This window comes from Papio anubis, chromosome 11, assembly GCF_008728515.1.
Source record: "Papio anubis isolate 15944 chromosome 11, Panubis1.0, whole genome shotgun sequence".
Lineage (NCBI taxonomy): Eukaryota > Metazoa > Chordata > Mammalia > Primates > Cercopithecidae > Papio > Papio anubis.
The window spans coordinates 46,254,811-46,398,989 of NC_044986.1; the positions used below are offsets into that span (position 1 = coordinate 46,254,811).

General features: G+C 38.5%; 1 protein-coding gene and 2 long non-coding RNA genes across 4 annotated transcripts in view; 1 reads left to right on the forward strand and 2 right to left on the reverse strand.

Moving 5' to 3' along the window:
• Nucleotides 1-46,436: 46,436 nt before the first annotated feature.
• On the reverse strand, nt 46,437-93,671 carry MINPP1 (multiple inositol-polyphosphate phosphatase 1). Of its 2 annotated transcripts, XM_017963081.3 has the most exons (6): nt 92,922-93,671; nt 89,943-90,140; nt 85,284-85,381; nt 78,447-78,580; nt 68,565-68,625; nt 46,437-47,735 (listed from the first exon to the last, which is right to left on the reverse strand). In XM_017963081.3, the coding sequence occupies exons 1-6, from the start codon at nt 93,556-93,558 to the stop codon at nt 47,535-47,537; spliced, it is 1,329 nt and encodes a 442-aa protein (XP_017818570.1). In that variant the 5' UTR covers nt 93,559-93,671; the 3' UTR covers nt 46,437-47,534. The 2 variants fall into 2 exon arrangements, with proteins under 2 accessions (XP_017818570.1, XP_003903997.1); XM_003903948.5 differs by lacking the exon at nt 68,565-68,625.
• Nucleotides 93,672-93,869: 198 nt separating this feature from the next.
• LOC103887631 lies at nt 93,870-99,937 on the forward strand. Its single transcript, XR_651821.4, has 3 exons — nt 93,870-94,084; nt 98,067-98,509; nt 99,793-99,937. It is a non-coding gene; the product is annotated as an uncharacterized LOC103887631 (long non-coding RNA).
• Nucleotides 99,938-132,358: 32,421 nt separating this feature from the next.
• LOC108587647 overlaps nt 132,359-144,179 on the reverse strand; it is a 24,961-nt gene continuing 13,140 nt past the window's right edge. The window contains exon 2 of the long non-coding RNA XR_002524358.2: nt 132,359-136,095. This is a non-coding gene — a long non-coding RNA (uncharacterized LOC108587647). The remainder of the gene's footprint in view (nt 136,096-144,179) is intronic.

Genomic DNA, 144,179 nt, shown 5'->3' on the forward strand with positions numbered 1-144,179 from the left:
CTTTAAGTATATACGTTAAATTCCGAGAATAACCACCAAAATGATAAAGGGGAGTTTATTAAGTATTAACTCACATGATCACAAAGTCCCACAACAGGACATCTGCAAGCTGAGGAACAAGGAGAGCCAGTCCAAGTTCCAAAACTGAAGACTTTGGAGTCCAATGCTCAAGGGCAGGTAGCATCCAGCAGGAAAGAAAGATGTAGGCTGGGAAGGTAGGCCAGTCTAGTCTTTTCATGTTTTTCTGTCTGCTTTATATTCTAGCTGCCCTGGCAGCTGATTAGATGATGCCCACCCAGATTAAGGGTGGATCTGCCTTTCCCAGCCCACTGACTCAGATGTTAATCTCCTTTGACAGCACCCTCACAGACACACCTAGAATCAACACTTTGCATCCTTCAATCCAATCAAGTTGACAGTATTTACCATCACAACCAATAAAACTGAAGAGCTGACATTTCTAATACTTTCTAGTATAAGCTTTTCAGAAAAAAATTAAGTCCTCTTGAAACAAACAAACTTAAGCTATGAGAAGATTATTTTCTAAATTTGTGTTTAGAAATGTTTTCATTGTCCTGTAGTCTTTATTGTTAAAATTACAAACGTGTGGCCGGGCGCGGTGGCTCAAGCCTGTAATCCCAGCACTTTGGGAGGCCGAGACGGACGGATCACAAGGTCAGGAGATCGAGACCATCCTGGCTAACCCGGTGAAACCCCGTCTCTACTAAAAATACAAAAAACTAGCCGGGCGAGGTGGCGGGCGCCTGTAGTCCCAGCTACTCGGGAGGCTGAGGCAGGAGAATGGCGTAAACCTGGGAGGCAGAGCTTGCAGTGAGCTGAGATCTGGCCACTGCACCCCAGCCTGGGCGACAGAGCAAGACTCCGTCTCAAAAAAAAAAAAAAAAAAAAATTACAAACGTGTAACACCTTTTAAAAACTCTCATAGTTGCACTTTTGAAAACTTGACAAAAAAGAATTTGCTGATTTGTTTCAAAAATCTTCTAAAGGAAAAGCTTTAGTGGGTTTTGTATATGTGTTACGAAGAAAAAAATGCAATACCTTATACTATTGGTTTGCAAGAACAATTCACAGACAACATAGAAGATGGAAACTCACCAGCCAAATATTTCCAGAATTGATGGATGTGACAGAAAATGATTAGTAAAGCTAGGCAATGATTCACTTTTGTATTTGATCTATGAATCTTTGTAAGTTATCTTTTCAGCTGTGACATATATTAAAAACCAAGTATTAGGACATATAGACTCATGGAATTGAAGTGAAAGTCCAAAACTAAACGTGTATTTATTGTCAGTTGATTTTTGACAAGGGTAATATAAAAATTCAATGGGGGAAAGAATAGTATTTTCAACAAATGTGCTAGGACAACTGCCTATCCACACTCAAAGAATAAATTTGAACCCCTGCTACATATCGCATACAAAAATTAATTCAAAATAGATAGGGATCTAAATGTAAGAGCTAAAGCTATAAAACTCTTAAGAGAAAGTATAGATATGAATCTTCCTGACCTTGAATTAGGCACTGTTTTTTTAGATACGATACGAGTAGCACAAGCAACCAAAGAAACATAGATAAATTGGACTTCATCAAAATGAAAACTTTTGTGCTTAAAAGGCCACTGTCAAGAAAGTGAAAATAACCCATAGAATGGGAAAAATGTTTACAAATCATATATCTGACAAGGTCTAGAAGCCAGAATACATAAAGAACTCATATTACTCAATAATTTAAAGACAAATAACAATTTAAAAATAGACAAAGAATTTGAATAGACGTTTCTTTCAAGAAGATATATGAATGTTCAATAAGCCTATGAAAAGATGCACAACATCATTAGTGATTAGGGAAACATAAATCAAGCCACAATGAGATACTACTCATATCCACTAAGATAGCTATAATCAAACAGACCGACAATGACAAGCCATGGCAAGGATATGGAGAAATTAGAACCCTCATCTATTGCTGTTGGAATTGTAAAATGGTGCAGCCACTTTCTAAAACAGTCTGGCAGTTCCTAGAGTTAGCATATGACCCAGTAATTCCCCTCCTAGGTATATTCTCAAGAGAAATCAAAACAAATGCCCACAGAAGAATTGTACATAAATGTTCACAGCAGCATTATTCACAATAGCCAAAAAGTAGAAACAACCTAAATGTCTATTAACTGAAAGTACTGATATATGCCACAACAGGGATGAATCTCAAAAACTTTGTTACCTGAAAGAAGTCAGGCACAAAAAGCCACATATTGTATGATTTATGAGAAATCTCCACCATAGGACAACCCACAGATACAGAAAATAGATTAGTAGTTGCCAGGGGTTAGGGGTAGAGAGGAATAGCAGTGACCATTAATGAATATGCGTTTCTTTTGGGGGTAATCAAAATATTATAAAATCAGATAGTGTGATATTTACATAACTTTGTGAATATGCTAAAAACACTGAAATGAAGCCTCAATTAAAAAACGCTTTAAGAGTATTGTAATAAAATGAACTGGTCCAAAATTTTGAATCAATGTATCACAGAGTGATGAATCATGGTTTGTTTTTTTTTTAAAGAGAGAATTGTATTTAATCAAATTACTCATTAGCAAAAGCAGGGGCTTTTGCACTTACTAGTTTGTATGTAATTTTAAGATAGTTTAATCTTTATCTTACCCTTTGAAATTTAATTCTGGCTTTTTATTGTGCATAAATATTAATGTAGCAGTACAGAGAGACAACTTGTAAATATATAAATATATATTGGAGATTTATGCACAAAGTTTTCATTGATGGGGGATGCAACCAACAAAGGTTTCAGACCATTTCTTGTTAGGTATCTTTACATGACAGTCAGGGAAATTAATGTAAGAAAATCAGTAAGAGGTGGGGATATCCCAGATTTTATCTTATATTAAGAATACTGAGGCCAGGTGTGGTGCACCATGCCTGTAATCCCAGCACTTTGGGAGGCTGAGGCAGGAAGATCACTTGAGCACAGGAATTCGAGAGCAGTCTGGGCAACATAGCAAGATCTCCCCGCTACAAAAAATAAGAAATTAGCTGGATTTGGTGGTGCACACCTTATAGTCCCAGCTACTCAGGAGGCTGAGGCAAAAGGATTGCTTGAGCCCAGGAGGTCAAGGCTACAGTGAGCATAATCAAACCATTGCCCTCCAGCTTGGGCAACAGAGTGAGCCCCTGCTGGAAAAAAAAAAAAAAAAAGAATACTGACACCAGGCATGGAGTGCAGGCATGGTGGCTCATGCCTGTAATCTTAGCACTTAGGGAGGCCAAGGCAAGCAGATTGCTTGGGTCCATGAGTTTGAGACCAGCCTGGGAAACATGGTGAAACACTGTGTCTGCAAAAAATACAGAAAACTAGCCATGCATGGTGGCATCTGTCTGTAGGCCCAGCTACTCAGGAGGCTCAGGTGGGGAAAATCACCTGAGCCTAGGAAGCTGAGGCTGCAGTGAGCCGTGATTGCACCACTGCACTCCAACCCTGGGAAATAGGAGTGAGACTCTATCTCAAAAAAAAAATACGAAGGTAATTTGTATACATGATTAAAATAAAGAAGAGCTGGGTGTGGTGGTATATGCCTGTAGTCCCAGCTACTCAGGAGGCTGAGGTGGAAGGATCACTTCAGCCCAGGAGTTGGAGGCTGCAGTGAGCCATGATCACATCCTTGTACTCCAGCGTGGGTGACAGACCTAAGACTTTCTCTCTAAAAAAGAAAAAAATAAATCTGAGGGCACTTACTGGAAGATTCTATAAAGTTATATATATAATTTATAGATTTTTAACTCACTTTAATTTTTCATCGTGTGGTGGCAACTTGGTACCAAGCACACTTCCATTCTGTGTTGCTCCACAGAAGAGGGTTATACTTTATTACATACTATGTGCCAGAAACACCACCTTTTGAGAATAATATTACAGTTCTTTCTTCAGTCATGTCCCCGACTGCCAGCTAGGCATTGGCACCCTTTCCCAATTCTGCTAATACTACAACGTCGTCTGGACTAGTGTCCAATTTCTTTTCCCAGCTTGCCCTGGAAAAAAACAGTAGTGTCCCTGTAGTCTGCGATCTGTTTCTTCAAATGTTTGCCTGACCTCATTATCCAGAACACTCTGTAAATGCAGTCTGCTACACAGCCCCAAGTCTGTGAAGGGGCAGGATACTCCCTGGAATGCAACAAAGCAGAATAGAATGATCTGTCTCGCCAGGCTTGGAAAATATAGTTGCCAGGTTGCTACTGGTTTAAAGAAAACACATGAGAACTGTGCTAGCCACAACCCTCCGCTCCTGAAACCCTGCTGTGAAAACTGCAATACAGGGACCAAAAAAGCCTAGAGGAAAGTTTTGCTGGCATACCTGCCTGATCTCTAGCTGTTCTTTTTTGAGACAGGGTCTCACTGTATTGCCCAGGCTATAGCGTAATGGCACAATCATGGCTCACTGCAGCCTCAACTTTGTAAGTGATCCTCCTACCTGAGCCTCCCAAGTAGCTGGGACTAGAGGCACATGGCCAACACAACTGGCTAATTTTGCTATTTTTTTTGTAGAGATGGGGTTTCACCATGATGTTGCCCAGACTGGTCTCAAACTCATGGACTCAAGCCATCTGCCCGCCTTGGCCTCCCAAAATGCTGGTGTTACAAGCATGAGCCACCAGTCTGTTTTTTCTGCTTAGGAAGTGCTTTATATTTTTTGAAAAGCCACAAAGCCCAAAGCCAAGCTGCACCCACTTCCCCAAAGGGCCAGCTAGTTGGCCTATAGGTCAAATGTATTTCCTTTTAGAAGGGTGATAGTGTGGGAAGAATACCCAAATAACTGTGTTTAAATTCCTAGTCTTCTACTTCCTGGCTTTGGGGAAGTCACCAACTTCTCTGATCCCTGGTATTCTCATCAGTAACATGGAGATAATAATAACTACTGCAAGTGGCTGTTGTACAGGTGAAATAAGAAAATATACCTGGAAATAACCACTGTGTCTGGTACACAGTATGTATGTTAGATTTCTGTTTTGGGAGTCAGGGAAACAGGATCTGGGATGGCTTCTTTATGAACCCACAAGCACTATGGCTGACACTGTTGATGTGGCTTATCCAATCGGCAAATAACCATGCACCTTTCTTCTTGGAAGAAACACTGATTTCATTTGGATGGTGTTTGAACCTGGCTTCGCCTGAAGGCAAAGCCTGAGACAAGGCAAGTATATGGGTGTTTATTTGGAAGATGATCCAGGGATGAGGAATGAGGGACCAGGGAGACAGGTCAGAGAAGGAAGAAAAGCCAACAGAAGGGTGTGTTATCAAGGTCACGGCTGTGGACAATGGAGCTCAATACCACCAGGACCTTCCAAGAATCATGTGGCATGCCCTTAAAGGATGGGCCCCTGTAGCACTCCTCCATCAGTTCCCAGGTTGACTGGTCAAAGTTTCCCTTCCAAACTGTCCATGTCTACCACTGATTGACTGCTCAGTGGTGCCTGTAGCTTCTGGGAAGCCCAGGAGAGAAAGCAAGAGGTTACCAGGGAGAAGCGAGACAAAGCCCACATGAGACTGTCTTCCCAAACCAGGACTGGCTAGATAATTTGCAGGACCCAGTGTACAATGAAAAGGTAGGGCTCTTTGTTAAAAAAAAAAAAAAAAAATTTCTAAGCAGCACGAGCAGAGCATTAAACCAAGCCCAGAGCCCTTCTAAATGAGAGGCCCTGTAAAACTTCACAGGCCCCATTCCCCAAGAAGCCAACCCTGACTCCAGCTGGGGCTGGAATCAGAGACAAGGCCAAGAAAACGTGAGTGAAGGTGCCATGGACGTAGACACAAGTAGCAATGTGCCTAGCATGAGAAGATGAACTAAAATCGGAATAAGCCCAAATGGCAGTCTCATTTCCTTTCTACAGTGATTGGGTTAAGATGCTCATGTTCTGGCTAATAAGATATCATGGAAAGTCTACTGAAGGGTAGTAGCCATAGAAAGGCAAGAAAAGCAAACACTTTTTTTGCTCCCTTTTCTCTCCTTCCTGCTAGAAATGCCGTTCTGTGAGGACATAATGCTGGGAGCAGCAGCAGCCATCTTGTAGCCATGAGGAGAGACGCTCCTGCCACACTGAGATAGTAGAGTGGACAGAAAGGAGAAACTGAGGTCCTTGAGGACTTTGGTTAGCTGCTGGGCTCACCCTGGGATCACTACTTAGGGAATTCCTGCTTAGTAACACTAACTGTCCTATGGGTAAAGCCACCAGCAGCCAGAAGCGTTTTTAACTTATATAACTCTTAAGAAACATATCCACTGTCTTTGGCATTACAATTACATTGATCTTTGAAGCAAAGCAAGGACTGCTGTCTATAAGCATGCTTTGACTAGGTCAGGGCAAACAAAGAATTAAATTAAGGAAGTAAATGGTCTCTGCTACTGACTGGTAGAGGAAAACCCCATCTAATTTACCTTCCTTCTCTGCATAATCCGTATCCTTTGCCTCTAGTTACTTTCCAACTGGGAGACGTGTAAGGAGGAAAATGGCAGTTGGGGCCTCCATGCCCACACCACTAGGGGACTTGAGCCACTGATTGACTGATCTTATTTTCTAAGATTAAGCTGTTTAAATTCTGTAGAGGACATTGTTGTATTTGACTGTCCTGAATTGTCTTCATCTGGCAGTGCATTTCATTTTACTTTCAAAAACTGTTCAGCAGCTTTGCAGGTAGTCTTAGTGAGACTTTAGAGTCAAGGTGCCTAGTCCTCCCTTGCCAAAATCAGAGTACCTAACTCAGAGGCCAATTGGACTCTCTCTCCAGGAAATTTGAATCTCAGTGGCACTGCCTTAAGTGGACTATGAGTTCCTGCTGTCTAGATTCTGGATGGTTCAGAGTTCCTGTCCTTGCAGAAGCTAATTCTTAGGTTCTCTGAGCTATCTCACATCCCTGTTTTATACATATATGTGATATTTGCCTGTTAGCCACAATTTCTACTGCATGCCATTGAATAAAAGAACAAACTTTAAGCCTAAAATTTAAAGGAAATAGAAACTTCAAATAAAATAATTATTTAGCTGCTTATAAATCAACTCTCTTACTTTCACATATCCTGTCATATTAATTGAAGGCATAGTAGTAGATTATAAAGCTGGCCCCAATCATACAAACTTCCCTGTATGCAAGCGCTTTGTGACTTTGTAGCTCCTCCCATGAAGAGGTGGAGTCTGTTTCCCCACTCTCTTGAATATAGGTTGGCCTCATGATTTGCTCTGGACAAGATGTTGTAGAAGCAACCATGTGTATTTCCAAGCTTAGGCTTTGGGAGGCTTTGTCTGCTTCCGGTCTATCTATTGGAACCCTGAGACTGCCAGGTGAATAACCCCAGACTGGTCAAGAGACCACATGGAGCAGAGCTGATTCATTCTATCCATGGCCATCCTAGAATAGCCATCTTGCTGACTCCCGAACCTGTGAGAGAGCCCACCCCAAAATCAGAAGAACTGCCTACAAATACACTACAGTTGACTGCACTTATATGAGTGAGTCCAGCCACAATTAGAACCATTTGTTTAATTAATAGACTCTTGAGCCACCATAAATGATTGTTTTAATGCTTAGTTTTGAGATAGTTTTTATTATACAGCAATAGCTAATGACTAGCCTCTAAAGCATAAAAGGCACTGAACTAGTATTCAATCATTATTATTATATGCTTATTATATGCCTTACACTATGTTCATATACAATTGCTCATTGAAATTCTCATGGAAACCCATAGGGTATGCATTTGTTTTTAAAGTAATGCAGTTCCTCTCTACTTGCACGTAGTTGGGAAATTTATGTAATACAAGAATATTTGTTTTTGCCTGCAATTAGCCCAGTCTTTCATGTTGCCAAAACCAGGGGAAGACTATTTTAAACAGAGTGTTGAGAGAGGTTATTGTGGACTTTGGGCAAGGACTGTTCCTACCATCTCTCTTACTTAGCACAGTGTCTGGGGCATGTTTGATACATTGAATGGAATATTTAAGTCTTCTAGTGCAAGCCTGGTGGTTCTATTCAAGACCAGAGTAATCCTAGGTTTGTGAGTCAAATCAAAAGACATCCAAAGTACTCAGAAAGCTTGAGGCACTTCTATGATCACTTGGAAAATTCTAAAACTGACTAACCATTTAGAACAAATGTGTAATAAGGGGATCTGTTCAAAACATTCAGGTTTCAAGGAAGCAGTTTACTTCACAGACTAGAAGGGAAAAGTTGGCTAATGGGTATGTTTGATTCACCCAGGCTTTAAAATAAACCTTTGCAAAGCTGTGTTTTAAGCTGGTGCCTAAGTCCAGTGGTTTGGATAGTACAGTTGTTCACTTAAATAGATGAAAAGTATAAATACATTGAACATATATCCATCATTTTTACTGCACAAGAAATTTTCTAACAAAATGAATTTTTGAAATATCACTAGAAACTTCAATTGTGGTTTCAACAGGATTTAGAAATATTTTTGCATATTCATTTGACATAAAAAATTTCCCCCAAACACAATGAAAATCTACTCGTAACACAGGTTTTCCAGTGAACAAACATATTCTGATGGTGCCTCTGGTTACCATGTGAAGCAGGCTCCCTATTTCTTAAGTTTGTTTTCTCTGGAAATCTTGACAGAGCAATTCTTTCAAAAGATCCATAAGGAAGAAAACAAAACAAAAAACAACTACTTAAGCTCGTCAGTTAACACTGCCAATTTATCACTAGCAACACTCATTACTCTTAAAGTAATTCAGGACATAGGTTACTCAAACAGCCAAAAGCTAAGAAAGTCCTGGGAATTAAACAGTTCTGTGGTTTCCCCTCCATGCTATTTCAACAGTGTCAGATTAAAGTCTCATTTATCGATGATTATTCCAAAATGTTCCATCTCTGAAAGAACAAAGCAAATCATAAGAAAAACTTTATGGAGTAAAATACCATGTCAGGGGGCATAAGGAGAAATGGGAAATAGAGTTAGCAAGGATGAAATTATCAAAGCAACAGTACATCTGCTTTTCTCTGAAATTGGCCTGTAATGGAATGTTTCCACATTAGCAGGACTCACTGTTCATTCCACCTAATCAGAACCAGTTGTTTCATGTTATGTTTTATTCCATATTGAGCAACAACAAAGCAAAACTTGAGGCTCCTCAGTGCAGCCTTGAGAAACTGTCCCAGTGAGGCTTGGGTAGCAAACTAGAACTATTAAAAGGAAAATGCTAATTAAATCTCTTGCACATTCAAAGTAAAATTCTCTGATTACTGACCTCAGTTTTCAGCTGTTAAAGACAGTCTTCTCTTATGTATAGTAATTGGTTTTGCATCACAGATTTAAGTTTCAGATTAAACTACTGGATGTAGTTTTGTACATTTCTGTATGTTTTTGTGTCAGTCTGCTTTGTTATAATATTTCATCTATAAACTTTTGAGCACAACAAACAGTTCTTCGTTTATGTGTCCTCTGGGCTTTTAAATCACAGTTTGAAGGGAGAAAAAGGAAAATAACTTCCTAGTTCTTCTCTAGAGGAATATAATTTCTCACAACTATTTTCTCAGTAAAATGCATTTTAGAAACTGCTCTGTGTCACCCCCATGTGCTATCCTTTGAAAAGATGGAAATAGAAAAAGAGCAGGCTGGATGGTGGCTCACAGTTGTAATCCCAGCACTTTGGGAGGCCAAGGTAGGTGGATCACATGAGACCAGGAGCTAGAGACTCAAGACGGTGAAACCCCATCTCTACCAAAAATACAATAATTAGTCAGGTGTGGTGGTACACGCCTGTTAATCCCAGCTACTTGGGAGGCTGAGGCAGGAGGATCGCTGGAACCTGGGAGGTGGAGGTTGCAGTGAGCTGAGATCGCACCACTACTCTGGCCTGGGCCACACAGCAAGACCATGTCTCAAAAAAATAAAAGAAAAAGAGGAGAGCATTTTTGCTTCTCCCTCCCCTAGAAGCATCTAGCTCTTAGGATATTTATTTTGATTTAATCCATTCATAAACTTTTATTTTTTGGTAGCTATGAATACTGGGCTGGAGGGCAAGCTCCCCAGTAAGGATGTTTTAAAAATCCTAACAGAAATAAATTTAGGTGAGAATAAAAGCATGAAACAAGAGGAGGAAGTTTGAAAGCAGAACATGCATTATGACACTAGCACCAACTAGAAATGTTAAAATGAAAGAAACAGTTATTAAAATTAACAAATGCGCTCTTAATAGCCACTCTTAATAGCGGCTTCTTTACTGCCACAGAGTGGATGAGTAAATTAGAAGGTCAAACAGTTTATCAACTAGAATGTAGCTCAAAGACAAAGAGAATGAAAATACTAATGAAAAGTTCAAAGAGAAAAGGACACATCCAGATACTTCAATATGTACTTAATAGAGTGCCCGAAGCAGAGAACAGAAAAACTAGTGAAGAGATAACATTGAAGAGATACTAGCAGATAATGCTTTCAAGGTTGATGATAATGCTTTCAAGGTTGATCTACATTGTAGAGCATGTATGAATACGTATTCCTTTTATGGCTGAATAATACTCCATTGTATGAATTTACTGCATTATATTTGTCCATTCACCAGCAGATAAACATTTGGGTTGTTTCCACTTTGGGGCTATTATGAGTAATGCTACTGTGAAACACTCATGTACAAGTTTTAAATATCCATGTTTCCAGTGTGCATGGGTACGCGCACACACACACACACACTCCTATGAGTGGAGTTGCTGTGTCATATGGTAACTGTGCTTAACTTTGAGGCATTTCCAAACTGTTTTCCAAAGTGGCTGCAACCATCCTATAACCTCACAAGCAATGTGGGTTCTGATTTCTCCATACTCTCATCTCTTTTAAAAAAAGACTATAGTCTTTTTATAAAATAAATTACAGCCACCTAAATGTTTGTGAATTGTATCCCATTGTGGTTTTGATTCGTATTTCATTAATGACTAAGATATTGAGCATCTTTTCCTAAACAACCACACCAAAGTTAGAGCAGGGATACAGCAAGGCCTTGGAAATAACCATTCTACTAGCTGCAGGTGAGCTAAGCTTTTCTCCTTTCATTGCAGACTAATTTCTTGCACATAGCTGCTGCCAGGTCCTACCACCAGAGAGGGACTGCCTCCCTTTCCCAAGGAGTTCTGTTTTGTGTGCCTTGGGGTCAGGCACCAAGGACCAGACCAGCCAATAGCGAACAGGAAATCAAGGTAAAGTAAAAACATGGCAGCTCCCAATGGAATTATATGAATGGAGAGGAGGAAGAGTAATTCCCTAAAACAAAGAGGTGTTATTTCTCATAGAAAGAGGATACTGGTAATATGTAATTATGTATGTGTCCATATCATTACTGACTTTGAGGATCAGACAGCATTAGATTTTTGGTCTCTAAATGTTTTATAATGGCCTTTAGTTTAAAGCCTTAAGGTTTTTTGCTGACCTGGACAATTGGTAAATATAAAGAAATATATAGTTATGATCCTTATAATGCATATTGAGGATATTCTTGGTGTTGGCTATTTAAACAATCCACTGTTGCAATAAACTTCAGCATCATTCTGTTTATACATTAACTCTGATGAACTTTGCCAAAAAGGTTTCTGATGAAACCTTGACTCAGAGGTCACAATCTGGTAACCCATAGGCCTGATATTACCTTAAGAAATTTATTGTTTGGTTCATATAGTGTTGTCATTTTCTGAAATCTGAACTGGTGTCCTGTACTAAAAAAAATCTGTGAATTTCATATAGAAATCTGGATTCCCAGCTTTTCTTAAAAAAATGATTTATGCTATCAAGACACATATACACACATGTTTATTGCAGCACTATTCACAATAGCAAAGGCATGGAACCAACCCAAATACCCATCAACGATAGACTGGATAAAAAAAATGTGGCACATATACACCATGGAGTACTATACAGTCATAAAAAAGAATGAGTTCATGTCCTTTGCAGGGACATGGATGAAACTGGAAATCATCATCCTCAGCAAATTAACACAGGAACAGAAAACCAAACACCACATGTTCTCACTCGTAAGTGGGAGTTGAACAATGAGAACATATGGGCACAGGCAGGGGAACATCACACACCAGGGCCTGTTTGGGAGGTGGGGGTCTGGGGGAGGGATAGCATTAGGAGCAATACCTAATATAGATGAAGAGTTGATGGGTGCAGCAAACCAGCATGGCACATGTATACCGATGTAACACACCTGCACATTCTGCACATGTATCCCAGAACTTGAAGTATAATAGAAAAAGTTGTTTTAATGATTTGGTGGCATGTCCTCAAAACCAATGATCAGGCAGCTGTTCCCACATCAACACAGTGGGGAGCTGATGCTGGGGAGGGACCACACCTTAATGAGAGTGTTCATGTTGTAGTTCACCGCAGACACTGGCTGTTCTGCTCCCTATGTGGCTCCTTGACCTCTGCAGGTGTACGTGTTTGTAACCCCTGATTTGAATTGTTTCAGTCACTAGTCATTAATTGTCCTATTAATGACTATTATCAAGCACTAAATCACAGTTTCCCTTTGTTGTGGCCTTGCTGATCATAGAGTGACAGTACATAAATGGAGGATTCACTCACAGCTGAATGAAATACAAATCTAGTTCATAGGCACTTAGAGTTTGTGATCATTTCACTTTCAGACCCTGAAAGTGTAACAGGTCGGGAGATTACTGAGACAACACAAATTCTCCCTGCAAATCCGGGAGACTGTATTAGTTCTTACTGTCTCAAAACAGGTGACTTCTAATTAGCCTTAACCACTTCCTGCTGGAGGATATTTATCTAGTGGTAAACTATAATTCCTTCACCAATTGTCATCAAAAATGTTTTTAGCCTAAAGTACTCTAAATAGTTCTGCTTCTAATGTAAGTCCACATGGTTATTATCTTACTCTAATCTATTGTGAGAAGTCTAGAATATTGCCCTTGTACCTTCATGAGGGGTTATTCATGAAATAACCTCCGTGTTATTTCAACTCAGTTCCTGAAGACCCCAGAGGCCAAAGTATTGGGCTGTCTTAGCCAGTGACTGCCTTATGTAAACATTGTGCTATATCACCCCATCCCCCTTCAGGAATGAAGGATTTATTCCCTCAGCTGCTGGGAGTGCTGCTGGAGGACAATCCTTAGCCCAGTTTAAACTGCCTCACTCAAGGTCATGCCGCCTCCAAGGCAACCCATATCCAAAGAATGATCACTTGAGGATATAAAGTCCTGGCTCCTCTTCCAGGTCCAGCTTAGGACATTTAAATGGCCATCCCAGCCCCAGAGCTCCTTATGGGGTTGCCTGAGGCCTTCCTTGGGACTGTATCTCAGTTGACTTCTGCCTAATCTTGCTTCCTGTCTTCCCTTCCACAGGTGTTGAGTCTAAGCACTCCCTAGCAACCCTAGTCTCCATCTCACAGTCAGCTTTGCAGGAGCCCAAACTGTGAAACTTCTACGAAGAACGTGCTATGGAATGAGGGTGCCACTTCAAAGGGAAAAGGAAGAAACCAGGATCACTGGGCAGAAGGTTCACTATTTTGGAGTTGAGGCAAGTAAGAAAGTAGGGGAACTTTCTGAAAGCCCAGCAGAAAAGCAACTGTTGATTCTCAGCCAAAGCTTTGATAGGGCAGAAGCCAAGCAATATTGATTTCCCTTCCTCCCCTTGTGATTAAAATACTCAAGGACCCAAATAAAAGAGATGAAAAAGTTATAATGGCATTAGAAACTAGAAATACTGCTCAGGTCATCTGCTAGATAGCAGGAAGAATGTCCATGTACCAAAGCCTGGATTGAGAAGCCCAGAGACATAACCAAGGGGCTCTAAGTGAGGGAGAGGTGAAAATGGGTTGAACCGCAGATTGCCAGCAATTAGTCTCCCCTAGGGAGTGGGGGGAAGTTCATTTTGAAGCTCAGAAGCCCAGTCTCCAAAGTTCCAGGGATTGATCTCTTCCAGTGAAAAGACGAATACGCAAAAAGCAACAAGTTATCAGAATGATGGGCTTGCTGCTTTGCATCTCCAGTAGTCCTCTCTAGGATGGAAATGGAAGGCTCAAACACTGACAATTTCCCCAAGATCACAGGCATGGACCAGAGCTGAATACAGCTCTCCCTTTTCAAAGATACTATTTAAAAAGTGGTGAGGGAAGCCTATGAAACATTACAAAATACAAATAGAAAATCTGGTACCCAAGAACACATGTCTGGAAAATACTTCTACAGGAAACCTAATTAATTTTAAAGAACAACATGTCTACACTCTCAAAGGTTTAGGAAGATGTGGATCTTTTGAAATAAAAGAAGAAATATGGAGAAGACTACAAACATGAAAAAGGAGCTAAGATGGCATCAGAAATCAAAAGAACCGTATGAGATAACGGAGCTGTTGCAAGACAACTATAAATACAATCACACAATTAAGTCATCACATTGATGGAAGAAAATTGAAGCAGTGATTCACAGACTACCTTGAGAAGACCTCCCAATAAGCATTCACAAAGCTGGAAGGCAAAAATATAAATATGTAGGGCAGACACTAGAGAGTCAACAAAAAGACAATAGTTATTCCTAAAACACAGATCAGAACAAAAGCAATAAATTAACAATAAGAGAAAACTTTCCTGGTATGAAGATGTACCACAGTGTGCAGAATTCAAGAGCCCATCATATACCCAGCAAATTGAAAGTCATAGGAAAACTATCAACACCTAGACATATCTTGTTGAACCTTTTTTTTAAAGTTCATTTTTTAAAGTGTTCTATATAAAGAACATTTGACCCACAAAAGAAAAAAATGTAACATTCTTCACCTTTCATTTAGGGGCTGGGATCATGGATTGGAAGGAGGATTATAGAAATAACATGAGTGTCAGTTTGGTCTACTATAGTAACTCTTTGTCAAAGCATGTCCTGGTTTTAGGACTCAGGAGTTGCACCCGATGTCCCCAGTAACTTTTTAGACTTCTCTGACCTGCTCATCCCTTCCCTTTATGCCCCGTAAAGGATGGCTTCCCACCAAGCCATCCTTGTCAGTTGTCAGTCCCATTAAATCTTTACATCGTTTTGGGTTCAGTACAATGGGCCACCATTGAATTGAACTCCACTGTCCACACCTGTGAGGCATCAAATTTACTGGATCATCTGTGGAGTATTTTTCTTTCAATTTGTAGCCGTACCCAGAGGCACTAATTTTCTATTACTAGTCTAACAAATTAGCACAAACTTGCTGGCTTAAAACGATTTACATTTACTCTCTTACAGTTTTGGAGGCCAGAAGTCTGAAACCGGTCTCACTAGATTAACATGAAGGTGTCGGCAGGGCTGTACCTCTTATGGGAGCTCTAGAGAGGAATCTGTTTTCTTCTTTCTTGCTTCCAGAAGCCATGCACATCCCTGGAACGTGGCCCTCTGCCATCTTCAAAGCCGGCGACTGCTGGTAGAGTTTTTATCCCAACACATCACGCTGGCCTTTCCTTCTACCTCCCCTTCCACATTTAAGGACTTTTGTGATTACATCGGGCCCACCTGGATAATCCAGCTAATCTACCCCTCTCAAAGTCAGTTGATTGGCAAGCTTAATTCTATTTGCTACCTTAATTCTCCTGTGCCAAGTAACCTTTCAGGGCCGTAGACGTTGCTGGGGATCCACAACAGCCTTCTCCAATGTGGCTTCTGGCTACTTTACTTTTCATTAGCACTTCCAGAGAAGGGTGGTGATTGAAAAAAAAAAAAAAAAAGGCAAAATGAATGGTAATCCCAGCACTCTGGGTGGCTGAGGTGGGAGAATTGCTTGAGCCGAGGAGTTTAAGACCAGCCTGGGCAACATAGTGTCATTAGAGACCCCATCTCTAATGACAACAATAAAAAAGGTAAAATGTCAACATCTCATTTATAATTAATAAAAGTTTGATGAAGGAAGGAAAAACACATGGCGAAAAATAGAGACCTGAGATCAAATCAGTGGTGATTAAATCAGAAAATGTATGGGAAATCCTTTAGACCATCCTTGACTAAGTATTAGTTGATTATGAATCTGAAGTTGATATCCCTGTTCTTTTTATACCATGGCTACGAGAGTGTGGACTTTCATCCATTTTTGCTCAAATGTCACTATTTCACAAAATTCCCATCATCTTCCTCTTTTCCTCACCACCATCCTTAAAATATTGTTTATATCTTTCAATATGGGAAGGCTGCCATGGAAAACTGTACTTAATTCTTGTGAACCAGGAATCTGCCTTCTGAGCTGAAATTATGAGACCCTGATTCATAATTATTATTTCAATAAGGGGGATTGAAAGAAGGCAAGAAACTATACAGTGAGCAAAGGGTGAAGGGATTCTAGCTATTTGGGAAAATAACCTATATGTAGCATTTGGCAGGCTGCCAAATTAACTACCTCAGGAAGGTCTTAAGACTCATGGCTACATTCTTTAGTCTTTCACTAAAGAATCTTATTGTAAGTTACTCAGATCTTATCATGCGTTCCTCAAAGTGTTGACTTACTGATTAATACATAACCTACTGATATTGTAAAGACATTGATTTGTTTCTGAATCATTCAGTTTTACTGGTAACCTTGTACATAAAACACTCTAGCCTATGATGCTGTCACCTGTAGCCAATGGTTGTAATCTCTGCATTGTACCCTCCAGTGAAAAGGACAACTCCAAAATGAGGAGTCTTCCTCCCTTTTACAGTTTCTGATAAAAGCATTCTAACTTGTAATGGACTTCGGAACACACCCGACTTTGTTGGTGTGTCTTCCCAGGCCAATCATCAAATTTGGCTTCCAATAAATCTTTATCAAGTTATTTCTGTCTCAACAGCCTTCATTTCAATTGGCAGTGAAGAAAGCAACCTCATTTCTTAAGAAAATAGAGAGTTCCATTTCTACATGTTGCATCAGTTACAATTAGGTTCCGTTGTATATAACAGAAACCCCAATAAAGAGACTTGAACACCTAGTGTTTCTCTTGCATGTAAAATATTTTTAAAATTGGGCAGTTCCAGATTTGTGTGGCAGCTCCACAAATAAAACTATAGTGGTGCCAAGCAAGGTAAATGTTTAATTATTTCCTTTTAATGGTCAATTTTCAAAGTAGGCTGTTAGAGCACTAGCTACCTCTGATGGTGAATAGTTTGTTTTAAATATGTATATTTTCAGTATTATTTTGAACTCACAAATAGTATTACTCAGTATTCAGTATTATTTTGAACTCATAGATTTTTCTATGTTCAATGAGTTTCCACCAATTTTGATGCTTAATTTGTCACATCTATGGCCAGTTAGAAGTCCCTCCAGATTGGCTCCAGTCCTTTTGACATGACCCCATCAGACTGTGAGCATTTTCTTGCTTTCAGCACAAAAATGTGCCAGGGTCATCTTGTACACTCCTGCCCCATACGAGGAGTCAGCCATTTCTTCAGGGTGTCTTGGTTCCTTCTAGTGGGAATGGTATTTAGAGAACATCATCCGGAAATTGCTACTGGGTTATCATTGTTCTTAAACCTTTTCAGTGGGCAGAGCTATGAAATACGTATTTTTTAGAGAGGAAAAAAAATCACAAGTTTATACTAGTATTTCCAATTTAAGTTTAAGATTATAAAGGTTTTACTTAATATCTTTGATTTCAAGTTTCCAGCTAAAAAAAACTGGATACTAACAACATATTTTATGTAAATAGTACCAAAATATAAAACAGTATAACCACCAATAATAAGACTACTGATTTTGCTATGTTTGGAGGTTGAGAAAAAATAAGACTATTAAATATGTTTCACTTCTTTTTGCTTAGTATATACCCTAACCTCCGGTGCTTTAATGTGAAATAATTCTTTTCAGTGTAGTTATGTCATCAACCTGATATACAGGTTATTTTGTTTGTGTTTGCTTTTTTCATCTTAGTGGTTACTTCTTTTCTTTTTGACTTATTTTTGTTTTTTAATTATATAAAGCATTTTCCTAGTCACCAAATGAAAATTTTAAAATGAAGTATATTTAGGAAAGATGGCCAGGCATGGTGGCTCATGCTTATAATCCTAATACTCTGGGAGGCTGAGGTGAGTGGATCACTTGAGCCCGGGAGTTCAAGACCAGCCTGTGCAACATAGTGAGACCCTGTCTCTACAAAAATTAGAAAAAAATACCCAGCGTTGGCAGTGTGACTTGTAGTCCCAGCTACCAGGGTAGGCTGGGGTGGGAGGATCACCAGAGCCAGGGAGGTTGAGGCTGCAGTGAGTTATGATGGCACCAGTGTACCCAAGCCTGGGCAACAGAGTGAGACTCTGTTTCAAAAAATAAATTAATTACTGGGTATATACCCAAAGGAATATAAATCATTGTATTACAAATATACATGCATGCATATGTTCATTGCAGCACTATTCACAATACTAAAGACATGGAATCAACACAAATGCCCATCAATGATAGACTGGATAAATAAAATGTGTTACATATACACCACTGAATACTATGCAGCCATAAAAAGAAATGAGATCATGTCTTTTGTAGGGAGATGGATAGAGTTGGAAGCCATTATCCTCAGCAAACTAATGCAGTAACAGAAAACCAAACACCACATGTCCTGACTTATAAGTGGGAGCTACATCATGAGAACACATGGACACATGGAGGGGAGCAATACACACTGGGGCCTGCTGGGGGTAATGGGGGGAGGCAGAGCATTGGAAAGAATAGCTGATGGATGCTGGGATTAATACCTGGGTGCTGGGTTAATCTGCGCAGCAAACCACCATGACATGCACACCTTCACCTGTGTAATAAACCTGCACATTCTGCACGTGAACCCTGGAACTTAAAAGTTGAAGAAAAATAATTAATTAAATAAAAAATAATTTTTAAACAGTCTAATTTTTTCCTTTTGCTCCCTTATATATTTTATTTTTTACTTATCCTTTTATTATTTTTAAAAACATAGACAAATGTTTATATATATATTCAGATTTCCCTCCATTTTTGACACAAAGAATAATAGCATGTTCTAAATACTGTTCTGCACCTTGCTTTCTTCACTTAAAAATATATTCTAGAGATTACTCCATACCAGTAGATAGAAGTCTTCCTCATTTTTGTGTAAGAGGGGGGTGCTGCCTAGACCATCATATGTTTGTACCATAGTTTATTCAACCAATTCCTTACTTATAGACATTTGTGTTTTTCTTTTGTTATTATAAATAATACTATAATGAAAATCTTGAGTGTTTGCTATTATGTCAGTGCACCTTTGGGATAGATTTCTAGAAGTAGGATTGCCGGGACAAAAGATATATACATATATAATATTGCCAGAAATCAACAAATTTCCCTCCATTTGGTTTATTTTTGCATTCTCACCAGCAATGTAGTAGAGAAGCTGTTTTCCTGTAGTACTGCAAATAAAATATGTTGTCATCCTTTTGCATTTTTGCCATTTGACAAATAAGAAGTGATATCTCAGTATAGTTATAGTTTCCATGTCTCTTATTTTGAATGAGGTTGAGCATCTCTTCATATGTTTAAAGGTCACAGGCAACAAATTTTAATTCAAGTGTTTGCTGCTGATGCTGGTATTTTCTTACTTTTAAAGTTAGAGAGAACAGGATGAGTATGATTAGGTACGAAACAAGTTTACATTGAGGCAAAGGTCATGGCCAATGTGTTTCTTAGAGAAAGTTCTATGAAGCTTTCTTTGAAAGATTGCATAGACAAAAAATTTATCCATCAGATTTTAATGTGTATCCATATAGTTTCCTTACAGTGGCATCCACTCATTGAAATTCTTGTCTTTGGCTATGGATTAGATTTACTTGCAGAATTTTAAAAGAAAAAAAGAAAAAAGATGCCTGGGCTTCAAATATCTACCTTTGAATATCTCTGGGATAAGAGCTTGATGGTTATATTTTTTGGTTTTCCATTTTTTTTGTTTAAGCTGAAATGATTCTGTGCAGACAGGCCTGAAAACCAAATGCATTTGTTCAATAAATATTTATAGGATGCCTACTAAGTGTCAGGGAATGAGCTGGCAGATGGGTGCTGAAGACACAGTAGTAATAAGGCAGACATACTCCTTGCCCTCATGGACTATAGAGACAGCCAAAAAACATTGAATAAACTCACACTAAGTTGTCCTAAATACTATGAAAGCACAGTGGGTTGAGATAGAGAATAGCAAGAAGAAATGCTTTTTGATAGGATGGTCAGAGAATGTTTCCCTGAGATGATATTAAAGCTGATTTGCAGAAGCAAATCTGGCTTTGGGCCAGATAGACCTAAATGTTTAAGGGCTATTAGAACATGTATAGAATTATTATAAAGTACTGTGCTCAGAACCTGGTTCACAGTAAATAGCAGCTGCAATGATGATAATGATAATGATGATACTTTCTGTTCATCCAGATCTTTAAGTCCCATTTCAGTCCAAACTGCTTTATTAAGCCTGCCTTGGTGAATGCAGCCGACACTGATTTATTCATTCATCAAACGTTTATGGGGCACTCACTGTTTGCAAGGTACTCTTCTATGCACTGGGGATACAGTGGTGAAACCAACCGAGACTTCATAGAACATATATTCCATGAAGTGACTCAATTTGACAATTATCTATCATCTTTTCTCCAGACTTTTCCAATAGGATTACAAACTCTTGAAGGTCAGACATGTTTGCTTTTGAACACCTCCCCATAGTTTCAGGCATAGACTGTGTTCTGTAGAGTGGTAGACTCAGCGACCTTTCAGCTGGTCCAGTATGTACCATCCACCCACCAGCAAAGGAATCTTAGACCTGGCAGTGCTATTAGGAGAGAAGAGAATAGATTCAGAGTCTGACATATTAAGGGCCTGAAAGCAAGATTTATACTTTGAAAAGAGGCCAAGAACCATACCATTTCAGTCTGCTGAAAAGTTGTAACATGCCTGCTATGGTCTGAATGTCCCTTCCAAAACTCATGCTGAAATTTCATTCCCAATGGGGCAGTATTGACAGGTGAAGCCTTTAAGAGGTGATTGGGGCTAGGTGAGGTGGCTCATGCCTATAATCCCAGCACTCTGGGAGGCTGAGGTGGGCAGATCACTTGAGCCCAGGAGTTTGAGACCAGCGTGGGCAACATGGTAAAACCCCATCTCTACAAAAAATATAAAAATTAGCTGGGCATGGTGGTACACACCTGTGGTTCCAGCTATTTGGGAGGCTGAGGTGGGAGGATCACCTGAGGCCAAGGAGGTCAGAGCTGCAGTGAGCTGTGATCGTGCCACTGCACTTTAGCTGACAGAATGAGACACTGTCTCAAAAAAAAAAAAAAAAAAAAAAAAAGAGGTGATTGGGTCATGAGGCTCTGCCCTCATGAATGGATTAATCCGTAATAACCCATTAATCCACGAATCCATTCATCTATTCATGCTTAATGAGTTGATGGGTTAATGGGTTATCATGAGCATGAGACTAGTGGCCTTATAAGCAGAGAAAGAGAAACCTGAGCTAGCAAGCTCAGCCCCTAGCCATGTGATGTCCTGTGCCTCCTCTGGATTCTGCAGAGGATCCCTACCAGCAAGAAGAGAAAGCTCTCATTGGTTGCACCCTCTTGACCTTGGACTTCCCAGCCTCCAGAACTGTAAGAAATAAATTTCATTTCTTATGAACTGCTCCATTTCAGGTATTCTGATATAAACAGAAAATGGACTAAGACAGTACCAAACTCAGATCCTGTTGGTACAGGCTTCAAGCAATTGGTTCTTACAAACTTGTTGATTTTGTTTTTGTTAACCAACCTCACGAAAATTCTTTTTAAGAGAATATATTAATCAATCCTGGATAAGCTTCTGGATTTCTAAAATTAACTAATTTTCTTCGCCTTTCCTACCATTCCCCCCTGCCCCCACATATGTACATCCACAGCCACATACTTTGTAGAGTTTATTCTTTTGTTTCAAAACTCCAATTTCTTCCAAGCCAGTGCTTCTCCAGCATAAAAATCACTGATCATACCAATAATTTATCGAGTTACAGTTCACCCAACTTATTAAGTATGTCCTATGTAATATTTGGGACATACTTAGACTTAAAAAGTAAAAAGTTATTTGTTATGCAAAGTCAAACCACAGTGAGATACCATCTCACACCAATCAGAATGGCTATTGTGAAAAAGTCAAAAACAACAGATGCTGAAAAGGCTGCAGTGAAAAGGGAATGCGTTATACACTGTTGGTGGGAGTGTAAATTACTTCAGCCACTGTGAAAAACAGTTTGGACATTTCTCAAAGAAATTAAAACAGAACTACCATTTGATCCAGCAATCCCATTACTGGGTATGTATTCCAAGGAAAAGAAATCATTCTACCAAAAAGACATGTGTACTCATATGTTTATTGCAGTACTATTCACAATAGCAAAGACATGGAACCAACCTAGGTGCCCACCAATGGTGGAGCATAAAGAAACTGTTGTATGTGTATACCATGGAATACTACACTGCCATAAAAAAGGAAAAAATTATGTCTTTTGCAGCGACATGGATGCAGCCAGAAGTCATTATTTAATTTGTAAACACCCTACCAATTATTTTCTTTATGATCCCAGTTTGCTCTGACCTTTGACATAGTTGTAGCTTGTATTATTGCCCAATTATCTTGAATGGAGCATCTGAGAACAAATCAGTTTCAGAAAACATTCATAAATGTCTGGAAGGCAAGGAGGGAGATGTGAAGAAAATCTGAGCCTCCCTTTTCTAGTTCAACAAAGTTAAAACCAGTTCTTTTGAGAAGCCAAATTTGTGTGAAAAATAAAGTCATTTTATTTGCTAAAGATGTGTTTGGCATATAAGGTTGTTATTCCTTAAAATGTTTCCTTAAATATACTCTAGAGACTTTTTTTAAAAAATCATCTAAAAGTTCATTACAATTCTGACAAATACAGAGCTTCTCTCTGTCTTTTCCTCCTTCACAGACAGACACTAGTGATTTCCAAGGGCACCCAATTAGATTACTGAAAAGAAATATGGTATTCTTGTCCTTTGGCTGACCCACTCATTATTCTGGCTGGAAACTTGTTTTTAGTGCCAGCAAACCATGATTTCACTGAGAACAAATATACTATTCCCTCTGGCTATGAGTTGTCCCACCACGTTCACTTTCTTCAGCTCTCTTGCTGAAACTTTCTAGATTAAAATAATTATTGGGTCAATAGGTTGTTTCCAAAATTATCCATAAATGCTACAAAAGGTTGTTATTTACACTGGTCAGTAAATGTTTTAGAAACAACTGGCAAACTGGGAAACTCAGATATGGATAAATCTATGAAGACAAATAACAATTAAGCCCAAATGGCAACTCTCTAGGCAGAAGTACTAAAATATAAACACTCCACCCAGGAAAATATCGAATTTATTCTTTCATGCTGAAGAAATGACTGATGTGATTTGGTGTGTGACTTGATGACAACGTGAACAAGCTTTAAGTCAAAAGGAAAGCTGATGGTGGCATCCCAGCCCTGCCGTGTGGGTGTGTTCTTCAAGGCTGATGAACTTCCTTCCACCCTCAGGAGCAAATTCCTTGTATGTAGCAGTCAGGTTGAACCGCAGTAAGCAGCTGTTGGCTTTTCCTTAGTATGCATGTGAGGAGGAGAGAGACAAACATGATGGGTAGGAACACTGGCTCCAGAGTCAGACTGCTGAACTTGTCTCCTAGAATTTGGGCAGATTCGGACTTTGGACAAGGTACTTCTTGATGAGCCTCATTTCCTCATCTGTAAATAGAAATCATAATACTATGGACCTTGGGGGTTACTGCGAGAATCTGAGACTGTAAGTGAAAGATGTAGACCAGGGCCAAGCAGAGTAAGCACATGATCTGTTAGCTTCTCCTGCTGTTCTTTCTTGCCTGTCAGCGCAACTGAAATGAATGGGACAGTAAGCCGGCATGCGGATGGACTATCTTCCAGTTTCTGACCACAGCCTTCCCTCAGACAGATTTTCATGAATAAGTAAGTCATAGTGTAAAGGAGCAGAGATTTACATAGAGAGGGAGGGATGGCAAGGACTCAGGATTTCAAACACCTCTCTCCTTTTCCTTCCCTTCCCTGGGACCCCTTCCCTCCTTAGGTTCTTGAGAGAAACAAAAACAACAGCACAAAGGCCAAAGCCAAGAAATACATGTGATGAGACTTTGACCTGAACTCCCGTGCAGACCATGGTGAGCTGAACAGGACCATGTGGAAGATCCCTTTCACATGGCTGAAGGCAGGGCTAGGACCTAGGAAAAAAGCAGTTCTTCCAGCCCCTTCCTCCCAAAGCCCAAATCCTGGTTCCTTGGATCTGACTACTCTCACAGTAAGAAAAAAGGGACTCTAGAAATAACTGGCACGTTAGCAAAGGGGTGACATGTTCTAGAGAGCAGGCGTGCCTCACCTACAGCCCCACTGGTCTAGGCATTCTCAGGAGGTGAGTGAGAGCCTTGGGACTCCTGGCCTGGATACACCCACCATAGGGAGAGGAAAAGCCAGAAGACAGAGTTGGGAGCAGCCATCTTACCAGGCTCAGAACTTTACCTCTTTCAATTCATTCAACACATATGTTGTCCCTTCATATCCATGGGGGATTGCTTCCAGGACCTCCCATGGCTAACAAAATTCAGATGCTCAAGTCTCTGATATAAGATGCTGCCATATTTGCATATAACCTATGTACATCCTCCCATATCCTCTAAATCATCTCTAGATTACTTATACCTAATAAAATGTAAATGCTATGTAAACATTGTTACACTGTATTGTTTAGGGAATAATGACAAGAAAACAAAGTCTGTACATATTCAGTATAAATGCACTTTTTTTTTTTTGAGACAGGGTCTCACCCCATCGCCCAGGATGGAGTGCAGCGACATGATTGCAGCTCACTGCAGTCTCATTCTCCCCAGCTCAAGCAATTCTCCTGCCTCAGCCTTCTGAGTAGCTGGGCTATAAGCATGCACCACCATGTCTGGCTGGTTTTTTAAATTTAATTTTTAGTAGAGACAGGGTCTTGCGATGTTGCCCAGGCTAGACTCAAACTCCTGAGCTCAAGCTATCCTCCTGCCTCAGCATCTCGAAGTGTTGAGATTACAGGTGTGAGCCACCGTGCCCAGTCCCAACTATATTTTATTGAGCCCCTATTATGTGCTAGGCACTGGTTGTAAATGCTGAAACCCCAAGGGTGACCCCAATTGAAGTAAATTCACTACAACCACAAAGAGGATTCAAGTCCTTGACTCCTTGTACCTCAAACCTACCCCCTACTCAGTCAGAGCTTAACTCCATCTGTCTTCATGTTAATGCCTTTGTCTTTGACCCTGACCCACCCCCAGGCAGGGTATCAAAGAGAGGAGAAGAGGAAGCAAAAGGGAAGTTTAAGCATCCACAGCCAGCAAATAAAAGAGGGCACCAAGAGAGGATGTGTTCTCCATGATTTCACTTTTGTCACAGCTAGGGTCAGGAGGCTCTGACCCAAGTGAGTATTGCTCTCACAAGGCCACTCTAGATTTTGACTCAAGGGATAAAATCCTCAGCCCCTGCCCCTCAGTTCCAAGTCATTATAAAGCAGGAAATTTCCCCTGACCCCTTCGTGGGTGGGAACTGGAGTGTGGGTGCTGGGGATAGCTGGCTATTTAGGTGCCAGTTGGGGCAAACTCCACTTACTCGAATCCACTGCACTGAACCCCTCACAGGAGGGAGCATGCAGGTGAGTAGGTACAGGAGCTGGGTGAGTGCTTTTGGGCAACAGCAGGAGCAAAACTCCATGCAGGCCCTGTGGCAGCATCTAGAGGGAGGTACCCATGACCCTCAAAGTCCCAGAGAGCATGTGTTACATTGCTTTTTTAGTTTTGCTGTTTTTGGACAGCTTACGTGTTAAATAGCTCAGTGGACCCTCTGTCTTTTTGCATGTGGTGGTTGCTCTCCACCAGTGAGGGCAGAGGGTCAGGTTGCTCTCCACCAGTGAGGGCAGAGCCTTTAGCATCCACATCTGTGGCACCCAAGCTCTTGTTTGGCATCCAGGAAAAATCAGGTCACATGAATGAATTCAAGGGTGGTAAATATGGAGGATTTTATTGCTGATGAAAGTGGCTCTCAGTGGAAAGGGAATGGAGCAGGAAGGTAATCTTCCCCCAGAGTCTGGCCATCCCTGGCCAGACTCCTCTCCGAAGCAACGTGGTCAAGCCATCCCTCTGAAGTCAAGCTGCCTCTCTCCAACATCAAACTGTAGTCTCTTACATCCAGCTGCTTCTCCTCTTCTCTGCTTTGTCAGTGGAGCCTGGGGTTTCTATGGGCATAGCATGGGGGGTGGGGTGGGCCATAAGTGGTTTTGGAAAAGGCAACATTCACAAGAGAAAACAGGAATGCATGTTCTCACTTTAGGCCACAGTTTCAGGCTGAAGGGTGGGACCCTCACCGGGAACCTGCCCTCTTCTGCCTAGAATTTCCTTGCCTTCTGTCCCTATCAATTACAAACTCTACACTCTGACACTGGGCTGTCATCTGGTCCAAAATAGAAAATTAGCAGCTGATCTCAATTGGGGGAAAAGTGATTGATACAAGACAGAAGAAATTCAGGTAGATAGCCTGAATTTGTTTGCTTTAGGAAATGATTTGCATGATTTACAGCACAAGCAGGAAAATTTTAACATAGGATTAGACAGAAGCAATAATAATCAACTCAGTGCCTCAAGTCACAGTACAGGGCAAGTGCTAGGGACAAAAGATGTCCCACTGGAAGCTGCTGAGACAAATTCAAAAATCATCTCTTTGATGATCTCAATAGATGCAGAAGCGGCCTTCAATAAAATTCAACACCCCTTCCTACTAAAAACACTCAATAAACTAGGTATTGATGCAACATATCTCAAAATAGTAAGAGCTATTTATGACAGACCCACAGCCAGTATCATACTGAATGGGCAAAAGCTGGAAGCATTCCCTTTGAAAACTGGCACAAGACACGGATGCCCTCTCTCACCACTCCTATTCAACACAGTATTGGAAGTTCTGGCCAAAGGAATCAGACAAGATAAATAAATAAAGTGTATTCAAATAAGAAGAGAGGAAGTCAAATTATCTCTGTTTGCAGAAGACATGATTATATATTTAGAAAACCCCATCATTTCAGCCCAAAAACTCCTTCAGCTGATAAGCAACTCCAGCAAAGTCTCAGGATACAAAATCAATGTGCAAAAATTGCAAGCATTCCTATACATCAATAATAGAGAGCCAAATCATAAGTGAACTCCCATTCACAATTACTACAAAGAGAAGAAAATACCTAGGAATACAACTTATAAGGGGTGTGAAGGACCTCTTCAAGGAGAACTACAAACCACTGCTCAACGAAATAAAAGAGGACACAAACAAATGGAAGAACATCCCATGCTCATGGATACAAAGAATCAATATTGTGATAATGGCCAAACTGCCCAAAGTAATTCATATATTCTATGCTATTCCCATCAAGCTACCATTGATTTTCTTCACAGAATTAGAAAAAACTACTTTAAATTTCATATGGAACCAAAAAAGAGCCCATATAGCCAAGAAAATCCTAAGCAAAAAGAACAAAACTGGAGGCATCACACTACCTGACTTCAAACTATACTACAAGGTTACAGTAATCAAAACAGCATGGTACTAGTACCAAAACAGAGATATAGACCAATGGAATAGAACAGAGGCCTCAGAAATAACACCACACATCTACAACCATCTGATCTTTGACAAACCTGACAAAAACAAGCAACGGGGAAAGGATTCCCTATTTAATAAATGGTGTCCAGAAAACTGGGTAGCCATATGCCAAAAACTGAAACTGGATCCCTTCTTTACACTTTATACAAAAATTAATTCAAGATGGATTAAAGAGTTAAACGTAAGACCTAAAACCATAAAAACCCTACAAGAAAACCTAGGCAATACCATTCAGGGCCTAGGCATGGGCAAAGACTTCATGAATAAAACACCAAAAGCAATGGCAACAAAAGCCTAAATTGACAAATGGCATCTAATTAAACTAAAGAGTTTCTGCACAGCAAAAGAAACTATCATCAGAGTGAACAGGCAACCTACAGAATGGAAGAAAATTTTTGCAATCTATCCATCTGACAAAGGGCTAATATCCAGAATCCACAAGAAACTTAAATAAATTTACAAGAAAAAAACAAACAACCACATCAAAAAGTGGGCAAAGGATATGAACAGATACTTTTCAAAAGTGCGGCCAACAAACAAGAAAAAAAGCTCATCATCACTGGCCATTAGAGAAATGCAAATCAAAACCTCAATGAGATACCATCTCAGGCCAGTTAGAATGGTAATCATTCAAAAGTCAGGAAACAACAGATACTGGAGGGGATGTGAAGAAATAGGAAGGCTTTTACACTGTTGGTGGGAGTGCAAATTAGTTCAACCATTGTGGAAGACAGTGTGGAGATTCCTCAAGGATCTAGAATTAGAAATACCATTTGACACAGCAATCCCATTACTGGGTATATACCCAAAGAATTATATATCATTCTACTATAAAGACACATGCATACTTACATTTATTGCAGTACTATTGACAATAGTAAAGACTTGGAACCAACCGAAATGCCCATCAATGATAGACTGGATAAAGAAAACGTAGCACACATACACCACGGAATACTATGCAGTCATAAAAAAGAATGAGTTCCTGTCCTTTGCAGGGACATGGATGAAGCTGGACACCATCATTCTCAGCAAACTAACACAGGAACAGAAAACCAAACACCGTATATTCTCACTTATAAGTAGGAGTTGAACAATGAGAACATATGGGCACAGGCAGGGGAATATCACATACCTCCCTGCCAGGGGGTGGGGAGCAAGGGGAGGGATAGCATTAGGAGAAATACCTAATGTAGATGATGGGTTGATGGGTGCAGCAAACCACCATGGCACATGTATATGTATGTAACAAAGGTGCATGTTCTGCATACGTGTATCCCAGAACTTAAAGTATAATAAAAAAATGATAATAATCTCTTTGGTTTAATTAGTAAATAGCATACAACAGATTTTCTTTCCCCCAAGTCCTTCTTTGATGATGTGGTAATGTTACAGGTAGTTAGGCATGAGCGGGTCAGGAGAGGACTCTCCCCACCACCCACTGAAATGTTGGGTGATGGTTCGGCAATTATTGCATTGACTCTCTAACTGTGATAAATTGACAGCCAGTACTAGGAAGAGGCTAGTTCCTGACAGTCCACACCTGTTAACATTAAAGTGTTAATTAAAGGCAGACTCCAGGGAGAAGAAATTTCCTGCGCATGCACATTAAGAGACAAAAATGGCAAAGTATGATCTTCTGGGTACACTCCACCAGAAAAAGGAAGAAGGCCTCAGATGGGCGTGTGTACGACTTCCTAAACACACTGTGTGTTCCCACTTCCCTAGGGTAAGGAGAGCTCTGCACATGCGGGCAGGCAGCCCATCCTAAAAGGAGAATCACTGGAAAGAGGCGATCCTATAAAAGTCCTAGGATCATGGTTAAAGGGGGCACTTGACCTCTCTCTCTTTAACCTTCACGTGCCCTCTTGGATCTCTTCCAAGTGAACTTTCCTTTTTTTTCCTGTTCTAAGACCTTTTAAATAAACTTCCATTTCTGCTCTGAAACTTGCCAAGGTCTCTTTTTCTGCTTTATGCCCCTCAGTCGAATTCTTTCTTCTGAAGAGGCAAGAATTGAAGCTGCTGCAGATGCATACAGATTTGCCGCCAGTAACTCAGGGTAATTCTGATCTCTGCCACTGCTCACGGTAATTGTAATTGTTTTTGTGATCCAAGAGCCATCCCCTAATGCTCATCTTTTCCAGTTCCACATCAGGCATGTTGTTTGCATTGATTATTTATTGTCCATTTTCAGAGATAATCTGTGCTAAAAAGCTTTCTGCCCTTTGTTGTTTGCATAAGAACTAATTTTTCTGTCCAAGGGGTTCTATTTTCAAAACCTTATCCAATCTTGTGTTTGGAATTCCAGAAAGTAGTATAAGAGCTAGCTCTGCCTGCAAGAAACTAGCGAAATCCCCAACTTTCTAGTTAGAGGAATAAAATAGGCAGATATGGCATGCCATGGATTGGGTTTCTTGATTCTGCGCTGTGTTCGCGATGAGGATACTTATGACATATGGCAGAATCAGCCCTTGTGTCAGAAAACAGAAAACAGAAAACATGGGTTCCTGAAGGAGTGGCCTGCCCCTCCACACCTGTGGGCATTTTTCGTCAGGTGGAACGAGAGACTTGAAAAAAGAAACAGACACAGAGACAAAGTATAGAGAAAGAAAAGTGGGCCCAGGGGACCAGCGCTCAGCATAGGGAGGACCTGCACCGGAACTGTGTCTCTGAGTTCCCTCAGTATTTATTGATCATTATTTTTACCGTCTCAGAGAGGGGGATGTGGCAGGACAATAGGGTAATAGTGGGGAGAGGGTCAGCAGGAAAACATGTGAACAAAGATCTCTGTGTCATAAATAAGTTTAAGGAAAGGTGCTGTGCCTTGATGTGCATATATACAAACATCACAAACATTTCAGGGCATTAAAGAGCAGCACTGCCGCTAGCACATCTCACCTCCAGTCTCACCTCCAGTCTCACCTCCAGTCTCACCTCCAGCCCTACGTAGGCAGCGGTTTTCTCCTGTCTCAGTAAATACAACATACAATCAGGTTTTACACCGAGACATTCCATTGCCCAGGGAGGAGCAGGAGACAGATGCCTTCCTCTATCTCAACTGCAAACAGGCCTTCCTCTTTTACTAATCCTTCTCAGCCCAGACCCTTTACGGATGTCGGGCTATGGGATGGTCAGGTCTTTCCCTTCCCACGATGCCATATTTCAGACTATCACATGGGGAGAAACCTTGGACAATACCTGGCTTTCCTAGGCAGAGGTCCCTGTGGCCTTCACGCAGTGTTTGTGTCCCTGGGTACTTGAGATTAGAGAATGGTGATGACTTTCAACAAGCATACTGCCTGCAAGCACTTGTTTAACAAAGCACATCCTGCACAGCCCTGAATCCATTAAACCTTGAATAAACACAGCACATGTCTCTGCAAGCACAGGGTTGGGGGTAGGGTTACAAATTAACAGCATCTCAAGGCAGAAGAATCTTTCTTAGTACAGAACAAAATGGAGTCTCCATGTCTACTTCTTCCTACATAGACACAGTAACAGTCTGATCTCTCTTTCTTTTCCCCACAGGTTCCAAGTCCCCTATACTACAAATTATCTGAGTAAACCTGAATATAGTCATAAGTTGTAGGCTACATAGACCTATGGAATTTACAGTTGGAATGGACCTTAATGAACTTGGTCAAATAGCCTTGTTTTAGATGTATTTAGGCTCAGAGAAATTATATAACTTGGCCCAAATTTGTAAGTAGGTACAAAAGTTTAAGATGCAAATTGGATTTCTAGTCAAGATGATTCAGTAAGTCCACAATTTGACATACCCTCTCTGCTCAAATAGTAATAATAAAATATTAAAATCAAAATTTAAAGACATAGAGGACATAAAAAATGGGCCGTACACTCCACACACCAGAAACAAAGAGTAACATAAAGCAGCAAGAAGGGCTGGCTTTGCTGGCCATGATGCAGGCAGAGGCGGCTGGACTCATAACTTCTGAAATTTAATGGGGACTAAGAATTTCTCAAATTAAATGGGAAATGAATGACTTACTCCTTGACACCATAGTCTGGTGACTCAAAGGATGAAAAAGAACTGATTCCTGACCACCCCCAGGAACTTTGGCTTAAGAGAAAGCAGAAGGCATCAGGAGGCAGGGGAAGAAGAAGAAATCGGCCTCAGCAATTAGGAGGACAAAGCCAGTGACTAGGAATGGCCTGATGATACAGGAGACCCTCAAATGTCCTGATAAGACATGCTTTAGAATAGGCATCTAGGTTGTGGCAACTGTAAAACCTTCAGAAGAACCAAATATTAGGTGAGCACTCACAGTACCTGGTTTTCACTTTGTATTGCTGCTGAAAAAGGCATTGAACAGGTAGAAAAAAACATTCTTGAGTCACCAGTGTAACCCTTCCCGCAACCCCCTGCAGTGGCTGCATGGTACTGAGAGTTCTTATGTGTTGGGGGAAGGAAAGCACAGCAATTGTGAGTTACTGAACTCAGTGCTGTCCTGTTAGAGCAGAAAGGAAAACTGGACCAAACTCAACTGATGCCTGCCCACAGAGGGTACATTGAAACCAGCCCTAGTCAGAGAGGAATTGTTGATCTCATTGGGCACGTGACCTATTGAGACACCACCTGGGGCTGCTAAGGGAGTGCTAGCATTGCCCCTTCACTAACCCCAGGCTGCATGGCTCACAGCTCCAAAAGAGACTCCTTCGTTCTATTTGAGGCAAGGAGAAAGAAGAGTGGAGAGGACTTTGTCTTGCATCATAGATACCAGCTCAGCCACAGGAGGATAGGGCATGGGTCAGAGATATGAGGCCCCTTTCCTTCGGGCCCGGGGTATGTCTAGAAATGTCAACTGGAGCTAGACACAACCTGGGCCAAAAGAAAACCTGCTGCTTTGAAGGGAAGGACCCAGTCCTGGCATTCATCACTGCTAATTGAAGAGTCCCTGGGCCCTGAATAACCAGCAGTGATACCCAGGTACTATGTTGAGGTCCTTGGGTGAGACCCTGAGATTTGCTGGCTTCAGGAACCAGCTCAGTCACAGAAGGGTAGAGCACCAAGTGGGCTCTTGGGGTCCCTGATTCCAGGAGTTGGCTCTTGGACAGCATTTCTGGACCTGCCCTGGGCCGGAGGAGAGCCCACTGTCCTGAAGGGTCAGTTGCAGGCCAGGCAGTATTCACCACAAACTGACTGAAGAGACTTCAGGCCTTAAGGGAACATTAGGGGTAGTCCAATGAAGGATTTCATCAACATCAGACCTGTCCTGCTAGAAATGCTAAAGGGAGTACTTCAATCAGAAAGAAAAGGATATTAACGAGCAACAAGTAATCACCTGAAGGTATAAAACTCACTGGTAATAGTAAGTACACAGAAAAACACAGACTATTATGACACTGTAACTGTGGTGTGTAAACTACTCTTAAGTAGGAAAACTAAACAATGAAGCAATCAATAATAATAACAACAACTTTTCAAGATATAGGCAGTACAATAAGATATAAATAGAAACAACAGAAAATTAAAAAGCAAGGGGATGAAGTTAAGGCATAGCATAGAGTTTTTATTAGTTTTCTTATAGCTTGTTTGTTTATACAAACAGTATTAAGTTGTTATCAGTTTAAAATAATGGGTTATAAGATAGTATCTGCAAGCCTCATGGTAACCTCAAACCAAAAAATATGCAATGGATACACAAAAAGTAAGAAACTAAATCATATCACCAGAGAAAATCACTTTCACTAAAAGGAAGACAGAAAGGAAAGGAGGAAGGAAGAAAAGACCTTAAAACAACCAGAAAACAAGTAACAAAATGGCAAGAGTAAGTCTTTACTTATCAATAATAACACTGAATGTAAATAGACTAAACTCTCCAGTTAAAAGACATAAGAGTGACTGAACAGATAAAAATACAAGATCCATTGATCTGTTGTCTGCAGGAAACACCCTTATCCTATAAAGACACACCAGTCTGAAAATAAAGGGATAGAAAAAGATATTACATGCCAATGGAAACCAAAGAAGAGCAGGAGTAGCCATACTTACATAAGACAAAATAGATTTCAAGACAAAAACTATAAGAAGAGACAAAGAGATCAGTATATCATGATATAGGATCAATCCAGGAAGAAGAATTTTTTGAAGAATATTTGCATCTATATTCATCAGGAATTTTAATCTACAGTTTTCTTTTTTGTTGTTGCATCCTTTTCTGGTTTGGGTGTCAGGATAATGCTGGCCTCATGGAATGATTTAGGGAGAACTCCCTCCTCTTCAAGCCTCAGTAACAGTTTGAGTATAATTGATATTAGTCCTTCTTTGAAAGTTTGGTAAAATTCAGCAGTGAACCCAGCTGGTCTTAGAGTTTTCTTTGTTGGGGAACTTCTTATTACTGCTTTAATTTCATTGTTTGTTATTGATCTGTTCAGGTTTTTTATTTCTTCCTAATTCAATTGTGGGACGTTATATAAATACAGGAATATATCCACTTCAGTTTGTTGGTGTACAGTTGTTCATAATAGTCTCTAATGATCTATTAGATCTCTATTTCTTGCTAGTCTTGAGAAGTTTTTAGCTATTATTTTGTTAAATAGGTTTTCTAACATTTTTGTTTTCTCTTTTCCTTCTGGGACTCCAAAAGTTTAAATATTTGGTTGCTTTATAGTGTCCCATATGTCATACAGGCTTTTCTCTCTCTCTCTCTCTCTCTTTTTTTTTTTTTTTTTTTTGGCTTTATTTTTGTCTGACTGGGTTATTTCAAAAGACTTGTATCTTCAAATTCTGAGGTTCTTTCTTCTGCTTAATCTAGGCTATTGTTGAAGCTTTTGAATGCATTTTGTATTTCATTCACTGAATTCCTCAGTTCCAGATTTTATTAGGTTCTTTTTTATGGTATGTCTCTTTGTTGAATTTTTCATTCATATCCTCAAATTTTTCTGATTTCTTTGTTTTTCAGTATTCTCTTGTATCTCACTGAATTTCTTTAAAATCAATATTTTGAATTCTTTTTCCAGGATTGTGTAAATTTGTTTTTGATTGGGATCTGTTCCTGGAGAACTATTGTTTCTTTGAAGATGTCATATTTTCTCGCATTTTCAATGTTTCCTGTGTTCTTACATTGGTAACTGTACATGTTGTATAACAGTCATTTCTTTCAATTTTATGAATTTGCTTTGGTATGGGAGGACTTTTTCCTGAAGATGTGTCTATGGTTTTGGTTGGGTAGTGCACATTGACTTTAATTCTACGTGCATGCAGTAGGATAGCCTCTGTATGATTTATTTGGCTGTAAGCAGCATCAGTGGTATCTATGATTTCCTTGATGGCTTAGGGTACAGTTATTAGTGGAGACTGTGGTGAAGTTTTGCTGGGGACTGAGAACCCTCATGGTCCAGTCTTCAGACCCCAGTGGGCTGAGCCTGCTTGTCCTTGGATCCCAAGGTGGCATATGCTGGCACCAGTGTCAGCAAGTCCAGGCAGGCCAGTTCTTGAGCCTCCAGGTGGCTTGTCTGAATGCCAGTAGTGGCAGCAATGGTAGCTGTGAGGGTGAGCATGTTCTCAGGCCTCTGGGCAGTTGGCATGTTCTAGGCAATGGCAGTAGCAGTACTGAGATGACTATCTGGGTCCCAAGAGGTATGTGCCACTATTGGTGGTGGCTGTGATAGCCTGGGTGGGCTAGTCTCCAGCCCCCCAGGTAGCATGTGCAGGTAGATGCCAGCTGTGGTGGTAGCAGCAGGTTGGGTAGGCTCAATCTCAGGACCCCTAGAGGAGTGCTCAGGTGCCAATGGTGGTGGGCTGGGCTTGGCAATCCCTAAGCCCCTAGATTACATGCTCTGACATGAGGTGGGGGCCAAGCCAGTTTGAGCAGACTTGTCCTCAGGCCACCTGATGGTGTGTGCAAGTGCCTGCCATGGTGGACAGTGGTGGGGCAATCTCAAGGTCCCTGGTAGAATGCTTGGGTGAGGTGGCAGCAGTCATGCTGTGGCCCTGTCACTGGGGAGGGGAGGGCACAATCACCCTGCTTATGCTTCAGCCCTGAGGACAGCAGTCCATGCTTCATTTGTGCCCTAGCCCTGGAGCTGCTGAGCCCCAGGGCAATGTGTAGCCTGTTGGGGGCTGGGCTCTCAAAATAGTGCCTTGCTGTAGCTGCTTATGGTTTGGTGGAGGGGGTACGTGGGACCCAATGCAACCTCCATCCTTGCAGCTGTGCCATTGCATGGTCTCCAGGTAGCTCCCTCTGTTAGTTACAGGGCCTGGGACGGCTCAAGAGCCCTCCTGTGGCTAAGATAGCAGAATACCGTGGTGGGAATGTGCTCTACTGGGGGTTTCTCACTTACCCTTTCTCCACATTGGAGAGTGTCTCCTGGTTCCCAGCTGATCCCAGCCAAGCAGCTTGCCTTACTTTCCTCTCCTTCCTTGCCTTAAGTGTTTCCTGTCACTTTTCTGTTGACTTCCAGTGTTCTCTCAGATGATCTATTTAAAGTGTGATTTATTTACTCACTATTTTGGTTTCTCATAGTGGAGAAGGCAAGTACAAAATGCATCTAGTCAGCCATCCTTCCTTATACAACACAGTTTTAAAATGGGCAAAATATTTGAACAGGCACTTTACCGAAGAAGATATATGAATGATGAATAAGTACATATAAGTACATTAAAATATATTCAACATGCAATTCTCTAAAAGACGTAGGAAAATTCTCATATGATGGTAATCACATGATTTTAAAAATCTTTCCAATCCATCACCTCCATCCCACATAAAAACAGCAACAAAAGTGGCAAATGGGTACAGCGATATATGCCTGTAATCACAGCTCCTGGGGAGGCTGAGGCAGGAAGATCACTTGAACCCAGGAGTTTGAGATGAGTCGGAGCAACACAGAGGGACTCCATCTCAAATAATAATAATAATAATAAAAATAAAATAAAAAAGAGAAAATAGAAAAAAAAAGGCTGGTATGAAGGGAGCTGTTTGAATTGATCGTTCAGTCACAGATCAAACTCCTTATTTCTACTTCTTCCCTTTTCTCACTACTACACTTGACTAGTCTTAAATAAAATGAAAAAAACAAAAACCCACAGATAACATCTACAACAAAACTATGTGATAAATTATCCCCAATGTTAGTAACAAGTGCTTGGTGCCGCAGTAAGAAACCAGCACTTAGACTGAAAATTTTTTAACAAGGCAAATTTACTTTTGCAGAAGGGTGCTGCCTGCATCTGTCTGATTGCAAGAGCACACTGAACAAAGGAGAGAAGGGTTTTTATTCCTAACGCAGCTTGTCTCTACTACTGTGTCCTGTCTCCGTTGGCTGAAGTTGGACTGCACAATCTAAACTGAACATGATTGGCTAACTTGAAAGACAGCTTTGGGGGGAAGAGCTGTCACAGTGGGAGGGGTAAATTACAGAGTAGTAGACGTGGGCTCTGTAGATTAAGGACTGGCAGGAGAGTTGTTTACTGGAACTAGGAGCAGGGAGGCACAAAGGATAAGGAAGTTGGACCTTGAAAGCAGAGAACAAAGAAACTAAACAAACTAAACTTTTGAAGAGGAAGTTCTCTTGGATCTGACACCCAAGAATTTCCAAATCTGAGAGTGTGTGATAAGCCACTGATGGCTATAAGACTCCCACTGCATAAACATCATCTTTGTAGGAAGCAGCAGAAGGAAGCTTTGGGTAGCTAATAGGCCTAAGAACTGAGGAACTCCCAAGTCACCCAAAGGTACTCACTGAAAATGCAGAGGACCAACAGACAACAGCAGACAAACTGCTGTTGTACAAAAAGTTTACCTTAAGTGATGAAGGGATTTGAGCAGGTGGGCCCTATGAGTTCTCAAACTTCACCAGCTGAAATTCCCTTCCAGGATACATCTCTGCTTTGAGGAGACTCCCTTGGGAATAAAAATCCATATTAAACAGGACAGGGACAAAAAGGGTAAAGGAAAGGGAAGATCCAGATACAAATGGGGTGGGAACTGAATCAGATCATAGAAAGGACAAGAAACAGCCCTCCTGACCAACTCCCTACTGCCACACCCCCCAAACCAAGGTTCAGAAAAATCAATTAGAAGTAGATATATAGGCAAAGCTCACATATCGGCTCCCAAGTCCCCAGGTGATGCCACATTTGTGACAAGGTCATCACTGGGAGATCAAATTTTATAGTCAGTCCTCAGATTGGGAAATATTTTCTAGCAATGTCTGTACGTAATAATATTTTACTGTAAAAATATTATTTTATTATTTTAATATTTAAAATATTAATAATATTTTACTATAAAACAACTGGTGGTCATGTGGTGTTTGCTGTCACACAAATTGTTGTGATGACAGTCAAAGCGGTATACTCAGTTTATAAGATGCAGTAGGACAGAGATCATTGTCATGGGCAATGTATGCAACTTGCCTCTGACAAGTCTGCAGCAAATTCTTGACTTCTTAATCCCCCATAAAATTCTGCATCACAGATATCTGGTAAACACCTGTCAGCTGCCACTGCTGTGTTTGCAATGAGCCTGGTTTTATGGACTCTACAGTTGAGTTACAGGAGTGAGGCTATGAGGGCTGGCATACGTAGATTACAACTACTTCACTAAATAGAGATGGGGTGGAGGGTAGATAGGGCATAAAATTATAATTCAAGAACAGAAACCATCCTTCTTTTGGGAATCCTCCTAAGATGGAGGACTTCCTAAGGGACACTGTTTCTAAAACAGGACTAACAATTAACACATACACTCTATGTATGTACATAAAATATTTGAGGGCACAGAATATTTTATCTTCAGTGCCTAATCCCACGCCTGTTAGGTAGTTATTGCTTAAAAGGGTTACAAAAGCAATGAAAGGGAAAATAAACAATGTAACTATAGTTCCCATTATTCTGAAATCCAAACAACTTTGAATTTCCAACAAGGTCTGAGATGTGCTTTGCTTTAAAATTCTACAAATACATTTCTAAGGGACAGCAGAAGAATCAATTAACTCGTCCCACCCTCCTGGTTAACTCAGAAAGCGTTCTAGACCAGGTGCATAATATAGTCAGCAGAGCCTGGAGAAATAGAAACAATTGATTTGTCTTAGAAAAGGTCATAGAAGAGGCTGACACTTTCTTTTCCTTTCCATTTCCTGCTAAGCATGCAACTTCTCAGCCTCAGCAATTATGGAGGCCAATAATTATAGAGGTCAATGGCTACAGAAAAGGCCAAAGGGTAGCAGCATATTCAAAACATTTTTATTGCAGTGGTGTGCATAATCAAGAATTAGTTGCAATCATTCTGTTACTGAAACAATCTGCAAATCAAAACACCCCAAATAAACTAGGTCCAAATTCCACTTCAACCACTGATATTGCTGTAACAAATTTGAATAGTGCTTATCATGCGGAAAAAAAAAAAAGGTACCTTCTTCTTTTCTTCTTTCATATATCCTATCCTTGTATAAACAGGTCAAAGATGGAAGATCAGTCAAACTCAACATTGTCATAATATGTACCTGCTGACACCAGTTCTCTGCACTTTGGGCTCTTCCCTTATGAGGTTTAAATATATGCCCAGGCTAGGCGTGGTGTGTCTCATGCCTGTAATACCACGCTTTGGGAGACTGAGGCAGCAGGTGGATCACTGGAGGTCAGGAGTTCAAGACCAGCCTGGCCAACATGGTGAAATCCCATCTCTACCTAAAAATACAAAAATTCGCCAGGTATAGTGGCACATGCCTGTAATCCCAGCTACACGGGAGGCTGAGGCAGGAGAATCGCTTAAACCCGGGAGGTGGAGGTTGCAGTGAGCTGAGATTGCCCCACTGCACTCCAGCTTGACTGACAGAGCTAGCCTCCATCTAAAAAAAAAAAAAAAAAAAAAAAGGGCCAGAGGCAGCAGCTACCAAGGGTCTTCTGGCATTTTCTGGCATTTCTTGGATTCATCAATTATTCTGTTTACTACAGGATCTTCAACACAAAGTTGAAATGCCTCAATTTCCTCATCTGCAAAATGGGTTTTATACTAGCAACTTCACAGTGCTATAAAGAGGATTATGTAGAATAACGAAGTACCATTTATAGTGCTTGGTAAGTGTAGGTATTTCTCTTACCTAATGGCAACTATTATTAATACATGATTTATTTTACAGATTAATTAACATCAGGTACGTTGCTGAGTACTGAGAATTACAAAGTACTTTGATGCATTATGCTCTGTAACATGAGATGATTTTCTCTTAAGACTGGACTTTACTCACCTGTGTTTGCACAAATACCAACAAATACATGTACCTAGGTCTATAATGGGGCTTACAAAATAGTTTGTAATTCAAACCAAAAAGTACCTGAGACAGAAGTCAATCGATTTAGGCTTATTTTGCCAAGGTTAAGGACCCCGCCCATAACACAGCCTCAAGAGGTCTTGAGAACATGCGGCCAACGTGTTTGGGTTATAGCTCTTGGTTTTATACATTTTAGGAAGACAGAAGTTACAAGCAAAGGCATAAATTGATACATGTAAGGTATACATTGGTTCAGCCCAGAAAGGCAGGACATCTTGATGTGGGAGGGCTTCCAGGTCATAGGTAGATTCCAAGACTTCCCTTGGTTGAAAGAGTTGAGCTTCGCCTTAAGAGCTGAAGTCAGCATAAAGAAATGTTAAAGCTGGGGAAGGTTGTGGAAGCCAAGATTCTTATGTAGATGAAGCCTCCATGTAGTAGGCTTCAGACAGAATAGATGGCAAATATCTCTTGTCGAAACTTAAAAGGTATCAGACTCTGGAAAAGACCTAGGAAGGGAAGGAGGTTCTCTACAGAATGCAGATTTCATCCACAAAAGACAGCTTTGCAGGGCCATTTCAAAATACGTCAAAGAAATTTGTTTTGGGGTAAAATACTTTGATTTACTTCAGAGCCTACTGTTATGTGATCCTGTACCAGAGTCACGTTGGAATTTGGTATCTTATTGCTAAAGTCTGTTTTGTCATTGTTATGATCTCTATTTTCACATTAATGCTGGTGAGTTGTTCCTGAACTTCAAAGGGAGGATGTAACAAGGTATGTCCAACCCCTTCTTTCTGTGATGGCTTGAACTAGTTGTTCAGGTTTCTTGGAATTCCTTAGCCAAGAAGGGGTCCAGTCAGTTGGGGGGCTTAGAATTTTATTTTTCATTTACATCATCAGTTTTTAGACCTGTTAAAGAAAACAGTCCTTTGAAACATCATGTAGGCCACAGGGCTGCAGGAAAGTCTTCTAGCCATGCTTCCAGCTATTTTTCAAGAGCTAGGCTGATAGCAACTAGACTTGAAAAGCGAGTATTACTGACTTTCCTACCTCCAGCAGGTGACTGAGGCAAAAATTAGCAGTCTATTTGAAAAGTTCCACAGTGTTGGCTGGTCTACCCTTATTTTCCTAACTAGAAAAACCTGAAGTCTTGCAACCAGAGTAATAGCGATGTATTAATAGAATCCTAGCTGCTTCTGGAAACTATGTCTAAATCTGGGAGTTTTGTGTATTATCTTTCAGCAAGGAAAATGCAGAGAAGGCTGTGGTTTCTATTTTATTTTTTTTATGTCCTGCCCCAAGGATCTCAATTTCTCTGAGAAGAGTCTTTTCAGTCTCATAGCACTGAAGTAGAAAGAAAAGCTGAGACAGTTGTTTTTTCCCACTATAAATGGCACTTGCATGGTATGACTATCTAAAAGAGACTAATTAGAAAACCAGGCCCTTAACCTAATTTTCATAATGCAAATACTGACAGAAAGCTTCAGGGAGCAAAGCTGCACAGACAGAAGAGAAAAAAACAATATTCTGTCTCCCCACAACTAGGCTTCTCATCTCATGAAGGCAAAAGACAAAAATATCTAAGAGAAAGAATCCGACAGGCGTGGTGGCTCACACTTGCAATCCCAGCACTTTGGGAGGTTGTGGTGGGAGGATTGCTTGAGTCTAGGAGTTCAAGACCAGCCTGGGCAACATATTGAGACCCTGTCTCTACAAAAGATAAAAATAAAAATAAAAAAAAAAACATTAGCAGGGCATGGTGTGACACATCTGTAGTCCCAGCTACTTGGGAGGCTGATGTGGGAGGATCACTTGAGACCAGGAGGTCAAGATTGCAGTAAGCCATGATTGTGCCATTGCACTCCAGCCTGGGTGACAAAGTGAGACTGTATCTCGAAAAACAGTAATTAAAAAAAAAAAACATAAAAAATAGGAAAAAGAGGGCCGGGCGCGGTGGCTCAGGCCTGTAATCCCAGCACTTTGGGAGGCCGAGGCAGGTGGATCACGAGGTCAGGAGATCGAGACCATCCTGGCCAACAGCAGGTGAAACCAAGTCTCTATAACAAAAAAAAAAAAATGCAAAAAATTAGCCGGGCGTGAGTGGCGGAGTGCCTGTAGTCCCAGCTTCTAGGGAGGCTAGAGGCAGGAGGAATGCGTGAACCCGAGGCAGTGGAGCTTGCAGTGGCCGGAGGTGCACCACTGCGCCAGCCTGAAGCGACAGAGAGAGACTCCGTCTCAAAAAAAAATATATATATATATATATATACTTAAAGAAAAGAAACTAATGGGTCTCTCAGTATAACTATGGCTGGAGCAAAATTAGCGTTTCCAATTAAGAACCTTTTTTATCAATTAAACAGATTTTCTTATCTGTATATATCCAAGGATATATTTCACCAGCATATACTTATGTAATTTATATCTAAATTGTATTTTTTTCCATAATACTTGTTGAAAAAGTTTCCCAAAGCACCCAAATTGTTAATGCAGAGAAAAATCTACAGACTTTCATTCCAACTTAATTTTCCACATTAGCCATCTTAGAAATAATGTAAAATAAATATCTGAATTCAACTTTATTTTACCAGTAGTATTACCCAATTCTGAAGGCTGTCATTTTAATGAACAAATATTTATTCTCCCAGTACAACAAACAAAAGTGTGAACATGGATTGCTTGGGTCTAAATGGTATTTAAAATCTGGGAATGGGCCGGATGCAGTGACTCATGCTTGTAATCCCAGCACTTTGGGAGACCAATGTGGGAGGACTACTTGAGCCCAGGAGTTCAAAATCAGCCTGGGTAACACAGTGAGATCCCATCTTTACAATAAACTTAAAAATTAGCCGGGCATGGTAGAGTGTGTCTGTAGTCCCAGACACTTGGGAGGTTGAGGTGGGAGGAACACTTGAGCTGAGTTTGAGGCTGCAGTGAGCTATGATGGCACTACTGCACTCCAGGCTAGGCCACAGAGTGAGAATCTGTCTCTAAAAATAAGAATAAAATAAAATCTGAGAATGTAGCACACGGAAGATCAGTTGAATTGAGGTTAGTTTAAAGAATAATAAAATTAAGAATCCTTCTATCGTAAAATAATTTCAGTAATGACAAAATACAGTTTTTAAAATTAACCTCTTCCCAAGGTGTCTAGTATGGGACTCAAACTATAAATCTTTAACTGGAAGAATATGACATCTCTTTTCCTGATGTGGAGTTCTGTCAAAAATACTATTATTCTCACACATACACAGAACAAAGCATAGCTAAATACACTGAAAAGAGGCTGCCATGTGAATGGAAAGAAACAAATGAATATGGAAAAAGAACAGTTAACAGAGAGTTGGGTGATCTTTGATCTAAGTTCAGGGTAATAGTTAGATATAAGCAAACTGTATATGCAAGTAATGCAAATATTTTCAGCTTACATTTGGCAAAAGACAGTCCAAATTCCCACTATCATCAATGAACCACATGAAATACCATCTCAGAAAACTGTGTTCCAAAACTGTACAGTTTATATTCTGGTCAGGCTGTATGTAACTCTCACATCTCTAAGAGCATGCATTGGTAGTTCTGCAGTTTACAAAAGGAAAGTATTCCAATAAAGGTATCATAACAGTGGAATATGCCTGGAAAAAATGAACTACTTTTTCCCTTACACATTGAGTTTTGATTTCAGTGTTAAAATTAAGATCAAGATCATCCACAAAAGCAGTATCAAGTAAGTGTGTGTTGGATAGCAGGAACTTCAAAATGACGACATGACCACAGAAAACAGTAAGTACAGTATAATGCACATGTAGCTGTAGATGAGACAGAAAAAATAGCTAATGTCCATAGAAATTAATCAACCAAAATGTCAAACCAATAAAGATTAAACTTTGGCATAACTGAGTAATTTGGTCACCTATTACGAATGAACTCTTGTTAGCCAAAGATTATTTTTTTCAATGTTCAACTCTTCACATATCCTATCCTAGATAATACCTTTAGTTTTTATCTAGAGATTCTCATTTTAGACATTTCTTAAATGAGAATAACACCAGAATAGTATCACAACTTCTGTAACACTAGCAAAAATGGACCACGCTTAACCTCCATCCAGTATTTTCATATGAAATATTTAAAATACATCTTTATAGATTCAAAGATGACTATATAGTCATGTCCTATTGAACAATGAAATTTAATTCCTATGAAACTTTCATAGTCTTTGATACTTTGAAAAGTATTCAAAGGATACAAAATATTAAGTTAATGTGTCAGACAATAAATGCTTTCAGATCTTTTAAGATAAACTTCTTAATAATAAAAAAAAAAAACCCTAAGTTCATTCATCTTTATATGCCCAGACTAAAAGTATAGTGTTTGTATATAAAAGTACTCAACCGGCATTGATAAATTGAAGGTATTAATTTGCAACAAATGATCAGGATTTTTAAAAGTCTTGAAAAACAAATAGAGCAGTTAAATTACTAATTCAAGAATGATACAGAGAATGTAAGTCTTTTTATAGAAAAATGTAAAACTCCCACAATACTGCAAGCTTCCAGAATCAAGCATGCAGTGCAATGATGAAAACTGAATTTTACGTTGATCATTACCTCTAGACAGGGTATAGGGCTAATAGAATCATGGAGGTATACAAAAGTCCTCAAAACAGCGCTTATTTAAATCTAAAACAAATGTTATAATGTTAATTTTGATAAAATAGGATGGATATGGTGCTCATTATTTTGTTTTCTTGTTTGCATATTTACATTTTTTTTTAAAGAAATGAGAACACCAGAACTTTGCAGAATCAGCAGTGTGTATTAATGCACCAGCAGCATTTACCAGCTAATCATCTATTTTATAAAACATCATTCATTTGAAGATCTCTAATCAAAAAATCAGGGATCTCTGCATCTCATAATTTCAATACACAGTTGTGACACTTAGATTTACAATTGAGTACAATTTTTCCTCCACTTATATTTAATTCCATGACTCACCACCCTATAGCCTGAAAGGAACCCAAATGGAATGTGTTAGTTTAATCCAAAAATTTTCAAAGTCATTCTCATTTACAATTGTCATAGATTGTAAATTGTCATAGATTATAAATTAGAAACTTTGAAAAATTTTGGATGAAACACATGCTATTGGGTTCCTTTAGGCTATAGGGTGGTGAGTCACAGAATATAGTACATGGTGTATTGAATTGAGGCTAGTTTAAAGAATGAAATTAAGAATCCTTTCATCTTAAAATACATTATTTCAGTAATGACAAAATAGTTAAAGTTTTTAAAGTTAACCTCCTCCCAAGTTTTCCAGTATGGAACTCAAACTATAAATCTTTAATTGGAAGAATATGATATCTCTTTTCCTGATGTGGAGTTACAATCTATGATGACTGTAAATGAGAATGTACTCAGGTCAAGCAAGATAGAAAAAAATGCAATCTACTATAATGCCTCCTTTATTCATAATAAACAATAGAACATTAAAAGCCAGAGACATTCCATAGGATAACCCCATGTTTCCCAAGGTCACTTCAACCCAGGATCCTTTCTTTCTAACCTTTATATCTTCTTTCTAGAATTTGTGTTCTGAGAATATTTTATATATCATGTCCATTCGGGAATAATTCAGTTTCTGAAAATCCCATGTTGAAATGGTCCTTCTTCATCTTTTCATAGCATACATACTATATTTACAGCTCCCAGTGTTTGTCAGCTTGTTTCTTTTACTTACTCATTAGTGCTACTTTTTTTTAACCTTAGAAGATCTATTCAAAAAAGTATTGTCAAGGTCACATAACCCATCAGTTAATATGACATCATTTTAAAGGTGTCCCTGGGTCATATTTTGTAAACCAAAAGCAACACAAGGTTTTCTTACTAATAGAGAAAGCATTAAAAATATTATCTTTTCTCTAAATTAGCATATGATAACTTCATTGGCTAAAAAACTCAAATGACTAAGCATTAACTAGAAAATATTTCAACTATGGGTGATAAAAAAGATCTTATTGCCTTTTTTTTTTAAGCCTCAAACTGATTTTTCCAATTTTATCAACTGAAGTTTGGCTTGAAAATGTCCTAATCCAAGTCACATATGACAATCTGTACGCAGACACATGGATATCCTTAACATGTGTTGGTTTTCCTATGGTCTGTCTCCTTGAAAGCAAAGTACCATAAAACTAGTAAGAGGAGACTCTGGTAGGGGATTTTGCTGCATGTTGTTTAATAAGGATAAACACATATTTTAAAGAAAAATATCAGATTTTCCTTTGAAATATCTTACCTTTAACGTGTATATGAATTAAAATAAAATGCATTAACAAATCCATTATTTGAGGAAATTTCTATTGAAAGAAAATTGCTTTAAATTGCCAGGTCAGTCAAAGCTGCTTGGATTTCCAAACTTTTACCATCAATTATTGATTGTATTTTGACACGGAAAGGAGAAAAGACCTGGTAGTAAAGTCACAAGAATTTTATTATAGCAAATACTTTCATGGTATTTGACAGAACTCAGAACTATTTATAAAGAAAGAAAGAAAAATCAAACAACTAAAAGATACATTTCATATAATAGGAAAATATAAAAATAGAAGCCAAGTGACAGAATGAAAAAGTTAGCTAAGCAATGGATTTGAAAAACTTTGATTCTAACTATCTGACTTGTTGCTAATTGTCCAAACAGATAATAATTTAAGATGGTCTTGTGAGACTTCCTAGAAGTAAAAAGGAATTATTGAAAAAATGTTCAAATATTTTATAAATACCAAATACCAAAAATATTTATTTTCATTGTACTTTCTGACTTGCTTCAGTGAAGGTGTCCTTTTACAACACTCTGTTTCTTGTTTCAAATTCTCATCTAGAGATGTTACTTTCTTCCAAAGTGATACTCCCAACTTACCACAATATTCCTGATTAAGAAAACGCTAGAGCTGTCCCACCTGAGGAAAAGAGAGAACTGCAGAACAATCTGTAAAGTTCCTAGACAGTTCAATCAAGTTAAGAATGGTCCAGCTGAGATATTTTGTTACTCCAGCACTTTTCAAGTATCATTATGAAATCATAATTCTATCTCAGTGTGAGATTTCTTATATAAATAGGAAGAATTTCATTTCTGTAAACATTTGCAGGGCCAGCTGTTTCTCTGAATAGATTTGTTTCCCTTTAAGAGAGCCGCTCCAGTGAAAAATCTTTTCTTACATCTCATGTCCAGACCCAAAGAGAAACCCAATGTTTTTCTGTGAAACGACAGAAATACTCAAGTAATATAAAAGCTTCCTGTAATCAAGGAATTGTCTAACTATTACAAGCATGTAATCACTCCTTACAGATTCCTAAAGAATTAAGTTCTTCAGTTACTCATAGTTCATCAGATGTACTGTTGGCCTTTGCTAATTCACATTCTTCACTGGTTTGACAACTCTGAAGGATGTCCTTGTAGTGGTTCTTCAGATCTTCATAAAATGAAACAGTTTCTGGTGAGTAAGCCAAGGGTAACACCTTTTCATTTAATAACATCTGCACTCGGAATTGTTCTTTAGGAGTCTTAGCATTTTCACAGTGGTAAAGCACAAATATCAGGTTCGAGGCATAAGGTACAATGTGACCGCTTCGGAACTTCCGATGCATTTGTTCCTTGTAATTGTAAGCTGTAAGGGGTTCCTTGTCTTTGAAGTAGCCCATGAGAGAAAGCAGTGGAAGAAGGGTCTCGGCATGACCAAACTGGAGGATGACTGGAGAAGAAATTGGCTGAGACCTTCAAACAGAAATGAAGGGAAAATAAGGTATATATATTCTTGTCATAGAACACAGTATTTACGCTTCGGAGTAACTTTCTCATCTTTTTTTAGTTTAAGTAATCCCATCTATTTTTTAAATCTTTATATACATTACTCAAGCATACGGCTGAAATTCCGTGTGGCAGAGAACCAAACTTTTTATACCGAAAGTTAAGTTCCGAAATTCAGGATCACTGTACTGTTGCAAATCCATATAAAACAGTGTGCATACACATTTTCCTTTAAGTTTCAAGAGAGACAAGTGTCTTATAGATACAGGAACTTGAAACAGATGTGTATTTCAACACTGTATTGCCTTTCTGTGCATAAAACTGAGCAAACTGGCCCTTAGTAAATATTACTCCATGGAGCTCAATCCTTCAATGGTTTACAAAACCCACAAAAGGTTAGTGATGTAACCTATTGTGGCTGAAACAACGTGTCCCTGGTTGGGAGTAGGAGTATAAAGTGCCAGGAATACAAACCACTTTCAACACTGAGCTAAATCAATTCTTTTTCTTGAAGTTTTCTATGATTTTTTTTTTTTTTCTGGTAAAGAATTTTTATAAGAAGCAGTGAATGACTGCTTAGCCTTTTCCCTACTTTTATAGAAAAAATACTGTTTTTCTTAAATATAATTTGTAAACCTATTCAAACATGACTGTCTGACTTTTTGCCACCACTCATCAGGTTACCAATTTAGTGCATGTGGATTTTCTGGGAGGACAGAAGCAGCAGTTCTAGACCTTCCTGATTCCCTCTGCCCTCAATACACATAAACAGAGCAAGTAGAGAGCAAATCCAAAACCCATGGGAAACATTTACAACATAACTAGGTGGAAAAGTATTCTCTATGAACCACTCCAAGTAGCATCCAGTCCCAAGCACTAGATATTATCAGTATCTGTTGAAGAAAGCAGAGAGAAGCCACAGAGCATCTGAGCAATCTGAGAACAGGAGAATCCCCAACAGCCAATAGGTATTCACTGGAAGCGCTGTGGGTGAATTGGAGATAGCAGCTCAAACTGGGAAGTATTTAGTCCTCTCCAGGACTTGGTGAGTGCAAGGCAGGCCTGCAGTGATGCCTGGGGCTGGAGAAACCTGGAGCTCCTGTGAACTCTCCAAATACAGGGCTCACACTAGAGAAACTGCTGGGAGTGAAATTTCGGCCAAGCAGGAGAGGGACAGAAGAGATAAAGGAAAAAGTAAGTCCACATGAAAGTAGGGGGAGGGGAACAGAGCCAGGAAATCTCAGAAAACAACCCATCATACTTCTGAACAGCACACACACCAGAACGGGGTGGGGGTTGCGGGGGGGCTCTGTGAGATGAGACAAGCAATCTGACACAAACCTTTTTCTAAATGTTCAGGAAAACAATTCATATTAAAATAACTACAGAAAAGCATGTAAGAAAAAATGAGCAGAATAACTTCCATATATAAGAGTACGCTAGAAATATATACTCAAAAAGTACACTGAAACTGTTAACAGTATTTCAAAACAAACTAAAAGACAATTATTCACTACTTTGAGATTAATATTCTCTAAAAGGTGTAAAACTTAAAAGCCATTCATCAATAGGAGCTTACCAAGCCTCTGTTCATAACTGGTATACTTTAATTAGGTCATTTAAAATACCTAAAACTTATATTTATTTCCAAGAAGCAGCCTCTTAGGGCTGAAGTACCAAGCAGTAGCATTCAGAACACAGCTATATTTAGTTTGGCCAGCATAAGTATTTTTAAATTTTGCATTACTTATCAGTATTTAAAAATTGAGAGGTTTAAGATTCTTAAAAATCCAGATTTTTGGCTCTTCTTAGAAATCTGAAAGATCTGGCAGCACAAGTCCATATATACCCATAAGACCATAATCAGCTAAACAGGAATAAGGTCACCCAATCTCTAGACAGGGCACATACTTGTTGCACAGCACATGTATCATTCCACATTGTCTAACGTAGGATGAATTCATTCCTTTGTTACTTGCCTGGCTCCTTTATACATCTCAGTATATTCAAGTCTAAGCTAACACCACTGTCATCATCTAAATAATGAAATTTAATAAGGATACAAGTTAAAAGAAAAACAAGTAATATAAATATACTGGTTTACATTTTAAATCCTTTAGCCATTAGGTAGAAACCTAAAAACCTCAAAGCCAGAAGCAATCCTAAATTCAACTTTCAGTTATTGCTCACCACAGAATCTATTAGGACACAAAACAGGTCAGGGAGGATAGCAGCAACAGCAGCAACACCTCCACCATCTAACCAGAAGAATTTATTGTCAGTAACTCTCTTCGCTTTCCCCGACACAAGAACTCTAATAAACTGGGGACAACATATGACAATATATCCAAACTACTGTCATTTCAGCAGGTAATTTATATGCCATTTGGGAACTTTACATTCTTTTTTCTACCAAGTGTGTGAGATCAAGTACATAATTTACACTATGGACAGCTTCACTCAGACCAGCCCCTTTTTAGGCACCCAATAACCACATGTTGCTGGTGGCTACTATGCTGGAGAGCACAGGACAGACAGTGGTATGGACAGTCTTACATACTTAGATTCAAAAGTTAATCAAATAAATAGCAAATAGGAGAAAGATACAAGAAAAACGAAAACACACACATGAAAACTATAAATTGGGGGAAGGAAAGAGACCAAAAGGGCTAGCACAAATTATGAGTTCAAAGTTCATTAATTGCATCCAAGCTATAGAAGAAATGAAATCTAGACTGTGACTCCGATTTAAGTTGTAAATTTCAAGGTTCCTTGGGTTTATACAAAAGGCAGGAAACACCTTCCCCTTCCCTTTTTTTTTTTTTTTACTGCCTGTCAGTGATATGTTAAAATCAGTGAATTCTTCAGAAGAAATTTAAGGAAAATTATACTTAAAAATGCTTATCAGAAGTTTTATGGGAAATCAAGGAAGTTTATATATTAGATTCTCACAGTAAACCATCCCATCAAAAACAAATTACTGTCTTCTACCATTTGATGAATCCAATTTGTTTTAAAATTGTATTTTAGAATTCCAAAAAATTTTCAATAGGAAGCAAAAGTGCTAACTTTTTATAAAGTCCGTAAGTACTGATTATCTTCTTACATAGAGCAATGTCTATTATACAAATTTGAAATACACCAAAAAAAACCCAGTATCTTAAAGGTCTAGTTAAATGCACTAGTAAAACAATAATAAGACAAGGATAATAGTTTATAAAAACTAGAGCCATTAAAAGCAAGAACAAGATTTTGCTTAGAAATTGAAATGTGCCTGTAGGGAATAATAAACTTATAATTTTATTTTTATAATTTATATATTTTTACAATAACCAAGTATAAATATTTTAAGTTTGTTGATAATGAAAAGTATTTAAAAAGAGCCCAATTTCATTCATAATCATTATTTTTCTACTTTTACCCTTTGTGACTTAACGTAGCTTGCTACTCAAGAAAAAGCCACTAGCTGATGATGCTCGTATTCATACAAAAGGCCCTGGGCAAATTAGCTGCACTCAATTTTCCAAAACGTAATAAAGAAGAGACTTTTCAAAAGATCCATTTGGTTAATTTGTTAGATGTGACATGCCCTGTCATTTCATGCCAAGTGCCAGGCACCATGCTAGTTTCTTCTTGGAGGAGGAGGGGAGGGGAGAAGAATAGTGGCACAAAAGAACAAAAACACAAATGAAACATTTCTGGCTCTTGCAGATTTGCATGTGTCTGTTAGAGAAACCTAGAGAAGAACAAATCCTTCTGTCTAAGGAAGAATTGAATACACTTTGCTGGGGAGGTGGTGTTTGAGCTGGGTCATGAATACATTCCTACTAAGTCTTAAAACAGAAATGCTGCTCATTGTAGCCTTAGCAAAGTAATTGCTTACCCTATGATACAGGTACTATCACACCCTTTTAAAGAGGGAAAAACTAAGCAGCTTGAAAACTAGAGGGCATAACCTAGTTATGAGCAAATTTTAGGGCAGATTACTCAATCTCTCTCAGGCTTTATTCCTGCCAAATGAAGATAAGCTACTTCCCTTGCAAAGCTGTTGGATTTGAGCTACAGAAAAATACTCGCATATTTGCTATCAGATTGATCGATGGCTCTATGGCAAACACTACCACAGTGATAGCAAACAGCCACAGTGGCAGCAAGAGCCACAGCAGCTCTAGCAGTGAAGTGACCCAGCACACAAATTAGTGGTGTGCTGAGTTTAGAATCCAGGAGATGAGTTCAAGTCAGTTCTCCTAAAATATCATCAGTACCTAACACTTTATTCTAAAGGTAAACACAGTATCAAGTAACAAACTCATTTCATTGAATAGCATATTTTAAAATTCATCAGACATCCAAAAGTGCTAAAGATCCAAATGCAAAAGCAAAACCACAGGTATACCATAAATTAAATTGTATGGAAATAGTTTATACCAAAAAATTTTACTTGGAAAAACCTTAATGCCTTTGATAAGAAAATACTTGTTTATGAGGAGTAAATAATTTAGGAACTTAGTAACTTCTTAGTCACTTAAATTTACTTTCAAATCATTGTTCATTAAAATCATTTAAAATCAAGTAATCCCAGCACTCAGGGAGGCCGTGGGCAGATCACTTGAAGTAAAGAGTTTGAGAACAGGTGGGCCAACCTAGTAAAACCCCATCTCTATCAAATATACAAAAAAATTAGCTGGGTGTGGTGACACACAACTGTAGTCCAAGCTACTCAGGAGGTTAAGGTACAAGAATCACTTGAACCAGGGAGGCGGTGGTCGCAGTGAGCAGAGATCGCATCACTGCACTCTAGCCCAGGTGACAGAGTGACAATCTGTCTCGGAAAAAAAAAAAAGAAAAACAAATCATTTAAAATCAAATCAGTTCTTATTTGTGGAAAGAAACGTAGTATTTCAACATACTGACTGAGGAAGACTCCATTGTCAGTGCTTAGTAACACTCTTCAGCAACATGCAATTTGGCAAAAGTACATGTAAAAAAAAAATCCCGCATAATTTTTAAAAAATGATATTATTTTTCTTGTTTTTGTTTAAAGATACAGGAGCTCACTCTGTCACCCAGGCTGGAATACAGTGGCGTGATCATGGCTCACTGCAGCCTCGACCTCCTGGGATCAAGTGCTCTTCCCACGTAGGAATCTCATGTAACTAGGACCACAGGAGCGCACCACCACGCCCCACTTATTTATTTATTTATTTATTTATTTATTTTTGTAGAAATGGGGTCTTACGTTGTTGCCCAAGCTGGTCTTGAACTCCTGGCCCCAAGTGATGCTCTCGCTTCGGCCTCCCAAAGTGCTGGGATCATAGGTGTAAGCCACCATGCCCAGCTGACTGTTTCTTAAATAAGGCATCAGTTCTTTTCCAAGAATGTAAAGGCAAAGACCACATTTCTCAGATGTTTCATCTGAAATGCACATGCAATAAGAAAAAAATATTCAATGAAAAGCACAGTTCTAAAAAAGCTGATTAAGATAGTTTGGCAGAACATGTTTCTCAAGACACAGGTCACAAGGACCCTGCTGATAAAACCAGTTGTGGTAAAGAAGCCAGCCACAACCAGCCAGAATCAAGAGGGCAATGATAGTGACCTCTGCTCATCCTCACTGATCCTCACTGCTCATTATGTGCTAATTATAATACATTAGCATGCTAAAAGACACTCCCATCTGTGCCGTGACAGTTTACAGATGCCATGGCAACTCCTGGAAGTTACCTTATATGGTCTAAAAAGGAAGGAAACCTTGATCCCGAGAATTCCCTACCCCTTTCCCAGAAAACTCATGAATAATCCACTCCTTGTTTAGCCTATGATTAATAAATAACCATAAAAAATAGCCAACCAGCAGCCCTCAGGGCTACTCTGCCTATGTGGCAGCCTCCCTTTTATTCCTTTACTTTTTAATAAACTTGCTTTCACTCTACTCTTTTGGCTAACATTTGAATTCTCGCCTCCCTGAAGCCAAGAACCATGTGACCTCTGGTGCTGAATCCCAATTTTGCCCTATGACATGATCAGTAATGATGTAAGCCTCTAAGCAGATGAATGAAGACAAGGGTGAACTAGTTTACAATCCCACCAACAGTATAAAAGTGTTCCTATTTCTCCACATCCTCTACAGCACCTGTTGTTTCCTGACTTTTTAATGATCGCCATTCTAACTGGTGTGAGATGGTATCTCCTTGTGGTTTTGATTTGCATTTCTCTGATGGCCAGTGATGATGAGCATTTTTTCATGTGTCTGTATATGGCGATTCCTCAAGGATCTAGAACTAGATGTACCATATGACCCAGCCATCCCATTACTGGGGATATACCCAAAGGATTATAAATCATGCTGCTATAAAGACACATGCACACGTATGTTTATTGCGGCACTATTCACAATAGCAAAGACTTGGAATCAACCCAAATGTCCATCAGTGACAGACTGGATTAAAAAAATGTGGCACATATACACCATGGAATACTATGCAGCTATAAAAAAGGATGAGTTTGTATCCTTTGTAGGGACATGGATGCAGCTGGAAACCATCATTCTTAGCAAACTATCACAAGAACAGAAAACCAAACACCGCATGTTCTCACTCATAGGTGGGAACTGAACAATGAGATCACTTGGACTCGGGAAGGGGAACATCACACACCGGGGCCTATCATGGGGAGGGGGGAGGGGGGAGGGATTGCATTGGGAGTTATACCTGATGTAAATGACGAGTTGATGGGTGCTGACAAGTTGATGGGTGCAGCACAGCAACATGGCACAAGTATACATATGTAACAAACCTGCACGTTATGCACATGTACCCTAGAACTTAAAGTATAATAATAATAAAAAATAAATTAAAAAAAAAAAAAAGACAAGGGTGTAAGCATCTAAATTTTTACTCTTGCTTGGAAGAAAGAGAATATGTCAATAAATGACAATTTTTAGTCATAAAACCAGTATCTAGGCCAAATCTCCAATCAGTAATTAATAGCTACTTGGAACACTGCACTGAGAAGGATTCTGACGTTGTATCCAGACTCGATGTGATCTATTTCATATTTCCTACACATTCTACTCTCAATTCATGAACCTCCTCTCCTTGCCAATCAATCTCTCCATCTTTACCTTTGATTTCCTAGATGTAACTAAAATGAGTTGGGTCATTTCTAAGACACTGGACTATAAGACATATTAAAAGAAGATGTTTTAAGTTAGTATTATGTCCAGGTAAGGTTTCTTAAGAACATATTTTAAAAAAAAATAAATAAAGTTAGTTTTATGATGCTGCATAATTTTTCTGCTTGACAATATCACTACTGGTAAAGTATAACACAAATATATATAAAACATATAATCACCTAAAACAAATTATCACTTCAAGAAATATGTATAAATCACTCCTAAATGTATGTACACAAATCTTTACTGGATACAGGTAAGAATATACTTGGTTTGGTTTATGTCTTTTTAAAAAAAAAGTCAAGGAAGCTTGACTATTAAAAATCCCGCTTGGAGAAATTTTATCTCAGAGAAAAACAGCTTATAAAATAGAAAAAGCTGCCATAATATCTCATATAATATGCTATCAACATGAAACCCTAAGGACTTAGGGTTCATTAAACTGAAACCCTAAGGAGGACTTAAAATTACGTTTTAGCAACTACACGTTTTACACAATTTTTAAAAACCTGACTTTATTCTTGATTTTCCCATTTCAAAAACAGAATTCACTAAATGTCTGGGTTGAGGTTTCAAGGGTAAGAATTACACACACTCTTAAATAAGTTGCAACAACTAAAAGAATGTTAAGTATTTTTTGCTTTATCTCAAAAGTATTTCCATTACATAACATCTCAGAATATAAATCACTAAAATCTCAAACATAAATGTTTTTCTTTGCTATTTTTTCTTAGCCTGAATTCAACTTAGTAATCTTTAATGGTTCAAGGGCAAACTAGAATAAAGATAATAAAGATTACTTTGTAAAGTATTACTATTCATAAATAAAGCAATCTTTATTATTATCTTTATTCCTCCAGGTGCCGTAAGAAAGGAGAGAGGCTTCTTTCTTAAGGCTCCAATGATATTGTGAAATATAATATATATTTGGTCTTTGTTCCTGTTTCCTGGTAGAAACTCCTAAAATCCTTGAAATCTCCCAAGTGCTGTCTTTTTGTGTGCTCACATTGATTGATAGCTTCAGGATGGGGCTGGTCAGCAAAAAGGCAAAGGCATGATTACAGGGTTAGGATTTTCAGGCCCACCCCTCAACCTCAGGGAAGAGGGAGAGGGGCTGAAGGTCAAGTTGATCACCAATGGCCAATAGTTTAATCATGTCTAAGTAACGAGGCCTCCATAAGAACCCAAGAGGACAGGGTTTGGAGAGCTTATGGACAGCTGAAAATGTGGAGGTTCCTGGAGGGTGGTGTGGCCTTGGGAGGGCATGGAAGCTCCACATCCCTTCCCTCATACCTTGTTTTATGTGTCGTTTGTATCCTCTGTTAATATCTTTTATACTAAACCTGTAAACATGTTTCCCTGAGCTCTGTGAGCCACTCCTCCAAATTAAGTGAACCCAAAGAGGGGTTTGTGAAAACCCCAACTTGAAGCCAGTCAGTCAGGAGTTCCAGAGGCCCAGACTTATAACTGGTCTGAAAAGGGAAGGAGGCAATCTTGGGGATTGAGTCCTCAACCTGTGAGACCTGATGCTACGTCCAGGGAGACAGTGTCAAAATTAGAGGATACCTAGCTAGTGTCTGCTGCTTATTGGTGGGAACCCCCATCCCCCAACACTGGGTCACAGAAGTTAATAGAGTTTAGATGTTTGTCTCCTCCAAATCTCATGCTGAAAAGTGATCCCCAATGTTGAAGGTGGGACCTAGTGGGAGGTATTGAATCATGGGGACGGATCCCTCTTGAATGGCTTAGTGCCATCCTCTTGGTGATGAGTGACTTCTCAGTTAGTTCACATGAAATCTGATTGTTTAAGAGTCTGGGGCCTCCCGCTTCTCTCTCTTGCTCCTTTCTTCCCATGTGATACCTGCTTCCCCTTTGCCTTCTGTCAGGATTGTAAACCTCCTGAGGCCCTCCCCAGAAGCAGATGCTAGAGCCAAGCTTCCTGTACAGCCTGCAGAACTGTGAGCCAAAATACACTTGTTTTCTTTATAAATTACCCAGTCTCAGGAATTTCTTTATAGTATTGCAGAAATGGACCCACACAGAAAATTGGTACCAAGGTGTGGGGCATTGCTATGAAGACACCTGAAGATGTGGAAGTGCCTTTGGAACTGGGTAACAGGCAAAGGCTGGAAGAGTTTGGAGGGCTAAGGAGACAGGAAGATGAGGAAAAATTTGGAACTTCTGAGAGACTGGTTAAATGGTTGTGAAAATGCTGATAGGGATATGAACAGTAAGTCCAGACTGATGAGGTTCCAGATGGAAGTGAGGATGTTATTGGGAACTAGAGCAAATGTTACCCCTGTCACATCTTAGCAAAGAACCTGCTGTATTGTGTCCCCTAGGGATACCCTCATCAATTTTTCCTCATCTTCCTATCTTCTTCTGAGCCCTCCAAACTCTTTCAGCCTCTGCCTGTTACCCTGTATTGTGTGCCCTAGAAATACCCTAGGGCACACAATACAGGGATCTGTGGAAGTTTGAACTTAAGAGTGATGGTCTAGGATATCTGGCAGAAGAAACTGCTTAGTAGCAAAGCATTCAAGATGTGGCCTGGCTGCGTCCAACAGCCAATGATCAAATATGGGAGCAAATAAATGACTTAAAGTTAGAACTTATATACAAAAGGGAAGTAGAGTGTAAAAGTTTGGAAAATTTTCAGTCGAGCCATGTGATAGAGAAAGAAAAAGTATTTTCAGGAGAAGAATCCAAGCAGGTTGTGGAGCAACCACCTGATAAAGAGGTTATCATGGCCAGGGCATGTTAGCTCATGCCTGTAATACCAGAACTTTGGGAGGTCAAGGCAGGAGGATCACTTGGGCCCAGGAGTTCAAGACCACCCTGGGCAACAACGTGAGACCCCCCATCTCTACAAAAAATAAAATAATTAGCTGGGTGTGATGGTGCATGCCTGTAGTCCCAGCTACTTGGAGGCAGAGGTGGGAGGATTGTTTGAGATTGAGGGGTCAAGGATGCAGTGAGCTATGATCATGCCACTGTACTCCAGCCTGTGTAACTGAGAAAAACTCTATTTCCAAAAGAAAAAAAAAAAGAGAGATTATCATGACTAAAAGGGAACCAGGTGCTAATATCCAAGACAATGGGAAAAAGGCCTTGAAAGCATTTCAAAAATCTTTGAGGAATCCCTTCTCATCACAGGCCCAAGAAGCCTAGGAGGACTGAATGATTTCAGGGGCCAGGCACGGAGCATTGCTGCCCTGGCCAGCCTCAGGACACTGCTCCCCACATCCCAGTAGCTCTGGCTTCAGCTGTGGCTCAAAGGGCCCCAGGTACAGCTCAGGTCACAGTTTTACAGAACACAAGCCACCATAAGTCTTGGCGACTTCCATGTGGTATTAAGCCTGTAGGTGCACAGTATAAGAGTAAAGAAGGCTTGGCAGCTCCCATCTAAATTCCAGATAATTTATGGGAAAGACTGGGTACCCACATAGAAGCCTGCCACAAGGGCAGAGTCTCTCCATAGAGAAACTCTTCTAGGGCAGTGCCAGGGGGAAACATCACAATGGAGTCCCGCCACAGAGTCCCCACCAGGGAACTGTACAGTGGAGCTGTGAGAAGGGGACTGCTGTCCTTCAGATCCAAGAATGGTAAAGCCATCAGAAGCTTGTAACCTCGGTGTGGAAAAGCCACAGGCATTCAACTCTAACCCATGAGGGCAGCCATAGGGGCTGCACCCTGCAAAGTCACAGACACAGAGCTGCCCAAGGCCTTGGGAGCCCACCTTTGTACCAGTTTGCCCTGGATGTGGGATGGGGAATCAAAGGAAATTGTTTTGGAGCTTTAAGATTTAATGACTGGCTTGGCACAGTGGGTCACACCTACAATCCTAGCACTTTGGGAGGCCGAGGTGGGCAGATCACTTGAGCTCAGAAGGTCAAGACCAGCCTGGGCAACATGGCGAAACCCCGTTTCTACTAAAAATAGAAAAATTAGCCAGGCATGGTGGTGCACTCCTGAGGTCCTAGCTACTTGGGAGGCTGAGGTGGAAGAATCGCTTGTGCCAGAGAGGTCAAGGTTGCAGTGAGCTGTGATCATGTCACTACACTCCAGCCTGGACCAACAGAGTGACACTCTGTTTAAAAAAAGAGAGAAAAATAAAAAAGAAAAAAAAAAAAAAAGAAAAAAAAAGATTTAACAACAGCCCTGCTGGGTTTCAGATTTGCATGGAGCCTACTGCCCCTTTCTTTTGGCCAATTTCTCCCTTTTGGAATGGGAGGTATACCGAATGTCTGTACTACCATTGTATCTTGGGAGTAAATAACTCATTTCTGATCTCACAGGCTCATAGATGGAAGAAACTCATCTCCAGATGAGACTCCGCAGACTTCAGACTTGCGACTTTTGAGTTAATGCTGGAATGCGTTAAGACTTGTGAAACTCTTGTGAAGTCATAATTGTATTTTGAAATGTGGGGATATGAGATTTGGGGGGCCAGGGTTGGAATGATATGGTTTGGATGTTTGTCCCCTTCCAATCTCATGTTGAAATGTGATTCCCCATGTTGGAGGTAGGGCCTGGTGGGAAGTGAGCGGGTCATGGGAGAGGATCTCTCTCAAATGGTTTAGCATCATTCCCTTGGTGATAAGTGAGTTCTTGCTCAGTTAGTTCATATGAGATTTGGTTGTGTAAAGGAGCCTGGGACCTCTTCCTTCTCTCGCTTTTGCTCCTGCTCTCACCATGTGGTACACCGGCTCCCTTTCCCTTCCACCATGACTGGAAGCCTTCTGAGGCCCACACCAGAAGCAGATGCTGGAGCCATGCTTTTATAACCTGCACAACTGTGAGCCAATTCAACGTCTCTTCCCCAGCCTCAGGTATTTCTTCACAGCAACGCAAGAATGGACTAACGCAGAAGTTGTGTTGACTATTGTTGTGTTGTTGTGAAGTCAGAGGAAAAACAGGGTTTTTTCCCAAACAACTCTCAAAGAAGGAATAAGTGAAACATCTAACTCATAACGATGAGGTATAAAATTCAAGAGGACTTAGCCAATAATTTTTCAGACATTTTAAACTATATGGTTCAAATCAAGGGCCCATTCATAGTTAAGAATTTCAGAATGCTCTTCTTATAAACAAGAATGACTAAGCAATATATAAACGAATTTCTATTTCATTGTTTGAAACTCAACTGGCAAAATATCAAACTCAGGTATATAAAAAACCAACTGCCTCCAGGGAATTATCTATTATCAAAAGAGCTTCCAAAGAGCTAATATACAATCCTTCTTCAACAGTTGTTTGTGCTTATCCCTGTTTGCCCATATAAAAGGCTAACTCACATTTCTGTTTTATTTGACAAAGTTAAGTAGCACAGTGTCAAATAAAAAAACATATTATGTTTCTATGCCAAATATGTGGACTCCAAACATGGAGACTTGGATACCTTCAACTGGTAGAAGCTGAGACAGTTGCGGAGTTTGTGTGTGTGCACACATACAGTAGGGTTTGTTTGTTTTCATAACTTTTAAACCCCCAAAACAAATTCATGAAAGTATTTATTTATGATCCAATTTTTACCAGAAGCCATTAAAGGTATGTGCCAGGACTGTATAAAGTAAATCAGTAATTTCTGTGAAGTGATTTGGTCCCAAGTCTATGAACACGCTGCTCTTTGCCGTATGTCACAATTTAATCTTAAAAGAGTTCAATCTGGTTCTTAAGCCATCTCCTAGCTAACTGGAGTTCTTAAGCCTAACTCCAGTTAGTATATGCCCAATCACTATTTGAAGGAACCAAATCTCCAGTTTCTCTTTGAATATACCAAAGTCCCAAAGATGGTATGAGAACTTTTCTGGTTTCACTTCCAACCTTCTCCAACAAACCAAAGCTGGTCTATGAATAAGCCCAAAATACTGGCAACAATAAATGGGTATGAGTATGTGTATATGTCTGAATGAGGGAGTAAGAAAGTGTGTGTGTGTGTGTGTGTGTGTGTGTGTGTGTGAGACAGAGAGACAGAGAGAGGAGAGAGAGACACACACAGAGAGAAACATAGGTATGTAGGTATAGGAGGGCAAAAAAGAGAACAAATGTGAAAGGAATTCCTTCTCGGTTGACACTCATAATTATGCTTTTCTTATATAAAACCCCTGCATATATTTTGTCATAAGACTGCTGAGAGCATAAAGATTGCTATATTTTATTTTATCTACGGTATTATGTGGCTTTGTCACTACCATTCAATAAACAGAGTTGTGAGGTTCAGGATACCATGACAGAAAGAACCAAGTTTTTCCTTTAACAGAAGAATAAGCTGAGAGAGGTGGCTCACACCTGTAATCCCAGCACTTTGGGAGGCCCAGATGGAAGAACTGCTCGAGCCAAGGAGTTTGAGACTAGTCTGGGAAACATGGAGAGACCTTGTGTCTACAAAAAAACCCCACAAAATTAGCCAGGTGTGGTGGCGCATGTCTGTAGTTCCGGCTACTTGGGAGGCTGAGGTGTGAGGATCACTTGAGCCCAGGAAGTCGAGGGTGCAATGAGCCATGATCATGCCACTGCACTCCAGGATGTCAGAGTAAGACCCTGTCTCAAAACAAACAAACAAACAAGCAAAAAATACAGGAAGATGTAAATGTTTTTTAAAGGAGGGCTGCCAAGGCAATCACTCAATGCTCACTGCATCTGTGATTCTTAACTTTCACAAAGGACATGAAACCATCTGAGAATCTAAGAAAATGGAACTTCGTCCTAGAGAAAGGCATGTGGCCCATAAAAACTTGAATATAGTTTCGGGATTTCAGACTCTATACCGCAAGAATCCCTGTGCTACATATTACAATGTGACATCTTGAGGAATAATATGTCTATAATTCTGTCCCATATTGGTTTGTGTCCCTAGAGTCATATATATTCCACAAAAGTCTGATAATTTTGTCCTAATACTATATTTAAAATGTCTAAGCAGAATGAATAATTAACACCAAATTAAGAATAATTCAGATGTTCTGCATTCTGATCCAATTAGTCATAGTTCTCAAATTAACATACATCTCCCATTACATTGTAATGACTATAATAGTCATTACAATTACTATTCTTTCTTTGAGACTCTTGGCAGAAGTATCCCAAAGAACAGGAATTATACCTTTAACTCTGCTCTCTCCCTGATAAAAATGCATTAAACTTGGAATGTTGCATTTTCCAAAAAGTGACAAAACCACTTGAAAAGATACATATTTTGCCTGAAAATGTAAACTATTAATACAAATATAAGAAAGCAAATGAGTAATCTATATAAATGTCTGGATAGAAATATACAGAATCATAATGTTTTAGGTTTGAGATCTGGTCAACCCTTCTTATTTTAGGAATAATAGTGCGAAATGATTAAGTGGATTACTGCAGTTCTCCAAATTACACCCCTCCTTTTACTTACAGAAATTGGTGAGGAGATTTTACTATGTCTTCAACCAAAAACAAAGTTTAAGTCTAACATCCTGTCTTTTAATGAGGGTTGATAACTATGTGTGTGTTCAAACTAGATAAAGGATACAAAGCAACTACTTCAAGTCATTCAAAAAGCTCAACCATTAAAAGAACTAATAATTGCGTGTTTTCCCCCCAGATGTACTCAGCTAGATCCTTCTAAGCTCTTAATTCACATTTCACACTTAATTGATGTTATGCAAAGTATGTTTTTAAACATGATTCAGGAATATCAAATACAGCTTTACACAACTCATGTAATTCCCATATTTATGTAAGTATATAAATAAGCAACATGAACTGCCAGATGCTTTGGGAAGAAAATTACCAGAAAAAAAATTTTTGTTAAGTCTTCCACATCTAATTGAAACATCAGTTCCAGGGAGTATTTGGAGAAGCATCAATCCAACAGCTTAACATAAATCAGGAACGAAAATGACTCAAGTATGACATTTTTATTCCTGAAGCAAAAATACACTGAAACAGTTTCCACTTCCGGTCAAGACAGAGTAGCAGGGACCAGATTTACTGTCCTACCTTAAACTACCAGAAAGCTGAACAAAACACACAAAGTTTCAGACACTCAACAATAGTCATAGTATGAGAAAAAGAAGGCAAAGGAGGTGACTCCAACAACTGCCCCTGCTTACTGCCAAGTTTCCAGACTATGGCACAGGGAGGGGACACCCAAACAGCTCGGAAGTCACCCTGAGCAGCTGAGATGGGAGTGAGAATTTAGGGAGGCCACACTGGCTGAATTCACAGGAAGAGTACCTGAGAAGAGAGTGCTGCAGACCAGCACGGGCTCCCTCAAGTTTTCAGCTGGCACTGAACAGCACATGCATATGAGAAAACTATCCAAATCCCAGAGAAAAAACATTGAAAAGGAATAGGTAAAAATTAGCAGAGTTAATTACAGATTACTCCTATCTATAATCCCAGTGACTCAGGAAGCAGAAAGGAAGGATTGCTTGAGCCCACCAGGAGACCAACCTGGGCAACACAGCAAGAAAAATAAATAAAAATAAATAAGTTCCATGTATTAGACATTTTTTAAGGATTAGCCAGGCATGGTGGTATATGCATGTGGTCGCAGCTACTTGGGAGGCTGAGGTGGGAGGACTGCCTGAGCCTGGGAGGTTGAGGCTGTAGTGAGCTATGATCACACCACTGTCCTCTGGCCTGGGTAACAGACCCCGTCTGAAAAAAGAAAAAAACAATTCCCAAAGCTAACACACAAAAAAGAATAGTTTTCACACAAGCCAGAGTAGGAAAACCTCAAAATACACAGGGTATATATAAATACTCAGGGTGAAATGCCTCAATAATGGGGCAAAATCAGTCCATTAATATATATTTTTTTTTTTTAAAAAGGCAAACTATAGACTAAGATAACATATTTCTAGGCATAAATCTGACAAAGGACTGTACCTAGACAACACACATGCACGTGCACACACATACACACACAGAACAGCAATAAAGATAACCCAATTAAAAAGCAGACAAAATATTTAAAGACTTCACTGAAGTAGATATATAGATGTAAACAAGCACATGAAAAGATGCTCAGTATCACTGATCATTATGAAAATGCAAACTAAAACCACAACAAAGTACTACTACACACCCATTAGAATGGTTAAAATTAAAAAGGCCTGCCATATCAAGTGTTGGCAGGATGTGGAACAACTGAAACTCTCATATATTGGTGGGAAAAGCTTGGCAGTTTCTTTAAAAGTGAAAACTACGTTCGGGCACGGTGGCTCATGCCTGTAATCCCAGCACTTTGGGAGGCCAAGGCGGGAGGATTATCTGAAGTCAGGAGTTCGAGACCAGTCTGGCCAACATGATGAAACCCAGTCTCTACTAAAAGTACAAAAATTAGCTGGGCGTGGTGGCACATGCCTGTAATCCCAGCTTCTTGGGAGGCTGAGCCAGGAGAACTGCTTGAGCCCACGAGACAGAGGTTGCAGTGAGCCAAGATCGTGCCACTGCACTCCAGCATGGCCAACAGAGTGAGAGTCTCAAGGAAAAAAAAAAAAAAGTGAAAAATACACCTACGTAAGACTCAGTCATTCCATCTAATTAGACAGGTTCCCAAAAAATCAAAACATAACATACGAAGATCACATATATTCAGAAGCATTATTTGCAATAGCCTTACAACTGTGAATAACCAAATGTCCATCAAAAGGTGAACAAATGGTGGTGGATCTGTATAACAGAATACTACTTGGTCTTGAAAAGGAATGAACTATTAGATTCATCAACAGCACAGGTGAATCTTACAATCACTATGCTGAGTGAAAGAAGCCCAACAAAAAAAATGTTCACTATGAATTCATTATATAAAATCCTAGAAAATACAACTTAATGTATAGTGACAGAAAGCCTATCAGTGGTTACCTGAAAATGGGGGTAGAAAGTGAATTAGAAAGGGTCACAAAGAAACTTGGATGTGACGGATATTTTATCTTGACTATGGTGATGGTTTCATGGGTGTATATATATGTAAAAACTGACCAAACTGTACACTTTAATATGTATAGTTGACATGAATTATACCTCAATCGGGTTATTAAAAAACACATCAAAACAATTACTAAGGGCTGATATGCTGATATTAGTGAAAGAAAAGTCTTTGGTACCCTACTTCAAACACTCCTTATAAAGCCTTTACCAAACCCCAAAGAGTTCAAATTAATTCTCTCTCAGTAATTTTGTTTTTATCTGTTTTAGTGCTATTATACTCGTTCTCCAAACTGTGTTTGGAGACAATTTCAATGCATTCATCTTTGTATACCCTCTGTTGCCAGTCAAATAACCTGAACATAGCAGGTACTCAAAAATAACCTGGACAAAGCTGTGTATTTATTTCAGTAGATTTGTCTAAATATTCCTGAAAAATAACAATAGATTTTACTTGTCTATGTTCTAATTAAGGAGAGAGATGTTTAAGTGTAAACCTCAGAATACGTGGAACTTATTTAAAATTAACACAAATAACTAAAGCAGAAATAGGAACAATCTTATTTTATTTATTTATTTATTTATTTAGAGACAGGGTCTTGCTCTGCTGCCCAAGCTGGAGTACAGTGGCACGATCATGGCTCATGTAGCCTCGAGCTCCCAGGCTCAGGTGATCCTCCCACCTCAGCCTCCTGAGTAGCTGGGACTACAGGCACATGCCACCACGCCTGGCTAATTTTTTTTTTTTTTTTCTTTTGTAGAGGTAGGGATTCCCCCTGTTACCCAGGCTGGTCTCAAACTCCTGGGTTCAAGCGATCCTCCTGCCTTGGCCTCCCGAAGTGCTGGGATTACAGGTCTGAGCCACCATGCCCAGCCAGGAAAAATTTTAAATCAGCATCTAGATGACAGGTAAAGTATACTGTTTTTCTCTGGCATAGATAACACCCTATTTAATAGCTTGTTTTCCAACACTGTCTAATTCAAACCATCAAATTAACTTTGGCATTTTACATTTTCATTCCCATATAGGCCTTTGCTCAATACTCTTCTTCCTTGATGTCTTCCTTATTCTTTCCTAGCCAAATTTTGCCTGGAATGATTGTCATGATGGTATTAATAACAATTAATAAAATACTTAATAATTGTGTAAAGCATAGTGGTAAAAGATAAGTGTGTCTTTACATGTATTTGTGTGGTACACATACATACATGAACACAGAACTCCAGTCAACCTTCTCAACATCTTGAAACATGAGTATTACCTGAATTTTAAAGATGACCAAGTTTTGGTTAGGAAATTCTCAACAAGGATTTGAATTTTAATAATCCTATACCAATGTAAATTCCATCCCACTACAATGTCAATGATTAAGGCTCACCTTACATCTTACCTCCACACAGAAGTCATTTCCAACTACCATGAACTGCAGAGATGACTTACTTTCCCAAGCATCCTTTTGCTTTTGACTAAATTGCTTTCTTAAGGCATCTTCCTTACTAGACTGAGAGCCCCCTGGATGTAGGGGGTATAACTTGTTACCCTGTTTATGTATTCCCAATGCCTAGCACTATGCCACACACTGTATGTGCTCAAAAACTGCTTGCTGAATTGAAATGAACTGAGCCTTTAGTTATGGAATAATGAAATAATTTCCTAGCCTCTTATGTGGTAGAAGCATTTCTTCTATAGAATCTCTGACACAGTCATCCAGATTCGACTAACATACTTCTAAAACAGGAAACTTACTACTTCACAAAACAGCCTATTCTATTGATTTAACAGGTATTTAAAAGTTGTGGGGTTTTGTGTGTTTGAGGTTTCTTTTTTAAAAATAATAACTGAAACAAGATTTGCCTCCCTGTTCTACTGTTGGGGTCAGCACAGAGTAGGTATACTCTCCAACTATGGCAAGAACAGATACGACAATAGATTTAAGAGTAATCCTTAAAAAACTGGATACAATTCAACAAGAATAGTTTAAAAAAATGTACAAAGGTAAAATAATTGTGCAGATATAATGAATAACGACTTAGTAGACCTACAATCTGGTGACAGTCAAAAAGTGTCTATTCAAAAGGCAGCTGGACATTTGAATATAAATTCAGAGAACAGCCAGGCTAGTTATATAAACTTTTACTTATTAATATTTAGCCAGTATGTGGCCAGGCACTGTGGCTCACACCTATAATCCTGTAATCCCAGCACTGTGGGAGGCCAAGGCAGGCAGATCACCTGAGGTTAGGAGTTCAAGACCAGCCTGGCCAACATGGTGAACCCCTGTCTCTACTAAAAATACAAAAATTAGCTGGGCATGGTGGCAGTTGCCTGTAATCCCAGTTACTTGGGAGGCTGAGGCATGAGAATCACTTGAACCTGGGAGGTGGAGGGTGCAGTGAGCCGAGATGATATCACTGCACTCCAGTCTGGGGGATACATCAAGACTCTGTCTCCAAAAAAAAAAAAAAGAAAGAAAGAAAATATTTAGTCAGTATCTTTCAACACTAAAGAGATTCCTAGCACTGAAAAGATTCCTGATACCCCTGGCTAAACTCCATGGAACTGTGACTTCAAAAAGTTGGCAAAAAGACCTAGAATTGGCATACATTTCTAAGAACTTTAAAGAAGCAAGTTTCCCCTGTTACAATGGGCTAATTGACTAAATAACTAAAATCACTTGGTGTCACTACACATTTATCTCAATACTGCCATCTTACGTTAACATATGGGACTACACAGCTTTAAAATATAGACTATGAAATCTGAAAATATCAATGATTTCAAACCCAACAAAAAGGTAGAAAAAAAGGTTAACACTGAGAGCTGAGGTATTTAGTAACAGTAAAAAATATTTTTATAGTAATTAATTTAAAATGGAAGATCTCATGAGGCAAGTAATTATAGACCCAAAATAAATCTTACTTCGAGAAAACATGAACTTGTTGAATTCCCCGAATCCAAAAAGATTAAATTAACAGATATATGGGGAATAAAATCTAGAGGTAACTCATTTCTTCAGTAAATTAGATCTGCTTTTCTAATCACAGCTGCTTAAATAGAAATACCTGCTTGAATTTGCTGGTTTTAACTTTAATCCCATTACTATAGTGATGGTACAAAAAGGAAAATAAAAGTCAAGTTCCTAATAAAATCAAGGAGCTGAATTTCAAGGGCCAGTTATATTTAACTGAAAATTTAACAATTTGCAATCTTCCATTTTTTCCATGAAGTAAAACCATGCTATTAAAATTATGTCAAAAAAAAATTCAGTGGCACTGAAGAATGTCTCTGATTTAATGTTTTTATATATATATATATATAAAATCTGTATACATATTAACATTCCAACAAGGGGGTAGGGGTGGGATGGAGAAAGCAAAAAGTAGCCTGGGAACTTGGGAATTATGTGAAAGTCTTTTTGTCAGAAAATATGAACGTCAAAATACTCATTTATAAACTCTAATTCCAAATTTAACAAAAGGATTTAAGTCATGTACAAAAAAAAAAAAGGCTAATGTTCTGATAGAAGAGATCAGGAAAAATACAAAGATAAATAATCTATTAAAATCTTATTATTCTACCACACTGGAGAAAAGCAGTTAAGTGGGAACTCTGTACTTTCTACTCAATTTTCCTGTGAACCTAAAATTACTTTTAAAAGTCCATTAATTAAAAACAAACAAACAAACAAAAAACAACTTACTTGCTCCTTGCTGAGCATATATTGATTTTCTTCACCAGCACTGCTCACAGCATTGGTCAATCTGTTTTTAGGAGAGAAATCTGACAGAAGTCTCAAACTACACTTTCTTCTCCTTTCCTATTTTAAGATTTAATCTTAATTCAGCGAAATAAGTATCTTTTAAAACCCTCATCAGCCTTTTAGTACAGAGATACCCAGTCCCAGGAAACCATCTGCCAGTTTCTTCATCATCACTCACTGCTGAACAATGTTTGTTGATTCCTTCCTCAGTTACAAGAGGCAGTAGTCAAAACGATTTCCTGTCTTAAAGGGGCAAACTCCCTCTTTCAACTTCTCACATTGTTTCACAATCTTACACTTTTATTTTCTCTAGACTGTAAAAGACACAGTGCAATGACTTTGCCTCACTCATTATTGCCTGACATACAAACATAGTAGTTGCTTTGTTGAATGAATATTCTTTTCAATCCACAAGAGAAGGCATACTCATTCAAAAGAAGTAAAAATGTTTTCCATCTTGCAATGAAGTTAGTTTAATAAATGAGGCCATAAAGTTTGAAAAGAATAAGTCTCACAAAGTACTCGTTTTCATTATTTGAACAATTGCCAAGGGGGTTGGGGGTGATGGAGGGGAAGGGTGTGTGAATATCTGGAAAAGACACTAAGGACATGTTTGGGCCAGAGAACTATCACATATAATACTAATACCATGTCAGCATATCATATTATATTAAGTGCTTTAATAAATATTATCTCACTTGATTATCACAATTCTATGAGTCAGGTGAGGTACAGGTTGAGTATTCCCTACCCAAAATGTTCAGGACCATAAATCTTTTGGATTTCAAATTTTCTCAGATTTTGAAATATTTACATATATATAATCTTGAGGATGGGACCCAAGTCTAAATATGAAATTCATTTATGTTCCATATACACCTTTCACACATAGCATGAAGGTTATTTTATACATATTTTAAAGAATTTTGTGCATGAAACAAAGTTTCAACTACAACCCATCACATGAGGTCAGATGTGGAATTTTCAACTTGCCGCATCATGTCTGCACTCAGAAAGTTTTGGATTTTGGAGCATTTCGAATTTTCAAATTAAGGCTAGGCATCATTCTTCATTCCTCTTTTCCAAAGTGAGGAATCTGCAGCATCCATAAAGCTGGACCAGGAGTCAAAACAAATCCAAGCATCTGCCTACTACGTCATATTGCCTCTACACCAGAGAACTGCACCTATTGCCACAAGCCATGCATGAAAATTCGCCTCATTATTTTCTCAGTTTATTAAAATACCATCAGCTACTAGCTAACAGAAATGGAGTGCTCAATTAGTTGCATTTTTCCCTCTGTAATTTATTGGTAGGTGAGATAAGCAAATTTTTTTTAAAAAGCAAGATGAACAAAAACATGGTATAGTCATACAAAGGAATATTATTCAGCCATGAAAAAGAATGATACGTGCTACTGCTACATGTACAACACGGAAGAACCTTAAAAACATGATGCTAAATCAAAAAAGCCTGTCACAAAGAACCACATATTGTACCATTCCATTTATATGAAATGTCCAGAATACACCAATCCATACAGACAGAAAATATATTAGTGGTTGCAGGGCATGGCGGAGTGAGGGTGAATGGAGAGTGACTTCTAAGGCGCAGCATATAGAATTTCTTTTTGAGGTCATGAAAATGTTCTAAAGTTGCAGTAGTGATGGTTGTGCAACTCTGTGAATATACTAAAACACTGAATTGTGCACTTTAAGTAGGTAAACTGTATATGATCCAGGCATTACTTCATCTTGTTGTGCTTTGATTTATTGTGCTTTGTAGATTCTGCATTTTGCCACAAATGGAAGGTTTGTGGCAATCCTGAGTTAAGTAAGGCCATCCGTGTAATTTTTCCAACAGCATGTGCTCACTTTGTGTATCACATTTTAGTAATGTATCACATTGTAGTAATTACCACAATATTTCAAAATTTTTTATTATTATTACTATTATTATAATATCTGTTATGGTGATCTGTGATCAGTGATCTTTGGTGTTACTTTTGTAGTTGTTTTGGGGTGCCATGAACCCCACCCATACAAGATGGTAAATTTAATTGATAAATGTTGTGTATGTTCTGACCGCTCCACCGACCAGCCATTCTCCATCCTCCTCCCTCTCCTCTAGCTTCCCTATTCCCGGAGATACAATACTGAAATTAGGCCAATTAATAATCCTACAATGGCGTCTACGGGTTCAAATAAAGCAAGACTCACACATCTCTCACTTTCACTCAAAAGCTAGATATGATTAAGCTTAGTGAGGAAGGCATGTCCTAAGCTGAAATAGGCCAAAAGCTAGGTCTCTTGGGTCAGTTAGCCAAGTTGTGAATGCAAAGCAAACGTTCTTGGAGGAAATTAAAAGTGCTACTCCAGTGAACACATGGATAAGACAGTGGAAGAATGTTATTGCTGATAGGAAGAAAGTTTCAGTAGTCTGGTAGAAGATCCACACAGCTGCAACATTCCCCTTAGCCAAAGCCTAATCCAGAGCAAGGCCCTAACTCTCCTCAATTCTGTAAAAGCTAAGAGGTGACAAAGATGCAAAAGAAAAGTTAGAAGCTGGCAGAGGTTGACTTATGAGGTTTAAGGAAAAAAGTTATCTTCATAACACAAAAATATAAGGTGAAGCAGCAAGTCCTGATGTAGAAACTGCAAGTGATCCAGAAGATCTAGCTAAGATAATCGAAGGTCACTATACTAAGCAGATTTTCAATGTAGACAAAACAGCCTTCTTTTGGAAGAAGACACCATCTAGAACATCATGTCTCGCTTCAAAGCATACGATGATTCTCTTGTTAGGGGATAATGCAGCTCCTGACTTTAAGTTGAAGCCAATGCTCACCGGTCATTCCAAAAATTCTAGGGCCCATAAGAATTACACTAACTCTACTCCGCCTGTGCTCTATAATTGGAACAACAAAGCCTGGATGACAGCACATCTGTTTTTACATAGCATGGTTTACTGGCTGTTTGAAGCCTACTGCGACTGCCTGCTCAGAAAGAAAGAGTCCTTTCAAAATATTACTGCTCATTGACAATACACTTGGTCATTCAAGAGCTCTGATGGAGATGTACAAGGAAATTAATGTTGTTCTCATGTCTGCTAACACAAAATCTATTCTGCATCCCATAGATCAAGTAGTAATTTTTATTTCATTTAAGAAATAAATTTTAAGAAATTTATTATTAAGAAATAAATTTGAGAAATATTTAAGAAGTAAATTTCGTATAAAAGAGAAATATTATTTATTTAAGAAATAAATGTCATAAGGATATAGCTGTCACAGACAGTGATTCCTTTAATGGATCTGGGGAATGTAAACTGGAAACCTCCCAGAAAGGTTTCACCACTCTAGATGCCATTAAGAATCTTTGTAATTCATGGGAGGAGGTCAAAACATCAACATTAACAGGAGTTTGGAAGAGGCTGATTCCAACCCTCATGGATGATAGGAAGTAGCTGTAGATGTGGTGGAAATAGCAAGAAAATTACAAATGGTGCCCAAAGACATGATTGAATTACTGCAATATTATGATAAAACTTGAATACATGAGGAGTTGCTTCTTAGGGATGAACAAAGTGGTTTCTTGAGATGAAATCTACCCGTGGTGTAGATATTATGAATATTGTTGAAATGACAACAAAGGATTGAGAAAGTTGACAAAGCACTGACAGGGTTTGAGAGGACTGACCCCAATTCTGAAATATGTTCTACTGTGGGTAAAATGCTATTAATGAATGCATGAAAGAAAGAGTCAACTGATGCAGCAAACCTCAGTGATACTTTCTTTTATAATAAATTGCCACAGCCACCCCAGCCTTCAGCAACCACCACTCTCATCGGTCAGCAGCCATCAACACCTGAGGCAAGACCCTTTACCCGCAAAAAGATTACAACTCTCTGAAGGCTCAGATGATCATTAGCATTTCCTAGTAATACAGCATTTTTAAATTAAGGTATGTATGTACTGTTTTTTAAGACAAAATGCTGTTGCATGCTTATTATAGTATAAACATAACTTTTATATGTACCAGGAAACCAAAAAAACTGTGTGACCCCCTTCATTGTGATATTCACTTTTTTGCAGTGGTCTGGAATTGAACTTGCAGTATCATTGAGACATGCCTACATATGAATTATTTCTCAAACTGTTTTAAAAAATAATGACCCTATGACACTGTAAAATCCTTAATTTAAAAAATTCAATTATTTTCTAATATATTGCACATCAACTCAGTGAAGTGATCTAATAATTTTAAAACATTTTCAGTAATTATGTCATAAGCATTTTGGTGTTGCCTTGTAAAAAAAAATTTACTAATTCAGAAAAATGGAGTCTTCTTTAAAAAAATTTTTTCCACTTTTACCAAAAAATTATTTCATTCCATTTTTTAAATACTTTTGTTAAATACTCAGATTAAGTTTTACTGAAGCATAACTACCAATTTTAATACAGCTGTGTGCGTAATCACCACAATCCAGTTTGGGAAAACTTGGACCACCTAAAAAGTTCTCTGTGCTCAGCTGGGTGCAGCGGCTCATGCCTGTAATCCCAACACTTTGGGAGACCAACGGGAGAGGACTGCTTGAGCCCAGAAGTTTGAAACTAGCCTGGCAACACAGCAACACCCCGTCTCAAAAAAATTTTTGTTTTTTAATTTAAAAGGTTCCCTGTGCCCATCCCTGCTCCTACCTCCAGACCCAGGCCACCAACGATTTGCTTTTGTCTTCAAAGTTTTGTGCTTTTTAGAAATTTCAAACAAACAGAATCATTCAATATATAGTCTTATGTATCTGGCCTCTCATTTGGCATGTTTCTGAAGTCATCCATTTGGCTGACTATCAGTAGTTCATTCTTTCTTAATTGCTGAGTGGTATTCCATCATATGTATGTACCACATGTTTATCCATCTATCAGTTGACTGGCACTTGAGCTGTTTATAGCTATCATGTTTTTAGCTATCACGAATAACATTGCTGTAACCATTGACATGAGTCTATGTATAGACACATACATTCATTTCTATTTGGTAGATACTTAGAATAAATCTGCTTAGTCGTATAGATACATGTTTGACTTTTTTTTATATATATATCTTGTATTTATGATTTAAGAACGAGTATTTAAAAACTATGACCTGTATTTATGTAACTATAAGGGAGATTAGAAACCAAACAGATGGATATTTATAAAAACTGGTATTTCAGGAAAAGATTTAAAGAAGCTCATTCCAACTCCTTTGTATAAACTAGGGAACACACAATTACTTTAAGCAGAATTAAGTTTTTTCTTAATTGCTCTCCAGATTACATCAAAGGTAAAACATTTAGTGATCTTAAGGCTTTAACTTCCTCAAATTTTCAATGGATTGCCTTTCAGAATGATTTTTCTAATTAACGTGAGAGGAAATCTAGCTAATAAAAGGCCAAACTCTTAGATTCTTTTCAAGAGTTGAATGAATTTTTATGTATCAACACAGATGCATTTCAGTATTCACTCACTAAGCAGAAAGGAATAATTAATTTTTATCATCCATGTACCATACAAATATGAAGTTAAAATATAATTTTCATTGATGGCCAATACTGTAGATTCTATGTTATAATGAATTCCAAGATCATCAATTTCTGCATCTTTAGTAGAAAGTGTAATTTTCAGTGTTACAATGTCTTCAAAGAGTCTTCAGTTTGTCTTTATCTTGCTCTTTTTGACTGCAAAGTGCAAAAGATTCCTGAAGAAACTGCCTGCATATTGGGCACTGCTGAAAATACTTCATGCAGCCATCACACAGGCAGGTGTGTCTGCATGGTAAGAGCACCCAGTTCACAGTCCCATTCTGGCAAACAACACAGTCCTTGCTGTTCTCCGATGGCTCAACTTCACTTTTAGAGAGTCTCACCTTTTCCAACAAACTTCTGCCTGTGATTTTTTCTTCTGAAGAGGAACAGTTGGAGGGAGTGAAATTATTATTTGCAGACATGAAAAGTTGCTTAAGATCATGAAATTGACCTTGAGCCAAGAGTAAATATTGATACAATATTCTGCAGGATAGTTTATAAGTCCTATCAGGAATATGAATCACTGACACCACGGAAATAATATCATAAATTTCCCGGTCATCCTCATCAGCTAAGGTCAATAGCGCTACCAATGGATAGCGAGATGTGGGCACTGTGCCAAAGTCTTCAATTTTATTATCTCTTGGTAACCGGCAATATATTTCTTCTTTGCTATCCTTTTTAATACTTTTTGAAAATGTAAAGGTAAATTGCCACTATAACCATAAGAACAAAAATATACCAAAAATGATCAATAAGTTAGCAACACTTTATCCATAAGAAGTCTAATTTTCAGTGCTAATGGGTATATCAGATAACAGGATACAAATACTGTTCCTGATAGAGATATTCACTATACAGAGCATCTTCTAATGCTTGGGGAGTGCTTATTCTGAAGCAATAAACATGCTTCTGCAGAGCGTCATATAATTTTTGAACACTGCACCCCCAGTAGCATGTAAGGAGACTATCTTCAAGGCAATCTGTTGTCAAGGTTATGCCAGTTGTAATTGAAGCTGAAGATGGATTAGTGATCTCTAAGCCAAAAGGATTCTTGACTTGTCTCATTTGCTTTTTGAAAACTCTTGTGCTGACCTGGGTCTCTTCTGAATTTCTCAGAATTACTGGAACATCCCAACCAAACCATCCCAATACTAGACCGGTGGTCACGACGAAGCAGGTGAAGACCACCACAATGTAGAAAAGCGGCGAGTATTCATAAAGCATTACCAGAAACACCGCAGCCATCAGGGTCTCGCTCTGGATAGAGCCAGGCTCAAGCCGCGTAGCCCAGCCCAGCCCAGCCCGACATGTTTGACTTTTTAAGAAACTGCAAAACTTTTCCCAAGGGGCTATACAATTTTATATTCCTAGCAGCAATGTATGAGGTTTCTAGTTACTTCACATCTCACCAACACTTAAGACAATCTCTTTTTTTTTTTTTTTTTTGTGACGGAGTCTTGCTCTGTCACCCAGGCTGGAGTGCAGTGGCCGAATATCAGCTCACTGCAAGCTCCTCCTCTCGGGTTCACGCCATTCTCCTGCCTCAGCCTCCCAAGTAGCTGGGACTACAGGCACCCGCCACTTCGCCCGGCTAGTTTTTTGTATTTTTTAGTAGAGACGGGGTTTCACCGTATTAGCCAGGATGGTCTGGATCTCCTGACCTCATGATCCGCCCGTCTTCGGCCTCCCAAAGTGCTGGGATTACAGGCTTGAGCCACCGCGCCCGGCCGACAATCTCTTTTTTATTTTAGCTAATTTAGAGGATTCATTAGTGGTATTTCACTGTGGCTTCAATATCTAACGACAGTGAACAACCCTTCATGTGCTTGTTTGCCATCCATACATCTTCTTTAGTGAAATCTGTTCAAATCTTCTGCCCTTCTAAAAACTGGTTGTTTTGGTATAAGTTGTAATTGTCTGCATATTCTGGATTCAATCCTTAATCATGTATGTTTTGCAAACACTTTCTTCAAATATTTGGCTTGGTCTTCTCATTTTCTGAATAGTGTCTTTTGAAGTAAAAGGTTTTAAATTCTGACGTTCATTTTAATCAACTTTCCTTTTTTTTTTTTTTTTTGAGTTTTGCTCTGTTACCCAGGCTGGAGTGCAGTGGTGCGATCTTGGCTCACTGTAACCTCCGCCTCCAGGGTTCAAGCGATTCTCCTGCCTCGGCCTCCAGAGTAGCTGGGACTACAGGCATGCAACACCATGCCTGGCTAATTTTTGTATATTTTGTAGAGATGGGGTTTCGCCACGTTGGCTAGGCTGGTCTCGATCTCCTGGCCTCAGGTGATCTGCCGGCCCAGCCTCAGCCTCCCAAAGGCCGATTACAGGCGTAAGGCACCATGCCCAGACCATTTTATGAACTTCTGTTAGCAGATCACACTTTTGGTGTTAACATCTAAGAAATTCTTGCCTAATCCAAGGTCATGAAGATTTACCCCTAGGTTTTCCTGAGAGATTTATAGTTTTAGTTCTTATATTTAGGTCATTGCCCCTGTATTTTCTTTAAGAAATTTTACAGTTTTATATATTACTTTAAATAATCTGTTTTTGTGTACAGTGTGAAGGGTCTAGGTGCCATTTTTTGATAAGATGTATATCCAATTGTTTCAGTACCATTTGTTGAAAATACTACCCTTTTCCCCAATGTATTAGCTTGGCATCTTTGTCAAAAATCAATTTACCATATATATCTGAGTTTATTTCTTGATTCTATTTTGTCCTATTGATCTATTAATATTTGACTATTAATATAGCTTTATATAAATTCTGAAGTCTGGTGCTTTAAGTCCCTATGTTCCTTCTCAAAATTATTTTAGCTCTTCTAGGTCCTTTAAATTTCTGCATATATTTTAGAATTAGTTTCTCAATTTCTATAAAAAAAAGTACTGAGATTTTTGATAGAGAATCTACAGGTTACTAATTTGGGTTTTCCAATCCATAAAAATTATATATATTTCCTTTATTTGGGTCATTTCTCTGAAATGTTTTGTAGTTTTCAGTATACAGAAATACTTATTTTAAAACACCAATGATAAACTTCTTAAAGCGCTAAATTGAAGATAAAATAAAATAGCAAACATTATTTTAAAATCTTCCAAACACAGTTTTAAGTTTATCATACCTCATATCCAAAAGCAAGACAAGCAATGAACAAATAATAAAGATATATTATCTCATAAAGTCTAAGGGTTATAAACCATTCATAAAATTGAGCAGGAAAAAAGTTAACTCCTATTTCAAAGGTACTTGCCTTGAATGAAATCGCCACACAACTTTTTGGTAGCAGAAACTAAATACTCAATTTGGTTTTTCTTCCTGAACTCCCAACAAACTCAAGAAATTTCCACAAACTAGAGTCATATCCACAAACAAAATATATTTTTGTAAATAAAATGTAGTACTGGAAACACAATGAAACACATCATCTCTAGTTTTTTTCTATCTCAATTTTTAGAGCATGATTTTTGTCTCCAATTTTAAGTGTATAAGCCTTCATTGAAGCAAATCTGACAAATAAAATGGAATTGAGGTTCTATCAAAGGTTCAAGTCTTGAAAAATTATTTTTAATTGATTATAAATATTAACAAAAGTTTTTCTCTTTCAAAGTAAAAACATTTTGCACATTCATAGCAGGAGCCACATAGAGTTCACAATTACACTATTTATAATAGCTAAAGATAGGAACTATCTAAATGCCCACCGACAAGAGTACATGGCATAAATTATGGTGTATTCACATTATTGAATATTGCACTACAGTGAAAATGAACTACAGCTATATGCAATAATATGTTGAATATTAAAAACATAAAGTTGAGAGGGGGAAACAAAGCAATGTCTAAAAGACAATAAGCAGTATGATTCCAAGAAAAACTAAATATATTAATTGGGCAGCAATACATTAATAATATAAACCATTTTAAAGAGGCGAAGGAATGACAAATACAAAATTCCAAACAGTAGTTTCTGGAGAAAGGAAGAGCAAGAGGAGGCAGGAAAACGGAACAGTTGAGGAACACATAAGTAAACAAATCCAAGTTATTATTAATATTGTAGTTCTTGGGTAGAGTGGAAGGTTTCATATGTTTTATAACTTACACATGTTATCTAATTCTTTTGTATCACATTAAAAATTTTTTTAAAACACAAGCAAAAACTATTTTTTTAAATTACTCATTATAAAAAATTTTCCAGAAGTTTAATAGTAAACTCAAAACGTACTTCAAAGTTTTTAGAAAGTTCTTACCTTTGTTTCTGTTCAACTGCTTTGTCCAAATGCTGAAAGATATCCTGAAACAAGGTGCAGCTGGATCGACTGTTAATAGTATACCCATATCCTCTTTTCCAATATTGTTTCAGATCATTTAAATACTCTAATACCTAAAAAAAATTCAAAAATCATTTCTAATATATTTTCAAAAACATAACAGATTCCCTGATTTAATAATGATTCTCTAAGAAATGGTTACAGTGTTTAATTACCATTCTGCACAAAATATAGTATTTATGTCATATGTCAAGGATACATTTAGAAGAAAGAATAAAGAAGAAGAATATTCATTAAAACACAGAAGATAACAACAGTGGATGAGAAATGTTTAAGAATTTTGAGAAGGTAGAAGTCAAATAGAAAATGAGTTACTTTGGTTCATGTATCATTGGTGAAAAAAATAATAATAAAAGTGTACCAAGGATATGGGGAAATGGGTACTGTTGGGAGGAATGTATATTGGTATAGACATTCAAGAGGGCAAACTGGCAAAATCCATGAAAACACACATACTCTATGACCCATTTAATTCCATTTCTTATAAAGTGATATTCACAGAGGAACACCAGCGAGAATGTACAAGAATGACTTACAGTAGCACTGCTTATAGATGCCAAAAAATCCCCAGAAACAACTAAATTCCAACAGTAGGTAGATGGTTAAATAAACTATAGTATACACATACTACAGAATACTTTGCAGTTATCAAAAAGTTCTGTATTATAGATCTCCATGTACTGACATGGAAGAGCTCCAAGACACAATGTTGAATAAGAGTCCGTTAAAAATAATACGTACCCTATAATACCATTTATTACCCCCCACACACACATATACATTATACCCTTTATATTTCTAAGAATGATACAGATTATACAAGTATAGAGAACAGTTTGAAACTTACCTATCACTGGTTACAGTGATTAATCTCTGCTGCAAGGTCTGGAATCGAGAGCTGGTAATTAAGTAGCCTTTATCTGAGGGTTAAATTTTGCACTTATGTATCATTTGATCATTTGCTCATGTAGAAGTGGAGAACTAAAACCTCTATCTAGAACTAAAACCTGTAGCTAAAACCACAACTAGAGGACTAAAATATGTAACCCAAAAGAGGTTCAAGACGACTGCAATAGTTACGAACCTTTCTTCCCAAGAGAGCTCCTAGAGAAACTAAGTTCAAGTCATAGTAAGTTTTAAGAGCAGGGGTGGGTCAGTGCCATATGTAAAAACAAAATAAAAAATACATTAAAGGGGTGAGGAGGAGCTGCTTGCTACACTAGCATTGCTGCCTGCAATCTAGACTAGCATAGCACAATGGCAACTTGTGTCCCTTCCAAAGGCAGAAGTGTAGATATTAATGAAGAAAAGGAGAATAGCTGAGGGTAAAACGATGAATAAGTGGGTTATAAAGGAAATGAAATATTACATGAACGCCTTGAACGAGGCTCCAAGCAAAAGGTGACACTGTCTCTTAGCTCAACTGACAGATGCATGAAACGGTGAAGCTATATATTTGCCAAAACCACTCCTGGTTTTGGAACCTGACAGGATTGAAAGGAAGCTGGCAAACCTTAGTGGCCTCGCCCTGGAAAACATTCATATAAGATGATGGACTGGACTAATTATTAATGACTGTGTATACTCTTTTGATGTAAGGTATCCCTCTTTGAAAACCAGGGGCTGACCTGTGGTGTTATGATATGTATATATTGGCTTTCGTCCACACTTTCTGGTTTGTAATTCCCATATCCCTTGTTGAAGTCTTTTGGTATAATACTGGGTGTGTGAGGCCTCAGGGGCAGGCCTCAGGAAACAGAATCTCTCTCCTGCCTCCCTTTCCACAGTGCAGAGGCAGAACTCTCATCTTCCTGCCTTTCTGGGGGTCTTAAGATCCTGCCCTGAAAGGGTCCTGCCTCATATCCTGGGGGGAAGGGATACTTCCATAAAAACCCAAGAGGACTGGATTTGGAGAGCTTACAGAAAGCTGAACATGTGGAACTTCCTGGAGGGTGGCATGCCCAGGGAGGACATGGAAGCTCCACGCCCCTTCCCCCATAACTCGCCCTACTCATCTCTTCATCTGTATCCTTTGTAACATCCTTTATAATAAATCAGCAAACATGTTTCCTTGAGTTCTGTGAGCTGCTACAGCATATTAACTGAATCCAAAGAAGATGTCATGGGAACGTCAACTTGAAGCCAGTTGAGCAGAAGAGTACCAATGGGGCACCTGGGGACTGAGCCCTCAACCTGTGGGATCTAACACTACCTCCAGGTAGACAGTGTCAGAACTGAACTGGAGGACACCCAGCTGGTGTCTCCTGCTTGGTGTGCAGGGGAAAGGCTCCCACACATTTGGTCACAGAAGTCTTCTGTGTTGATGATTGTGGTGGTGGTGTGAGAGCGGAGGAAAAACACGGCTTTAGAGAGTCTGTCCTTACCCAAAGGCAATTAAATCAAAAAGTTAGCAAAGAGACATAAACACTTAAGAAATTTAAAAAGGAATTAAAAGGAATTAGATAAAAGTCTGTTCAATCTATTCAAGAAATAAAATCTATTAGAAATAAAAAGGAGGCAACTGAGATTTTTAAAACTCTCACGTGCTTACTATTAAAACTTTATATTATAAAAAAACAAAAAACAAAAAAAAAGGCCCAGTGCGGTGGCTCACACCTGTAATCCCAGCACTTTGGGAGGCCGAGGCAAGTGGATCCCTTGAGGTCAGGAGTTAGAGACCAGCCTGGCCAATGTGGCAAAACCCCTTCTATACTAAAAATACAAAAATTAGCCAGGTGTGGTGGCGGGTGCCTGTGGTCCCAGCTACTCAGGAGGCTGAAGCATGAGAATCAACAATTCTACCACAGACATACACCTTCAGAAACAGGTATACCTGTACCCCAACAAACATATACATAATGTTCATAGCAACAAGGTTCATAACAGCCCCAAACTAAAAACAATGTCTACCAAAAAGATAATGAATTAACTGTAAAATATTCATATAATGGAATACTATATAGTAATGAAAATTAAAAATTGTAGCTATATGCAATCTCATAAATATTTTTCAATTTAAAAACTTAATTAAAATTGTAATTTACATACACGTGATTTAAATATACAGGTTGACGATTTTTGACAAATATAAACACCTGTATAACCCACCCCCCGCCGTGTTAATACAATGACTTAATCACCCCCAAGAAGTTACCTCATGCCCCTTTGCTTCAATCTCCTCTAATACTCTGCTACAAGTATATGTTTTACAGAATCCTGAGAAATGTCTGTGACCTCATAATTCACAATCCATTTGAGAAGAGGTACATTTTCCTGAAATTTGGGAACCTTTTCATAACACAACAGGTCAAGATCATTTAAAATTCCTCCCAGTTCAAATTCCTGCCTTCTAAGTAGCAATCTATAAATGGGAAGCTTTTTTTTTTAAACTTGTGTCATGGGGGTATGTCGTATGGATTATTTCATTACCCAGGTATTAATCCTAGTGCCCATTAGTTATTTTTCCTGATCCTCTCCCTCCTCCCATCCTCTGCCCTCTGAAAGGCCCCAGTGTATGTTGTTCCCCTCTATCTGTCCATGCGTTCTCACCATTTAGCTCCCAAATAAATCTCAAAAACTTAATGTTGAACAAGAGCTGGATACCAAAAGAAAAAAACATACACAGAGTAATTCCATAATATAAAGTTCAAAAACAGATAAAGCTAAACTGTTTCTTGGGGAAAAAATAAATTAGTAAACAATAAACTACCGTAATAAAGAAAAAATTGAAAGCAAAAATACACAAGTAATTATGGGGAAATAATTTCAGAGAAGGAAAACACTTTTTAAAATCAAAAGATATATTGGCTTAATTCAGCAAATAATGGATAACATGAATGACTGACTTTTATAGGTACATTAAATACCAAAACTAATCCCAAGAGAGAGAAAATCTAGACATACTTATTAAAGACACAAATTGCAAAAAAGCTATCCTACAAATTAATTTTCTCCTTTGTGCATCACTACACCTTTTACGGGCAGTCCCCAACATACGATGGTTTGACTTACAATTTTTCAACTTTACAATGGTTCAAAAGCAATACACATTCAGTGCACTCCTTGACTTACAAAGAGGCTATGTCTGGATAAACGCACTGTAAATCAGAAATGCACTTCCAACTTAAGATATTCAACCTGCCATGGGTCTATCTGGATGCAACCCCACAATAAGTCAAGGAGCATCTGCGTTATGTTTCTATTACTGTATAAACATTCTATTATCTTGCAATGGTTTAGTTACATGTCTTTCATTCCTTGCAGCATTCTTTGAGGACAGTATCTATCTAATGTTAGTGTCTTCAGTTCCAAGCAAGTGCTTGTCACAGAACAGAAACTCAAAAAATGCTTGCTGAAGGTACTCAAGGTTCAGGATATCTAATTATCTCAGAATTTCATAAATGTCTATTCATTTTTAATTGTAAAAAACATTCTTGGCCAGGCGCAGTGGCTCACACCTGTAATCCCAGCACTTTGAGAGGGTGAGGCAGGAAGATTACTTGAGGTCAGGAGTTCGAGACCAGCCTGGCCAACATGGTGAAATCCCGTCTCTACTAAAAATACAAACATTAGTTGGGCATGAAGGCACACGCCTGTAATCCCAGCTACTTGCGAAGCTGAGGCCTGAGAATTGCTTAAACACAATAGGCAGAGGTTGCAGTGAGCTGAGATCGGTCCACTGCACTCCAGCCTGGGTGACAGAGGGAGACTCTGCCTCAAAAAAAAAAAAAAAGAAAAAAAAATATTAAAGAAGAACTTTAAACATATAAAAAATATAAGACAGTAGTATAAAGAACCTCTGTGTACTTATCCAGTTTCAACAATAATCAGCATTCAACCAATCCCATTTCAGCTTTGCTCTTACCACTACCACTGAATTATTTTGAAGCAAATCCCAGGTATCATTTTATTTCACCTGTAAATACTTCAGTATATAAACCTATTTCACAGTGAAAGTCCAAAGCAGGGATAAATTATTTTCTATCAAATCACTGAAGAAGAAAATAATAGAAAATACCCAAAGTGCTGGGATTACAGGCATGAGCCACCATGCCCGGTCAAGAAGTTCTTTATTTACAAGAAAAAAGGTACCTCTACAATAAAGAGATCAGGCAGACACCATTGTAATCAAATGATCAAATGGTCAAGAATCACTTGAATCTGGGGAGCGGAGGTTTCAGTGAGCCAAGATTGTGTCACTGCACTCCAGCCTGGGCAACAGAGAGAGACACTGTCTCAAAAATAATAATAATAATTATTATTATTATTATCAATGACGTGACAAATGGACATCAGTCCTTCTGACATGATGCACTGAGAAGGATATATCACTTATGTAGGGCTCTTGTCAAAAATGTTTAATCTGAATCTAATCCTAAGTAAAAAATATCAGACACATCCAAAAGCATTCTGCAAAAAACCTGGCCTAGACTCCTGCAAAACACCAATGTACGAAGGGCAAAAGGAAGGCTGGAGCACTCTTTCAGGTTAAATGAGACTAAAAGAAATGCAACCAAATGCGATGAATGATCCCTTATCAGATCCTGAATCTTACAAAACAAAACAAACAAAAAACAGCTATAAAAGACTTAGGATGTGAAAATTTGAAAGTTGACTGTATATTAGAAAATACTGTGGTATACATTATACACATAAATATAACTATGGTATAGTGTATTGTGGTTATACAAAAGAATGTTCTTGTCCTAGATGCATGCCCAAGTATTTAAGAGTGAAGCATCCTGATGGTGGGGGGTACAAGAAGATTATATATACATAGTGGACAGAAAAAACTGCTCCCATATGTCCACATTCTAATCCTTGACATCCTATGAATATGTTACCTTACCTGATAAAAGGGAATCTGCCAACGTGATTAATCTCGAGATGGAGAGATAAATTCTGGACTATCTAGGTGGGCCCAGTGTAATCAACAGTGTAATCAACAAGTATCCTTACAAGAGGCAGGCAGGAAGGACAGTTAAGAGTTGGAGATATACCCATCAGAAGTTTGAGTGACAGGAAATGCAAGCAGCCTCTGGAGATCAGAAAAAGCAGGATATGGATGTTCTCCTAAAGCCCCCTGAAAGAATACGGCTCTATTGATACCTTGATTTCAGCCCTGTAAGATTCAATTTGAACTTCTGACCTCCAGAACCATAAGATAATAAACTTATATTGTTTTAAGCCACTAAGTTTGTGATAACTTGTTAGAGCAGCAATAGGAAACTAATATAGTAGAGAGACTCATAAAGGAAATGTGGCAAAAAAGGTTAACAACTGATAAATATAGGCGAAGGACATACGAGTGTTTACTGTAAAACACAGAACACAATTTCCCATGAAAAAGGTTATAAAACAGTCGCTAGGACTTTGGAAAACCATTTATTCTCTCTGAGCTTTGGCTTCCTATAAGAATAATCTGGGATTATATCAGCTCTACAATCCCTTCCGAGCAGTAAAATTTGATGATGGGTTGGTTAAAGGTAGGTCTGTAGATGGGTTGATTTAGAAATCAAATCACCATGGAAAAAATGTTTCCAGAGTTTTTTGAACCTGAACTATTTACAAGTAGGTGGGACCAATGTGAACCTTTAGTCTCTCTTTATTCAAGGAAAATTAGGAGTTAGTCACAAAACAGCTTATGTTCCCTAACTGCTCATTTTCTGAAAAGCTGCTTCAAGTAACCAAATGCAGACAAGCAAGCCAAAAAAATTTTTTTTAGAAAAGCAAAGGAACTGCAAAAATAATACTTACCTTTGCATCATCTATGTCAAAAACATCACACCAAGGAGAGTTAACACCTTTAATTGCCAGGTCAAATGAACAGGTGAAAAAGGCTACTTGAATTAAATCTGGGGGGGGAAAAAAAGGTAAAATTTTGTGGGTCATTATTTTCTTCTATTTTTCAAAGGTTAAATATCTTTGTGTGGTACAGTTCAATAAAATGGACATCTTTGGTTTGGGGAAGAAATTATTTAGTTTCTTCCTGGCTATCAAAGCATTAAGAGACTTGCTCTGTATAATCTAAGGGGGCAGAACTGAACTATCAGGAAGAAACCATGAGAAGTATAAATTTCAGTCCAAAAAAACTAAGAAATTTTCTGTAATTGGTAACTTTTTTCTGCCTCCCCCGCCTTTTTTTTTTTTGACAGGGTCTTGCTCTGTTGTCCAGGCTGGAGTGCAGTGGTGATCACAGCTCACTGCAACCTCGGATTCCTGGGCTCAAGCAATCCTCCTGTCTCAGGTAATTACTTGTTAAGAACATATTTGCCCAGCAATATCAACAAAAAGTGTAATCCAAGGACTTGCTATATAAAACTTAACATGATTTTGTTAATTTTAGAGGGTTCAAGGAGGGGGGGCTAAGGTTATAAAGGTTTTAGTACCAGACTTGAAAAATTACAAATAACAAAGTACATTTATTGAACAGTTTAAATTATACAATTCATTTTATAACTAAGAAGCAGCAGTAAGTACAGAAAAGATATAAAAGGAGAGAGAAGACTACAGAGGTAGAGAGGGAAGAAGTGCAAGGTAAGTGAGGGGGAAGGAGAGACAGCCAAAGAACAGAAGCACAAAGGGGAAAATCACACACTAGAGCGAAACATTGGTACCAACGTCAGTTTTTCAAACTTAGCTGCTCAAATGATTTCAGAAGTGGATTTCAGAATAAGTTATCTAGGATTTTTACACTGCTAATTTGCTGATTACATTACTTTGAGATACATATGGGTATTGAAGAGAAGGGATAAGGGAATGACTGCTTGGGCTATAAAAAGTAGCCTTTGTTAGTAAATAAAACACTGCTGCTTTCTAGTCCATGAGACGTGGGTGATATTTAACGCTAGAGAGAAAAAAAGTCAACTGCAGTGGTTGCCTCCACTGCTTCGATTTTTCTTTAATTTTACTGCGTTTCCTGTTTTCCTAAAGGCAAATGGGACCAAAAATCAACTGACGTTACATGCATTTTGCGCTAGTTCTGAGTTTACAGAATTCCCCTGAAGCAGTATACGATACAAAAAAATATATTTCATTGGGAATATACAGAAAAGCCATTCAAAACTTTGCTCATGTAAAGAAAAGGTTTTATAATCTCAATACCTGATACAATATAGTGGCTTGTAAGTACCAGGTACATTTGATGAAAGGACCTGGCTTATTTACACTCAAAGCTCTAATTCCGAAACTATGAAGTCAGTCCAAATGGTATATTCTTTAACTGGAAGAGAGTTTACTTGAAAAAAAAAAAAAAAATCACCAAACAACTCTTCAGAGTACAGGGAGAAAAAGCATCAGATCAAGACAGGCTGAGACCTGACTTTGCCACTAATTATCCTGGGTAAGCTCTCTTAAGTGTCAATTTCCCCACTTACAAAGTAAAGAAGTTACATACATGATCTTATTTAAGTTGCAGCTCTGACTTATCCGTTATGACCCTTCTGATTTCTTGGTCAATCTTTCAGAACCTCAAAAACATTTCAGGTGGGTAAGAAATTTAAATATTTAAGAAACGAAATAGACCCTTTCCCTCTGCTCCCCTGAGAAAAAAATAAAACAACAAAAAAGGAAGACAATAGGAAAATATAATAATCTTGGAGTGGGAGGATTCCTGGACAAAATACAACACTCAGAAGCCATAATGAAGGACAGATATGGCTATTTAAAAGATGTAAACTTCTGTGCAATCAAAGGCACCATCAACAAACCTAAGAAATAAGGAAAAAATTAAAATATTAGCAACATACAACAAGCAAAGGGAGAATCTTTTGTCAGGCAGAATTAAAAGATATAATTAATATACCTATAACACATAAAAGGTATTTGTGATTCATAAGAAACAAAAATAACCCAACAGAATATGAACAAAGTTATGAAGGGGCAATTCTCAGAAGAAATACAAATGGCTACTAAACATGAAAAGATGTTCACTTTCAGAATTAATCAAAGAACTGCAGATTAAAGCTAGGTACTATTTTTCATTAATCAAATTGGCAAAAATTAAAATGACTAATAATATCTACTGTTGGAAGATATGGGAAAATGAACATTCTCATATACTGTGGATATAAATTTTTACTACACCTTCAGAGAATAATTTCAAAGTATATGTTAAGATATAAAATACTCATGTGTGTTCACCCAGCAATTTCACCTATTTACCTTTAAAAAACGTTTTTTAAAATCTATTTATTTATTTGGAGACCAGGTTATGAGACTGGCTAATTTTTGTATCTTTGATAGAGGAAGGGTTTCACCATGTAGCCAAGGCTAGTCTCAGACTCCTGGGCTCAAGTGATCCAACCACCTTGGCCTCCCAAAGTGCTGGGATTATAGGTTATGCCACAGCACCCAGCCTCACCTATTTTATCTTACAAATAAACTCTCAAGTGTAAAAAACAGACTACAAGAGTGTTCACTGCAGCATTACCTGAAAGAGTTAAAAACTAAGAAAAACTTCAGTAGGAAAATGGTTTATATAAAAAGAATCTGGACTGCATTAGCAACAGCCTCTTACAGCAGTAAAATTCGATGATGGGTTAAATAATTTAACTAGCATTGACTTACAAATTGAGTCACTCATATGTCCCATGAAATAACACAGGATTTAAAAGAATGAGACAGTTCTGTATTTGTCTAGAGACAAATATATTGTTAAGTAAAAATAGTAAAGTTACTGAAAATACATATAGCATCACCCCTCTATGTAAACAAAAGGGTATTTAAATAGCAAAAGTATTTATTGCGCAATTACTGTACCAGGTACTAAATGCTTTGTATGAATTAATCTTATATAATCTTTGCAATAATCCTACAAGACAAGAATAATTCCCACATTCATTTTACAAAGAAGGAAACTGTGGCATAAAGATATTAAGAAACTTGTGAAAAATCACAGTTATTCAATAGGATAGTAGAGTAAAGATTCAAATGCAAATAGTCCAATTCCAGAATACATTATTTTAACCACTATATTAATATTGCCTCCGAAAAGAAGTAGCTGTTACTCCATCAGTAAAATACATAATTCTTGCCCATTCAGAGACTAAAAATAGTTTAAATAAAATCTTTTTCAACAACCTAAATGCCTACTAACAGAATAATGGCTTGATATTGGTATACTTACAGAATGGAATACATACATTTAAAATGTAGGACTAGAATTACAAACATTACCTCAAAAACAAAAAATCAAATTTCAGACTGGTATAAACTTTGATATCATTCTTAAAAGTTTTAAAATCTGCAAAACAATATCCTATTTATGTATAAAACATGGGATAACATAAATGCTCAATTCATGACAATTACCATTGGTGAGAAGGGAAGAAGAATGGGATCCAGGAAAGGGACCAATGGACCTCAATTTATTTAAGGCAAGTAACTGAAGCACAAAGTTAAAATTGAGTAAAAACAAGTGGTGGGTATAGGGATGTTAACTACATTAGCCTTTTTTGTTATCTTTATGTTTGAATTATTTCCCAATAAAGTAAATAATTTTTAAAGCTCCATGGGTGATGCCAATGTACTGCCAGTTTGGAGAGACAGAAAACATTCAACTTCAAATGCTAGTCTAGGCATCTTCTTTTTGATTCTTATAAAGTATCCAGGCCCTGTGACTGACAAATTCTAATCTATTTTTTTCCCCAACATCTACTTCCAGTCTTTTGGAAATTAATTCAGAGTATAATGTAATCTACAATCTTTGCACGTATCTTTGTCAACATCTGCCCTACGGAATATAAATTCCTAGAAAATAGAAAAAAATCTTATTTTCTCAATCTCCCATTGCTGGGTGATCATGTGCCCTGGTTTCCCACCTGCTTTCCTGGCAAAATTATTAATAGTGTTCCCTTTCACTTTCAAAAGTGTCCCACCAGTTTGGATGCTAAGCTGCATGGTCAGCCCATCCACTGCAATAACTTATAATAGATATGACTGCTCATCTTCTCAGCATGGCCACATATAAAAGACTCAAAAAACATCATAGTACTTTGCTTTCCACTTTCTAAAACTTACCTCTCTTACACATTAAAAGGTACATTTGAACTGCTTCAAAAGCTAAAGAAATTATATGATTTTTTCATTTGTATTACTTTGTGAGGGGGAAATTCAGAAAAGATAATTTGTTTTAAAAATAATGCCTACAGTTGAGGCTTTATATACTCTGCCCTCAAAAAAATTCCAGAATATAGCTAGAATCTTGTGCATTAATTTAAATAACACTCAAAGAAGAATATCAATCTAAAAACGGTAAATAGTAAGCACAAGGTATACAATTTTTTTGACCTAGAACATATTATTTTCTTAACCTAAATCAATTGGGGCCTTTAAAAACAATTCTGGTTCCTTGCTTTTCATTTTCACAGTTCAAAATTATTTAAACCATAAGTTTAAAGACAACAGGCATATTACCTGCATTTAAATCATTTACTGGCACTTGCAAAGTAGCTGCAACTTTTTTTAAAATGTTCTGCATTTCTGGTCCAGTTTTGAAGGCTTCCACGTGATAAAGAGCTGTAGCATTTTTTTCCACTTCAGTTAGAAACTTCTCACAGTGATCAAAAAATCTCATTAGCTTATCATTAACCCTTGGAGGTCCACACTCCATATCTGAAAGAGATAAAAATTTATATATATATATATTTGTAAATCACTGACATAAACGACAGTTTCAAATTATTGAAAATGTTAAGTGTGAAAAAGGAACACTAACATCTTACTAATCCGCATAGCTGAAATAAGCACATATTGATCAGGAAAGTCATAGGGTAAAATTATTCCCGATTTATAATGTCTGTAATGCATGAGAATAGCTAGAAAAGACTAAAGAAACAGAGATTGAAGATTAAATGTGTTGTAGTGATGCTACGCAATGAACCTGCTTTATACATTTATAAGTACTGCTTCTGTCAGGCACGGAAAACTTGAGAAACCAAACTAAAAATCAGCAAAGTTTCCACTTACAAGGTGAGAGAGAATTCAACATATGGAATCTATTTTTTCACTCTAAGCCAAAGTCTAAACAGAGTATTTTATTTTCTCAATTGACTTTCCCAACTCTGTGTTACTTTACAAAAGATTCTGCTTTGGACAAAAACGACTGACAAAAGCACAAAACGCACTGATGTTCCGGGTCTCCTGTGCTTCACTGTGCTGGTGCCTGTGACTTAGTTTATCTTCTAACTGAAGCCCCAGATAACTTTCTATTTAGACTTTAATAAATTACATTAGTCCCCCAATTTGGCAACAAATATGTATTGGAGAAGCATGCATAATCATTCTTCAACTACTGGCATGCCCTTATTTTCAGTCATATTCAAAACACACTTTTTTTTCAATCACTTATCCAACAATTTGCCATGAAAAGAACACCAAGTATATCATTTTTGTGCATAAAATATGAGAAAACTGAATATAGTTTTATCTGGGCTTTGGATGTGTATGCAAAAAAATATCAATATGTATGTTTAAGTGTCTCTCTTGAAATGGATAATTCTGCCCACTTTGTCAATTGGATTGCAATTCTTAAGAAAATATCTTGACAAGGAAAATAAGCTAACTTTATCACCTTTTTTCTGTGGCTGCTAAAATGTAATTTCCCAAGTGGATCTGGGTATTTTATCCTTGTTACTATCTAATTATTGCTAGTCTTTAAACAAAAACAAAGGCATTGTTCTGTTTCTATAAAACTACAAATCTAATTCAGCAGACTCCCTCAAAAGACCAGATGTACATAATAAGCAAAACTATTGTCTATAGAGAATAACAAAGTGGCTAGGCAAAGGGTTTACCATCTGAGACTGAAAACAGTCAGGAGTGGGCTTATTCCGAACTGTAATATTTTCATCCCTGGCTCTGTACTGAGAGACAAATGCCAGTCTTCACAATGCCATCTGAGAACAAAAATTCACTTGTTCCAGAAAGTCACTATAGATATTGCGTTATATTAAAATATGCTCTGCTTTCAACATTCTGTTAATTTAACAGATTTATGAGGAATTTTCACTCATGTTAATGGAAAAAGTATATCATTAAAAAAACACAATTCAACAAATAATTAGACGCAGGTCAGCTAACTGAATTACCCACAATAGCATGACACAGAATAGGTGGAGAAATCCCTTACAGATGGTTTCACTGTTTAACAGCTACAGAAGAAATTACAAACCAGCCTACTTCTAATTTTTCACTTGGGCTTTGAAGCTAAACAATAATCCTCACTTCAATTCTGGCCTTAAAAGTGAACAAGAAACGATTAACGCTTGTTCATCTCTGTGGTACAAAAGTGTTACCTGTTTTTTCTTATCAGGTATGCTATTGGACAAACGGAAGCTATATAGCAAAATGGTAAAGACAGCAAGCTCTCAATCAGATTTCCTGGGTCCACAGCTAGCTGTACGAAAATGGGCAAATTATTTAATGTGTTTGTGTATCAATTTCCTCATCTTTTGAGACGGGGGAAAATACTATCAACTCTGGATTGTGGTTGTAAGGATTTTGTAAAATAAATGTGAGGCATACCTGGCACACAATAAGCATGAGGTGTATGCTATCATTATTATTTGTAACTATTACAACATTTTCTAAGAGAAAAAGACCCATTCTAGGAAAACAGAAGACTTGGATTCTAGACCTTAAAAAAGACAATTAAGAAGGCATACTCTTGGGCTCGGGTTCTTCACCTGTGAAACAATGGGGCCTTACTAGATGATTTCTCAAATTTCGAAAAAGTATAATTAATGGAATAAATGAGTTAAGTTACTGCGTGTGACCATGGACCACAGCTACAATGATGGGAACGCTAGAGTAAAAACATGAACAAAACAGAAGAAAAAAGAAGGGCACAAAGGCTTGAGATCAGGTTCCTAAAACAGGCTGTAGGTCTAAAACTGCCATCTGAAGAAGATGATGAGTTTAAAAAAAAAAAGGAGGAGGAGGAAAAACTAGCATCGGAAGCAAAGCCTGAGGAAGAAAATTCTAGATTCTGTTTTTTAAAAAGTGCGCCCAATTGTGAAACTGGACGCCAGGGAAGGGGGAAGGGATGGGTTGGCACCCGAAGGGGCAATTCAATTTGGGAATGGGAGCGCAAAAATTGCGGGAGACCTGTCTGTCCCCTTTCCTGTTGGATCCCCAACTCTACTAAAGCAGGGAGCGTGTAGAAGATGCTGAATTTACACCTGATGAATACATGAACATACGTGTAAGGGGAAAAAGAGATAGCCAAGTCTGTAATACCCCGCGACAGGGAGGACGTAGCGCGAGGGATGACCGTTTGGGAAAAGGGGAAAGAGAGCTGTGGGCATCGGAAAAGCCCAGGGTCTGGGGAAGGCGGGAGAGGATCCAAGGCGGGTAGGAGGACCGGGACAGCACACGGGCCGCCCGAGGGGTCACCTGCGACGTCGGGCGGCGGCAAGCCAGGGTGGTAATGCTGCCACAGCCCCTGCAGGAAGGCGGCGCCGCTATCCACGCAGCGGTGCTTGGAACTGGTGATGAGCCGCAGGCGGCCGTAGTTCTCACGGCTGAAAAGGGCCGGGAAGAGCGAGGCCAGACGCAGCGCCAGCTGTCGCATATCCTGCCGTCCCTTCTCTACTAGCTGCCCGTCCATCCAGTCCGCGTACCACAAAGGCCAGTCGGCCAGCGCTGCACCCAGGTCGCGGCTGCCGGTACTACTGCCCCCGCCATCCCTGGACCCGCGGGCCTGCAGCAGCCCGTGCAGCTGCCTCAGCTTGCGGATCTGTTTGGCCGTGGGGTAGCGGGTGCCGTGGCGAATGAGGGCGACCAGCTGCACCGGGGTGCAAGTTCCCTCCAGCAGCTCAGGGTCCCGCCATGGAGCTTCGGGGCCCGACAACAGCCCGGGGTTGACATCCTCGTAGCGAGTCTTGGTGCCGAAATAGGGGCTGAGCGACGAGTCCACCGGGTCCCTCGGCTCTAGAAAAGAGCAGCGCGCAAGCGACGAGAGCAGCGCCGCAGCCAGGGCCGCGGCAGGCGCTACGGAGATCCTGAGGAAGCAGCCGGGCGCGCGGATCATTGTCGGCGCAGACAGTGGAGGGCGCCGAGCCGGCTGCCGCTGCCAGGCTTCCGGCTCCGGAGGGCAGGGGGCGGGTCTGGAGGGCGCTTCCGGCCGACGGCCGTTGGGATGCGCTTCGCTGTCGTCGAGGAGGTACCGGCAGCTGGCTGTGGGTCCTGCGTCCCGGCGGAAAGCTCCGAGGAGCCCTGTAGACTTGTGGCTCGGGTGGAGCCGGCGGAAAACCCGGAGAAGCTTGAGACAGCCGTGGCTGAGGTGGAGCCGGCGTCGCTGCCCTGGAGCGTGGGCGAGATTCCTCTTAGCCAGAGCTTCAGGGATTGACTCAAAGACTCCTCCGCTTTTTTAGTTGTTTTGGGTGTGAATAAAGCCCAGACTAAACCTTAGCCTCCCAGGCTGCCAAAACAGGACAGCTGTGATACTGTGTTTTTCAAAGTATAGTGCCTGAACCATCAGCATGAAATCTGCCTGAGACGGTTGTTGAAAATTCACATCGCTGGGCCTTGCCGCAGGGTGCCTCTTGAAGCCCAAGGTGTTTGTCTTTTTTTGTTTGTTTGTTTTTCCATTTGAGTTTGAAAATAAACAGGATACAGTAAAGCAGAGAACTTGGAAAGGGGCTTACATTCTGCAGGAATTTGAGTCCTGAATCTTTGGTATAATCTTGACCTGGACTACCAGAGCTCATACGGACATCAGTGAGACAGCACCCTCAAAGTTTTGTGCTTGTTGATCCCGAAGGCTTAGCGAGTAGAGACATAGCAATCTGGAAAATTTGGGTGCATTGAGTCATGGCCCAGCAGATTTACTCTATTATTAAGTATGAGCTAATCTGCTTTGCGAAGCAAACATGCTCTGTATTTACCACCACTCCAGATACATGTGTTCCTCATACGTTCCTCCCATATACTTACATACTCAAATCAGCAGCTGGGTTTTTTAATAGGTTATTGCTCAGAATCTTTGCCTGATCCAAAAAATAATAAATCTGAACAATACGTTGTTTTTTCCCACTTAAACTCCAGTTTATATGCCAGCTGGGGAAATAATAAGTATTACAAAAGTCGTATGGTGATCCAGATTTAAGGAACTTGGGACCGCGTTTTCGTAAGTTAGCTTTTCCTTCAAAGAAACTTACATTTCTCTTTGTAAGCCCATCACCATCTTTACTCCTTTTCTCTTTAAGTGTCTCCTTGGTTTAGAGAGGTGTGCCTCTAAGTTTAGGCGTGCCTGTAAATGTTAACCAAGAAGAAAAGGGGCCAACCTATGAATGCTGAAATTTTGGAGACGTTCTGTGCAGGAAACCATCTTCAGGGCAACAGATGTTCTTTTTGATATGCTATTTTGTAGCATGTCAATGCCTGAATATTCATGGCCAGTGATATTTTTGTAGAACTTTGCTTAAATTAGTACTTAGTAAATATCCGCTCCTTCTTAAAATAGACATTCTAACCTGTATGCTCTATAGGATGAGTTGCCTGATATTTCTAAGTGCATTCAGCGAGCATTTGTGCCAGGTTCATCTCACTGTATTTTGCCTAATACATATGCTTATTAATGATCACTTCTCATACCCAATGTTTTGAGTCCTAGGGGTTACCAAGTGTTCCCAAAGTCATTATTCACTTCTTATGAAGCAATCTTTAGAGACTCTTACTTACAAAATGTATGGCACAGCACATATTTTTATACATGAAACTTGCCCGTAGTTTGATTTTACTTTCCTTATCCTAATTCCTCATCAATTGATTTTATCCTGTTTTATACACTTAGGTACATCTGCTCCTAATTATTTTGATGTTATGCCAAGATAACAATGATAAAGTAAAAGTAAGCAATACCTCCTTGTTTTTGGCTAGGGAAAAGCCAAATATAGTATAAAGAAGACAAAGAGTACTTAAGCTTTGGACCCAGACTCTAATTACCTCTGTTGCTTATTCATTGAGTGATCTTGGGAAGTTACCATGGTCTCTGGGCCTTAGTTTTTTTGTGTGTGTTTTTTTTTAAACTGAAAATTGGTAATATTAGAACCTATATCATGGGATTATCATGATAATCAGAGATGATGTATTTAAAATGCATGTAATAGGCTGCTATAAATATTTTTATCGTTACTAATGTTATTACTATGTTCAGAGTGGAAACTATGATTTCAGAGTGAGAACTATGTTTTCAGAGTGGAAAAGAAAATTTAAGTTTAACTTGATGTTCTTACATTAATGGGTCTTGAGTAGAACTTCATTTCTAATCAATCCACTATATTAGTCATCATTACTAATGTTCAGGCATTGACATGCTACAAAATAGTATATCAAAAAGAACATCTGTTGCCCTGAAGATGGTTTCCTGCACAGAACGTCTCCAAATTTTCAGCATTCATAGGTTCGCCCCTTTTCTTCTTGGTTAATATTTACAGGCGCGCCTAAACTTAGAGGCACACCTCTCTAAACCAAAGAGACACTTAAAGAGAAAAGGAGTAAAGATGGTGATGGGCTTATAAAGAGGAATGTAACAATGTCTTTAAAGGAAAAGCTAACTTATGAAAATGTGGTCCCAATAATAGAACTGATGCCTAGCTTTCTAGCAATTATATGGATTATACTTACTCCCACTGAACAATGTGAATGACTTTCACAGGCACCACAAGCATGAAAGATTATTTCATAACTTTTCTAATGATAAAAATCCACTCATCTCACTTAAAATGGATATCTCATTCTTAGAGCACTAAGCAGCCTTTGAAAAAATTTAGAAGTTACTGGCCGTGCTCATCGTTTCATACCAGACCACGTCTGAATTATCTGGGCAGTCTGTAAATTGGCTGCCCTTTGACATAGGTGACCACTTGGTCCAATCATGTAGTACAGAGAAGTTTGCAGTGTGCAAAACATGGCTATCCCTTTGCAGAGATCATGGGAAAATCGCCTCCCCCATAAGAAATTGGTAGTATGGGAGCAATATATTTGGCAAATCTAACAGAATACAAGAGGCAGAAAGGAAAATTAATGGTTCAAGGTCCTTGCAGAGATGGGAGAGGATGGAACCAAAAACACAGGTAGAGATTTTGATTTGGGCCAGAAGGAGATGAGACCTTATCTTCTGAGGGAATGTTAGAAGGATGGGTGAACATGAGGATAAATTTGTAGATCTGGCAGGAGGGAGTTCACGGAATTCAAGCCTGATGGCCTCAGCTTCCACAGTAACATAGGAGACAAGTTTGAAAGATGGGGGAATAGGAATTAAGTCTTGGAATGTGGAAGTGGTTTGTATTTGTAACTGAGAGAAATGGGAAAATAATGGGAAAGGATTGACAACTAAGAGGAATGGGAGAAACAAGTAGAAGTTTGTATGGTCAGCTCTGGAGATCCAACTGAGAATGAATTGCTAGTCGTTGTGCAATTTTATTTAGAAGCGAACATTATCTGTTGTATTTTTTCAGAGTGGAAAAGAAAAAAAGTTTAACTTGATGTTCCTACATTAATGGGTCTTGAGTAGAACTTCATTTCTAATCAATCTACTATACTAAAGGATAAGCTCAATTATTTTTGCTAGATTATCCATAGGACTTCAAAAATAGTCATTCCACTTTTAAGATTGCGTGGTGTCGACCAGGTGCGGCGGCTCATGCCTGTAATCCCAGCACTTTGGGAAGCTGAGGTGGGCGGGTCACCTGAGGTCAGGAGTTCGAGACCAACCTGCCCAACATGGTGAAACCCCATCTCTAGTAAAAATACAAAAAAGAAGCTGGGCATGGTGGCAGATGCCTGTAATACCAGCTACTTGGGAGGCCAAGGCAGGAGAATCACTTGAACTTGGGAGGTGGAGGTTGCAATAAGCCGAGATCATGCTGTTGCACTCCAGCCTGGGCAACAAGAGCAAAACTCCATCTAAAAAAAAAAAAAAAAAAAAAAATAGATTACATGGTATCATATATAGTATTTTAAGTTACAGCCATCTACTTTTAAAGAGGTTACTAAGATAGTTTTCTGGGGATGAAACAATAAAGGAAAGGAAACAGCTAAATTCTGTAGGGAAATAGGAAGGCTCTCTATGTAAGCATGTACAATACTGGACTAAGAACATAGTCTCAGAAGTTAGACTTTCTGGTTTTCAGATTCCAGCTTCATCTCTTATTACCTGTGAATATTAAACAAATTAAATTATTTTGCCTCAATTCTTTTTAATTGTAAAGTGGGGATAATAACACCTAGTCATGAGACTGTTGAGAGGATTAAACAGTTTACATAAAGACTTTGTATAGTTCCTGCCCCAAAATAAATATCAGTTGCTTTTATTAAGCAGAATTAAAGGGTTTCTTATTATCACTTCTCTCTTAATCAAATAAACTGACAAATAGTTTTTCATAGATATTTATTATCTCATAACTACATTGAGCAACGAACTTTGTGCCTATGCCAAGAAAGTTTGAGCTTTCTTATCTTTCTGCCCTACTGTTGCATCATTCCTTTTAACAGTTGCCAGATGTTGATTTAGTGTTTATTTGCTTTTTGTTGCAGTGGAAGCCAACAGAAGAGGGGTCCATGTGTACAGATAGGGCTGGAGTGATCCATGTTCCAACAGCAGGCCCTTTAACCTCACTTGAATATGGAGGCTGCATAGGTCACAAGTCTGAAGACTACAAGCCACCTTTGCTTAAAGGAACCACACCATCACTGATAGCTAACTGCTAGATTGTTCTCCAGCATATCAGGACTACATTGAATTGCTTGAGTTGCGCTTCAATTAATGTAGAGAACTTCACCGAACCACACATAACCATTGAAGTAACCTGCTGTTTACAGTCTATCATGCTCTGCCAAGGGAGTTATTTTACAGTGACAAAACTTCTCTTCTGGTGCCCTGACACATCCTAGGACTTTGATGTTGGTAATTCTTTCCCCCCAGCAAATGTTGGTTCTAAATCCACAGAACTACTTGAGAAACCAGATGCAAAATTATGGTAGGTTTAAATTATCAATATTCTTTATATGTTTTGCTATTCCCATTTCAAAGAGGGAAACTAGCTATACACTTTCTAGTCCTGTTCTATGGTGATTTTCCTGCACAAACCAAAACTATTGTTCAGAAATATAATTTCCCTAGAATTACCCTCCATCCAAAACATAATGTTATTCTATCACAAAGATAAATAATGGCTTTCCAAATCCTGGTTTAAAAAAACAAAACACTCACTTCTTCTCTATATTTTTCCAGAACAGGCATAGATGATAGCAGTTATGTTTTACCATCTTATTTTTTTTTTCTTAAATGTTAGTTTTCTAGGATATGGAAATCTTAGGATTCATAAAAAAAGAAAAGAACTTTTTGAAATGTTAGTTTTCCAAAATTGGAAAATCTTTTTGAGCCATTCTATCTTTAGGACTATTGGTTAGCTGACTTTAGAGCATTTGATGTTTCCTTATTATTTCAAACAACAGAGAACTTTCTGCCCCCCACCCCCCTTCTTTTTGAGACAGGGTCTGGCTCTGTCACGCAGGAGGCTGTCTGTAGTACAGCGGCAGAGTCTCAGCTCACTGCAACCTCCGCCTGGGCTGAAGTGATCCTTCCACCTCAGCCTCCTGAGTAGCTGGGACTATAGGTGCAGGCCACCACATCTGGCTGATTTTAAACAATAGAGAACTTCCAAAACAAAAGTTATTTATTAATTCTTCAAGAAATCTGTTTTTTACTTAGTCGATTAATGTCCATTTCATGTTGCCTCAGTAGCCCATGTAGGAATCACTCTTTTTTCAGATTTTGTTCAGTTTTGTTGTATATAGACCCATCGTTCTTTGATTGAGTTGCTTTGTATTATATATCAGTCAGTATTAAAACCCAAACAGTATCTAAGCCAGAAAAGCAACGTAGGCACCCGTGAACTCACACACTTGGTTGCAATTGCTTCAGTAAAAAGGACAGTTTACACTCAAATTGAAGCAACCTTTATGGTTCCACAAACAACATTCCTTATTATCCCACCTCACCTTTTCATTCTTACTTCCTATGCTGTCTAATCTGATTCGGTGCAAGAGATAAGGCAGGTACTGCTAAATGATAACTTAGATGCAGGGGCCATCATGAAAATATTCATCCCATATCTTACATTAAGCAAACTACCAACAACTGTTTGTTGAAAAGTATAAATGAATAAATGAAAATAGGATAGGCAATGTGGGAAACTAAAATATGGAAGTGTTGTTGCTTTGCTTTATGTGGTATAACGATCTCATTTTATCTTCCCAGCTCTCCCAGGAAGTATGCAGAATAATATTTATCTCATATTGTGGATGTGGCAATCAAGACAGAGAGGCTAAATGCTTTACCTAAAGTCATCCAACAAATATTTGGTAGAACCAGGGCTAGAATGCAATAAATGGAAATAGAGTTATTTTGGTGTTTCTTTTCCTGATACTTGCCTTATTCATGACAAATGTATAATGGCTTCAGAAGGTGTCACTTGTTGCTAGGGATAAACTTTACCTGTAATACTGTAGCACTTACTATTAGTTAACGACCCACTATTTATTCTCTTTTTGTCTTTGGAATCTTTGGAATGTGTAAGTATTTGCCTCCCAGGAAGCTCTCTTTATCCTCTCCTCAGGAGAAAATCCTGATTTGGTCTAAACCAATCTTGGTAACTATCTTTCTTGCCAGTTTTGTTTTAGGAATGGGCATGCAACTCAGTTCTAGCCAATGAGATATGAGGAGCAGTCTACTGGGGAGTTTCTGGGAAAGTTTGTTTTTCTTGTCCTAAGAAATAAACAAATAATGGGGTAATAAAGCTTCAACACTTTGTGAGATCACTGGATTGGAGATCCTGTTGAGTCAAAGGAATATTGAATTTGACACAGTAAAATAGCCTGTAAGGAAAGGAAATGATATTCAGTAAATGAAATGCTGAAAATTGATATTTTGAAGGTGGTGCAGTAGTTGTTATTGATTAAATGAAACAGTTGAGATTAAGAAAGTTTAGCCAGGACAAGTTATGTAGCACAAATCATTTGAGATAAGGAGGTTAAAAAAACCCTGAGAGGCCGGGAAGTCCTGGTTCCAAACTTCTGCTCTTGCTGGACTTGAGCCCCACTAGCTTCTTGTCTTCTATGCACCCCTCCTTTCCCACTGCTAAAAAGCCGAACTCACTCAACAACTTTAATTTTATTCAAATAAATTATTTTATACAGACATTTTGTTTTTAGTAGATGTTATTAGTGATTAGGAAAAGTGAAAGAGATTGACATCTTTCAATTGACAGAGATGCCAGTAATTTTAAGTATAATTTTTTAAACACTTTGTTCTTAAAATGAGAAAGAAATGCAAGGACGGGATTACTGCCCTGCTCATTGGAATGTCTAAATATGATAGCTAGACCTGCTGCAATTATCTTGCAACCAGGGAGGAGCTAGCTTGAAAATAAAGCCAACACAGTGAGATGACAGAGCAGGAAGTGGAAAGAACCTAAGTCCTTGATGATGCTATTGAGCTGATGAATTAAACCTGGAGTGTATCTACCATGGGCGTCTATAAGGAATTAAAATATCTTTACTGTTTAAACCAGTGTTTCATTGTTTTCTGCAGAAATCCTAATTGGCATAAACTATTGACCAATTAACCCCACTGCAACCTCACCTGACCCCTTAGGATGTCCTTTCATGCTTTTCTTGATTTTATTGAAGTTATGTATTGAGAATAATAGAAAATCACAGAAGGTGATTTTCTGATCCCATCTCCTTAGCTATGACCTTGTGTCTCTGGCTCATGATCATGGTTTATGAAGCATGGGAAGCACTGGGAAAAGTAGGAAGTAGGTAGTTAAGATGAGATGTCTGATGATGGAGGTTATTGGGGTCAGGACAGGTGGGTAGGCAAGGTGAAGTGTGTAAGCTAAGCAGGAAATGCAAATGAAAATCAGAGAGAAGGTACCTCTTCAGAACAGATTCTTAGAAAGCCATTATTAGGAACATATGGGCCACATCTTTGAGAAGCGTTGTGGAATTCACATTACAGTAATGGCATCACTTAGATTCATGCTCTTCTCTCACAGAGAGAAATCAATGTTTATAGGATGTCAAAGGGTCTTCATCGTATGTCTTAGTCTGTATTCATTGCTATAAACGAATACCTAAGGCTGGGTAATATACAAGGAAAAGAGGTTTATTTGGCTCACACAATTCTGCAAGCGTAGAAGAAGCATGGCACCAGCATCTGCTTCTGTTGAGGGCCTCAGGAAGCCTCCATCATGGTGGAAGGCAGAGGGGAACCCGTGTATCACATGGTCAGGGAGGAAGACAGCAAGAGAGGGGAGGAAGGTATCAGATTCTTTCTAACAATAAGATCTCATGGGAAGTAGGAGTGAGAACTCAATCCCATGAAGACAGCACCAAGCCATTCATGAGGGATCTGCCCCCATAACCAAAACACCTCCCAGTGGGCCCCATCTCCAACATTGGGGATCAAATTTCAACATGAGATTTGGAGGAGACAAACATTCAAACTGTATCATTGTGCTTGTTTTCTTCAGAAATAGACCAGATTGATATGTTTCATGATGACATTATGATCTAAAAATGAGAGTTTATTTCAGTTTGTCCTGTATACACCCAAGAGGTCCAGGATATTATTCTCTCTGTCTACCACAAGTCCTGCAAACTATAAGATGGCCTGAACATTCAATCTAGGGTGGTTCTGCCCAGTGACCTTTTGTCTTTCCTAAGTGTCTTCCAAAGAACATAGTAATATTCTATCATGAATTATATGAAAGCTGTTTACATGGATTAAACAGCAAATCTGACAAAGAGGCTGCTCTTTGATGACTCTAGACATATTTATGCTTAATATTTTAGACATTTGAGAAAAAAGTCAATTTATTAATACTTTATGTTCAATTGAGTTTGAAGCCATAAAGAGGAAGGGAATAATGAGGATTAGAGCAAAACTAAATGAAATAGAGAATAGAAAAACAATAGAATCAATGAAACAAAAAATTATTTCTTTGAAGAGATCAACAAAGTTGACAGAACTTTAACTAGATAAGAAAAAAGAATATTCAACAAATAAAATCAGAAATGAAAGACAGTACTACTGATTTGTAGGAATAAAAAGGATTGTAAGAGAATACGTATAATAGCTACATGTCAAAAAATTGGATAGTCTAGATGAAATAGACAAATTCCTAGAAACACACAAACCAACAAAACTGACTCAGGAAGAAAGAGTAAATCTGAATAGATCTATAAAAAGTAATGATATTCAATTTTGGTTGAATCAGCAACCAAAACTCTCCTAACAAAGAAAAGCCCAGGAACTGATGACTTCACTGGTGAATTCTACCAAACGTTTAAAAACGAATTAACACTAATCCTTCTCGAACTCCTCCAAAAAATTGAGAAACAGAATCCTTACTGAGTCATTCTATGAAGCCAACATTACCCTGATACCAAGGCTAGACAGGCAATACAAGAAAACTATGGCCAAATGTCCCCTATGAATGCATTATAGATACAAAAATCCCCAGCAAAATGCTAGGAAATTAAATTCAGCAGCCCTTAAAAGAATTATACACCATGACCAACTGAGATTTATCCCAGAAATGTAAGAGTGGTTTAACATATGAAAATCAGTCAATGTAATACACCAAGTAATAGAATGAAGAAGCGAAAAATTCATGATCATCTCAATTGATATAGAAGAACGTTTGACAAAATCCATTACTCCTTTATGATAGAAATGTTCAATAAACCAGGAATAGAAAGGAACTGTCTCAACATGATAAAGACCATGCATTAAAAACTCACAGCTAACATCATTGTCAGTGGAGAAAAATGTCAAGCTTTTCCACTAAAATCAGGAGACATGGATGCCTGTGTTTGCCACTTCTATTCAACATAGTATTGGCAGTTCTAGCCAGACCCATTAGGCAAGAAAAAGAAACAAAATAAATCCAAATTAGAAAGGAAGAAGTAAAACTATCTCTGTTTGCAAGTGATATGAGTGTAGAAAGCCCTAAAGAATACGAAAAATAGCCTCTTAAAGCTAATAAACAAATTTAGTAAAGCTTCAGAATACAAAATCACACAAAAATCAGTCATGTTTCTACACACTAGCAGTAAAAAATCTGAAAAGGAAATTAAGAAAGTTTCATTTACAGTACTACCCAAAAGAATAAAATATTTAGAAATCAATTTAACCAAGAAGGCAGAAGACTTGTACACTGAAAACTACAAAGCATTCTGGAAAGAAATTAAAGTAGACTTAAATAAATGGGAAGAGATCCTGTGTTCATAAGTTGGAAGACTTAATATTGTTAAAATGACAACGTTACTCAAAATGATATGTAGAGTCAATGTAATCACGCTATTAAAATCCCAACAGTGCTTTTGGCAGAAACGGAAAAACCTATTCTAAAATTCATATAGAATTTCAAGGAACCCAAAATACTCCAAAACAGGCAAAATAATCTGAAAAGGAACAAAGTTGTAGGACTCACACTTTCTGATATTAAAATTTACTACACAGCTATAGTAAATGAAATAGCATGGACTTGGCACAGAGATAGACAATATAGACCAATGGAATATAATCGAGAGGCCAGAACTAACACTCACATCTATGGTTAATTAATTTTTAGCAAGGGTTCCAGGACCACTCAATGGGGAAAAGGACAATCTCTTCAACAAATGGTGTTGGGGAAACTAGATATCCACAAGCAAAAGAATGAAGTTGGACCTATACCTTTACATAATGTACAAAAATTAACTCAAAATGGATCAAAGACCTAAATTTAAAGCTATGAAACACTTAAATATTAAATGCTATAAAACTCTTAGAGGAAAACATATTGAAAAATCTTCATGACCTTGGGTTTGACAATGGTTTCTTAAATATAACATCAAAAGTACAAGTGATGAAACAACTGATAAATTGGACTTCATCAAAATTGTGCATCAAGTGACACTATAAAGAGAGTGAAAAGATAACACAAAAAATTGGAGAAAATGTTTGCAAATCATATATCTGACAAAAAAACTAATATACAGAATGCATAAAGAATCCTACAACTCAACAAATAAAAGATAAATAACTCAATTTTTTTAATGAACAAAAGACTTAGACACTTCTCTAAAAAAAAGACATGTAAATAGTCAATAAGCAACTCAAAATATGCTAAAACCACAATGAGATACCACTTTATACCTACTAGAATGGCTATAATTAGAAGAAAAAATAACTAGTGTTGTTGAACATGTGGAGAAATTGGAAACCTAGTATATAGCTGGTGGGAATGTAAATGGTTCAGCTGCTGTGGAAGATAGTTTGGCAATTCCTCAAAATGTAAAACAGAATTATCACCCAGTAATTCTACTCTTAAGTAGAATTTGACTGTTTGACTGTTTGTCCCTACGCAAATCTTATGTTGAAATGTAATCCCCAATGTTAGAGTGGGGCCTGGTGGGAGGTGATTGGATCATCGGAGTGGTTTCTCATGAATGGCTTAACACCATCTCCAGCTGTCATCAAGATTGTGAGTTCTCACAAGATCTGGTTGTTTAAAAGTGTGCAGCACCTCCCCATTTCCTCTCTTGCTCGGGCTTTTGCCATGTGACATGCCTGCTCCCACTTTGCCTTCCATCACTATTGGAAGCTTCCTGAAGCCTCCCCAGAAGCAGATGCTGCTATGCTTCCTGTGCAGCCTGCAGAACTGTGAGCCAACTCAACCTTTTTTTCTTTGGAACTTACCCAGTCTCAGGTATTTCTTTATGGCAGTGCAAGAATGGCCTAATACAATACCCAAAAAAATTGAAAACAACAACTTAAACAGTGACTTGTACACTAATGTTCATAGCAGCATTATTCACAATAAACAAAAGGTAGAAACAAACAAAATGTCTATCAAAAGAAAAACAGATAGGCTGGGCATGATGGCTCACACCTGTAATCCCAGCACTTTGCCAAGGTGGGCAGATCACCTGAGGTCAAGAGTTCAAGAACAGCCTGGCCAACATGGTAAAACCCCATCTTTAAAAAACAAACAAACAGACAGACAAAAAGATAAATGGATAAACAAGATGCAGTATATACATACAATGGAATATTATTCAGCCATAGAAAAGAAGAATGGAGTACTGATACATGCTACAAGATGGATGAACCTTGAAAACCTTATGCTAAGTGAAATAAGCCAGACACAAAAGGATAGTGTATGATACCATTATGTGAAATATTTACAGTAGGCAAAGTCATAGAGACAGGAGGTAGATTAGAAGTTACCAGAGGTTACCAGAGGCTGGAAGGAGAGGGAAGTGGGAGATTTTGCTGAATAAGCACAGTTTCTATTTGGGGTGACAAAAGGGTTTTGGTAATAGATGGTGGAAATGGTTGCACAACATTGTAAATATAATTAATACCAGCAAATTGTACAGTTAAAAATGATTAAAATGGCAAATTGCATACATCTTTGTCTGTTTGTGTTGCTATAAAGGAATACCCGAGGCTGGGAAATTTATAAAGAAAAGAGGTGTATTTGGCTTATGATTCTGCAGATTGTACAAGAAGCATGGCACTGGCATCCACATCTGGTGAGGGCCTCAGGCTGCTTCCGCTCATATCAGAAAGGGAAGGCAAGCCAATGTATGTGGAGATCACATGGTGAGAGAGGAAACAAGAAAGAGGGGGGAAGTGCTAGGCTCTTTTAACAACTAGCTCTTGGCCAGGTGAGGTAGTTCATGCTTGTAATCTCAACACCTTGGGAGGCTGAGGTGGGAGGGTCTCTTCAGCCCAAGAGTTCGAGACTAGCCTAAAAATAAATAAATAAATAAAAATAATAATAATAATAATTCCATAAAACCTAGCTCTCATGGGAACTAAGAGACCAAAAACTCACTCACCTGCAACCCAGGGAGGACATTAATCTATTCATGAGGGATCTGCCCCATGACCCAAATACCTCCCATTAGGCCCCACCTCCAACATTGGGTATCCAATTTCAACATCAGATTTGGAGGGTCAAATACCTGGGCTATATATCCTTATCTCTACAAAAAATATATAAAATTTAGCTGGGTGTGGTGACACATACCTGTAGTCTCAGCTACTTTGAAGGCTGATGCAGGAGGATCACTTCAGCCCAGAAGTTCAAGGCTGCAGTGAGCTATAATCATGCCACTGCACAACAGCCTGCAAGACAGAATGAGCCCTGGCTCCAAAAAAAATAAAAATAAAAATAAATTAATGACTTTTAAAAAGACCTTGTATTGTAAGTTGGTAAACATAAGTACATTTGTTGGAACTATGAAATAATTCACCCACAGGATCAATGTTATAAATTGTTATTTGCATCTCAATTTAGTTTGTTTAACCCAGAATTCACATTTGCCATAAAACTGTGGTCAATGATTCAATTAAAATACTGATATCCAAATGGGAAAGCAACATATTGAATCAGAAATAGTTTTATTTTTATCAACTGGTGTCACTGAAGAAAAGCAGGTTTCATTAGTGTGGAACATGAGAAAATAGAAAGTTTTCTATTGATTATGGAGAAATTTCAGTTCAGTTTCTAGAAGGTTAAATGCCCCGATTTCTTTTTTAAAAAATGACTGTGTTAAACTAAATAATGGCCTCCATTATTTCCATACGCAAATCCTCAGAACCTATCACTGCTATGTTATATGGCAAAAGGGAATTTGCAAATGTGATTAAGTTAAGGATCTTGAGATTGGGAGATTATCCTGGGTTATCTGATGTCCCCAATGTAATCACAAGGATCCTTATAAAAAAGGAAATGTGAGACAAAGGGAGAGAAGGTGATGTGATGAAGTAGAGGTCAGAGTGATGTGGGGGCTAGATCCAAGGAATGTGGGCAGCCTCTAGAAGCTGAGACAGGCAGGGAAATGGATTCTCCTCCTAGGGCCCCCAGAAGGAAAGCAGCCTTGCCAACCCATTTGAAACTTCTGATCTCCAGATCTATACAATAATACATCTGTGTTTTTTGTTTTTTTTTTTTTTTAGAGATAGGGTCTTGCTCTGTTGCCCTGGCTAGAGTGCAGTGGCATGATCTGGGCTCACTACAGCCTCAACCTCCCAGGCTCAAATGATCCTCCTGCCTCAGCCTCCTGAGTACGTGGAGCTACAGACATATGCCACCATGCCTGGCTAATTTTGTTTTTTATTTTTTTGTAGAGACGGGGTCTCACTATGTTGCCTACCCTGGTCTCCAACTCCTGGGCTCAAGCAATCCTCCTGCCTCAGCCTCCCAAAGTGCTGGACTTATAAGTGTGAGAGCCACAGCTCCTGGCCCATCTGTGTTATTTTAATGTTTAAGTTTGTCATAATCTGTTACAGCAGCAATAAAAAACTAACAAAACGACTAATTTTATTTCCAAACCCATTGTCTCCCTCACTTAAAATAATTTCATCACAATAACTAATTTTATATTACAGTTACACACCACATAATGACCTTTTGGTCAATGACAAACTTCATATACAATGGTGGTTCCTTAAGATTACACTGGAGCTGAAAAATCTTTATTGCCCAGATACGTCAGAGCTGATTGTGAGACAACACATTACTCACATGTTTGTGATGATGCCGGTGTAAACAAACCTACTGTGCTGCCAGTCCTATAAAAGTATAATACATACAATATGTACAGTACATGGTACTTGATAATGATAATAAACAACTGCATTACTGGGTTGTGTACTTGCTGTATTATACTTGTATTATTATTTTGGAATGCCTTTTTTATACTTAAAAAAAAGTTAACTGCAAAACAGTCCTTCAGGAGTTATTCCAGAGAAGGCATAGTTACCATAGGAGATGGCAGCTCCATGCATGTTACTGCTCCTGAAGACCTTCCAATGGGAGAAGATAAGGAGGTGAAAGACAGTGATATTGAAACCCCTGACCCTATTAGGCCTAGTCTCATGTGTAATGTGTGTTTATGTCTTTTTTTTTTTTTTTTCGAGACTAGGCCTCACTATGTCAGCCCGGGCTGGAGTGCAGTGGCTGTTCACAGGTGCAATCATATTGCACTGCAGCCTCAAACTCCTGGCCTTGGACAATCCTCCCACCTCAGCCTTCTGAGTAGCTAGGATTATAGGCTTGCACTGTAGCACCTGGCTGTGTCTTCATTTTTAAACAAAAAGTCTGAAAGCGAAAAAATAAAAATAAAAAATTTTTAAACAGAAGAAAGGTTATGGGCTGGGCGTGGTGGCTCATACCTGTAATCCCAGCACTTAGGGAAGCTGAGGCAGGCAGATCACTTGAGGCTAGGAGTTCGAGACCAGCCTGGCCAACACGGTGAAACCCTGTCTCTATTAAAAATGCAAAAATTAGCCACGCATGGTAGTGCACTCCTGTGTCCTAAGCTGCTTGAGAGGCAGAGACATGAGAACTGCTTGAACCTGGGAGGTGGAGGTTGCAGTGAGCCAAGATTGCGTCATTGCACTCTAGCCTGGGCGACAGAGCAAGACTCCACCTCAAAAAAAAAAAAAAAAAAAGAAAAAGAAAAAGAAAAAAACTCACCGTAGTCTCCACCTTCTGGGCTCAAGCGATCCTTGCACCTCAGCCTCCTGACTAGCTGGGACCACAGGCACGCACTGCCACATCCAGCAACATGGTGAGACAGGGTTTCACCATGTTGGCCAGGCTGGGCTTGAATTCCTGGGCTCAAGAGATCCTCCCACCTCTGCCTCCCAAAGTGCTGGGATTACAGGAGTGAGCCACTGTGCCTGGCCTAAGTGTACCACTTTATATCGTCTATAGTTGACTTTTACTGTACCTTTTCTACATTTAGATACAGAAATACTGACCATTATGTTACAATTGCTTACAGTATTCGGTACAATAACAGGCTGTACAGGTTTGCAGCCTAGTAACAATAGACAATGCCATATATAGCCTAGATGTGTTGCAGACTATACCATCTATGTTTGTGTAAGTACCTTGTATGATGTTTGCACCGTGATGAAATCACCTAATGATGAATTTTTCAGACTACATCCTTGTTAAGTAATGCATGACCTTAATCAGTTAGGAATGAGTCAGAGCAGTATTATAACCTTGATAAAGATGTTGATGTAGATAATACTCCCATTTACAATGTACTTGACAAATACAAGGCATTGCACTGAAAGTTTTACATACTTTATTTTAAAAAATTTTACGACCTTTTAGGTAAGTACCATTAACCACTTTTACAGATGAGAAAACAGGGTCTATGAGGTGAAATAATTTGTCATACAGTGGTGATGTAAATATGCATGTAATGAAAGAGAATAGGCATGTCAGAAGTGGTTTTCATATTTCTTTTAATAGATTAAGGGTATTTATTATCAGCAAAAGAGTGAAAGTCTGACAGAAAAGAAAAAAGATGGAAAGAAATGTTGGGATGTGCAATTCCTTATGTTGGCTGGTTCAGTAGAGCTTCGCCATTGTTCAGATGGAGTTTAGGCAAGCAAAAGACAACCAGCCATTGCTGGGTATTTGAACATCAGATGTTCATAAGCCTTCGGTATTCTAAAAAGAAAAATTCATTCTCTTAAAAATTCTGAAAAAAGTTCTCCGTATTAAAACTTCATAATGAACATTGCCACATTGTATATTAGGCACAGATATTATCCGTTGAAGTTTTTGGTAATTGTTATTTTTGTAACTGTAATATTTAATATATGTTTTTTATATATATATGTTTTATTTATTTATTTTTTGAGATAGAGTCTCACTCTGTCACCCAGGCTGAAGTGAAGTGGCAAGATCTTGGCTCACTGCAACCTCCGCCTCCCGGATTCATGCCATTCTCCTGTCTCAGCTTCCTGAGTAGCTGGGACTACAGGCACACGCCACCACGCCCGGCTAATTTTTTGTATTTTTTGTAGAGACGGGGTTTCACCGTGTTAGCCAGGATGACCTCGATCTCCTGACCTCGGGATCCGCCCACCTCAGCCTCCCAATGTGCTGGGATTACAGGCATGAGCCACGGCTATATATTTTGCAAACAATAACAAATCTAGAGGAAATTCTTTGAAGAAGCAGTGGTACTTAAAATTGGCTACTTGTATTTATCGTCTCTGTTTTACTTTTGAATACAATAAAATATTTTTTAAGATATTCAAATTTTTTACAGAGAGTTGATAAAAACATTTGATGATTTGGGGTGCAGATGAAGGATGGCTGGTATTTGAAAATTAAATAAATAAAGGCCTTCCTTGATTCTTAATGTTTAGACGGATGGCTTCAGTGGAGTTTCTTCCCTCAAACCAAATTCCAGTGATAATGTATCTGTTCTTAACATGAGCAATAACTAGAGTACTTAGGATTAAACAAAATATCAGATGTGCCGGGCCAGAGGAGGTGAGGAAAGCCTAAAGTGATAAGGTGCTAGTCAGCTCAGAGCGGCTGTTTTAGATAGTGTAATACAGCAGACTAGAAACTTGTCAGAAAGGAAAGGTACCAGGCAGGAGATAAATGTACACCCACCTTAGCCAATGTCAGGAGCTGAAAACTCTATTTTGAATTTTTGTGAAAATAACATCCTTATGAGAAACTGAACACTAAATAGATATATTAAACCGATTTTGCTTATTGAGACATCTGTTCATTCATTTATTCAACAGCTATTTACTGAGTGGATACTTGGTAGTTTTTAGGCCTTAGAATTAACCCAAGACAAAGCTGTGAGGTAGGAAGTTACATTTCAGTCATCTCACTACTTAGCTCTTTCTTGAGACTTCAGCCTTCCCTTTCCTCCCTCAGGCTTTGGAGCTTAGAAACTAAACATATTAAAGCTTCAGTGACAGGGTGACAAGGCTGTTTAAAATGAAAAATGGTTGTGTTCAGAGGGAGATAATGTGTTGAGGAAGGAAAGGTGTTAAGTTCTACTACTTGTAGCTAGGTGGAATTATTGTGTCCTTTATATCGTTTTTGCTTTCCTGTCATAAGATATTCCTTGCTTTAATACCATAATAAATAAATAAAAATACACATAGGAAAATAAACAATAAAAAAAGTGTTAAAAATTTTTTTTAACCATTTCAGGTTTTTTCTTTCTAATTCAGTTTCAGTTAATCAGGCCTGCTTTGCTTGTTTGTCAAGGTTCTTCAACTTGCTTAAAAACCTTTGCATTATTGGTCAAAAATTAATCTTTCAAATTACCACAGGCTTACAAAACTTTTATGCATCACGCAAACATCATGAGATGTAGTATGGGAGGTAAGGAATATTTAACCTGCTTCAAACTTTAAGTATTGGACATTTAGATTGCATTCAACTTTACCCAATTACCAACAAAGCACAGCAGATATAACTGGTTAATATTTTTAACCAAATATTTTGACTAAAGTTTCGAATTGCTTTGGGGTCTTGAAGGATATAATATACTATGAAAGAAAAGTAAGAGGTGCTGATGATACAATGAATTAGGAGGACCTATTTTGTCCTGGGAACTTTAGAGACAGCTTTTTGAAGAAGAGTCCCATGTCCTACCTCAATCAATCTACAAGCACAAGGAAACAACTTAGAGTCCAACAAAGTCAAATTTATAGATTCATTGCAGTGAGGGAGATCACACACAGAACTGTGAGGCATCTCACTCACCAAACAAGGAAAAGGTAATCATAGGATTTGGGGGAAGAGTAGAGTTTGGGTGAGATTTAAATGAAATCATTTAAGTGGCTTTCAATGAACTCAAAGCAAATCAGGAGTCAACATCAGGTCTGGGCAGGATCCAGGATTCTGCTTCCTTGGAAACTAGTAAGTTAAGACAGATACGGAGTATTGTGTCCAGAAGCCCTTTTCTTAAGCTCCGTGGCTGGAATGGAAATGGAGGCTGATTCTCTGTGTCAAAGTGTTTTAGAGTCTCGAAGACACTATGATGCTTTATGTTACAATAATATAATTTCAAACGACAAAGTTTCTTTTCTAATAGCATATAATTTTAAAGAACAAAGTTTCTTAGCAAGTAAGAAAACAGTAATCACTCAAAGAATGAGGTTATTATGAAGCTTTATTGCATGTCTTTGGGATAAATAGTTTCCCATAAACTTTGCAGCTAGTTTTATCAATGTTTGTTAATCTAGCCTGATGAGTGATGGAACAGATTTTTACTTTCTAAGTCCCAGCAGAAGCCTCGCCTAAAAAGAGAGAACCAACCAAGAGACAGGGGAAAATAACTTTCTGGAAAGAACAAAAAAAAACAAGCATGAAGGTTGTGAGCTGGTTCTGGACACATTTGAGAACCTGAAAACCAATAGGACAATAACACAGGCAACAAATGATTTGAAATGATGGAGAGATAGGGGCAGATCTTTCAGGAAGCTGCTAGCCTTATTAAGGATTTTGCATTTGATCAAAGAGTAAAGGGAAGTCACTAAAGGATTCTAATCAGGGGAATTACCTAATCTTCATCTTCTAAGGTAGAGAATGCATTGTCATGGGCAACAGTGGAAGCTAGATGACCATTTGGAAAGTTGTTGCAAGAGAGAATGGTAGTTTATACTAGGGTGGCAGCAGTAAAGAAGGCAGAAATGGAGAGATTCAAGATAACATTTTAGGTAGAACCAAATGGTCTTAGTGAGAGTTTGAATACATAACATGAGGGAGACAGAGTCAGGGATAATATTCAGGTTCTGGCTTGAACATCCGAGTAGAAGGTGGCATCATTAAGATGTGGAAGACTGGAGGTGAGGCAGGATTGATGAAAAAGAACAAGTACAGCTGTAGACATCCTACATTTGCGCGGCGTTTCAGTAAGAATGCCTTGAAAGCATTTACGTATTTGGATCTGAGGTTGAGAAGAGAGGTTTGAGTTGGTGTTAAATACGGAGTCATAAGTATATATTCAAAGCCATGAAAAACAAAAGCAACATGAGAAGAGTAAAAGAATCAGGACCAAGCTTAAAGGAACTACCAAATCCAGAGGTGAACTGGAGGACAGGAGCCAATAAGGAAGCCCAGGCACCATGAAAATGGCTGAATTCACTTATGAAAAGCTTGGTTTGATGCTTTGATGCTAAATCAGTTGTACCTGTCATCCATTTCTTAGAGAATCAAGAGCTGAAACATATCCTGAACTGCCTTCTATTTTTATTCACTGCTTTGTATTATCTGTAGTCATCTAGTTAGACAATTCCTTTCCTGAAATGCCTGTGATAGAAGCCAGGATGCATTTATTTCTTTGTGAAGCATTTGAAAAATATAAACATGGCCGGGCACGGTGGCTCACGCCTGTAATCCTAGAACTTTGGGAGGCCGAGGTGGGCGGATCACGAGGTCAGGAGATGGAGACCATCCTGGCTAACATGGTGAAACTCCGTCTCTACTAAAAAAAGACCCCCCCAAAAAAAATTAGCCGGGCGTGGTGGCGGGGGCCTGCAGTCCCAGCTACTTGGGAGGCTGAGGTTGGAGAATTAGTGAACCCTGGGAATGAGTGAACCCGGGAGGCTGAGCTTGCAGTGAGCCGAGATCGTACCACTGCACTCCAGCCTGGGCAACAGAGTGAGACTCCGTCTCAAAAAAAAAAAAAAAAAAAAGAAAAGAAAAGAAAAATGTAAACATACAAATGACATCTTATCACAGCACAAAACAGATGTTTTAAATAGTATTTATTTATTTTATTTTATTTTTTAGACGAAGTCTCACTCTGTCACCCAGGCTGGAGTGCAGTGGCACAATCTTGGCTCACTGCAAGCTCCACTTTCTGGGTTCGTTCACTCATTCCCCAGGTTCACCCATTCCCCGGCCTCAGCCTCCCTAGTAGCTGGGACTACAGGCACGGGCCACCATGCCCGGCTAATTTTTGTATTTTTAGTAGAGACAGGGTTTCACCGTATTGGCCAGGCTGGTCTCGAACTCCTGACTTTGTGATCCGCCCACCTCAGCCTCCCAAAGTTATGGGATTACAGGCGTGAGCCACTGTGCCAGGCCGTTTTTAATTTTATTTTAAGCCTATGTTCTAACCATATCATTTACCTGCAGGTCCTTGGATATAATATGTACTTTTGAGTCTGAGTCTGTGTCTGTGCTCACATTGTTCCTTCTACTTAGAATGCCCTCTCTTTCCCCCTTCTCTACCTAATCAAGTCTTACTTAACTTTTAAAACCCAGCATGCTCCTCTCTGAGCCTTTTGTTGTTCTAATAAGGCATAACTAATCACTCCTCCTAAATACGCCCACAGTATCCAGCTTATTCCATTAGTACAGCTCTTGCCATGTTTTACTTTGCTAAGGTATAGACAAATATATCTGTCTCTACCATTGGACTATAAGGTTCTTAGGTGACCATGCGTTATTCAACTTTATGTCCCTGATACAGAGAACAAGTCTTGTTGAATTTACTTGCATGTTATTGGAGATGACATGGCAAAGAACAATGTGGATATACCCTTATCAGCTTCAGATAAACGCTGTGACATATGTAAACAAAATATTCAGCTGACTTTTAAACTTTACATCCAATTTTGACTTATATAGACTGTAAAATACATGTACATATATTTCAGACCTTTGAACATGCTGCTTTCTGCTTGCCATATGCCCCCATCTTCTCTCTCCCACAAGTCCACCCGTCTCTCAATTTTAGTTTTTAGGCTTTTTTTTTTTTTTTTGAGACAGATTCTCACTCTGTCACCCAGGCCAGAGTGCAGTGGCACAATCTTGGCTCACTGCAACAATCACCTCCCAGATTCAAATGATTCTTGTGCCTCAGTCTTCCGAATAGTTGGGATTACAGGCGTTCCGCTGCCACGCCCATCTAATTTTTTCTATTCTTAGTAGAGATGGAGTTTCACTGTGCTGGTCAGGCTGACCTTGAATTCCTGGCCTCAACTGATCCGCCTGCCTTGGCCTCCCAAAGTGAGCCCGGCCTTTTTTTTTTTTTTTTTTTTTAAAGAGATAATATCTCACTCTGTCACAGATTGGAGTACAATGGCGCTATTAATTTTAGTTTTAACTAAACTTTGTCGACGAAATCTTTGACTACCTTCTCTCTCTATCTCAAGATAGCTTGCTCAATTGCAATGTCACCCTGCACTCTCATTTTACAACACACATCATCTTTTAATTTCTCAGCAAGTGTTGTTTTCTCTCCAAAACTGAAAGCTCCAGGAGGCAGGGACACAACCTGTAATTTTTCTTTTCTTTTTTCAGCAAAGGGAGGGCTGGTTTTTTAACTTTTTGAAAATAGATGAAAGTAAACAATAAAATAATAAACCGTCACATGCCATCACTCAACCTCAGTAACCATCAACCCATGGCCAATCCTGCCCCTACTGCAACCCTGCCCATTCCCTACACTCACACATTATTTTGAAGTAAGTCCCAGACAACATATGATTTTATTTGTAAATATTTCAGTCTGTTTCTGAAATGATTCCTTTTTATAACATAACCACAATGTCATTGTTACACCTAAGAATGAATAATACCTCTTTAATATCATCAACCATCCAGGCAGAATTCAAATTTGAAATTACCTCATTCAAATCATCTTTTTAATGTCTTTTCTTGAATCAGGATCTAAACAAGTTTCACACATTGAGATTGGCTGGTAGTCTGTTGTCTCTTTTTATCTACATATTCACCTTCTATTTTTTCTTTTTGTTTCATAATTTATAAATATAAATACTTTTTTTAATAGCTATGTCTCCAGTTCCTCACCCCGTCCTGGTCATAACAGGTTTTAGATAAATATTGTATTTCATGAATAAATGAATTAATAAAAGTAATGCATAATTGAGAAATCTCAGGAGATACAAAAGAAATGTAATTTAATAATAACCTTTGATTTCTTTGATCTCATATTTCTTCAGTGTTCCCTACATTTTAAATTTTATTTGATACATAATAAATGCATACTTTTGAGGCAGAAAGTATTATTCTCTGAAAAATTTCTAAGAATTTAATTTATCCTGGAATTGTCATAATTAGTTGATTTTAACTACTTCCCCTATATAAAATTGGCGACTTGGGCAGCAAGACGAAAGAGGTTTCTATTGTTAAGTAAGACTTTTCTTCTTCAAGAAATCATCACTAGTAAGCATTGCAACCTTTCCTTTGCTGTTGTTAGATGTGGCAACAACTCGTGCTGGACTTGAGAAAATTGTGCAAGCTTGAATTAAATAATTGCTTCTAAATTTGCTTATAAGGAAGTTTATCGTCTTACCAAGGATGTCAGGATACTACAAATACGGAAATGGAGTCAAGCAATGACTCAATGTAGAGAACATGATTGGAAACTGGGAGAAAGAATGTTCACTCAACAATAGAGAAAAACTAAAATAAAAGTTAAACTTAACTTCATCAGTGCTGGGTCCAAATTAATTAATGAATACAGAAATAAAACGATTTTTCCTAGGATAATATTGACAGTATTTTCAAAAGTTTATTATTTTTAAAAAAGATTATATGAAGAGTAAAAGTCTTTCTCTCTCTCTAGCCTCCCTTATTCAGATCTTCAGAGGTAAAAGCATTTTTTCTCATATATCCAGGCATTTTCCTATCAGAATGTCCTACATATGTCTATTTTTATATAGTCATGCACCTGATAATTACATTTTGGTCAATGGCAGGACACATATATGATAGTAGGTGGTCCCATAAGATTATAATTGAACTGAAAATTTCCTATCGTGTAGTGACATGGTAGCTTTCGTAACCTGGTAACACAGCATATTGCTCACAGGATTATAGTGATGCTAATGTAAACAAACCTACCGCACTGTCAGCCATGGAAAAGTACAGCACATACAATTATGTACAGTACATAATACTTAATAATGATAATAAGTGACTATGTTACTGGTTTATGTATTTACTGTACTATACTTTTTATCATTATTCTAGAGTATACTCCTTCTACTTATTAAAAAAAGTTAACTGTAAAACAACGCCATCAAGAGTAATATATTCTAGATACACTTCTGTACTTGCTTTTCATACAATTGATTGTGTTGTTCAAATTGTCCAAATTTGGGCATTAGTAGCTCCTTTAAGTTGGCTGGTATGTCTTATAGACTTTGCCCCCATTATTTTGTGAACATGTCTTTACTTTCTGGCACATTAAATAGTCTAAGCTTATCTTGCATTCCTCCTGCTCTAGGTCTGGACTTAGTCATTTCCCCAAGGAGCTCTGGTTCCTTTCATTGAGAATGTATTTAGAAACCAAGATCTGGAAACTAGTTGTGCTCATTGCTAGTGGGATCTCACTGTATGTATACCCATGAGTTCACACTGATATTTGTGCTCTGATTTCAATCTGGAGTTTGTGCTACTTCACAATTTCCCTATTTTTAACTCTTTTGTCTGACAGAAAACTGGCTGTCAATATCCACAGTGTATTTTTTAATTACTCAATCCTAGTATATACATAAAGCAGTTTCAGAAATACTAACCCATACCCTAAGAAAAACAAATTTACTAAAGTACAGTATTTTCATACAGTTCTTTTTGTTTTCAGCCTTCTAGTATATGGTTAAAATAATGTTCTCCAGGTTACGTTAGATAATTCTTTTATTTTTTATCCCATTTAGTATAATTATGTCATTTATTTATAATACAGTTGGGCTTATTTGTTACTGCTTATATTCCATCTTGGGTCTTCCTTTTCCCAACATCCTCGTTAATTTTAATTATTTATTTTTTTGGGGGGTGAGACATTACCATATTTATAGGAATTAGAGCTATGCATATAGGAATACTCTGAGTGTGTCACATCTCCCTAATCATTTCTACCCATTTTCATTCCCCAATTTTTCCACACTGATTCTACTTAACTTCTGTAGGTAACTAATCTCATTTGTTTCTAGTTTAACTTTCCAGTATGTTTTTCCTCATATATGTGGATATATGTATATTTTCTTATATATACTTTTTTACATGAAGAGTAGTATACTCTAGATATTCTTCTGTAGTTTGCTTTCCACATAAAAATATACCTTGGAAATCTCTGCATATGAATGCATAGAGCTCTTCCTCATTTATTTTATAGCTGCATAGTACTGTCTTGGGTGGATTATTAGAGTTTATTAAAAACCACTGTTCTATATATGAGTATTTAATTTGTTTCTTATATTTAGCAATTATACATAATCTTACAATGAATAAACTTGTACATATGCTTTTCATATTGTTGGATATGTATCTTCAGGGTAGATTTTATAAGTGAGGTTACAGGGCTCCTTATGTAGTTATATTAGGTATTGTCAAATTTCCCTTGAGAAGGGTTGTAGCAGTTTGTGTTCCTTAGCATTGATGAAAAGAGTGATTATTTTCCGAAGATCTGGCTAACAAAATGTGTTGTCATATTTTAATTTATTATTAAATTTTATTAGTTAAAATTTTATTTTAATTTTTACCCATCTGATAGGTGAGAAATAATAGCTCAGCATTTTTTTAATCTGCATTTTTCTAGTTATGAATTTGAACTTTATAGGTATATAATATGTATTTTTCTTTTTTTAAAAATTTTATTTTAAGTTCTGGTGTACATATGCAGTACATGCAAGTTTATTACATAATAAATATGTGCCATGGTGGTTTGCTGCACCTATTAACCCATCACCCAGGTATTAACCCCTGCATGCATTAGCTATTTATCCTGATGCTCTCCCTCTTCCCACTCCGATGACAGGCGCTGGGTGTGTGTTATTTCCCTCCCTATGTGCATCTGTTCTCAATGTTCAGCTCCCACTTATGAGTGAGAACATGAGGTGTTTGGTTTTCTGTTACTGTGTTAGTGTGCTGAGGATGATGGCTTCCAGCTTCATCCGTGTCCCTGCAAAGGACATGATCTCATTCCTTTTTACGGTTGCATAATATTCCATGGTGTATGGGTACCACATTTTCTTTATCCAGTCTACCACTGATGGACATTTGGTTCGATTCCATGTCTTTGCTCCTGTGAATAGTGCTGCAATAAACATACACATGCATGTATCTTTTTAACAGAATGATTTATATTCCTTTCGGTATATACGCAGTAATGGGATTGCTGGGTCAAATGGTATTTCTGGTTCTAGATCCTTGAGTAATCACCACACTGTCTTCCACAATGGTTGTACTAATTTACATTTCCACCAACAGTGTAAAAGCATTCCTTTTTCTCCACAGCCTCACCAGCATCTATTGTTTCTTGACTTTGAAAAGTGATTATATGTATATTTAAGGACACTTTTTCAACAGCCTTGTTAGGGTTGTGGAGACAAAACTTACCCCATCTTGGATGCTAATCCACCATGTTGACTTCTGATTAGACCCAGTCCCATGTATACCTTCTGGTTTCTACTTTATTTACTGTCCCTAGTATGAGAACAAAACAACGCTGATATTATCACACAAATTATAGGTTAGGACACACGTAGCATTTTCGCCTGTTCTGAAGGGTTGCCTTTAATTGTTTTGCTGGAGCGTGTGTACCTTTTCCATATGGTATATAAACCTTGCGTCTGGGAAATAACAGTGTGGAGATCTACCTGTCTTGCAGTCATCCAAGATCACCCTTCTGTCCATAAGTTCCTCAATAAATCACACATTACTGATGAACTGGATTTGTTCACTTCCTTCTTTGGTTTCTTGGCTTCTTCAGCATTTAGGAATAGCTTTGTGTGCACAGCCTTTTCACAGAACAAAGTTATGACCTACTTTCTGTTTCTATACAGCTGTTAAAACCATTTATGTGTCTCTTTCTGTGTGTGTGAATTGTCTATTGACGTCCTTATCCTATTTTTCTAATGGATGCTTGGTGCTTGATCTCTTAATTTCTAAGAATTATTTACATATTAGGAATATTAGCCCTTTTCCTGTAATACACGTTGAAAGCATGTTTTTAACTTGGTTGTCAGTTGTCTTTTGACTTTGTTTATGGTATTTATCATGCAGTTTATTTTTTTGTTGCTAGATTCATCAGTCTTTTATAAATTGCTTTTAGATTTAGATTTATAGCCATTGCTAACTGCTGGCTCCTCCAGAAACCACCAAAATGGTTTACTGATGAACAAAAACTAAGTTTATTGCTCACCGCAGTAAGGAAGATGACTGTCTTCACATAATCTTAGTAGCCTCAGAAAAGGGTGTCAAGGGTGGGATATGTGTAAGGTTTGGGGAATCTGGTTCTAAGGTATGTCTTTCAATATGAAGTGTGGGGTCCTGACCGGGATTGAGTAAAGTTTGGATTGCTGGATACAGTGAGGCAAGACCTATAAAGCCAGCCTCGAAAGGTAATCAGTCACTTGAAAAACCCAGTTGAGTGATCTACTGTTCTGAAAAGAAGGCTGTTTAGCCTGATGAGGCTGTATGAGTAGTTTTTTGTTCAGATACATAGATCGGAAAGTTTCCAAACAAAAAAATATTTTGCAACTTTACCTTCTTAGGCAAGGATTTCTTGGAATAGTAAAGTCATCTTGGTGCAGATAGTTCCTAATCTTTTTTATTTTTATTTTTAGAGACATAGTCTCTCTCCATCCGTTAGGTTGGAATTCAGTGGTGTGATCATAACTCACTGAAACCATAAGCTCAAATGCCTGGGCCCAAGTGATCCTTCCACCTCAGCCTCCAAAGTAGCTAGGGCTACAAGCACATGCCACCATGTCCAGCTAATTTTTAATTTTTTATATAGAGACAGATTCTTGTGATGTTGGCAAGGCTGGTTTTGAACTCCTGGTCTCAAATAATCTTCCTGTCTTGGCCTCCCAAAGTGCTAGGATTACAGGTGTGAGCCACCATGCCCAACCAAACAGTTCCTAAACTTATTAAGCTGTGTGGCTTCAGATTGCTTTTGTTCTCAACATATCCTCTATAAGATTCCTACCATTGGCTGGGCGTGGAGGCTCATGCCTGTAATCCCAGCACTTTGGGAGGCCAAGGCAGGTGGATCATCTGAGGCCAGGAGTTCAAGATCAGCCTGGCCAACATGGTGAAACTCCGTCTCTACTAAAAATACAAAAAATTGGCCAGGCATGGTGGCGGGCGCCTGTAATCCCAGCTACTTGGGAGGCTGAAGCAGGAGAATTGCTTGAATCCGGGAGGCAGAGGTTGCAGTGAGCCATGAGTCAAGACCCCACCATTGCATTCAATCCTGGGTGACAGAGTAAGACTCTGCCAAAAAAAAAAAAAAAAATCCTATCATCTCTTTTATCTTCAGGTCATCTTTTTCTATTTTGATGTGTAAATTCCAGTTCTATGTTCTTTTAGTTTCCTGCAAAAGAGTACATGGGGATATATTTATAAATGCACGCATATTCAAAAATTTTCTTCTGCCTTTACATGTAAATGATAATGTGAATTTCATTTAGGATTTTTGAATCATAGATCTTTTCTCTCAAAGCTCTATAGGTATTGTTGCACTATCTCTTAGCATTCGATATTACAGATTGGAAGTCTCATGCTAATGTAATTTTTTTTCTCTTTTAAAACGTGGCCACAAATTACCTGCCCATGCTAATTATAACTTATCTGTGGAATCCCTTCCGTTAATTCTCTACACAAATTTTAATTTTTCCCCGTGTTCTTCTGGGCAGCCTCTGAGGACAGTTTTCAGATCTTTAACTATTGCTGTGCAAAGTTCCTGGTAAAAGTATTAACAGAGGACATAATCCACTAACAAGGACTTTGAATCAACGCTATAGTAATTGATTCTGAACAGCTGAAGCTTATAAGATATACTTCTTATCTTTGTAATTCAGAAATCTCACAAGCTATAGCTGCCTGGCTTATAGAGTACACTTTCATTTCAAAACTTGAAATCTTTCTTCAGTTCAGGAAAGTTTTATTACCCTTTATAATCAAAGCTCTCCCTCCGTCTCTTTCTCTCTTCATGAAATCCAAGTGCATAAGGTCTCCTGAATCTATCCCTCATTTTTGTTAACTTTTCATGCATTATTTTTATTTCTTTATATTTAAATATAAATATATATTATAGATATAATATATATTAATATTTAAACCATATAAAAGCCATATATATTTAAATATAAATATATATGTTTATATTTAAATATATATTTATATTATATATTATTTACAGTGTTGTAAAATGTTCCCTTAATCAATCTTCCAGATAACTGCTTTTTCCCCACAGATTTTCTATTGAATTTTGACATTTGAAATTGTGTTTTAAGTTTCAGGGATTGTTTTATGCTCTCAAATTTTCTCTGCTGGAGAGTTTTCATTACATTTCAATTAAAGTGCTCTTCTGTTTCTTCTGTTATTCTTGTATCAGCATGAGCCATCTGTCATTGTTCAATTGATATCCCTTTTCAAATTGTTATGTTCTCTTAAATGGACATGAGTTCCTTTAACATGACAGCCATCAATGAAAGATAATGTAGGGGTATTTTTTTTGCCCCCAAACTGGCAGCAAAATGATTCATAAGCTGAGAGCTCTCAGGTGAGGTGTGATAAGGAGGGATGCTCTAATCTTGAACTTCTTCAGGGCAAGCGGGGTGGGGAAACATTAGTGGGATTGAAACCAATTTTGCAAAATTATGACCATAAGAAAAATCTAACATAGCTGACCATCTTGCTTCTAATCCCCAAGCTGTTCTTCTTTATTCCTAGGCAAAGGCCAAGCTAACTTCGGGAGGAATTTACTTAATAGTTTGACCTTAGAGCAAGGATGACAATAGCCTTTCCCGGCTCCCTCCTTGCTTGGGGACTGAAATCAACTTTGTAAAACTGACAAATTAGAAACTGACAAGATTGAAAATTATGACTCAGGAGTCACATAGCCAGAGGTCACAAGATTCGTAATCTCCCCAATTGCTCCTGTAGACAATATCACTGTTGTAAAACCTCAGATTGATGTTCGAGGTATTTTTCAGATGCTCATTCTGATGGACCAGCTGGTGTCACCCAGACTGATAAACTGGCTTAACTGGTTTTGTGACCCCACCCAGAAACTGATTCAGCACAAGAAGACAGCTTTGACTCCCTTTGATTTCATCCCCAACCCAACCAATCAGCACTTCCCATTCCCTAGCCCCTGTCCACCAAATAATCCCTATAAAAACCCCGGTCTTCGAATTTTGGGGGAGGCTAATTTGAGTCATAAACACTCATCTTCCACATGGCAAGCCCTGCATTAATTAAATTCTTTTTCTGCAATACTCTGTCACAGTAAATCTATAATACTCTACATGTATCTCAGGTGTCTCTACTATACTGCCATCTCAGTAAACTGGCTCTATCTGTGCAGTGGACAAGAGAAGCTCTCAGGTGATTACAGGAAACCACCTACTACATGTGAAGCATGTTAAGTATAGATCCTGAGTGAAAAATAAGAGGCCCAAGAGACACCTCTTATCCCTTCTACCATGTGACATTAGAGTGAGAAGACAGCTGTCTATGAGGAAGAAAGCCATTATCAAACATTGAATCTTACAGCACCTTGCTCTTAGACTTTCCAGCTCCCAGAACTGTGAGAAATAAAATTCTGTGGTTTATAAACCACCCAGTCTATTGTATGTTGTTATAGCAGCAAATGGACTAAGACAGGTCGGGACATTTTTTATTTAAAAAGCTTTCTTTAACTTCCCTCAAATCATCCACCAAGGTAGCTATATATTCCATGCAGAGCAAGTCTGTTCATGCTCTCAGATAAAACTTTATCATGAAAAGAATGACCTTAGCAGAACTTTATAGTGAAAAGAAAGACCTTGACCCTATTTAATGATCCTTATAGTGTATGGCCATAGGATGTAATGCCTAAACTAGAAAGTGTTTTAAAGTTCTCTCATAATTTCTGTTATCACCTTTAAAATAGTATGCGAAAGCTGGATGATGCATCATTTGTTCAATCTAACTTATGGCATACAACCACTAAATTGATTGATTTTATTTTGTGTATTTACATTTTTTTTTAAGACTGGGTCTTGCTCTGTTGCCCAGGCTGAAATGCAGTGGTATGATCACAGCTCACTGCAGACTCGACTTCCTGGGCTCAAACCATTTTCCCACCTCAGCCTCCCAGGTACCTGCCTCAGTTCTGTACACTGATATCAATCAGTCATTGGCTGTGAGCTACCCATGGGGGAAGGCTGTCACCTTCCAGGCATTTTCTGAAATTGTTGGCTTGAAGGGACTCCTCAGGGAAAGAGTGTGAACTATTAGCAGCCGACACTCTCAGCAGCTCAGGGATGAGTACACTAGCCCAGTGAAGAGATTCCGGACAGTGCACCAACAGCATCTTCAGTAAAGATGTACTTCAGTGGTAAGAACACTGAACCCAGAGGAAGGAGTCACATGCAAGAAGAAATGGTGGACCAAGAAATGTATAAATGTATAAACATCTGGCTATATCTAAATAAGCACTTTTATACACAACAATAATGGGGAACAATGGCTAATTTGGAGTTGAAATGTATTTAAAAGGCAGAATTAAAACAATAAACATTAATAGGGAATATGAGGTAATTATTATTAAAAGTTTCTAAACCCCGGCCGGGCGCAGTTGCTCACGTCTGTAATCCCAGAGCTCTGGGAGGCCGAGGCGGGTGGATGACGAGGTCAGGAGATCGAGACTATCCTGGCTAACACGGTGAAACCCCATCTCTACTAAAAATACAAAAAATTAGCCAGACTTGGTGGCGGGCGCCTGTAGTCCCAGCTACTCGGGAGACTAAGGCAGGAGAATGGCGTGAACCCGGGAGGCGGAGCTTGCAGTGAGCCGAGATTGCATCACTGCACTCCAGCCTGGGCCACAGTGCGAGACTCCATCTCAAAAAAAAAAAAATTTCTAAAGCCCTTGTATTTTTGAGGTGAAGGGTAAATCTATTAATTAAATTTAGACTTTATGTCAAGTTATGCTTGTAAAAACTTTAATGGAGCTCCCAGATGTAGGGAGCAAATTAAACACACATATCAAATTTGGTCTTCCCCAAATCCAGTTAATTTGTCAGTGAAAGTTTTTAAGTCCTGGGCCATGGGAAAAGAAACAACAATAACACAATTTTGGAAAAATGAATGAGTGAGAAAAGACTTAGCAGAACTCCCAAATTAAAGTACTAAACCAGCAGCAGGAAAGCCAAGAAGCAACTTGTTTTACACTAAAGAGCCTCCAAGTCTCAGCAATTGACAGCATCAGATTCTTCTGGAAGTGTGGTGAAGAGGAGAGACTAAAATGAGAATGACACGTTGAAAGTTTATTTAAGAAGCAGTCACATCACTAGATCCTTTCCAATCATGAAAAGGTACCCCTTCTATTTCCCTTTTCTTTCCCAGGAAGCATATTCACAGGAGAGAGAGAACAGGTTTCTTGCTTAGGGATCCCAAGCAGAGTTGAAGTTGGGAGCATTGAACTGAACAAAGCCAGCTTAAGAAAATGCATGCATATTGAATGCCCAGCTCTCTCTACTCCACTATCTCGCTTAACCCAGATCTAAAATAGTAGTAGCCAACTTTGACTCTTTTGACAGGAGATTGGAAGAATCTTACCTGATCAGCCCAGGAGGAAAACCTAAATGCAGTGACATCACGGTTCTCTAACTAAGCTGCTCAGTATCATCTTCACCAAAACAAGAAATTAAACCAAGAAAGTGGAAGATCAGGGCAACACACCCAGGAGATACACCTGGGTTGGAAGATATATGCAGTAGAGTAAGACACTGAGGCCGGAATGACGGGGAGGGCAAGTCCCAAGGTGACAGGTTTTTGTCTTGTGCATCAGGCATAAAGACCAATAGGCTATCAGAAAAATGAAAGATATTTTGTCAGGAAGATGAAAGCAATGAATCTTAGTATCTTAAGAGAAGATTTAGAGAACTGGTAAATAATTTGGGATTAAATTAGTGATAAGTACATAGAAAACTAAGCAAATGGTAAAACAAGATAATTACCTCCAGGGCAAGCAAAAAGCTGCTCAGGAAAGAAAAATTAATCATAGTTTCCTACATGGCTCAGCTGTGAACAGTTTGTGCATAGTTATATTAATGTAAATATATTGCTTGATATCAAACGCAAACATAATATGACTGTATTGTGAGGGCATGAAGAGGAAAGAAGGCACATGTATGGTGGGAGCAGTCATTTTCTAGAGTGGGAAGTCAATAGATAATACCAAAAACTGGAAAGTTGAGAAATATAAGAAATTGAGAAATGAATGTTTTTTGGAGACATGGAAGTAGATACCAACATGACCAGTAAAAGAAATGTAAAGGATTGTTTCAGGAGAAGGAGGGATATAAGGCTCATGAGGAGGTATTTGATATTTTTTGATATTTTCAACTATGGGTTTTTAAAATTTTTTGGTGAAATAAAATCTAAATATAAAAACAAAGATGGAATGGGAACATAATGAAGCATTCAACTAAAAATATTTAGTAACAACTACTGAAATAATGCAAAGAAAATATATAACTTCCAAACCAGTATGAGGAGAAAAAAGAAAAAGAGAGGGGAAAAAAACCACTTCAGTAATCCCTTAGAAAACAGGAAAGAAGAATGGAAGAAGCAAAGCAGAAGCTTGATATTAAAGAAAAAAAATAAAATAAAAGGAAAAAGAGGCTGAGCACAGTGGCTCATGCCTGTAATCCAACATTTTGGGAGGCTGAGGTGGGCAGATCACTTAAGCCCAGGAGTTCAAGACCAGCCTGGACAAGATGGTGAAACCCTGTCTCTACAACAAATAAAAAAATTAGCCAGGCATGGCGGCTCATGCCTGTAGTCCCAGCTACTTGGGAGGCTGCGGTGGGAGGATTGCCTGAGCCTAGGAAGTAAAGGCTGCAGTGAGCCGAGATCATGCCACTGCACTTCAGCCTGGGCAACAGAGAAAGACCCTCTTTCAAAAAAAGAAAGGAAAGAAGGAAGGAAGGAAGGAAGGAAGGAAAGAAGGAGAGAGAGAGAAGGAAAAAAGAAAGAAAAGAAAGAAAGAAGGAAAGAAAGAAGGAAGGAAAGAAAGAAAGAAAAAGAAAGAAAGAAAGGAAGGAAGGAAGGAAGGAAGGAAAGAAGGAAGGAAGGAAGGAAAGAAGGAAGGAAGGAAGGAAGAAAAGAAAGGAAGAAAGGAAGGAAGGAAGGAAGGAAGGAAGAAAGGAAGGACAGAAGGATGGAAGAGAGAAAGAGAGAGAGAGAGTGAGATTCAATTAAGGTAACCAGGCAAGCTTTGGAAGAGAAGTGTAAGAAGAAGAAAGGGATTTTAAAGAATGTGTGGATATGTGTGACAGTCTTCAGTCAAACAAACTGATTCCCAGCAGTGAAAAACAAGTACTCAAGCAGTGCAGGGCCATGAGGACCTTGAGAAAAAGAAAAGGTGGTAAGGAAATCACTCAGAGTGGGCCCTGGGTGCTGGCCAATAGGTGGTGCTGTCTGCATGGATAGCAAGATTGTCATCCAGAGCAGCAACAGTGAATAGGAAAACTAAAGCTTAATGAGCCATTCACATATAAGAACATTTGCCAGCTAAGTGTTCATAATTTAAGAATTACATATATTTCAGTATTCAATATATGACTCAATATTTCAATATTCAATCTATACAACTGATATGGTTTGGCTCTGTGTCCTCATGCAAATCTCATCTCAAATTGTAATCCCCACATGTTGGAGGAAAGGCATGGTGGGAGGTGATTGGATCATGGCGGCAGATTTCTCTCTTGCTCTTCTCATGATAGTGAGTAAGTTCTCACAAGATCTGATAGTTTTAAAGTGTGGCAACTCCCCCCTCGCTCTTTTACTCTCTCCTGCCACCATGTAAGATGTGTCTTGCTTCTCCTTCACCTACGGCCATGATTGTAAGTTTCCCCAGCCCCGCAGAACTGTGAGTTGATTAAACCTCTTTTTCTTTATAAATTACCTATTCTCAAGTAGTTCTTTATAGCAGTGTGAAAATACAATAACCAACACTTAACACAATACAATAACCAACACTTAACTGTATTAGTGATATACTCCTATTAAGCAAAAGGATTTCTTGAGTGAAGTAAACCCAATAACCAGTATTTCTATTCAAAAAGATCTATAAAAATACTAGGTTTCTATAAAACTTTCCAGATACTACTTGATAGTCATTCAATTGAACTTTGAATATGCTTTGTTTCAATTTCCAACATTCAAGATAAATATTTTATTCTATTTTATTACCTTTTTCATTTTGTTTAATCATTAAATTATTATAGCATATTTTTTTCATTTTTAAAAAGAGAGTATTTCAGTAACTTTATAAATTAAATAAGTTTTTGCTGGCCAATCTGGAAAACTAAGCAATTATTTTAAAAGGAAAACAGAGGGCAGAAAAAGATGGCCGAATAGGAACAGCTCCAGTCTCCAACTCCCAGCGCGAGCGACACAGAAGACAGCTCTCACTCTGGGGGAAGCAAGCTACCATGTTCTGAAAAGCCCTATGGCGAGGCCCACGCGATGAGAACTGAAACTTTCAGCCACCAGCCAGGGAGGAATGGAGCCCTGTCAGCAACCACAGGAATGAACCTGGAAGCAGATTCACCAACAACAGTCTAGCTGTGGTCAACAGCTCTAGCAGCCTCATGAGAGACCTGGTGGCAGAACCACGCAGAAATGCTGTTTTTTGATTCCTCAAACTGTGGGAGAAAATAAATGTTTATTTTTTAAAACTGCAAAAAAAAAAAAAAAAAAAAAAAGAGGAAAACACACACCAGAATAAACAAGTACAAATTGAATGTCATTTTTTATTACTATTTTTACTTATAAGAATTATAGAAATATTTGATTATTTCAATTCCCTATGTGTATAACTGATCAAAATTTGATAAAGAGATAGGTTTAAGTGTATGTGTATATAAAAAGCGACTGAAAGGAAAAAGATAAGTAGTTATCTCTGATTGGTTGTTGGGATTAGCTATATTTTCCAAATACTCTAGAATGAATATGTATTACTTTTGTATTATTAATTGGGTTTGGGATTAAAAACAAATTAGACCAGTATGTTAAATTGAACCAGCATCGTCAGGAAGGGTATAAAAATCACCTGCCAAACAATGTCCATTTCAATTTACTTTATGTCCCTACTAGGACCACTGTGAGCAGTTGTAGGTATTTATAAGAGTGCTCACTCTTTTTTTTTTTTTTTTTTTTTTTTTTTTGAGACGGAGTCTCGCTCTGTCGCCCAGGCTGGAGTGCAGTGGCCAGATCTCAGCTCACTACAAGCTCCGCCTCCCGGGTTTACGCCATTCTCCTGCCTCAGCCTCCCGAGTAGCTGGGACTACAGGTGCCCGCCACCGCACCCGGCTAGTTTTTTTGTATTTTTTAGTAGAGACGGGGTTTCACCGGGTTAGCCAGGATGGTCTCGATCTCCTGACCTTGTGATTCGCCCGTCTCGGCCTCCCAAAGTGCTGGGATTACAGGCTTGAGCCACCGCGCCTGGCCAAGAGTGCTCACTCTTAAGAGAATAAAAGAACTATAATGTAAAAAAAATTATCTTACCCTAAATTGGGTTAATGATAAGTGTCTAAAGGAGGTGTATATCTAGCATATAAGACCTTCTAGAGAAATATAAAGACATCAGGAATGAAGGCTGAAGAGGAGTACTTTGGAAAAAAAGCTTAGTAATGAAAAGCAATATGAATCGTTTTAGAGATACCATGACTTGAAGACATGGGAAGTATGTCAAACATGGGAAGTTGAGGACAGACATTAATGAAGTGCCTTGCTTTCAATTCGACAAATGTCCAAGACAGAAAAATGTCTCCCAGGACAAGAAAATGACTCAGGCAGGAAGAAAGAAGCTAGCTGCAGAGAGAAAAATCTAATCAGGAAATCGAAGCCAGGTGCAGTCGCTCATGCCTGTAACCCCAATGACTCCAGAGCCTGAGGCAGGAGGATTGCTTGAACCCAGGAGTTTGAGGCTGCAGTAAACTATGATTGCACCACTGCACTCCAGCCTGGGAAACAGAGTGAGACCTCATCTCTACCAAAAACAAGCCAACAAACAAACGAACAAAACCCATAGGGAACAAAGTGGAAGACTTAGGACCTAGTGTCTTCTTTTATCTCAAGCTGGTGGAAATAGCTCTGGATTTAAAGGTAGAAATAAGGATGGACCAGACAGACAACCTAAAACTAAGAGTCATCCCTATAAAATACTTAAATACATATTAATTTTCACCAGGCTAAAGTGAAAAATGAAATGTTCGATACTATCTATGCTGTATTTGTATGTATGGGATATGGTGTGTGGTGGATGCTGGGCTGGGGCCTTGCAACTATGAGGCTAATAACAATGAGACGGGAAGATGGGAGAAAAAGGAGTATGGGAGGTCTTAAAATATTGGTAACTTCAGAAATGTGCTAGGATTTGTGGGCAGCAGATATTTCAAAACATTAAGTAAAGAACACTGGAGTTAAAGGCATGGAGCTTCAGAAAGTTATTAGCACTGATAGCCAAGCATGTTGGTGGGTGTCTGTAGTCTCGGTTACTTGGGAGGCTGAGGTGGGAGGATTGCTTGAGCCCAGGAGTTCAAGGTTGCAGTGAGCTATGGTCACACCACTGCACTCCAGCCTGGGTGACAGAGACCCCATCTTTAAAACAAAACACAATAAAACAAAAATAAGAAGAAAAGAAAGTTACTAGCACTGAGAGCCAGACAGATGCCCAAAGTAAGAGCCCATTAAGAGTTTCCACCATGAGATAACTGTGGAACAGTAATTTTCACGTTAAAAATAGCTTTCTTCCTGCACTTAAAGGGATGATTCAGGGAAGCAGATTCTAAAGGAGAGGTGAAAACGAGGACATGCCCTGGATGTTTGGAGATAGAACTACAAGCCAACATCCTCGGCAAGCCCTGTACCACCCCAATGCCACCACTCTCTGTTCCAGTGGGTAGACATGGGTGGGAGCAGCATGAGTGATTACAGTTAGGGGGCTAATATCACTGTCTTTATTTCATCATGTCTCCAACATCCTGAGGACATAGTGGCCACTATCCCTCAACTAAAGAAACTGATGAGTGCCGTAGGAACCTGCTTTGGAGGGTTCACATTGAGACTCATCAATGCAGAAAGTAAAAATCTGAGGATACAATTGAAATCTAGACAGCCTTGAATGGTATGGACAAGGAGACATAAAATCTGCTCACTAAATCAGAATAATAAGATGAAAGGTCAATAATAATGATAAAAAGGTCAATAATAGAATAATAATATGAGAGGTCATCCCTAGAAGGTTGAAAACATTTTCAAGTAAATATAAGAAACTCCTTATTGTAAGTAGTAGTGCAGGCTGGAAAAATATACCTATTTAGTGCAAACCATGTGACAGGCACTAGGAATAAAGTTAGTCCCTACTCTCACAGGGCTCAAGGTCTAAATGGAATAATAGATATGAAATAAGTCAACAAGTAAATAGCTCAGCTGTTGGAAATCAAACCAAGGAGAAGAAAAGAAAAAGGACATAGTGCTATAAAAGTAAATCTTTATAAAATTCAAAACCATTTAAAATATGTTGCCATTGATTTCCTCATGAATAGGTTTTAATACCTCCATCTTTCTCTAATAGTTTTCAGTTTACTAGAAATAGTATGTGAACTTTTTAGGTTAAAAGTTCCAGCATAGATTTATCACTTATTATATCCTTTTATTCCTTGAAATGGGTGATTGTCAGGCAGAAATTTAGGACAAAGGAGCTGGAAAATATTCATGAGACTCAGGAACAAAGCTATTACTCCAACTGCAAGATTTCATTATAAGCACTTAAATACAGTTCAAAGTCACCACATCTGTAAACTCAAAAATGCTGCTCACTTGGCTGGATCCAATCAATATTTATTAACCATTATGTTAGTTATTCTTCATATAGACAGACGCTTTGTTTCTTAGAAGAAATCACTGTCCATAACAACAAAAAAAAAAACTTACTTGTGAAATGTTTTTTTAAATCGGTCTTTTCTGGTTATTGAACATTTCATATGAATAAATTATTCTTCATGCACATGATAGCTTATCTGAAATAGCTTCCCAATTCTTTAAAATGCCAAAGGCATCTTTTCTCAGCATAAGGCATTTTGCCATCACATGGTTTATTAGCAGAATAGGAAAATTAATCTTATTCTAAGCAAAAGCAGAAATATAATTAGCTGAACCAAGAAAAGTGTGACATTTGCCCATGAACTCTTCATTCAGATAATGTATCTATTTTGGGAACTCATGAGACGGAAGCAAGACAAAAATATGAGAAGATATTAGGTTTCTCTATTGTTCAAAATTAGAAAATGGATGTGGCTTTTATGTTGACTCTTTCAAGATAAGAAAATAGTTAAAGAATGTATGAAATAAAAAAGTGACATCGGTGATTATTAGTAATTGTCTGCTTCACAGGAAGCAAACGGGAGTATCACTGTAGTTAGTGGTATGTGAACAACTGATTGTACTGGTTTCTCTTCATGCTCTCGCCTCTTCTCTTTAACTCTATGCTGCACATAGTATGGGATCATCTTTACCACATGCCCCTAGAGATTCTGTTTCACTTCACTCAGAGCCTAGAAACCACTTGCTCCAAAACTTGAAAAATATTAAGAGTTGATGTCCCCAGACTGCTCTTCAACCTTGAACTTGAACCACTAAGCTCCAGGACAAATTTGTTTAAAATGACTGTGCTTAAATTTTCATTTAGGTCTAAATTTGCTGGGAGAGAAGGTCTTTTGTTTGTATTTTCTCACATTGAGAATATTTACCAAGATTATTACACTGAAGAGCCTGACCCTATTCATTTACCCCATTTTTAAGATGTAGTAAAGACATTTTCTGCTGTGGAGGAAGCTATTGTGCAAGATTTTATCATGTATTGGAGGAAAATTTGAGTGTCTGAATTTTGTTTCACATATGTGTTCAGCTTTGCATGTGTATTTCTGTGTGCATACAGAACGTAGAAAAGAGTCTAGATTAGAAGACAATGTTCAAAGTGATTATTTCATCACACAGGTAACAAGCATAGTACTCTATAGGTAGTTTTTTGATTCTCTCCCTCCTCCCAGCCTCCACCCTCAAGTAGACCATGATGTCTCTTTTTCCATTATTTGTGTTCATTTGTTCTCATGGTGTAGCTCCCACTTATAAGTGAGAACATGCAGTATCTGGTTTTCTGTTTCTGCATTAGTTTGCTTAGGATAATGGCCTCTAGCTCCATACATATTGCTGCAAAGGACATGATCTTTTTCTTTTCTTATGGCTGCTTAGTATTCTGTGGTAAATACGTACCATATTTTCTTTATTCAGTCTACTATTGATGGGCATTTAGGTTGATTCCATGTCTCTGCTATTTTGAATAGTGCTGCAATGAACATACACGTGCATGTGTTTTTATGGCAGAATGATTTACATTCCACTGAGTGTATACCCAAAAATGGGATTGCTGGGTTGAATGGTAATTCTATTTTAAGTTTTTCAAGGAATTGCTACACTGCTTTTCACAATGGCTGAATTAATTTACATTCCCACCAGCAGTGTGTGTTACAAAAGATTATTTCTGAAGACTGAGATTACATGGGAGTATTCTTTTCTTTAGTATGTTCCTCTTTATTTTCTAGATTTTTTGCAGTGAGTATACTTACTTCATGATGAGGAAAAAAATTGTTATTTCTCCACAATGATTGAGCATTTTGCATGAACACAATACTGCAATAAGTAATTAGGGGAATTAAAAAAAAACTTTTTTCTTTTTCGGAGCTTTCAATATTCACAAATAAATTGATACTATGTGATAATATTTGTATTGCCTGTTATGTGTCAGATACTTCTCCCATTTAATTTCACATACTCTATCTCCTTTAATCCAAATATAGAGAATATGTGTAAATCCACGCCGTGTTATATTATTCAGTAATTGTAAATAATGTTGACAATGAACATGGAGATGCATATTTTATAATAGTAAGCTACAAACGCAAGATAAAAATAGGCAGACAGAAAGCTATGCATAAAGACTAAATGGAAAGCAGTCTGGATAGTGATAATTTTTTTCTACCTACTAAATTTACTAATAGGAGCATGTATTCTTCCCATAATGGGAGAAAAAGTGAACTTTTAATTATTTTTAATATATATGACAGCCATAGAACAATTCTGTGCTAACTTGGGGTATTTATGTGCAGCATATTGAACATTTAGTGAAAAGAGAGACCACTGTGAGATGATGAAGCTGGAGAAGTCTTCAAGAAGCAATGCAGGGCTCCCTGAGTACTTTAAAGGAAGGGCAAGTTTCTTTAAGAATGTGGAAGGAGGACAAGGAGGATGTTATAGAAAGAAAATTACTTGTACAACAGCAGCAAGAACTGGTCCATTTATAAAACAGGCGCTTGCTCAGGTGGTGGCTATGAGGATTAAGTAAGTTGGTGCACCTGGCATCATGCGGATGAAAGATACTCAGGAAATATTAGCCATCATGATGATGGTGCTGGTGAGAATGGAGAAGAGGGATGAATTCAAGACACAGTCCAAAGGACTAAATGGTAAACTTGTTCACAGTCTGGTTCCTTGAATAGAAATAAAAGTGCCAAATAGCCCTTCATTGTTTCTCTCCCAAGAGATCAGAAGGAGAGTGCCCGTGTCAGAAGGGGAACAGGGTGGGGAGCTGGGCAGCAGGGATAGGTGATGAGACAAGTTTGGGACACTCAGAGTTAAAAGTTTGGGAGGTAAAGGAAGTGTGGCCAGTGAGGTGGAGAACACAGGTGGCATCAGAGAAACAAGAGAGGGAAGATTTTTCAGGGATGTCATTGACTCTTTAGCCAGTGGAATCCAGGGGGAGTTGAAGAAGTGGAAACAGAAGCCCCCCCAGTGCTATTCTAATTGTGTCACCGCTTGAAGCACCCTGCTTTCCCTATTCTTGCATCTAATTGCAGTACACTACCGTGAAACCGGTTCATTCTGTGCTCAATTTGCTGTTCTGCTTAAAGGGACTTAAACTTGATACCTGAAGGCCAATTGCTAGGGGCCATTAAATTTATTTCCTTCCAGGCACTGTATGTAGATAAGCAATTAAATGAGGGGAAATAAGTTGAGAGTCATTTATCAGGGAGAGAAAAAAAAAACAACCATTGAACAAGGTTGTACAGGCAAACTTATTTAGATTGAAGAAAACATAACATTTAATTATTAGAAACAAATGCAAGCCTTGGTCCAGATCTTCCTTCCCAAACCTTTGTCATTTAGGGACTGAGAAGCTGAGTTGGGTGAAAGGTTGAATAGAAAACAAAAAGGAAAACTAGAAACATGCCGAGCTCACGGAGATGAAGTTTCTTCTGTAGCTCCTAAAGTCCAGCCAAGGTGTCATCTAATGAGAATTCTCTCCATGCCAGGCACTGCGCTAAGCGTTTCACATCATTAACCAATGTGAGCCTTAGGCAACCCCGAAGCAGGCAGTCTGTTCATCCCAATTGCAGCTGAGGAGACAGGGTGAGTGAGGCCAAGCAGCTGGCTCAAGGTCCCCTGGCTGGTAAGTGGCACAGCCTGCATCCCTGCCAGGTGGTCCTGCTAACAAAGCTGGCGCTTTTCTGTCACCATGCAGTACCGCCTCCTGTACTATTAAAATGTACTATCAAGTTTGCCTCAAAAGAAAACCCTCTCTCTTCTGAGAAGCTCAGGAAGGTCCAACACGTTGCCTGCCAACAAAAAACGTGAAGAATTAAAAATTAGCCATTGTACGTAAATTATTAGCCATTTACATTATATGTAAATTATGTTTCATTAAACTTTAAAAATCAGAAAAAGATTTTCTTCTGGTAGATTTCCTTAAAGAAGTGTCATCTTTAAGTTTTACACTTAAGTGACCATGTTATCTGTTTTAATGAATAATTTTCCTAGTGGAAAATTACGATAGTACTTTGGGTGGCAATCTAGGATAAAAAGTGATCAAGTGAACTCAGGAGAGTGAACCCTTTCTAACTGCACACAAATATAACTGTCTACTCTCTTCCTGGTGGCAGCAACTCAAAATTTCAGTTCATTCATTTATTTATTCAGCAAATATTTATAAACCAAATGAACCATATGAAATCGCCATTCTTGTAGGTCAAAAACAGTCATATGTGGGTAATTCCAAATAGTTCAACCTAATATGAAGAACCCTCTGTGTGGTAGAACAGATAATATCATGGGAGCTGGGAATATAGTGTTGCATAAATGGACCAAGGCCCTGCCTTTATCTTGCTACATTCTGGTGGTCTAAGAGATAAACAAGCAAAAAGATACATTAACAAAATTATCCCAAACTGTGATAAGAAATAAACAGGATAAAATAATTAATAACTTTCTTGAGGTGAATTGAAAGCTACTCTGAATAAAGAGATCAGAAAAGGTAAGGTGGATAGAATATCAGAGGAAGATAGTTCCAGACAAGGGGAGCAGCAAGTTGAACGTCCATGAAGCAGATTGAAACTCCTGAGCAGGGCCCTGCTGAGTGAGGGGACTTGTTACTAGGGGAGTTCAGAGAAGTAAATGGAAGTGAGTTTTGTAGGGCTTCAAGGACCCTGACAAAGTGTTCGGATTTTATTCTAAGTTAGAAGAAACACGCTGAAGGCTTTTTGCCTAAAGAGTTGACATGATTCAGTTTATGTATTGAAATATAACTTATGGGGATGGGCATGGTGGCTCAAACCTGTAATCCCAACTAGTTGGGAGGTTGAGGCAGGAGGATTGCTTGATCCCAGGAGTTCAAGGGCAACAGAAGGAGACCTTGTATCTTTTACATCTACATCTATATCCATCTATATCTTATGGGTAAAGGAAATATTCTATATTTTTATTATACTGGTTACATGACCAAATATATTTGTAAAAAGTCACTGGAATGTATACCTAAATATGTGAATTGCTGAATTTTACTCTATGCAAATTGTATCTCAGTAAACCTAACCAAAAACAAACAAACGAAAAGATAACTCTGAGCTGAAGCATTGAAAATTATTTCCCTGGAAGGTATTGGTTTGTCTTTGTTTGTTTCCTTTTGGTGATATCATTTGTTGAACTCTGCCTGCTTAAATTCTGCACATGTATTGTTTTTTGTAAAATTAAAATTATATTTTAAAAAAGATAACTCTGGCTACTGAGTGGAGAGGAATTTATAAGACAGCAAGACTAGAGATAAGGAGACCATTTAGGAGACTATGGCAAGAAATGAGACTATGGCAAGAAGTAGTCGTGGTGGTGATAGTGGAACTGAGAAATAGGAATAACATTAAAAATAGAATTTGGAAGTAGAACTGACAAGACTTACTGACAGGTTAGATGTGGGCAGAGGGGCTAAAGAAAAAGAAATCAAGGATGACTTTTGGGTTGGGGTGTCCACATGGGCAAGGCATGGTTGGAAAGAGGGAACAAACAGTTCAATGAAGGGTTTGTTTTGGATTTCAAAACATTTGAGGTGGCTATTTACTATTCATCCAAGTGGAAGAGTCAAGATGGAAGTTGGACACATAGGCCTGCAGTTAAAGGAAGAGATGAGGACTAAATTTGTATATCATCAGTATACATACGATGTCTTAATCACTTTGTGCTGCTATAACACAATATTACAGACTGGGTAATTTATAAATTATAGACATTTATTTCTCTCAGTTCTAAGGGCTGGGAAGTCCAAGATCAAGGCACCAGCAAGTTTGGTGTCTGAAGAGGACCTGGCATCTTCTCACTGTAGCACCCTTACATGGGAGAAAGGAGAAGAACAAAAAGAGCTTAACTAGTTCCCTCCATCCCTTTTATAAGGTTCTAATTAATTCACACAGGCAGGTCCCTCATGACCTAATCACCTCCCAAAGGCCTTGCCTCTTAACAATGCTGCATTGGGGATTGAGTTTCAATAGGAATTTTGAAGGGGACACACACATTCAAACCATTTCACATGATATTTAAAGCCTTGGGCTGGATTGAGATAGAAGACTCACGGTAAGGACATAGATATAGCAAAGAAGAGGGCCCTACAGCATTACAAATTTAGAAGACTAGTAGGGAAGGAGGATACAGCCAAGTAGGGAGATCCACATTGTCTGTTCCAAGAGGTAATATATATTTAATCCTTTGAGTGCTGAATCTGTGAATTAGTCAGTTTGGCTGCCATAACAAAACACCATAGACTGGGTGGCTTAAACAATAGAAATTAATTTTTTCACAGCTCTGAAACAGGGAAGAGGAAGATCAGGGTGCCAGCATGGTTGGCTTCTAGTGAGTGCACTCTGTGGCTTGCAGACAACTGCCTTCTCACTGCATGCTCATGTGGCCTTTCCTTGGTGCTTGCCATAGAGAGAGCTCTCTCTCTCTCTCCCCCCCTCTTTTTATGAGGCTACAGTCCTATAGAATTAGGGTGCTACCCTTATGACTCTTTCAGCCTTAGTTATCTCCCAACGACCCTATCTTCAGATACAATCACATTGAGGATTAGGGCTTCAACGTATGAGTTTGCCAGGGGAGGACACAATTCAGTTCATAGTAACCTACAAGGAGACATATCAGGGGCACATTCTTGTCACGTGGCCAAACTTCCATTGCAAAATGACTACATTACAATGGGTCTTTATGTGAGTGTCTAGCACATTGTTGCAATTATGTGATGAACTATCATTTTGAATTTGTTGAGTTGCACTGGTGGAGGAGGAGGGGGAGGAGAAGAAAAAGAAGAAGAAGAAGATGATCATTAATTATGTACTCACTCTGTGTCAAGTACTGTTGTAAATACTTTTCCATGCATCACTACTTTGTCAAGTTTTTATGATAACCCTTTGAGGTAGACATTTTGTTTTATAGATGAGGAAACGGAGGTCCCAAGAAGTTAAATAACTTGCTTAAGGTCACAGAGCTAATGAGTGGCAGAACAATTATTCTAGCTCTGATTTTAAGGGATTTACTTAACTTTTACTTGGAATCCATGGAGTCATTGGGCTTTATTTAATAAGTATCTCATCATATTCTAGTTGTATCATCTCCTATAAGTGTTCAAAATTTGACAAAATTCAGATCAAAGGTGTTTTGGGGGCATTTTGGTGTCAGAAGCTATGAGGCCATTAAATATCATGTGGGCTGCATTAGTTTTCTAGGGCTGCCATAATAAAGCAGCACAAACTAGAAGGCTGTACATCTGAAATTAAGGTGTAAGCAGAGCCGTGTTCCCTCTGAAACCTGTGGGGGAATCCTTCCTCTCTTCTTAGCTTCTGGTGGTTTCATAGCAATCTTTGACACATGGTGAAATCTGACACAAATTAAGTACATAAGAAGGTGTTCCTTGGTTTTCAGCTGCATAACTCCAGTCTGCCTTCATCATTGCATGGTCTTCTCCTTGTATGTTTCTGTCTTCACATGGCCATCTTCCAATAAGGCCACCAGTCATATTGGACCAGAGGCCTACCCTATTCCAGTATGACTTCATTTTTATTTAACTAATTATATCTGCCATGATCCTATTTCCAAATAAGTTCACATTCTGAGATACTGGGGGTTAGGAAGATATGTTGAAGAGCATGTCTTTTTTTTTTTCGGTGGGGGTTGGGGAGGATACAATTCAACCCAGAATTCCAGCCAGGGGCTTTATGGATATAGAGTTTATCATCTTAAGGAAGCACACCCCTTATTGCATCTCCCCTTTTTCCAACCCTAACATTCACAGAAAATTTCCTGCCCGCAGTTCCTTCCCTGGGTTTAAGGATTCCCCAATGCCAGGTGTTAAGTCTGCTAGGAAATCTGTAGATGACAGGGAAGAAAATGCAAAGAGAAAATAAAGTCCTCAAATGCAGCTAGAAATTGCTAGCTTCTACTTTTAAAATAAAGCAACATAATACTTTTTCTTCCAATTTATCTACCTTCAAAAGTCCCAACAAATGTTGTTCGTAGTACTGAAATCTATCATTTCCCTTTATTTTTTCCATTCTTCAAATTGAGCTATTAAGTCAAATGCTAATTACATGAAACATTGTTCTCTGTTAATAAATGTTTTGAGAAGTTCTGCTGCCTCAAACAAACAAATTAAATATTAAGTCAGTGTGGCATTTCAGTTGAATAGGGAAAAACAGATTACTTAATAAATGGTACAGCAATATTTGGCTAACCATTTGGGAAAATATAATATTAGATGCCTACTTCGCAAATTAAATTTCAGATTTGTTAGAGACATATATAATTAAATTAAAGACAGATCTTTAAAATTCAATAAAATTTAAAAAATTGCAAAATAACTTAAAATATGTGGCTATTTACTGTATTTGGGTATTGGGAAATCTTCTTGCTAGTTATAAACACTAAGATATAATCTACAAAGAGATAAATCAATTTACAAAAAACTTAAAACTTCATGTATATATAAAAAGCAGCACTATAACATGGAAAAAAGGAAAGATGTATATTGTATATGACAGATAATATGTTTATATTATACATATAAAAATACTTACAAATAATTTACAAAGTAATGTTCCAATAGAAAAATGAGAAATAATTTTAAAAGGCAATTCACAAAAGAAGAAATACAAATAGCCATTAAACTTATGAAAAGATATTCCTCTTCACTTAAAAAAAAAAGTTAAATAGGATCTTTCAGGCCTCTTTCAGTTCTAACACACTGTGATTCTGAATACATAGGGTTCAGTTGGAACATTTTTGCATAGATTTGCCCTTGAACTGATCCTCCAGTGCAAAATATTTTAATTGCTAATATAAAGTTTCATAAAAAGCACATAAATCTCATTCATTATAGTTCTAACACGAAAATCTGGATCTCTTTAGAACCAGCTTTATTAGGATCTCTTGGTTGCATATGTCAGAATCTCAACTCAAACTCTCTTATGAAAAAAATTCAGCAGATGTCTACCACCTCCACACGTTCCTACATCCTTAATTTCCCTGTGTTTTAAAACTATAAATGAGTTATCTTAGAACCATAAAGGCAAATAGACCTCATTCTTCTCTCTTGCTGGGTGGAGAAGAATTAAATTCTCATACTTATAAGTCAAACAGCTTTAAGTAGAATAGACATGGAGGGCCAGCTAACCTCTCCAGGGACTTCCTAGTAATTTAGTTCCAGAAGTTTCTAGAAGAAAACCTCATTCCTGGCTTAACTCAGCCTACAACCTGAGCCTCTAGTTGAATCTCCCTGAAGCACCATAAGAACAGCAACCATGAGTTTAGAACAGCAACCATACGACAGCAACCATGTGTCATGGCTTATTCTCATCAAGCCTCCAGGTTGTAGGGAGCTTCAGTGATTATATTTTTGTTTAACAGCCCTCTCACTCACCCTCCTCTTGGGTCCCTTGGGTAATCACTCCCTCTCTTTCCATGTAGTCCAGGCAAACCTGTCAACCATATCTTCACCACCTTCCCCTTCCCAAAGTCTTACAACCCAAGCCAGTCAATCAGAATGTTCCTAGGGTTGGATTAATTGTTGTTAGGAGAAATGCACTTTTTGCCATGGAGCAGGCAAACTCAGGATGAGAAGCTGGGCTACTGGTGCCCAAAGAAAGTGATTTGTCACAGAAGAAGTTGAGGAAAGAAACAGGGAGGCAGGGCCAGATGATGAGGGAGACGGAGAACTATGTAAACAGGTGTTCTGAAGCTTGTCGTAGCCCCGGACTTCCCAGATGTGTAAGACAATAAATTCTCTCTTTGCTTACTAGCTTGAATTGGGTTTCTGTCATTTAAAACCTGATGGCTCCAACTTGTGGGCATTTCTGACTTACAGGGCAGCTCCCGCAGACCTCAGTAGCTTTACCAGTCTTCCTTGTTTTGTGAGCTACCATCTTCTACTATTTTGGGAGTGTGTAGGCATGATTAGGATTATCAAATGATTTCAATGATAACAAAGAACTGATTTGTGGTTTTGTTTTTCCAAAAATTCATCTTTCACTTCCAAAGAAGTGAGATGTATTTTACATACACACACACACACACACACACACACACACTGCATTTCTGTTGGGTCCACTGATCCATGAATTTACCCTGACACTAAATATTCCTTTCCATTCTAGTTTTCAATACAGAGCCAGCTTCAGCAAGCTTAGAGTAGCAGGTTCTTTGCTGAAAAAAATATTTTGTTTCAGGCAAGTTGTGTCAGTTGATGATTGTTACATTACAAATTATCCTCAAGCTTACCAATTTTATTTTTATTTTTTTTGAGACAGAGTCTTGCTCTGTCACCCAGGCTGGAGTGCAGTGGCACTATCTCGGCTCACTGCAAGCTCCGCCTCCCGGGTTCACGCCATTCTCCTGCCTCAGCCTCCCGAGTAGCTGGGACTACAGGCGCCCGCCACCAGGCCTGGCTAATTTTTTGTATTTTTAGTAGAGACGGGGTTTCACCATGTTAGCCAGGATTGTCTTGATCTCCTGACCTTGTGATCCACCTGCCTCAGCCTCCCAAAGTGCTGGGATTACAGGCGTGAGCCACTGTGCCCGGCCAAGCTTACCAATTTTTTAAAAAAACAAGTATCATCTCACAGTTTCTGTGAGTCAGGAGTCCAGGAGCTTCTTAGCTGGGTGGTTCTGCCTCAGAATCTCTTACAAGACTGCAGTCAAGGTGTTTGCCAGGGCTATAATCATCTGCAGGCTCAAATGGGGAAGGATTTGCTTCTGCACTCACTGCCATGGCTGCTGGCAGTCCTCAGTTCCTCCCTACGTGAGCCTCTCCACCAGCTGCCTCATAGCATGGCAGCTGGCTTCTCCCAGAGTGAGGAGTTTAAGAGTGAAAAAGTGAGCATGCAACCCCCAAGACAGAAGCCACAGTCTTTCAATAACCTAATCTCAAAAGTGACATTTCATCCCTTCTGCCAGATCTGAGTCCCTGTGTCCAGCCCACACTCAGAAAAGGGGAATGTAGCTCCATCTCTTTGGGGGAGAAGCATCAAAGAACGTGAGAATATATCTTTAAAAATCACCATACAAGTGGTGGCGCTCACTTCCCCAAAGAGAATCTGAGTTTTTCTAAAATACCCATCCTTTGTTAAAATGAGGTGGAGCGTAGATGAGGGAATGCAGCGGGAATAGGGAAGAAAACTATTCCAGGCAGAGGAGAAATGCTGTATCATCCACACACATTCCTCAACATACCTAAAGCTACCTTTAATGATTTTAAGTAAGAAAATGGCTGAGGGCTTTAAAAATCTTTAGTGGGAATTAGAAAGCCCCTAGCAATACAACTCAGTAAACTGGCATTAAGATACAGCCATGTGATTATCGTGGATGGGAAAACAGCAAGATTGTAACCATTTGCAAGCATGTTGATTGATTGGAGTTGCAAAGTACTATCATCTGGCCAATGGCATACACAAGAAAGTGCAGAGGAACTCTCAACTCCATAAGAAGCACAATGCCAGAGGAGTAGAATAGCTATCTTAGCCCAGGTGCTCACTGCCTCTGTCACATGTGCTCATGCCACACCTGAGACACCGGCAGGGGTGGGGGGGTGGAGGGGGCAAGGGCAGCGTCTTGTCCTGTGTCCTCCCATTACCTTCATTCCCAAAGTATTTCTGCCTATAGAGCTCTCCCGGCCTCTAAACTCTTTCCAGCTGTGTCCAACCTTTTGCATGCAAGGACTATTTTGCTTATCTGTGGTGGTGGATATAATGAAAACTATGCACGCCCCCCCCTTTTTTTTTTTTTAGGTCATCAGCTATTGTTAGTGTTGTGTATTTTATGTGTGGCCCAAGACAGTCTTCTTCCACCCAGGGCAGCCAAAAGGTTGGACACACCTGCAATAGTTAGTAATGTA

Excerpts from the sequence above, each read along its gene's own strand:
- MINPP1 (XM_003903948.5), bottom strand. The coding sequence starts at position 93,558 with ATGATCCGCGCGCCCGGCTGCTTCCTCAGGATCTCCGTAGCGCCTGCC. Across the intron at positions 90,141-92,921 it reads GCCGCCGCCCGACGTCGCAG|ATATGGAGTGTGGACCTCCA; the intron begins GTGACCCCTCGG and ends TATCTCTTTCAG. Across the intron at positions 78,581-85,283 it reads TTGACATAGATGATGCAAAG|GTATTAGAGTATTTAAATGA; the intron begins GTAAGTATTATT and ends AATTTTTTTTAG.